The sequence below is a fragment of the Colletotrichum abscissum genome, assembly GCF_030869225.1.
Source record: "Colletotrichum abscissum strain IMI 504890 chromosome Unknown Scaffold_34.1, whole genome shotgun sequence".
Lineage (NCBI taxonomy): Eukaryota > Fungi > Ascomycota > Sordariomycetes > Glomerellales > Glomerellaceae > Colletotrichum > Colletotrichum abscissum.
The window spans coordinates 1-121,406 of record NW_026850254.1 but is presented as its reverse complement, the minus strand read 5'-3'; the positions used below and the strand labels follow the sequence as shown (position 1 = coordinate 121,406).

At 51.8% G+C, this 121,406-nt stretch overlaps 41 protein-coding genes across 41 annotated transcripts; 22 read left to right on the top strand and 19 right to left on the bottom strand.

Moving 5' to 3' along the window:
- Positions 1 to 633: 633 nt before the first annotated feature.
- CABS01_11847 (uncharacterized protein) lies at positions 634 to 2,112 on the top strand (the record flags this gene model as incomplete). Its single annotated transcript, XM_060545201.1, has 2 exons — positions 634 to 860; positions 948 to 2,112. The coding sequence occupies 2 exons, from the start codon at positions 634 to 636 to the stop codon at positions 2,110 to 2,112; spliced, it is 1,392 nt and encodes a 463-aa protein (XP_060397066.1).
- An 89-nt stretch (positions 2,113 to 2,201) lies between these two features.
- On the bottom strand, positions 2,202 to 4,217 carry CABS01_11846 (GMC oxidoreductase; the record flags this gene model as incomplete). The annotated part of the gene is made up of 4 exons (XM_060545200.1): positions 2,202 to 3,021; positions 3,085 to 3,827; positions 3,890 to 4,076; positions 4,135 to 4,217. 4 exons carry the CDS (start codon positions 4,215 to 4,217, stop codon positions 2,202 to 2,204), a joined length of 1,833 nt encoding a protein of 610 aa, XP_060397065.1.
- Positions 4,218 to 5,142: 925 nt separating this feature from the next.
- On the bottom strand, positions 5,143 to 5,703 carry CABS01_11845 (uncharacterized protein; the record flags this gene model as incomplete). Its single annotated transcript, XM_060545199.1, has 5 exons — positions 5,143 to 5,275; positions 5,329 to 5,419; positions 5,481 to 5,510; positions 5,566 to 5,592; positions 5,646 to 5,703. 5 exons carry the CDS (start codon positions 5,701 to 5,703, stop codon positions 5,143 to 5,145), a joined length of 339 nt encoding a protein of 112 aa, XP_060397064.1.
- A 1,637-nt stretch (positions 5,704 to 7,340) lies between these two features.
- CABS01_11844 (FHA domain-containing protein) lies at positions 7,341 to 9,637 on the top strand (the record flags this gene model as incomplete). The annotated part of the gene is made up of 2 exons (XM_060545198.1): positions 7,341 to 8,447; positions 8,498 to 9,637. The coding sequence occupies 2 exons, from the start codon at positions 7,341 to 7,343 to the stop codon at positions 9,635 to 9,637; spliced, it is 2,247 nt and encodes a 748-aa protein (XP_060397063.1).
- Positions 9,638 to 10,977: 1,340 nt separating this feature from the next.
- CABS01_11843 (uncharacterized protein) lies at positions 10,978 to 11,568 on the top strand (the record flags this gene model as incomplete). Its single annotated transcript, XM_060545197.1, has 2 exons — positions 10,978 to 10,999; positions 11,063 to 11,568. The coding sequence occupies 2 exons, from the start codon at positions 10,978 to 10,980 to the stop codon at positions 11,566 to 11,568; spliced, it is 528 nt and encodes a 175-aa protein (XP_060397062.1).
- Positions 11,569 to 12,717: 1,149 nt separating this feature from the next.
- On the top strand, positions 12,718 to 17,676 carry CABS01_11842 (ABC-2 type transporter; the record flags this gene model as incomplete). The annotated part of the gene is made up of 10 exons (XM_060545196.1): positions 12,718 to 13,294; positions 13,350 to 13,801; positions 13,870 to 13,966; positions 14,027 to 14,514; positions 14,601 to 15,196; positions 15,250 to 15,619; positions 15,671 to 16,241; positions 16,307 to 16,671; positions 16,745 to 16,931; positions 16,985 to 17,676. The coding sequence occupies 10 exons, from the start codon at positions 12,718 to 12,720 to the stop codon at positions 17,674 to 17,676; spliced, it is 4,395 nt and encodes a 1,464-aa protein (XP_060397061.1).
- Positions 17,677 to 18,479: 803 nt separating this feature from the next.
- CABS01_11841 (uncharacterized protein) lies at positions 18,480 to 21,067 on the top strand (the record flags this gene model as incomplete). The annotated part of the gene is made up of 2 exons (XM_060545195.1): positions 18,480 to 20,783; positions 20,843 to 21,067. The coding sequence occupies 2 exons, from the start codon at positions 18,480 to 18,482 to the stop codon at positions 21,065 to 21,067; spliced, it is 2,529 nt and encodes an 842-aa protein (XP_060397060.1).
- A 470-nt stretch (positions 21,068 to 21,537) lies between these two features.
- On the top strand, positions 21,538 to 22,440 carry CABS01_11840 (shikimate-5-dehydrogenase; the record flags this gene model as incomplete). The annotated part of the gene is made up of 1 exon (XM_060545194.1): positions 21,538 to 22,440. The coding sequence occupies one exon, from the start codon at positions 21,538 to 21,540 to the stop codon at positions 22,438 to 22,440; it is 903 nt and encodes a 300-aa protein (XP_060397059.1).
- A 281-nt stretch (positions 22,441 to 22,721) lies between these two features.
- Positions 22,722 to 23,497, bottom strand: CABS01_11839 (catabolic 3-dehydroquinase; the record flags this gene model as incomplete). The annotated part of the gene is made up of 2 exons (XM_060545193.1): positions 22,722 to 23,295; positions 23,370 to 23,497. The coding sequence occupies 2 exons, from the start codon at positions 23,495 to 23,497 to the stop codon at positions 22,722 to 22,724; spliced, it is 702 nt and encodes a 233-aa protein (XP_060397058.1).
- A 75-nt stretch (positions 23,498 to 23,572) lies between these two features.
- On the top strand, positions 23,573 to 24,482 carry CABS01_11838 (dehydroquinase class II; the record flags this gene model as incomplete). Its single annotated transcript, XM_060545192.1, has 2 exons — positions 23,573 to 23,604; positions 23,912 to 24,482. The coding sequence occupies 2 exons, from the start codon at positions 23,573 to 23,575 to the stop codon at positions 24,480 to 24,482; spliced, it is 603 nt and encodes a 200-aa protein (XP_060397057.1).
- Positions 24,483 to 24,553: 71 nt separating this feature from the next.
- On the bottom strand, positions 24,554 to 26,809 carry CABS01_11837 (uncharacterized protein; the record flags this gene model as incomplete). The annotated part of the gene is made up of 4 exons (XM_060545191.1): positions 24,554 to 25,167; positions 25,230 to 26,013; positions 26,093 to 26,414; positions 26,769 to 26,809. The coding sequence occupies 4 exons, from the start codon at positions 26,807 to 26,809 to the stop codon at positions 24,554 to 24,556; spliced, it is 1,761 nt and encodes a 586-aa protein (XP_060397056.1).
- Positions 26,810 to 27,862: 1,053 nt separating this feature from the next.
- CABS01_11836 (uncharacterized protein) lies at positions 27,863 to 30,422 on the top strand (the record flags this gene model as incomplete). The annotated part of the gene is made up of 6 exons (XM_060545190.1): positions 27,863 to 28,972; positions 29,021 to 29,270; positions 29,327 to 29,503; positions 29,568 to 29,600; positions 29,651 to 29,854; positions 29,920 to 30,422. 6 exons carry the CDS (start codon positions 27,863 to 27,865, stop codon positions 30,420 to 30,422), a joined length of 2,277 nt encoding a protein of 758 aa, XP_060397055.1.
- Positions 30,423 to 31,550: 1,128 nt separating this feature from the next.
- Positions 31,551 to 33,538, top strand: CABS01_11835 (uncharacterized protein; the record flags this gene model as incomplete). Its single annotated transcript, XM_060545189.1, has 2 exons — positions 31,551 to 33,385; positions 33,445 to 33,538. The coding sequence occupies 2 exons, from the start codon at positions 31,551 to 31,553 to the stop codon at positions 33,536 to 33,538; spliced, it is 1,929 nt and encodes a 642-aa protein (XP_060397054.1).
- Positions 33,539 to 33,842: 304 nt separating this feature from the next.
- Positions 33,843 to 34,865, top strand: CABS01_11834 (uncharacterized protein; the record flags this gene model as incomplete). The annotated part of the gene is made up of 1 exon (XM_060545188.1): positions 33,843 to 34,865. One exon carries the CDS (start codon positions 33,843 to 33,845, stop codon positions 34,863 to 34,865), a length of 1,023 nt encoding a protein of 340 aa, XP_060397053.1.
- A 103-nt stretch (positions 34,866 to 34,968) lies between these two features.
- Positions 34,969 to 35,877, bottom strand: CABS01_11833 (shikimate dehydrogenase; the record flags this gene model as incomplete). Its single annotated transcript, XM_060545187.1, has 1 exon — positions 34,969 to 35,877. The coding sequence occupies one exon, from the start codon at positions 35,875 to 35,877 to the stop codon at positions 34,969 to 34,971; it is 909 nt and encodes a 302-aa protein (XP_060397052.1).
- Positions 35,878 to 36,827: 950 nt separating this feature from the next.
- On the top strand, positions 36,828 to 37,667 carry CABS01_11832 (uncharacterized protein; the record flags this gene model as incomplete). Its single annotated transcript, XM_060545186.1, has 2 exons — positions 36,828 to 37,206; positions 37,267 to 37,667. The coding sequence occupies 2 exons, from the start codon at positions 36,828 to 36,830 to the stop codon at positions 37,665 to 37,667; spliced, it is 780 nt and encodes a 259-aa protein (XP_060397051.1).
- Positions 37,668 to 38,256: 589 nt separating this feature from the next.
- On the top strand, positions 38,257 to 39,503 carry CABS01_11831 (uncharacterized protein; the record flags this gene model as incomplete). Its single annotated transcript, XM_060545185.1, has 3 exons — positions 38,257 to 38,314; positions 38,380 to 38,728; positions 38,804 to 39,503. The coding sequence occupies 3 exons, from the start codon at positions 38,257 to 38,259 to the stop codon at positions 39,501 to 39,503; spliced, it is 1,107 nt and encodes a 368-aa protein (XP_060397050.1).
- A 241-nt stretch (positions 39,504 to 39,744) lies between these two features.
- CABS01_11830 (multicopper oxidase) lies at positions 39,745 to 41,915 on the bottom strand (the record flags this gene model as incomplete). Its single annotated transcript, XM_060545184.1, has 4 exons — positions 39,745 to 40,093; positions 40,148 to 40,946; positions 41,199 to 41,755; positions 41,833 to 41,915. 4 exons carry the CDS (start codon positions 41,913 to 41,915, stop codon positions 39,745 to 39,747), a joined length of 1,788 nt encoding a protein of 595 aa, XP_060397049.1.
- A 2,642-nt stretch (positions 41,916 to 44,557) lies between these two features.
- Positions 44,558 to 45,987, bottom strand: CABS01_11829 (uncharacterized protein; the record flags this gene model as incomplete). Its single annotated transcript, XM_060545183.1, has 4 exons — positions 44,558 to 44,598; positions 44,658 to 44,682; positions 44,767 to 45,502; positions 45,581 to 45,987. 4 exons carry the CDS (start codon positions 45,985 to 45,987, stop codon positions 44,558 to 44,560), a joined length of 1,209 nt encoding a protein of 402 aa, XP_060397048.1.
- A 1,846-nt stretch (positions 45,988 to 47,833) lies between these two features.
- CABS01_11828 (uncharacterized protein) lies at positions 47,834 to 48,486 on the top strand (the record flags this gene model as incomplete). Its single annotated transcript, XM_060545182.1, has 2 exons — positions 47,834 to 48,156; positions 48,213 to 48,486. The coding sequence occupies 2 exons, from the start codon at positions 47,834 to 47,836 to the stop codon at positions 48,484 to 48,486; spliced, it is 597 nt and encodes a 198-aa protein (XP_060397047.1).
- Positions 48,487 to 49,151: 665 nt separating this feature from the next.
- On the bottom strand, positions 49,152 to 50,405 carry CABS01_11827 (uncharacterized protein; the record flags this gene model as incomplete). Its single annotated transcript, XM_060545181.1, has 1 exon — positions 49,152 to 50,405. One exon carries the CDS (start codon positions 50,403 to 50,405, stop codon positions 49,152 to 49,154), a length of 1,254 nt encoding a protein of 417 aa, XP_060397046.1.
- Positions 50,406 to 52,435: 2,030 nt separating this feature from the next.
- On the top strand, positions 52,436 to 54,541 carry CABS01_11826 (uncharacterized protein; the record flags this gene model as incomplete). Its single annotated transcript, XM_060545180.1, has 2 exons — positions 52,436 to 52,618; positions 53,075 to 54,541. The coding sequence occupies 2 exons, from the start codon at positions 52,436 to 52,438 to the stop codon at positions 54,539 to 54,541; spliced, it is 1,650 nt and encodes a 549-aa protein (XP_060397045.1).
- Positions 54,542 to 56,129: 1,588 nt separating this feature from the next.
- CABS01_11825 (uncharacterized protein) lies at positions 56,130 to 56,642 on the bottom strand (the record flags this gene model as incomplete). Its single annotated transcript, XM_060545179.1, has 3 exons — positions 56,130 to 56,290; positions 56,364 to 56,409; positions 56,475 to 56,642. The coding sequence occupies 3 exons, from the start codon at positions 56,640 to 56,642 to the stop codon at positions 56,130 to 56,132; spliced, it is 375 nt and encodes a 124-aa protein (XP_060397044.1).
- A 1,109-nt stretch (positions 56,643 to 57,751) lies between these two features.
- Positions 57,752 to 59,363, bottom strand: CABS01_11824 (uncharacterized protein; the record flags this gene model as incomplete). The annotated part of the gene is made up of 4 exons (XM_060545178.1): positions 57,752 to 58,212; positions 58,273 to 58,672; positions 58,731 to 59,165; positions 59,223 to 59,363. The coding sequence occupies 4 exons, from the start codon at positions 59,361 to 59,363 to the stop codon at positions 57,752 to 57,754; spliced, it is 1,437 nt and encodes a 478-aa protein (XP_060397043.1).
- Positions 59,364 to 61,417: 2,054 nt separating this feature from the next.
- CABS01_11823 (uncharacterized protein) lies at positions 61,418 to 63,065 on the bottom strand (the record flags this gene model as incomplete). The annotated part of the gene is made up of 5 exons (XM_060545177.1): positions 61,418 to 62,030; positions 62,087 to 62,562; positions 62,628 to 62,732; positions 62,783 to 62,802; positions 62,870 to 63,065. The coding sequence occupies 5 exons, from the start codon at positions 63,063 to 63,065 to the stop codon at positions 61,418 to 61,420; spliced, it is 1,410 nt and encodes a 469-aa protein (XP_060397042.1).
- Positions 63,066 to 65,882: 2,817 nt separating this feature from the next.
- Positions 65,883 to 70,537, bottom strand: CABS01_11822 (multidrug resistance protein CDR1; the record flags this gene model as incomplete). The annotated part of the gene is made up of 10 exons (XM_060545176.1): positions 65,883 to 65,975; positions 66,041 to 66,480; positions 66,541 to 67,515; positions 67,592 to 68,485; positions 68,540 to 69,045; positions 69,099 to 69,655; positions 69,712 to 69,959; positions 70,017 to 70,179; positions 70,232 to 70,276; positions 70,331 to 70,537. 10 exons carry the CDS (start codon positions 70,535 to 70,537, stop codon positions 65,883 to 65,885), a joined length of 4,128 nt encoding a protein of 1,375 aa, XP_060397041.1.
- A 498-nt stretch (positions 70,538 to 71,035) lies between these two features.
- On the top strand, positions 71,036 to 73,255 carry CABS01_11821 (C6 zinc finger domain-containing protein; the record flags this gene model as incomplete). Its single annotated transcript, XM_060545175.1, has 4 exons — positions 71,036 to 72,057; positions 72,127 to 72,425; positions 72,487 to 72,674; positions 72,731 to 73,255. The coding sequence occupies 4 exons, from the start codon at positions 71,036 to 71,038 to the stop codon at positions 73,253 to 73,255; spliced, it is 2,034 nt and encodes a 677-aa protein (XP_060397040.1).
- Positions 73,256 to 74,079: 824 nt separating this feature from the next.
- CABS01_11820 (uncharacterized protein) lies at positions 74,080 to 76,985 on the top strand (the record flags this gene model as incomplete). The annotated part of the gene is made up of 5 exons (XM_060545174.1): positions 74,080 to 74,978; positions 75,036 to 75,275; positions 75,341 to 75,942; positions 76,003 to 76,103; positions 76,539 to 76,985. 5 exons carry the CDS (start codon positions 74,080 to 74,082, stop codon positions 76,983 to 76,985), a joined length of 2,289 nt encoding a protein of 762 aa, XP_060397039.1.
- A 564-nt stretch (positions 76,986 to 77,549) lies between these two features.
- Positions 77,550 to 80,834, top strand: CABS01_11819 (nicotinate-nucleotide diphosphorylase; the record flags this gene model as incomplete). The annotated part of the gene is made up of 6 exons (XM_060545173.1): positions 77,550 to 77,790; positions 78,062 to 78,521; positions 78,574 to 78,833; positions 78,896 to 79,365; positions 79,630 to 80,698; positions 80,758 to 80,834. The coding sequence occupies 6 exons, from the start codon at positions 77,550 to 77,552 to the stop codon at positions 80,832 to 80,834; spliced, it is 2,577 nt and encodes an 858-aa protein (XP_060397038.1).
- Positions 80,835 to 80,939: 105 nt separating this feature from the next.
- Positions 80,940 to 83,146, bottom strand: CABS01_11818 (AMP-binding enzyme; the record flags this gene model as incomplete). The annotated part of the gene is made up of 2 exons (XM_060545172.1): positions 80,940 to 82,727; positions 82,973 to 83,146. 2 exons carry the CDS (start codon positions 83,144 to 83,146, stop codon positions 80,940 to 80,942), a joined length of 1,962 nt encoding a protein of 653 aa, XP_060397037.1.
- A 1,164-nt stretch (positions 83,147 to 84,310) lies between these two features.
- On the bottom strand, positions 84,311 to 85,498 carry CABS01_11817 (glycosyltransferase sugar-binding region containing DXD domain-containing protein; the record flags this gene model as incomplete). The annotated part of the gene is made up of 2 exons (XM_060545171.1): positions 84,311 to 84,381; positions 84,436 to 85,498. 2 exons carry the CDS (start codon positions 85,496 to 85,498, stop codon positions 84,311 to 84,313), a joined length of 1,134 nt encoding a protein of 377 aa, XP_060397036.1.
- A 6,032-nt stretch (positions 85,499 to 91,530) lies between these two features.
- On the top strand, positions 91,531 to 93,914 carry CABS01_11816 (copper amine oxidase; the record flags this gene model as incomplete). Its single annotated transcript, XM_060545170.1, has 3 exons — positions 91,531 to 91,865; positions 91,928 to 93,547; positions 93,659 to 93,914. The coding sequence occupies 3 exons, from the start codon at positions 91,531 to 91,533 to the stop codon at positions 93,912 to 93,914; spliced, it is 2,211 nt and encodes a 736-aa protein (XP_060397035.1).
- Positions 93,915 to 95,716: 1,802 nt separating this feature from the next.
- On the top strand, positions 95,717 to 96,179 carry CABS01_11815 (uncharacterized protein; the record flags this gene model as incomplete). The annotated part of the gene is made up of 3 exons (XM_060545169.1): positions 95,717 to 95,748; positions 95,815 to 95,972; positions 96,073 to 96,179. 3 exons carry the CDS (start codon positions 95,717 to 95,719, stop codon positions 96,177 to 96,179), a joined length of 297 nt encoding a protein of 98 aa, XP_060397034.1.
- A 756-nt stretch (positions 96,180 to 96,935) lies between these two features.
- CABS01_11814 (dynein light intermediate chain) lies at positions 96,936 to 98,875 on the bottom strand (the record flags this gene model as incomplete). The annotated part of the gene is made up of 5 exons (XM_060545168.1): positions 96,936 to 97,097; positions 97,154 to 97,830; positions 97,884 to 97,977; positions 98,034 to 98,416; positions 98,470 to 98,875. Coding segments are annotated over 5 exons (1,722 nt in total), but the record flags the coding sequence as incomplete, so codon positions are not given.
- Positions 98,876 to 99,470: 595 nt separating this feature from the next.
- CABS01_11813 (RNA recognition domain-containing protein) lies at positions 99,471 to 100,549 on the top strand (the record flags this gene model as incomplete). Its single annotated transcript, XM_060545167.1, has 2 exons — positions 99,471 to 99,526; positions 99,586 to 100,549. The coding sequence occupies 2 exons, from the start codon at positions 99,471 to 99,473 to the stop codon at positions 100,547 to 100,549; spliced, it is 1,020 nt and encodes a 339-aa protein (XP_060397032.1).
- A 160-nt stretch (positions 100,550 to 100,709) lies between these two features.
- On the bottom strand, positions 100,710 to 102,062 carry CABS01_11812 (WD repeat domain-containing phosphoinositide-interacting protein 4; the record flags this gene model as incomplete). The annotated part of the gene is made up of 4 exons (XM_060545166.1): positions 100,710 to 101,636; positions 101,692 to 101,789; positions 101,847 to 101,885; positions 101,954 to 102,062. 4 exons carry the CDS (start codon positions 102,060 to 102,062, stop codon positions 100,710 to 100,712), a joined length of 1,173 nt encoding a protein of 390 aa, XP_060397031.1.
- Positions 102,063 to 103,793: 1,731 nt separating this feature from the next.
- CABS01_11811 (septin) lies at positions 103,794 to 105,230 on the top strand (the record flags this gene model as incomplete). Its single annotated transcript, XM_060545165.1, has 6 exons — positions 103,794 to 103,866; positions 103,947 to 104,063; positions 104,123 to 104,210; positions 104,269 to 104,406; positions 104,459 to 104,926; positions 104,984 to 105,230. 6 exons carry the CDS (start codon positions 103,794 to 103,796, stop codon positions 105,228 to 105,230), a joined length of 1,131 nt encoding a protein of 376 aa, XP_060397030.1.
- A 766-nt stretch (positions 105,231 to 105,996) lies between these two features.
- CABS01_11810 (uncharacterized protein) lies at positions 105,997 to 107,014 on the bottom strand (the record flags this gene model as incomplete). The annotated part of the gene is made up of 3 exons (XM_060545164.1): positions 105,997 to 106,488; positions 106,548 to 106,721; positions 106,835 to 107,014. 3 exons carry the CDS (start codon positions 107,012 to 107,014, stop codon positions 105,997 to 105,999), a joined length of 846 nt encoding a protein of 281 aa, XP_060397029.1.
- Positions 107,015 to 112,056: 5,042 nt separating this feature from the next.
- CABS01_11809 (TLC domain-containing protein) lies at positions 112,057 to 113,781 on the top strand (the record flags this gene model as incomplete). Its single annotated transcript, XM_060545163.1, has 4 exons — positions 112,057 to 112,297; positions 112,466 to 112,779; positions 112,837 to 113,124; positions 113,176 to 113,781. The coding sequence occupies 4 exons, from the start codon at positions 112,057 to 112,059 to the stop codon at positions 113,779 to 113,781; spliced, it is 1,449 nt and encodes a 482-aa protein (XP_060397028.1).
- A 783-nt stretch (positions 113,782 to 114,564) lies between these two features.
- CABS01_11808 (uncharacterized protein) lies at positions 114,565 to 117,121 on the bottom strand (the record flags this gene model as incomplete). The annotated part of the gene is made up of 3 exons (XM_060545162.1): positions 114,565 to 115,124; positions 115,185 to 116,795; positions 116,860 to 117,121. The coding sequence occupies 3 exons, from the start codon at positions 117,119 to 117,121 to the stop codon at positions 114,565 to 114,567; spliced, it is 2,433 nt and encodes an 810-aa protein (XP_060397027.1).
- Positions 117,122 to 118,656: 1,535 nt separating this feature from the next.
- CABS01_11807 (sodium symporter family protein) lies at positions 118,657 to 120,948 on the bottom strand (the record flags this gene model as incomplete). The annotated part of the gene is made up of 5 exons (XM_060545161.1): positions 118,657 to 118,969; positions 119,036 to 119,987; positions 120,044 to 120,336; positions 120,400 to 120,809; positions 120,871 to 120,948. 5 exons carry the CDS (start codon positions 120,946 to 120,948, stop codon positions 118,657 to 118,659), a joined length of 2,046 nt encoding a protein of 681 aa, XP_060397026.1.
- Positions 120,949 to 121,406: the final 458 nt, after the last annotated feature.

Genomic DNA, 121,406 nt, shown 5'->3' with positions numbered 1-121,406 from the left:
CCATCTCACCTAAAAAGAGCGTCGTCTTCCCTCCACAGCCCAGCTCCGCCATTTTCAGGGCACCGCGCTACTGAAAAAAAAAACACCTGTGATTGCGACCTTGAACGTGGACCAGAAGCTCAGGCGTAAGCGGCATGTGGGTATGGGTCGGCCGCCTCTGCTGTGGGAACGGGACTTTGGTATACTCTAACCAACAGCTTTAGAGTCAGGACCAGGGTCATTGATGAGGGCTGCATTAAGCTATTCTGCTTTCTCGCTAGTGAGATGACGAAGTCCTGGGGCTAATTGTCTTTCGACGACCAAAGTCCCAAAAACATTGACATGGCTGAGATTTTCTTAGAGGTTGTTCGGGATGCCCTCACGCTCTGTAGCATCCGCGTTGCCGTGGCCCTTGCAAGAAAGTTGCCTGGAGGATCAGCATACACAAACGATGTAAGCTGCGTTTGACGCTTCCGGCGCGTGCCTGGTCAACTTCACCCGACGTATGATATATAAGTCGAGAATGTCGGGCTCTTGCCGAGACAAAAGATCACCACTCCAGTTCCTTCAGCATCACGTCTCTCTCATCCTCTATTTCCATCTTTCTAATAGTAATTATACCATTCATTGAGCTCGTTACCCCAAAGCACCATCATGAGATTCGAGACAGTCTCCGGGGCCGTGGCCCTTCTCGCCCTGAGCCACTCCGCGGCCGCCGACCCGGTAAACATCAAGCTCCAGAGTCGCCGTACAAACCTTTCAAAGGCGAAGGCTCTCAGCAAGCGCGCGGCCACCGGCTCAGTCTCCTTGACCAACTGGTTCGAGAACTTTGACCTCCAATGGATTGGTGAAGTCGACGTCGGCACCCCGCCCCAGAAGCAGTAAGTCTTGTAACCCACGCGCTGCCGTCTTTCTCAGTCTCCCGGGACATTAGGCGGAGCAGGTAGACTAACACGCTCAACTCTTAGTATCGTCACCTTCGACACTGGCTCAACGGACTTGATCCTTCCCTCAACAGCCTGCACGAACTGCCTCGTCGCCAAAGAATTCAACGCCTCCTCCTCCACAACCTTCTCTCCCCAGCCCGGCTACAACGTCACAACCGCCTTCGGCACAGGCGGCAAGTCCGTCCCCTACGCCGTCCCGCAAGCCGCGTCCGGCACCGTCGTAACCGACGCCGTGACCGTCGGCAACCTCACCGTCGCGAACCAGACCTGGCTCCTCTGCGACACCTACGCCGAGGCCTTCAACGAAATGCCCAACATTGACGGCATCTTCGGCCTCGGACCCCCTGGCTTCTCCCACTTCTCCGCCGAGACAAACGCCTCCTTCTCCACCTGGTTCTGGACCCTCGCGCAGAACGGCGGCGTCCCGGAACCCCTCTTCTCCTTCTTCCTCAACTCTGGGGAGGGCAGCGCCCCGGGCGAGCTCACGCTCGGCGGCGTGAACAAGGACTACTACGAGGGCGAGATCGCCAATGTCGACTTCAACATGACGGTGTCCTACCTCGGCGGAAGCTGGTTCATCGACCAGCCCGCCTTCTACGTCAACGGCAAGACCGTGTCCAACTCCAACGCCTCGGGCGAAGCGTTCCCCGTTGGCGTCTCCAACGTCGACACCGGCACCGCGTTCCTCCAGACGCCGGACTACCAGACCGCCAAGGATATCTACGCCGCTATCAGCTCCGACATCACCCAGATCGACGAGCTCGGTGTCTGGGGCGCCCCCTGCGACGTGGTCGAGAAGCTCGACCCGGAGCTGACCTTCACCCTCGGCGTCGGCGACAACCTAGTCAACATGACGGTCCCCAAGGGCGCGTTCAACTTGGGCGAGTATCCCGGCCACAGCGGCATCTGCCAGACCATCTTCCTGAACCCCGTGCAGCCTATTAGCGAACTGGCGTCTATCTGGGTTCTGGGTAGCCCGTTGTTGAAGGGGTACTACACCGTGTGGAACGGTACGAACCCGGAGCAGCTTACCTTTGGCGTCGCGAGTCTGAAGGCGAATGCCACTTCCACGAACGGTACTTCGAGCCCGACGGCTACGCCGACTGCTGTCAGCGGTGGGGGCATCACCCGCCCGGCTGGCGTCTTTGCCGCGGTTGCTTTGGCGATGCTTGCTTTGACTTTTTAGATCGAAATGCGTGTTTAGATGGAATGTAATTGATTGATGTGATGTGTATATACGATGGTAGTGAAATAGAATACTTTAGATGATACACCTCAGAGGGCATCCTCTTTGATGAAATCAGCTGCCCGCTCCGCCACCGCATAAACCAGAGACTGGATGTTGGCCCTCGGAATCAAGGGGAAGATACTGGCGTCAACCACCCGCAGCCCCTTGACCCCGTATACCCTGAACCTCTCGTCGACCACACCACCTTTTGACCTAGGCAGCATGGCGCAGGTACCGCAGGGGTGGTACTCACTCTGCATACTGCTCCTAATCCATTCCTCTACGTTATCTATTGTTAGTTCATGGTATCCAGGTTGAAAAACTGTCCCATCACCCTGAAGAAGGTCGCTCAGCGGTTGTGTACGTGCGATAGTCTGTAGATGAAGTGCAATGGATTTCAAGAGCTGTGTATCGAGCGGATGAGAGAGGTAGCGTGGATCGATGATGGGGTGAACGGCTGGGTCGGCAGACTGGATGTGGATCGAGCCTCTCGAAAAGGGGTGCTCCAGGACCCCAAGGATGGAGAGGAAGTTGCCTGGTGACCCCGCCGAGAAGAGCTTGGTCGTATCAGCGGAGTACTGGGGCGAAATGCCGCCTTCAATTGTGAGCTCCTGGGCGATTGCTTCAGATTTGAGGTCTCGGAAGATGATGGCGTGTTGCTCGGCCAGGCCGAGGAGGTTGGTCTTCGGCGAGGGTAGAGACAAGTCCAGGGTAGAGGCGATCTGCTTCAAGGATAAGAGTGCAGAGCTAGCACCGGCAGAGGACAGACGCCCGGTCTTGGTTTGAAGGTACAGGTCGAGCTGTTCTTGGAAGTAGGTTGCGTTGGCGTAGTCTTCGTTTGTAGGTAGGTCGGGCTTCACCGCAAATCTGGAGCGACGATTAGTCATTATATTGGCCATAACTCCGAATACTTGAGATTTGAAAACTTACCCAAGAGGAACATAGACGTGATCCTGTAGATTCTCGCCGATGTTAGGGTTGTCAACGAATACCTCTATCCCGTGGCCTCCCAGGAGTTTCTTGTCTCCCACACCAGAGACCTCGAGAAGCTGGGGGGAGGCAATTGAACCAGCGGCTAGGACCACCTCCTTCTTCACGGTCGCTTCTTTCTCCAATCCATTCTGTGACCACTTGACCCCTTTGACCAAGACTCCATCACGAGTCTTATCCAGTACAATCTTGGTCACCAAAGCACCCGTAACCACCTTCAAATTGGCCCGTTGACGTGCCGGACCAAGATAAGCATTCACAGCGTAGCTTCTCGTGCCCTTGTCGATGTTGAGCAGGTTGACGTAGCCTCCCAAAGCCGCACCATTACGAGGATCGCCGTCGACACCGAGCCCAAGCTTCTCGAGAGTTCGCGGCCAGGCTTTGAGAAAGGGGCTGTAGAGTTGAGGGAACTCATTGGCTATGGGTCCAGTGGTGCCATGAACGCTAGGGTAAACGTAGTCAAGGAAGAGATCGCTCGTCTGCTGGCTCGATGGTGCAACAAACGATTCTGACTTTCCAAAGTAAGGGGCCAATGCCTTCCATGACCAACCGTCATTTCCCAGAGCGCCCCAGTTGTCTATATCTCGCTGAGAAGGGTGCGTCCAGAACATGAAGTTCATGGCGCTGGAGCCGCCCAGTTGCTTTCCGCGGATATGGGCGACGACTTTGTCATTGGCCGATGTCTGGATATGTCAGCTTGCTACGTTCAGTCAGGGTGAGGACCAAAGTTAAGGTAGATGGATACCTGGGGCACTGTTTTGTAGTCCCAGTCGTAGTCGGTATTGCCGTACATGGCGGGAAATAGCCCGGGAGCCAAGACGTTGAGGTCGGTAGAGCGATCCGCACCAGCTTCCAAGACGAGGACCGTCACTTGAGGGTTCTCGCTGAGGCGAGCTGCGACCGTCAGTCCAGCGGTGCCTCCGCCAACGATGCTAACACCACGTTAGAATCATACATTTGAGCTAGTTAGACCTCACAACTGTCACTCACATGTAATCATAAGTATCCGCCATGGTAGTCACAGCAAGGCTCATCCAAATGCTTGCCCAGTGAGGACAAAGTTTCGCGCGCATGGCCGGGCTAGAGATGGAGTGGACGAGGCAATGTCTTTGGGCGAGAAGACATCAGTGAGTTGGGAGTGTGAAGTTATATGCATCCGTTGAACTGCGCCTTAAAAACTACGAACGTTTACCCAGCAGAGCTTGCATTTATTGGATAGCTAATTGTGATCAATAATCAACAGCCTTCCATAGCCTCTTTGCCCGCAGATCCAGTAGATCCCGAAACCAGCGCCATTTTGCACGAACGCTAGACCAAGAGATAGCTGATTCAATGCGTATTACTGCGTCGAATAGCCTAGGTCATGCAATGAAGCCAGCACGATGCAACGCTGGTCATCAAATCTGTATGCACGATGAGTAAGCAAATGTCTTGCGGAACTCCGCAAGGATGGCGAGATAAAGTGACACCGGTCGGAATCCGAGCATCGGTCCGTCTGTAGGGCGACGGTTGTGTACATATGCATACATGTTGGAAGCCTGCATACTGTCAAGTCCACATTTAGTCAGTCGGGTTGGCCAGCTGCATCGAAAGAGGTAGGAGTCGGAAGAACGAAGCCGGACCACCGCAATTTGGCCCCATGGCACCAGCCGGTCCCGCTTGACGGCAAGACACCGTTGTGACCTGTGTCAATGACTTCAAGCATCTGAACACCGCTGTGCTTGAGTTCCCTCGTTCCAACAACCTGATTGATGCGGGCTGATGTCGTCAACAGGTAAGAGAAGCGGCAGCAGTACCGAGACTTGCCTTGGGCAAATGCAAAGAGTCGCCTGTGAGATGCAATAACTTTTATCATGCAGTCGTGATATGCCCAACACCTAAGTATTATACAGATATCCATTTGATGCCGGTGTTGTGGCATCGTGCCGTCCTTTGCAACAGCCTACTAGTCTCCTACATGATGATGTACAGGGTATTTCGAATTGTGTCTCCTTCAGCTTATTGCTGGCGCTTCGCGTAATCGGAGCCGGGGCCGTACATAATGATGGGTCTTCGGTTGGCCCTTCGGAAAGCCTCCTCGGCAATGGGAGAAGCATCGGAACGGATGACACTACCGATGGACATGAAGAAGCTGCGAGGCTGTTAGTCTTCATATGTATGAAGGCCAGACCTGACTTTGCCTACCCGAAAGTTGCTCCTGAACCAAGCATGTATTGTCCCAGGGTTCTCATGATGCCGTTGGGGCCGGCACCGTAGCGCATGATGTTAACGGAGCCTGCGGGGGTAGCTAATTAGTCGATGCGATGCGAGAGAAGGAGGGAGAGTTTGTTACACACCGAAAACGAAGCCCATGACGGATCCAACAGCTATATAATGATCAGCGGCAAGGTAAAAAGGGCTGGTAGGCCAGTCTAGACGTACTTCCACCCATGAGGGCACCCATCTTCACTGCGGAGAGTTAGCTAGAAGTTCTTGTAAAGGTTGTAAGAGGAGGGTCGTACTCTTGTCGGCGATTCCAGGGCCCATGGCACCACCATGTTGCGCAGGAACGGGAGGCATTATGAGAAGAGAATCTGTACAACAGAGAAGACTGTGTGTTGGGTATCAGATGGTGAATCGAGCTCCTGGTGGTGCTCAATACCTATTGTATAGTCAGTCGTGCGATGGGAATCGGTGATGTTTGCGACTGTGGGCTAGGAGGAGCTCTTCCAAATTGCTGCACCCAATACAAGTGGCCGAAGGTCAGCCTTTCCGAGCCGGGTGCCACTGGAGCTTTGGACGAATCGAATCTGGGGAACGGCAGTTATTCGGCAAAAAGACTGAAGCGGCTAGCCCCACCTTTCGAGGTTCGAGCCAGCGCGGAGGTTCGAGGGAAAGGAAAGAGCAGCGATGTCACGGTCACCTGGAGCACAGGCCATCTCACCTTGAACGCCTTACTACGTAGACCCGTTTCTGTCAGCCTGGTCTTTTGATTGGCTGTATGACCTTTCTTTGTGAGGCACCCACACATCTGGCTTTGGAGCATGTCACGTGCCTTGCATCGAGTCTTTGAACAGCGCAGGCGACCACCGCAAATGGAATGTGACGGTGGGCAGGTGAGGGTGGATCCCTACGGCTAAGGCAAGAACAGCAGCCAGCTGGACTGGAGGCGATGACAGCACAGTGACCAGACCAGACCGCCTTCACCCGGATGAGCACCAGTTCCTTTTTTTTCTTGCTTTCTTTCTCTCCTCTTTTTTCTTGTCACTACCACACCTCTTCCCTCTTTCTTTGCTACCTTATGATCTTGTTCATATGAAGATCACATCCTAGCTGGCCCATGGTGGAAAAATCCAGTCAAACACCCAAGCTTTTGGGGGCCTGTGCTCAGCTGAAGTGAACTGAACACTCACACTGAACAGTAACCGAACCAACTGTGGTGGACTGAGAATTTTCCGGTCCCTCGGTCTCCCACCCGCTGACGCTGAACCTTTGAGGCCCTGCTGTTTCCGACCGCCCATGTCCCAGACTCCCAAGTCGGCTCCGGCGCGTGTTTCCGAACGCTGTTTGGCCCGCCCACCACAGGCTCTCCCCCCAGCGCCAGCGGCCCAGCGCTCACCTCACGCACTTACGCTAAGCGCTTAGCGAGACGGGGCGACACGTTCTGTTCTCTTTGCCCAAATCCTAGATTCAACCTCACCTACCTACCCACGGAGACCACCCGATCCGCCGACGACGCTTCCGCTTGAGCCCATCGTCGACCGTGGTGCTCAAAGAAAACCGTCTCTTTGCCCACGTCCTCGACATTGCTGGTATGTCTCTCTTGCCTGTCTGATCCTTTTTGGCCCGGTTTTCTGCGACCCCCCGTCCCGTCGCAGGCCGTTTCTGGGCCGCGCCAATTGGCTGCCCACCCCTATCCTTGCCGCGACATCATCGCTGACTTATTTTTTTAACCTGCCAGCTCAGCCTCATTGCTTTCTACCCTCCGCAGCGAACTCCCATCGATTCTATCTGACATATCTGCGTTATCTTTCGGCGGCTGATCTTTACGATACCCTCCGGGCTGCAGTGCGAATGGTCAAAGAAGGAGCCCCCGACGTCACCTAGACCAGACCATCCATCAATATCGATACCCTACGAGCTGTCATCACCTGCTCGTTCTTGCCACGACTTGCACTGTCCTACGATCCTTACCTGAATCGAACGACGACTTCCCCATGACTGCCGTCGCGAGCCCGCCCAGCTTCCAGCAACTCAATCGACCGGGATGGAATGTTAATGGCGGCCAAAGTCTGAATTCGATGAACCCAGAAGACGTCAGAGGCATGTTCGCTGCGCCTCGGAAGACGCTGCAGCGGAGCAACTCTTCCTCCTCGGTCTCATCTACCTCCTCCAACTCGTCTACTACCACTGTTGCCACCAATGGCTCGCAATCAAATGGCACCCCGGCGTCCACAAACTCTGACATGAGCTGGTCCAGCACCGCCTCGAGAAAGCGACCACAACCCAAAGGACCATGGCCGCCAGGCAAGCCAGAAGGTCAAGCCGAGTTCGGCAGACCTATCATGCGAAACGCCATCAACGGCATCAATGGCGGTTCGTCGCTGCAGACGGCTCCAGGCCAACCGCAAATGATGTCGCAGCAGGGACTCGGGGCAAGGCCCATGGGCGACCCGATGCCTAGCGGGCAGCCTGTGCTCTACCTCTTGTCGCTCAATGGTACCTTTGAACGCAAAACCATCTCGGTACCATTCTACCCAGAAAGCCTCCGCATCGGTCGCCAAACCAATCAGAAGACGATCCCGACTGCCACCAACGGCTACTTTGATAGTAAAGTGCTATCAAGGCAGCATGCTGAGATATGGGCAGATCGCACCGGCAAGATATACATCCGCGACGTCAAATCGTCCAACGGAACCTTTGTCAACGGCACGCGTCTCTCCCAGGAGAATCGCGAATCCGAACCGCACGAGCTACAGACGGGAGATCATTTAGAGTTGGGAATCGACATTGTGAGCGAGGATCAGAAGACCGTCGTCCACCACAAGGTTGCCGCCAAGGTTGAACACGCCGGCTTCATGAGCCCCTCAAGTAACGTTATGGACATGAATTTTGGCGATTTGGACCCCGCAAATGGTGGCATGATGATGCCAGCACCGAGCCCAATGCCCTACCGTGGCAGGACTGGTAGTAATGCATCGATGGCCAGCAATGGCCGCATGATGGCACCCCAGAATATGGCCGGCATGGCCCCTAATGGTGGAGCAGCCCGTGGATTCTTGTTAACGCCCATTACCACGGAGCATATCGTCAAGAGACTTCACGTGAGTGTCCAAACCCCTAGACCTATTGATTGGAGCTAACTAGGTTGTAGAACGAGATGCGCAATGCTCGATTGCAGTCTCAAGACCTCTCCCGGACGGGCCAATTCGTTCACGCTCTCTTGAGCAAAGACGATGTAAAGGATCTCGAGAAGCCGGAAGCCCCCGAGCCTCCGAAGCAGCTTCCCAATGGCAACGCTCTACCCTTCCGTACCGATGCGAAGACCAGATTTTCCGATCCTCCTGCCCCGCCTCCGCAGCAGCCGCTGCCTGAGAAGCCCGATGTGCCTTCACTGAAACGAGGCACCACTGAGCGACCAAAGACTAATAGCACCACCTCGCCCGTTGGACGGGACAACTTGCATCAGATCATTCAGTTGACCGAAGCTTTGAATAATGCAAAGAAGGAGATGGATACCCAAACGGCCCGTATTAAGGATTTGGAAGACATGCTCCGAAAAGAACGGGAGGCACGCGAGCTTGCCGAGGATATGGCAAAGATCCTTGAGGACAGTGCCTTGAAGGAAACCAATGGCGCGCCCAAGGAACACGATACCGAGATTCTCGAGGAGGCTTTTGAGCCGCCCCGCGATACCGTCGACACCCAGGATATCGAGATGACAGATGCCGAACCGCTCTCCGAGGAGCCTGCTCCAGAGACCGCCGAGGATATTGCTGCACGTTTCCAGGTCAAGCTTGACACAATGATGTCAGAAGTGACGGACCTGAAACAACAGATGGAGGCATGGAAGAGCAGATGCGAGAAGGCTGAGACGGAGCGCGACGCCGATCGTCAAACTTTGGCCGAGATGGTTGCCCAGATTCGCAGAGACGAGGAGGCTAGGCAAAACGCTGCTGCTGCGGAGAAGAATCGTTCTCTTTCCCCAGGACGACGCGGCCGGAGCGAAGGACCTGCCGACAAGACAACTTCAGTTGTTCAGGCCAATGGATCCGGTGACTCGACGTCAGCTTCTACCCAGGCAGAGTCACCCGTGGACGACTTTGGTGACAAGCCCACGTTGTCACGAGCCAACACCATTACGCCACTTTCCATACCTCCAGGCAAGCTGGCAAAGGACCAGGCCATGATGGCCGGGGTTCCCTATGCTTCCATGCTTGGCGTGGTAATCCTTGGCATGGGTCTCATGGCTTACATTAACGGCTGGCAACCCGAGCCGACTCCCCGTCATTGACCGCGTCGTTTGCAGCTGGGCACATCTTGGCTCTATTCACTAGACAAGCACTTCAACGTTGGCGTTGCACATACTTATGGCGTTTCTTGCATCGAAAGCGGTCATTCGTTTTCCACCGACCTCTACCAACTCGCTTTTTCTTTCCCTATGTACCTACTACCTTTTCCTTTTACTGTATGAACTGCGAAGACGACGACGTTTTCTTTCCCTTTGTCTCTATTCTCACGGGCAATAGGGACGGCTGGGAGGGAAACAAATGGTTGGAGATGGCGTTAAAGATTTTCTTCCTTTCTGTGGGCTGGGGTCCTCAATCGAGGACGTTTCGATCGCGCTGCAAGCACGGTGTTCTTTTTGTGACTTGGGCAAACCAGGAATGGGAAATGGGATGATGGACGACGACGAACTTCTTTTTTTCACTACACTGGGCACAAAAGAATAACTCAAATTCGAGATGACACCTTTTTTGCTGCAGAAAGACAAATGTGTCCCGCTGCAACATCCCTGATGGGAATACTTGTAGTGTCACCCTTCGGTATGCGGGCGCATTTGCCGCGTGCCTTGCATGAACCCGTCATGCGGCTTCTAGGCCTCTTGACTCGGGACGCAGTCTACATGAACATGAGGGGAAGGGCTGTAGATTACCGGCAGTATGGCAGGGGTGGATTGACGAGATTAATGTTTGCATACAGTACTCAAGGCCGGATGGGAATACAAGGACCTTTTAATCGCTTACGCTCGTTTCCGACGCCAGGAGTCTTGAGGATTTGATCCTAGTCCTAATCTTGGCGAACAATGATCTCAGAGCTGTTGCATCGAATGTCAGACGGCCATTGATGACTGCCGTCCTCCCTTCGGCAACGATGTGCTTAGTCTAACCCCCATAATGATGCTGCTTTGCATCGTAACAAATTGGGCAGAAGGGTGAACACTTTCAAAATACGTGAGACACAATTATGCTGAAGGCCTACCTGCCTTACCACAGACAGATTCCAGATAAGAGGTGCTACGGAATGGAGCCCCAATGAAGGCCCGGCAACATTTGTGAAATGAAGCATTCCAGTGCCCATCACCACTTAAGTGTTGACTCCATTCTCCCCGACAACGCACATGTCAAACAAACAGTCAATAACCTTTTCAACTAGTTCGATGTCTACGACTTCGTCCAGGAGCCGTTCTTGACGATAATAACGACTTTTTCCTTCCCAGTGTAAGCGCTCGTTGTGATCCACTTACCATCGAAAGACGAAAGCTCAGTTGCCCCTCATTTTGGTACTACGGCTTCAAGATATCATTCCCACTAGGTCAGAAACAATCAGCGCGCCTACGCTTCTCTAAACGCCATGAATTGGGCAGATCATTTTGGTAAGCTAAACAGCTCCTTCCCGAAGTCACCTTAAATTTCAAGACTTGCTCACTGAATAACAGATGGGCATGGCCGCTCCTTCATCTACGAAGAAGACGTCCAGCCCATGAACCAACCTACACGACCCGCTAAGCCGAAATCCAACCCTCAACCTCGTCGTCCACCTCCACCCCCGCCAAAAAGATCAACAGACCCTCACGAAAACATCCACGCCTGGCTCTCGGGCGTCACGATCGACGAGGAACATGTACCCCTCGCATCAGACATCTTTCATGCTCTAGGCCAGATCCAAGGTCAGACGAAGGAGAGCCACCAAGCACCACCGGTGGACAAGCAGCAGAAGCAGGCAGAGACACAGACACAGAGACAGGCCGCCGGTCCGACGGTGACTGTCCACACCATGGGCCCGGGGTTCATCGGCCGCGCTCCGGCGTTTGGGACGTCTGAGTTCTTTGCGAATATGGTTGTTGTGGGGATTCTGTTGCTCTTCGCGCCGGGGTTCACGATTCTTGCGGCGGGGGTGTTTTTCACGTCGAGGGTTGCGGAGAGGTGGGCTGGACAGGACTGAGGGTTGGTTGTACGTGATGCTTGAAACGATTTTTGATGGTTCATGAATGTAAAAGAAGACTATTATGATTTGGAGACATGTTATGCTACAATGTTGTTTTAGGAATTGCCAGATTCAGTGTAGTTGAAGGATGGAAAGGGGAGTTGGGTTTGCGGTGGAGGATGCTTTCTATAGGTCCTAAGCAGTTAGATAGATGGAAAGGACGAATCTTAAGATGCTTGGAAGTATGGAAATCTGCATGATGCCGTCCTCTAGGTTGAGTGAGTTAAGTGGCCGAACGTGGCTTTCCATGACGAGATCCGGGGCTGAGTGGCATCAACGCCGGAAATATGGGGCACATCGGTCTCTACACCGGGCGATCGGCATGAATCTCGTCCCGTCGGTTAAGCCGTGGCCCAGCATACTTGCTTGTATTCCATGAATCCGTAAGGAATGATAAACGTAGGCCCTCGAGGCGGCCTAGCTCAAGGTCTATCATACCGACTGATGGCTGCGAGGAACACCTTCGCTTTGGCAGTTCGCACTACCCCAGAGTCGGACGTCTACAGGTCCGAGCAGTCCAGCCCCGAGATCCGAAAGTTATCCATAATTCCAGACATGCTTAAGCAGCTACCCTGCTAGACAGAAGGGGAACCTCCCGTCGGGGATGCGAGATTAGACAACTGCATGGTGATCCTCTTTCGCGTCGGGTTCGATGCCCCGTTTTAAATTGTGCCGCGTCCTTTCGGCCTCCCGCGGCAGCCCGAGCGGCATGGGTTCGACATCACAACCACATTTCTATAGCGATCCGTAATGACTTGACCCAGAGAAATGCGGCTTGGCGAATATTCGTATGGAGAGTGGGCAATACGAACATTACGAAGCGGCCGGCCGCCCGTACTGGCAGTCCCAGACTACTTCCCCACATGAGGCGCAATGCGGATGACCGCGGGCGTCCGCACTTACATAGGCTGCGATCCGAGTTGTCGGGATGATGCCTTTCATGTATTGAAAATTTGCTCAAAAGATAGATAGAAGAAGATATGTAACTCTAAGTCAATGGTTCGTCTGATATCCGTTCACTGCAACCTCATCATCTCATACCACTTGACACCAAACTTTACTGCAGACTCTATCCCACAATAGAGCCTGTCGACAGCTGCTAAGACCATGACAACAGGTGATGAGGCCGACATCGAGATGGCGTCGACCGATCGAGTCTCGGGATCTTCATCATTGACAGCAGCCGACGAAACGATAAGAGAAATCGAACAACTAGCACGCCAAGTCACAAACGCATCACACATCCACGATGCCAACACGCACTACGATGTCTTGAACCCACCCAAGAACAGCTACCTCGACCCGAATTCCTCAAACTTTGACAGCGTAGCATGGACGCAGGCGTTTATTCACCTCTTCGAATCAGATCCCAACTCAGCACCCAACAGGAGCGCGGGCGTCGCATTTCGCGACCTTAATGTCTTTGGGTATAGCTCTGGGACGCGGTACCAGAAGAGCACGGGAAATATTGCGTTGAGTATGGTATCTGATCTTGTTGGTCTTGCCACGGGGAGGTCGAGGAGACGGATCGATATTCTGCGGGACTTTGAAGGCCTTGTTGAGCCTGGGGAGATGCTGCTCGTGCTTGGTCCGCCTGGATCGGGGTGTTCTACTCTTCTCAAGACGTTGGCTGGTCAGACTGAAGGTTTGAACGTCGCCCAAGACTCGTACATGAACTTCCGGGGTAAGCCAGATTCTTCGTACAGAGTTCAGCAATATCATGTCTAAACAAACACCAGGAATCGAACCAAAGCGCATGCACGACTGGTTCCGCGGCGACGTCCTCTACAACGCCGAGGTAGACGTCCACCTCGCGCCCCTATCCGTAGGCGACACCCTCGAATTCGCCGCCCGCGCGCGAGTACCCTCCCGCGTACCCGGAAATCTCACGGGCCAACAGTTCGCGCGCATCATGCGCGACGTGATGATGGCGGCCTTTGGCATCACGCACACTGTCAACACCAAAGTGGGCGACGATTACGTGCGCGGGGTCTCGGGCGGCGAGCGCAAGCGTGTGAGCATCGTCGAGGCGGCGCTGACCGGTGCCAAGTTCCAGTGCTGGGATAATAGCACGCGCGGACTGGATAGCGGGAACGCGATTGCGTTTTGTCGGAATTTGAGGACGCAGAGTGATTTGTTAGGGGTTGCGTCTGTTGTGGCGATTTATCAAGCGCCGCAGTCTGCGTATGATGTAAGTGTGATTCTTGGATGGCTATGAGAGAGGCATTGATGGGACCATGTTGTTGACGTTCTCGGTAGCTGTTTGATAAGGTGACGGTGGTGTATGAGGGGAGGCAGATCTTCTTCGGCAAGATTGGTGAAGCGAAGCGGTACTTTGAGGAGCTTGGCTTCCAGTGTAAGTGTCTACTCAATGCTCTTCGCATCTGATCTTCGTTCTGATGTGGAAATAATACAGGCCCCGAACGGCAAACCGTCCCAGACTTTCTCACGTCGATGACGTCTCCGAACGAAAGAAAGACCCGACCAGGCCACGAACACCGCGCCCCTCGAACTTCTGAAGAGTTCGCCGCGAGATGGAAAGCATCCAACCAGCACGCAGGCCTCATGGCAGACATCGCAGCTTACGATAGCAATCACTCTTCAAAGGACCGCCTCGAAGCGTTCCAGGACAGCATCAAAGCTGAGAGAAGTTCATGGCAACGACTCAAGTCGCCTTACATGATCACATATCCGAGTCAAGTCAAGCTATGTCTTTGGCGCGGGTGGAAGCGTCTGGTTGCCGATCCTGAGTTCACGCTGTCTTCTCTAGTGTTCAACATCATTGTTGGCTTTGTGCTCGGAAGCATGTTCTTCAACTTGAGGCAGGATTCGGGGACGTTTTACTATCGCGGTGGGCTCATCTTCTTTGCTCTGTTATTCAATGCTTTTGCTAGTGAAATGGAGGTTAGTACACATCATCCAGTGGTGATAGGAGATTTTGGTCTGGAAATCCGTGACTCGCTCCGATCTTCAAACTCACAATGACCTAGGTCCTCACATTATACACTCAAAGACCCGTTATCGAGAAGCACAATCGATACGCCCTCTACCATCAGTCTGCGGAAGCTATCTCAAGCTACATCACCGAGTTACCATACAAGATCACCAACGTTTTCACGTTCAACTCGATTCTCTACTTCATGGCAAACTTAAACCGCGAGCCCGGGCCCTTCTTTTTCTTCTGCCTCGTCTCCTTTCTGGTGCTCCTCGCCATGTCGGGCATCTATCGCACCATGGCATCCCTCGCACGCACTTCACATCAAGCCATGGTCCCCGTCACTCTCGTCACTATCGGCGTAATGATGTATGCCGGCTTCACAGTACCAACAACGTACATGCAGGGGTGGTCGCGCTGGATGGGCTATGTCAACCCGCTCTCTTATGCGTTCGAGGCGCTCATGGCTAATGAGTTCCATGGTCGCCAGTTCCTATGCGCTGGGCTCGTGCCGTCTGGCCCGGGCTATGATGATCTCTCTATATCTGGTCGCACCTGCGCTGTTGTGGGCGCCATACCGGGCTCAGATATGATAAATGGCGATAGGTATATCGAGCAATCTTTTGGGTACTTCAACGATAATAAGTGGAGGTGAGTTTGTGGTGATAACCGAGTGTTTTGGGATTTCATCTGACCTATTCAAGGAACGTCGGCATTCTGTGTGCATACGTCGTGGTATTCTTCATCACGTACATCATCACTGCCGAGTACGCCAAGCCACCCAAGAGCGAAGGCGAAGTTCTTGTCTTCCGACGTGGCAAAGTACCTCCCGCGATGGACCGGAAAGACCTAGCAGACGAAGAAACTCAATCCCGCAATGTGACTCTGACCGAGAAAGTTCATGCCATGCCGACAGATGAGATGTTGGAGAAAAGACCAAGACCGAGTGAGTGCGGTAAGCCAATCTTCCACTGGGAAGATATCTGCTACGACGTCAAGATCAAAGACCAGAACCGGCGCATCTTGGATTTCGTGGACGGCTGGGTGCAGCCAGGTGTTATCACAGCTCTCATGGTATGTGTTCTTGCTTACAAACCCCCTTGTTCATCTCTAACTTTCAAATAGGGCGCCTCTGGTGCTGGTAAAACAACACTACTCGACGCTCTCGCGGCTCGAATCACCATGGGCGTGATATCCGGCGACACCATGGTCAACGGCCAAACAACAGACAGATCATTCCCAAACCGCGTTGGGTACGTCCAGCAGCAAGACGTCCACTTGGACACCATGACCGTTCGAGAGGCCCTCGAGTTCAGTGCATTGCTGCGTCAAAATGCCGAAACCCCTCGCGAGGCAAAGTTGGCGTATATTGACGAGGTAATTGAGCTGCTCGACATGCGCGACTTTATAGATGCAGTGATCGGAGTCCCTGGGCAGGGACTCAACGTTGAACAGCGCAAACGTTTGACGATCGGAGTCGAGCTCGCTGCTAGGCCGCAGTTGTTAGTCTTTCTGGATGAACCTACTTCGGGGCTTGATTCTCAGACGTCTTGGGCGATCTGCGACCTGATCGAAAAACTTGCAAAGAGCGGCCAGGCGATTCTGTGTACTATCCACCAGCCGTCTGCCATGCTTTTTGCCCGTTTCGATAGGTTGCTTTTGCTACAACGCGGGGGAAAGACTGTCTATTTTGGAGGTAAGTTGCTGTTGTCGTTGTTTTTGCTCCCTTCCCCAACAAGCTTTTCGCTTACATGTGCGCAGATATTGGCAAGAACGCCAAGACGATGATTGATTACCTCGAACGCAACGGCGCATCGCCATGCCCTCCTGATGCCAACCCCGCAGAGTGGATGCTGAAGGTTACCACGCTTTCCGAGGACGGACCGAATTGGTATGAGATTTGGCGCTCATCTCCAGAATACCGCGAGGTGAAGAATGAGCTTGGTATTCTGCGTCAGCGGGCCCTAGACAAGCCCATAGAACGAATCGGAGATGATGATGTCGCCGACCAGGAGTTTGCCTCGTCGTTCTGGACTCAGTTCAAACATGTCTTTCTCCGTACAGCAAGGCACTTTTGGAGGTCTCCGGTGTACATCTGGTCAAAGCTTACTTTAACTATTCTTCTGGTAAGATGCCCCTCTTGGTGATTCCTCATGCCGCCTAGGTACCTCACCTTCCGTACTAACTCAAATTACGTAGGCGCTCTACATTGGATTCACGTTCAAGTCGGACAATAGCTTGCAAGGCCTGCAGAACCAACTTTACGCCTTCTTCATGTGCCTCACGACTGTCAACGAGTTCAGCAAGCAGATCATGCCCATGTTCATTCCACAGAGAGCTCTTTACGAAGTACGAGAGAGGCCGTCTCGCGTCTATCGATGGACCAGTAAGCATCCTCATCGTGGGCATTCTGCATTAACGAAGCTAACCAATCTGCAGCATACTTCCTCTCTAACATCGCAATCGAGATGATCTGGAACACCATCGCCGCAGTCATATTCTTCTTCTGCTGGTACTATCCAGCCAAATTCTACCGCAACACCACCCCCGAAGACGTCACGATCCGCGGCTTCACCGTCTTCCTCTTCATCTGGATGTTCTTCCTCTGGGTCAGCACATTCTCCCAGCTCGCCATCGCTGCAATCGAGACAGCAGACCTAGCCAGTATCCCAGCCAGCTTGTTTGCCATCCTCTGCATGTCTTTTTGCGGCGTGGGCGTCATTCGCGCCGACCTACCCGCCATATGGAGCGACTTCATGTACTGGGTCAGTCCCATGACGTATCTCGTAAGTGGTGCGCTGTCGACGTGTCTGCATGGCTCCAAGGTCGTTTGCACGGCAAAGGAGATCGTGTCTGTTCCGACTCCGATGAACATGACGTGCGGCGAATTTCTGGGCCCCTTTGTTCAGCGCGCTGGTGGATATTTGGTGGATGCTGCGGCGACGCAGACGTGTGGGTACTGTCGTATGAATACCACGGATGATTATCTTGCGACTTTCGAGATAAATTACGACGATAGATGGAGGAACTTTGGGCTTTTGTGGGTGTATGTTGTGTTCAATGTTCTTGCAGCGTGTGGTCTCTACTGGCTCGTTAGGGTGCCCAAGGGGCAAGGGGTTGAACGGAAGTGAACTAAGAGGTTGCGCTGAGATCAAGGCGGTGTTCACTTAATGTGTAAAACAAGCATGGAATGGCGTCATTTTCATCTAAGGTACGAAAGATAATTGTGTAATATCTAGACATGGGAGTTGTTGGAGTTGAGAAATTTCAGGTACTCATTTCGACATGAACAAGAGAAAAGCCGGATGAGTCTGCAAGCTCCCTCTAATTACCAATCCACGTCTTTCACGACAAGGCCATCCAGTCACCTGAAGAACAAGCCTCTGAGAATGAATATCCTAGTGACTTTCGATCGAGCATATTCACATCGGTGGGAGAAATATGGGAATGATTTCCACAGCTGCAGACGTGGGACTTGTGAGAGTTGAGGGCACAGTACACAAGAAGTAGTAAGCGGCGTGCTCACAGTGTTGACGCGCAGGGATCCGTGACAACCGGGTAAGCCCTTTCCCGGCCGCCACGTTGTGGACCCCCGCCTCGTGAAGAAATCTCCGGGGCCCCGACTCCGGGGTAAACCACTTCTTCGGTCCCCTTCAATCCTGGTCGCATTCTATGTCGGAATTGCGAGTAGCTAAGAGACCAGCTATTGCCCCACACATCTTTACTTGGTGAATGTCTATTCGAGCTGTTGGAATAAGTAGGCGAAGCCAGAGGGATGTGGATACATCCAGAATCCCATCCCAACCGTGGTCCATGCCAGCGCCGTCTTCCCCAGTTTCTCCAAATTTGAGGTGCTATCAACCTCATCTGAGTTGAGGACCACACTCAACAGCCAAAAAGCTTTGTTTCCAAGGAGAAGCTGGCTTCTAATACGATGCCGACTCTACCGCTGGTCGGCCCAGCCGTCAACTCAACTAAGCCCTTTGGCCGACAGTCACCGCCACACGCATCATGGCACGGCTTCACTCCCGGCCGACGTAGCTACGCCCCCGACGCCTCCATCGTGCTCGTCGGAATCCGAGGCACAGGCCGCTCAACTCTCGCCGTGATCGCGGCCAGCGCTTTAGGGTTCCGCTTACTCGACGCGGACCAGCAATTCTTCCAGATGACGGGCCTCTCACGAGCCAGTTACAAGACACAGCACGGTACTGCTGAATATCGAAGGGAAGAGCTGAAGCTTCTGCATGCCATGCTATTCGAGAATCCGACAAAGTCTATTATTGCGTGTGGGCCAGGAGCTGTGGAAGAGACGGGGCAGGCGTGGCTTGCGGAATATGGACAGACGCATCCTATCATCTATGTCCTGAGAGATGCGGAAGACGTGAAGGAGCATCTCAAGGTATGGGATACTGAGGCTATCACACGACTCTTTCAACTTAGTGGTCCAACGCATCGATCGATATCCAACTTTGAATTTTACAACATTTCAGATACCCTAGGGAAGGCCTCGGGCGAGCTCGCCACTATCCCCGGCCACCAGTCACCGAGGTCTCTTGCGTTAAAGCGGGTGGAGTACGACTTTCTCGGACTCATTGACAGCATCATGGAAAGCGACAGGCAGGGCTCGGAACGGTACCGTGCCACCGAGGGCTCTGCTTCATTACCACTGGAGCGCCGGCCATACACATATTCTCTCAACTTGCCAATGTCATTGGTAGAGACCGCCGGGGCGGAGCTTCGAAATATCACGACAACAGCCGATGTTGCGGAACTAGTCATCCCTGTGAGGGAACTACAGGCAACGTCGGCCGATTTCGATGATGCAACTGCGAATCGCGTCTGTCGCTTGCTCTATGCCGTCAGGAGATTCACTCGTCTCCCTATCATCCTCAATCTCGAACTCGAATCCTCATCTACTGGCATAATGAGCGGCTTCTCGCAAGAACACGCCTCCGCATACTACCTTAGCGTTCTAAACCACGGCCTCCGTCTCGCTCCAGAGTACCTCTGCGTAGATCTCCGCTGCGACGAGAACATCATCCGAGATCTAGTCGCAAGTAAAGGAACAACAAAGATCATCGCCCACTACACCTGCAACTCCCTCTCTCCAAGCGGCTGGCGGAACCCAGGTCTGGAGGACAAGATGAGGTTGGCCGAGGACCTGGGCTGCGACGTCGTCCGAATATGTCGCGAGGCAAAGTCAACCAAGGACAATTTCGAGATTCAGCACTTCAAGCATGGCGCCGGCAAGCCCAGAGATGTGACGATCCCGCTTATTGCGTACAACACAGGCCGCCTCGGCCGCATGTCCTGCTTCATGAACCCGACCTTCACGCCGGTCACCATGAACTTGCTTCGGAGACTGGCACCAGGCGGCTCGCCTCATTGCCTCTTGACGATCCACGAGGCGCAAAAGGCACTCTACTCTTCCTTTCTCCTAGACCCGATGTACTTTGGCATCTACGGCACCAACGCATCCACAAGTTTGTCGCCAAGCATGCACAACCCCGCCTTCAAATTCTGCGGTATGCCGCACGAGTACAAGATCTTTCACCAGCCTACCCTAAATCACCTACGTAAGCTCATCTCCGACGAGAACTTTGGAGGCGCGAGTATCACAGCTCCCTTCAAGAAGGAGGTCTTTGCCATTGTCGACTTCACGAGCCCAGAAGCCAGGGCCATTGGCGCCGTCAACACGCTGGTGCCTCTGCGGTCGCGGAACATTGAGTCTTTGCTTGATCGCAACAGAGCTGGCCCAGTCGTTGCTCTGTATGGCGATAACACGGACTGGATCGGGATACACACCCGCATTCGGCACAACCTGTCTCCCATCAACGGCGTCAAGAGGAGGACAACGGCGCTAGTTGTGGGTGCGGGAGGTATGGCTCGTGCAGCGATATACGGGCTTCTGAGGCTCGGTGTCCGCACCGTGCTTATACACAATCGAACGACGAGGACGGCTGAAGAGGTTGTAAGGCACTTCAACGGGTACCGATTCACGAGCGACGGGGCATCGACGCCGACGGAGGTCAACGCCTCGCCGAAAGTTGACGCTCCTCCAAACAGTCCCACGATCCGTGTTATAGAATCCAAAGATGATAAGTGGCCAGACGACGCTGACTTTCCAACCATTGTGGTATCGTGTATCTCCACGCGTGAGATCGACGGGGAGTCGTCGGCTGATACGAGTCTGCCTCCGGGATGGCTGGCTAGTCCTACAGGCGGAGTAGCCATTGAGGTAAGTTCGATATCTGCAAACGGATCAAATGAGGTGACACTGCTAACATACATTCGCAGCTATCGTATACGCCTCTGGAAACACCTCTCCTGAAGCAGATCCGTGGCATGAGCGACCAGGGGTGGATCGCCGTCGACGGCCTAAGTGTTTTGCCGGAACAGGGTAAGAGACAATTTGAGCTTTTTACAGCACGCAAACCTCCGATCGAGATGATGCGTGAGTTGATTTCGCGAGCGTATAAGGAAAGGCTTGCAGACGGGGGCAAGATGCCAACAAGAGGGTAGCAATCTTGGCATGGTTAGCATTCATGTGAGCGTAGCGTTTCAATGATGATATTTTCTTCACCACACTTGATTATGAGCAGTCGATGGAATTATTCACTGGTAGAATGGTATGTGCAGTCAATGAGTGTGTGGGAGATATCCTTCATGAGGAAACGTTGCCCACAAAAAGCGCATGTGGTGGCTAGCCTGATGGTAGCGGGAAAGACCTTTACCGTCCTGACAAGACACACGCCAAGCTTCTGACCGATGATGCCGATGAACGATCAATATCACGGCGCCATAATCGCAGTGTCATTTTAACATCGCAGTGTAGGTTTACTGAGTATAGCATGGATATTTCTGTGCCAGCTGCAGGCATATCGAACCTAAACCGCCCACAAAGCCTTTCGCACTCAAACCTTTCCACACCCCTAGCTCAGATCACGAGCTAGCAAAGCCAAGCTGTCAAAGACGCCAAAGCCTGAGAGATAATGGGGTCCATGGAAGCAAACCCCTCTATCCTGAAGAGGAACTTCTTCATCTTCGGTCATAACATCTCCCACACCCTCTCTCCAACCCTTCATAACACAGGATTCCGAGAACTTGCCCTCCCACATCATTACGCTATCCACCAGACAGAGAGCGTCGACGCCTCGGTAGAATCCATCATCAACGCCAATGACTTCGGGGGCGCATCAGTCACCTTTCCGCACAAACTACAGATTGGCAAGCTCTTGGATGCAGTCACTCCCTGCGCCCAGAAGATTGGGGCCGTGAATACCGTCATCGTCGAGGAGGACCCGGAGAAGCGGTATAGGCGACTTGTGGGCGATAATACGGACTGGCATGGGATAAGGAGGTGTATCGAGCGCAGCGGGATATCGAATCTCCGTTCCTCGACTGCGCTGGTTCTGGGTGCTGGTGGGGCAGCTCGCGCGGCTTGCTATGCGATCCAGGAGTTGGGGATTACGCAGCTTCTCGTTGTGAACAGGACGATATCGAAGGCTGCCGAGATGGTGGAACAGTTCCCAGCCCTTGATTGCCAGGTCTTTGAGACCTTGGAAGATGCCGTATCTACCAAAAGGGAGCGAGATGGCTTGGATAGACTCCCTTTGAGAGTCATTGTCGCCTGCGTTCCTGCGGATGACTTTGGCGAGGAGAAGATACCTGCAGGGCTGTTTGGCGCTGAGAAGGGAGTTTTGGTTGAGATGGCGTATAGACCGCAGGTTACTGGTATGATGAAGACGGCATCACGGTATCCGGGCTGGACGATGTTTAAGGGTGTTGATGTACTGGAGGAACAGGCTTATGCCCAATTCAAGTTGTGGACTGGGAAAGAAGCACCAGTCGAGGCGATGAAGGCTGCCATGCAGGCTAAGATCAATGAGAGATGATAGAATGCTATGCCGTAGACAGAGCTTAAGACTTAAGTAAATTCGGGTGGAAATTCGGATATTCCACCCTCAATTCAGCCTTTACTTTATTGTTGAGGTGGAAGGAGATCAAGTTCCATGAAGGTGCAGACAACCATTCGACAGCAGCGTGTGTGTAGCACTATGTTTTGCGCAGAACACTTCACCACCTACCTTAGTCTGCGACATAGAATCTGAATATCATGAAAAGGATTTTGGGAAGGCATTTCTTTGATCACCATTATATCATATTTGCCAGTCCTCTACACGTCTATGGTATTTCCTTCAAGCCACTCCTTGGCCTGCCAGTAAAGTAAGTCGTGCTTGTCCAGGTTCACCGTCCCAACATGACGCCGATGCCCAGGCATATTCAAAAGAACTTTGACTCCCATTGTGAGCTCCTGGAAATACGCGAGATACTTGTACCCAGGAGGAAACGCAGCCAACTTTCCCTCATCAATCTCGGGGAACTTGGCCGGGTTGCAGGGAATCACCTTATCCTTCTCATACCAATGCCGTACCAGACGCGCGCCCCATCGATCTCCCACTTTTTCAAAGTAGAAACAGAAGCGGCAGTCAGCTTCTACGTCAAACTCGACGCTGTCAATCTCGAAGCGCTGTGTAATCGTCGCCTTGAGCTTGGTCACGGCCCTGGTGCCCTCGGCGTTGATATCTGTGCTGCAGCCGTGGCAGCGGTGCATGATAAAGGCGCCTTTGTCCATCCCTGCTTTGGAAGCCGCGATGAAGTCTGTGAAAGGAACGCGGCCTGACCAGGTTGTGTAGACGTAGGCCCCTGGGTGGAAGATGGACTCGAAGTTTTCCCATTCGCAGGCGTCCCTGGAGATCGATGCTGGTCAGTTGCAACCTGCCAAAGTGATGCTCATTTGACCACAAATTGGGCGATGTTTTACCTGTAAGACGGCCATCCTTCTGCCAATTCTCTCAACTTCAATCTTTCTAGAACCAAGTGATCTGGCCCATTGTTGCGGATGGCGTTGATGGGACGAGACCCTGCAGGAAGAGTGTGTAAATCAGGCATGTTTTCAAGGAGTGATTTGCCTAGTGATCACCGTTTGCTTGCAAACCTGGGGTTCAATAATGAGCATCTACCGCGATGCAGACCTCATATGCCGGAGAAGACATCATGTAAGTGACTAAGCCAATCACGAGGCCATCGTGTTAGTGATCACTTCGCTATTCGGCACATTATCCGGCTCTTCCATCTCGGTGCGTTGGTGAGAGGCCGAACGGATGAAGACTTTGCCGCGTTGGGATCGCGGGGGCGCGGGGTCCCGCATCTTGTTTCCCCGCACCGATTCACGGAGCGATTTGGGCTTGACTCGGTCCACGCGGAGATGATTTGAGGGGAACCTGGGGAAAGTGTTTAACCAGTTTTTATTTTCCAGCTCCCTACTTGAAATCTTTAGATCCTGCATCTAATTCCCTTTGCAAGTTCGATATCTCACCTGTACATCATCAATTACCCTCGCGATTCGTCCTACGAAGCTTGTTCCACCTGTCCTACAAGACGAACAAACCTCTTGAAATACCACGAACAGTCCAGAACAGCAATCGCAATGGCAAAGTCAATCCTCCTCATCAACGGCCCCAACCTGAACCTCCTCGGTACCCGGGAACCGCACATCTACGGCTCGACCACACTCTCCCAGCTCGAGACGCAGTCAAAAGAACACGCCAAGTCTCTCGGCGCAGACCTGCAATCATTCCAATCTAACACCGAGGGCGCCATCGTCGAGCGTATACACGCGGCGCGGGGCAACGTCGACGTCATCATCATTAACCCCGCCGCCTACACACACACGAGCGTCGCCATCCGTGACGCGCTGCTGGGCGTCGATATCCCCTTCATCGAGCTGCACATTAGCAACACGCACGCGAGAGAGAGCTTCAGACATCACAGCTATTTGAGCGACAAGGCGGTTGCGGTTATTATGGGGTTGGGAATTCATGGATATGGGTACGCCATTGATCATGCCGTTAAGAATATCAAGCCCAAGGCATAAATAAATTCGATCAAATAAATTTGTTAAACCACTTCCCAAACATTGGACATAGATTTGGCCAGAATGAAAGGTTACCCCTCTGTCAGTGGCGACATCTCTCTACCACGAAGAGCCATTGACTCAAATTCTTCATCGACCTCGTATCCCAAATGTGCCAGAGCTCGGCTCTTTCTAGCTTGCTGTAAGTCCCTGCAGGGCCCATCCGTGGTCCAAAGCGATTTGAAAATCGACGGCTGATCTGTGAGCTGGCGCGTTGCTGCCTCGCAGATACAAGCGACGAACTGCTTGGTGGCTGCTTTCATCTCCGGAGAGTTCGACTGTCTCACGAGAAGCTGAAACCCGTCTACTACACAGAACAACAGCGGGGGAAGATATTCCAACAAGGACTCAAGTAGGTTGATCGCTGGAGCTAAGCTGCGGGTCACCTCGGAACGGGTCTGCGGGATCGGAGGAATCGATTTGACTTTTTCGACAACACCTGCCTCGAAATGCGCATGCTCAGGAAGAGCCCGGGATATCTGGTAGACCAGGGAGTACACCATCTCCAAGAGCGCCCGTTCGCGGTCCAAAGATGCGCTTTTAGGTCGATGGATGAAGTGACAGAGGCTGGGAATATTCAGCTGACTGAGATCGTGAACCATTTGGGCTGCTAGCAAAGTCGCGTGCGAAGGCGGTTCGTCGTCGTCTCAACGTTAATGAGAATTAGCCAGATGATCTTTCATGCTGTAAGAAAGGGAAATTACTCACCAGGCACTTCAATCCAGAGAGCTACCGATTGCCTCGAAGAGACTAGCTTCACGAGATAAGCCCGCTTCTCTGCACTCACGAACACTTGCTTCAATGGGGACGTCAGAGATGCAATATGAGCAACCTGATGGAATGTCTCCAAGTGCTTCAGGGACTCCTGAACTTTTTCCAATGTCCAGAGATCCCTCTCGTCGCTGAGTTCATCTTCAAGCAGCTCCGGCTCAGCTATTTCCTTACCACTACTGGAATGACATCGCTTGTTAGAACCTTCAGACGTGCTATCTTCTTTGCTCCCAGATTTTGCGGTAGTATTCTGACTTTGTGGTAAAGTCTTAAATGACGCCACTTCAGTTAGCGAAGAAACCCTCGGAGCGTCGCACAGTCTGGATCGATCGACAGCGGCGCCAACCAAACTGGCCTGGAAAAGACTTCCGAGTCGGTCAAGCTTTGCATTCATGTCATTAATAGTACTCTGCTGAATGAGAATAATGCTGTGCATGATATCGTCTTTGCAGGCGGTCATCTTTCTGACTGCTGTATCGCAGGCGCTTAAAAGACCGTCTCCAAAACTGTTAAAGAAGCGTTTTGAGGAGGATGAAAGCCACTCGGTCAAGATAAATACGAGAAATTGGAACAAGTGGCAATAGAACTTGCTGACTTGCCACCTGATATACTGGCGACGGGGATTTGCCCCGAGGGCGTTTCTGAGAAGCGACACTTGGCTTGAAAGGCGTTCTAGGCATTCGGATACGTTTTCTGCAGTGTCACTGTACGTCACCGCAACCTATGGTTCATTAGCAATCTTCGATTGCTCCAACGTGGACAAATACGGGTGAGTGGGTGCTTGAAAGAGACAATCATACCTGGATCAGCAGTGTGAAAGAGCCAACCAAGACTGAGGTGTATTTGTCTCCTTCAGGTAGAAGTTTGAGCAAGTATTTGTGGCTATTGATAGTTTCCGCCACTCCGACAAACCAAGACTTGATCTTGCCAGATCTTGTGCTCGATTTGGCATTGAGCTTGTCTCGCGCTTGATTGAAAAGTCTGCCAAACGTTCGAATATCGGGTTTAGAGGGAATGCTATCCCTCTCGCCTTTCGGTAGAGATTTGACGACCTTGGGCCACTGTGTCTCTAGATCCCGGGATATGCCTGCTAAGAGAACGGTGTCATGTAGCTCGACGTCTCTGTCCGTGGAATTATCAGCACAAAGTAAATGCAAGTAGCAAGGAGCTCTTGGTGAACCTTACCCTAAGCTCGTACCTTGGTAAATTTCTAACGATTCTAGGGCCGAAACCTCAGAAATGGTTCTACCAATGGCTTCATCTCGTCTCTCTAAGTCTACTTTCGTAGCTAGCGCTTGTCTAGAATGTCAAAATTGATATGTCAGGAATGAGGGCACTGGATGTTTTGATTGCATGTACTTGCGGTAAGTTGCCACCAGTGCTCTCTCGCTGCATCTGGTCAGTGTAACGACGCACCATTCGCAAAGCGGGCTCAGCCGCTTTGGCGCTCTGAGATATCATGGCAGCGGGATTTACTTCCGCTCGAGATCCAAGTAAATCAATTGAGCCTGCGGCATTCTTAGAAATGTTGGAGGGTCATAAAGAAGAAAGAGTGTGTGTTACCTACCAACAAAGAAGGAAAGGCCAGCCATGAATACGTGCAAGCAACTTATCTAGGCAGCTGCTGCTGATGTTTGCCATCGAATTGCTAAAAATAGGTCAGGCTGAGGCCTCACTCAGTTCAATGCCACCGAGTAAGATGCTCTCAGAATGTTCTGGCGTATGGCTTCCAAAATCGGGGTGGTAGCCCGAAATGCCGCAGAGTACCATGTAAGCGTGGCTCGTAAAGATTGACGAGCATCAGCGTAAAACCCCACCAATGGTTTCTATGTCAACGGTAGCTGAGACAGAGGGACCCATAGGCCTCGAAGCCGGACGTTCGTTTTGAAGGTATCAATCTGTACCAAGTGTGCAAGGAAAAGACCAGCCTCGACTCCCTCGACGGCGTCATACAACCCCTCTGCTACATCAAAACTGGCAAGGGTCAGGCGCCTGTTATTCGCAGAGATGGAGAACCCCGTCTCACCGTGCCAATACTCGCTCTGCAGTAAGCCTACCTAGCGTAGCGAGCCTGCTTGATATTTGCCGCTCATACCGATATATTGGCAACCATGAGTGCTATGAGCCAATAAGCAACAGAGATTGTCGGCTTCATCGAGGCAGGCTGGCACTTGGGTCTTTTGGCAATATCCTAAAAGAGTATATCTGCTGTTACCCCCGCGCCTGACAGTGTGGAAGTCCTGGACTAAGCCAATGAGATTATCTGCCACATTCTGTCAAATCTCATCGGCGTCTACAATTGCTTTCGCTTTGGGTTAGTGGGCTGCTGGCAGGGCAAAGAGGTGCGCTCGGCGTCTCGAAACCCATCCTCCGTGGGTATGGATTAGGGACGGAGACAGGCGATGTCGCAGGGGCACAGCATGCATCCGTTCCGGGGATCATAAGGTTATAAAGCACGTTGTCTGAGTAAAGTAACCGATTCGGCGCTCGATTTGTTTGAAGAGTAGCAACTAATTAGGTGTACGCACCTCTGAGGGCGTCATCCCCTACAAGATCCTGAACTTGCAATAATGTCGGCAATAGCGACAATCACAGACATCGACACAGCCATGCCTGCTCACGAACTCCCAGTGAATGGCTCAGCGTCAGAAAAGCCAAATATCTCTGAGACTGAGGCGACAGGCATCAATGACATCCCTCCCCAAGACACGATTGAGGAGACCGAGCCTCCTCGGAAGCCATCGAAAATACGTTACACGGCGTCCTGTTACAATCACAACGGTCAGAACTTTGACTACTCCCAGGATGAGCCATTTCCATCCCAAGTTCCTCCACACGATGAGAAAGCTAAGCCTGTAATTGAGGTCGTCACCAACATGAATGTTGGGCTCAAGGGTGACATAAAGCAACCCATCGAAAGGAATCACGAAAACGGTATAATCAAGAAAGAAACAATGAGCGACAAGGCCATAAGGGGGATTGGAAGTTCACGCATCATCGTTCATTCCCCGTACTTGTCCGAGCTGATCCGCGACGCCGTCGACTATTATCCTGGGCAAAATCTGACTGGAGAGACCATCACAATCCACGAACCTTACGGAGTTCTGCTGCATAACTGGGAGAAATTGGGCCAGATCTATGCTTCTCGGGAGGATTCCCCGGAATTGGTCACGGATGGTCAACAGACTAAACTTGAACACTTGGGCGTGTTGCTTGAATATTTGAATCCAATCGTCAAGAGCAAGCTCGAACCCATGCAGAGACGGCTGGGACAGGACTCGCCAACAACTACTTGGGATGACCTCTGGTATCTACTACGACCTGGTACGCAAAGCTATTGCAAGTGGGACCACCAGTGGATAGGTTGTATCGTCGAAGACGCCAAAAAATGCGCCCCGGACGCAGAAGACAATCTCCCAGAACGATGGAAGGTAAAGATTTGGTTCCTCGCGATGCATTGGTCTTACGGAACACTGGTCACTGTGACCAATACCATCGACATCTCTAAGTTTGAAGGCGAGAAAAAGGTCGAACATCTGGATGTTTTTCCAGAGAAGTACTCCAAGGGCGAGCGGAAGAAGGAATTCGAGAGTCGTGGTGATCAGATCTGTGACATGCTCTGGAGGGGGTATCAATATGCCCATTACGATGGCGAGTTGATGAGCAAGAAGAGGAAAAAGGTATGCAAATACTCATTCTAAACGGACTGAAGTTTAACACCAAATCAGTACAAGGGGAAGATCATTCTCAATGCCTATGGTGATCAAAATTACCCAACTTTTGATGAAGACGAGTGGAGTTTCGATTTGGTCTCGGAACCTGCACCTGACCAGGCAAGGCCAACTAACGGTCCTTCGGGTGTACTGCAGCCCCTATGGCTTGATCCCACGAAAGACTCGAGAGATCCAGTGACAGCGGCTCACAAATTTATCACTTGCCCAGTTGTACCTGGCTTCACTCTTCCAGCGAAGACCTGGGGTACTGAACACTGCCTCGCTCAAGTCGCCTGGAACCAATTTGCTAACAGTGAATAGTCTCGGCACATGTGGGAAGCATCCAAGACCTGGTACAGGAGGAAGTACCTGAAGCGATCGTTAGTGGAGAGAAGCTGAAAATTATCAAGGCTCTAGCCGAACGCCAATTGACTGCGAAGCCCTGGTCAGCAGACTACATCAAGAACAAGGGTGAAGGAGTCGTCATCCTTCTTCACGGTAAGTACATGTACACTCACTACTCATAGTATGAGCTCAGTATCAATGCTAATAGCCTTTACAGGGCCTCCTGGCGTGGGAAAAACTTACACAGTCGGTATGTGTGAGTCCTCGTAGATGGCGATGTTGCACTTCTGACAAGATTAGAATCGATTGCTATGCGGAAGAGGCAGCCATTGATCAGCCTCACGATATCTGATTTACGCACCCAAAATGCGTCCGTAGAAGAGGAACTGACTAGGTGGTTCAAGATGGCCGACAAATGGCGCGCCATTCTGCTCATAGACGAGTGTGACGTCTTCCTCGAGCGGCGCGAGAAGAAGGACATTGAGCGCAACGCAATCGTATCGGGTACGTTTATGTATCGTCGGCGCAATGCGTGTGTGAGACTTCTACTGACTGCCCTCATACAATAGCCTTCTTACGAAAGATAGAGTACTTTGGAGGTCTTCTGTTTCTCACAACCAACAGAGTCGGCCACATTGATGACGCCTTCATGTCTCGTGTCCACGCTGTTATTGGTTTCGATCCGCTGGATGGTGCACGTCGTGAAAAGATTTGGGATAGTCTTCTTGCGAAGCTCAACCGCGAGCGAAAGGGGGCAATTCGCATCAGCAATGGTGCTAAGAAATTTTTGAAGACACCGGAGGTGCTTGAGTACACGGATTGGAACGGTCGTGAGATTCGCAACGCCTTTCAAACAGCCATCGCGCTTGCCGAGTACGAGGCTAAAGATGCCTCAGACTACGACCAGACGCAGGAGATCATTGTGGAGGCCGAACACTTCAAAGAAGTGATGGCAATGAATAAATCCTTCCGGTCCTATATGGACAGCATCAAGCTCTCCACTGAGGGGGAACGGGCGTATTCAGCTGCGTGGAGGAACGACTCCTGGAACGCTGAAAGCAAAGGAAATTAGACCAAACTTGCGATCCGCGATCACGACAGGTTCAAATACTTTCATTGGTTATATCTCATTACAGCTCGAATAACTTTGGACTCGCCATAATTACAAATTCTGGCTTTCTCTGCAATTTTACAGGTTCCAATTGCGGCCTGTGGCATATGGAAGCGCTGTCTGTCACTGCTCTTCCCGGATTGGCAGGCATGTAATTAGATCTTTTGCTCTATCCTTATGCTCATATCCTTAGTTTGAACCCCGCGACCACTTATAATTATGAAAATTGCAGCGACCAATGACATCAATTTGGTTGCTGAAGTGGGCAATCTAGGCGGCAAAGATCTTAGCCGCCCGAGATCGGACACTCACGTATGCTGCATTTCAGAATATTGCCTATAGTGGTCGAGAGAAACATTGTAGAACACTTCAAACATGGCCGAGTACCTCTCTGCCCAAGACACTGCAATGAGACTCGTATCATTCATAGCTTATTTTTGAGTGTATTCATTAGCAGATTATAAGAAGAACATCAGTCGTTTCGCATTTGTCTTAAGCACACAGTTAGAGAAGTTTGGTTGCAAGGCAGCATGGCAGCTATCGCTGTATTACATACCTCCATTGACGCATTTCCCTAGTAAGTACATGCAGCTAGTGGGGCTTTGACCACGCATTCTGTCCATGTGCCTCTAGTTACTCTGTATTTTGAATACTGTGAAACGCTGCGAGGAATCTACCTAATTGATCAAAGTGGTTTCTATGACTGTCTCCATTGAATCAATGATTCAATGTTCCTGCGGGCCTGTTACCAGTCACACCGAGTAGGCTGGCAAGATGGCCTCCTTTCCACCCAAGCGACAATCTAGGGGCAAAGACGATGATGGCCTATCACCAACGACCTCGCGACGAACGAAAAGGAACAAGGCCGACGCTACATAAGAATCCGACGAAGGGAAAACAGCACGAGGAAAAGTCAGATTACGCGTTACCCGAGCCTGCAACGAATGCCGAAGGCGTAAAGACCGATGCGATGGGATCCGCCCCTCATGCAATTCCTGCCTGAGCATCGGACGTAGCTGTAGCTACGGGCCCGCGAAGAAACGTGGGCTGCGCACTGGATACGTAAGAGCTCTTGAGCTACTTCTTGGCATGATAGTCAACACTATCGACGACGCTGATGACTGGCTGGCTGCGATACTCGATGGTGAAGAACGACGACCGAAATTCGGGTTACAGGATTTGAGTCTGCTGATTTCCTCCAAAACGGATGTCACTGATACACTGGCGGAGTCTTGGAGGACAAGCACCACTTCGAAGACAGTGGAGAGACTTCTCTCTATCGATGAACCTGCAGAAAGCCTCGAAGATGGCGAAGCCTTCAAGAAGTTCGAGTCAGGCATCAGGGAGGCCACCAAACTCGCAGCCAAGTTCTCGGCAGACCAGATCCCTAACATTGACAACGGACCAGACATGATAACTCCCGCATATACCAACGCCAGCCAACCCGACTACTCACCGACTGGAACAATCACTCTATCGAAACAGGATATCGATTCGACTCTCTCACTCTATTCGCATCAGCCGACTTTCCCACAAAATGCCTTGGTTATGCCACAGGTCCCAACACCACAACGCCACACCTCCCCGCCGCAGATCCCTTCAAATTGGGCACAGCTACTGGACGTGTACTTCGCCAACACACATTCATGGCTACCCGTGGTGCAGAAGCACGATCTTATGCGATTGGTCTACCTCAAAGCCAATAACGATAAGGATGCCAACACATCAAATGCAATACATAGCGGAGATCCCTGCTTTCTCTGGACAGTCATGGCCTATTCCCTGCGCCAGTCGGGATCTTTGGAGCTTTCAAAGGCCTTCCTCGAGTCAGCGACAGATATTCTAGCCAAAGACAATGGAAAGTATGAGATCGGTCACATACGAGCCATACTCATTGTGGCACTTATTAGACTGGAAGAGCAAGACATTGGAGCCGCGTGGCTCGCAATCGGCCAAGCCACATACTCAGCTGCCATGTCGTTTCTTACTGTCATTGGCGATGGGCCCTTGCAGAAAGACGAGGGCACACGGCGAACACTTATGTGCGTCTTTGTCCTTGACACGCTCATCGCAAGCTTGGCAAAGTCACGGCCATATCTCAACTCCTCGGACGCACAGCGCTTTGGCTTGCTTGTCACAGAGTCCATGGAAGAATGGGAGCCATGGTATTCAAAAGATTTGGATGACCAGGCGCAGCCGCCGAGCCACACTCCAGGACTGACATTGAGCACGTTCAATTCCTTCTTCCTTCTTGTTTCCATTCTAAATGATATTGTGAGACTCGAGATGAGAAGCGACAATATTGGCCGTTATTATCATATCATCAGGGACTTTGAAGAATGGAGGAAGCGTCGTCTGCCGCATGGAAATCAGCATGATGTCGCAAACACGCCACAGGATACGAATCTTCGTCTCGCTTGTGCCAGTATTTCCGAGACTCTTACGACACAAGGGCAACGCCTTGAGGGTACACCATATGGAGTGCCCAGCAAGGGATCCCCGGAAATGCTTGTTCAAGAGCAATCTCTTCTTCAACTTCTCGACACCACCAAGACATTTCGCATGCCTCCGACATCGATAGCCTTTCTCAATAGCCTCGAAGCCGCTTATGAATACCGAATGAATAGCACACAGGGGCTCGGAGGATCTCTTGGGGATTTGCAATCCTTAAAGACGGCCCTTGCTGATGCCCAAATGAGAATCTCCCGGAGACACAGCCCTCCTACAACTTCTCGCAGTGAAATCGCCGAAAGCGAGCCAGCGGTAATGGAAGCCATAGCAGAATCCACATCTGCTCATCAATCGGACCTGCGGCAGTTTCAGCCAGAAGCGCAAGTGAGCTTCAGTGAACTTATGGACACTGCGACGGAGAACATTGGCGGTGAACTCTTCATGAGCCTCGCTGATCTCGACTCAGCTGATTGGTAAATACGCGAACATTTTGCATATCGTATTTGACGCGGTATCTAACAAATGGAAATAGGTCGGCAAATCCACCAGAGTTCATGCGGCATCTCGGAGTTGTAGGCGACATGGCGACGGATATCCAGTCATTCTTTGACCAAGAGCCCGGGTGAAGTTGGGTCTTCACCGAACTGATCAAATTCTTCGGACTTGCGGAATATGCAGTAGACGCCAGTGGCATAGACCGGAACTACGCTTAGCCGCCTTCTTGAACTGCCATTTTTGACATCACCCGGGTCTTGCACAGCTTACTAACTTTGGGTGAAGTGCGGGGTCAATGGCATTGACGGACGATGGATCATTTAGCATCGAACCAACAGTCTCGAACACATATGGTCTTGCTACGGGGCTTGTTCGCCACGACGATACCCAATCTCTCGTCTCAAAGCATAGCCGTCACCGTCGCCACGTCCAACCATGACTGCTTTCCGACCCGCCATACTCTCTGCGTCTCTCGGCCGCGCCTGGATCCACGATTTTGACAAGAAGGCCACTGAGGCAGCAAAGTATGGTTTCGAAGGCATCGAGATATTCTACGAGGACCTTGAATACGTTGCCAAAAAGCTCCATGACATCGATCAGCCTACCCCGGAGCACCTCCTTTCCGCCGCAGAGCATATCCGTAAGGTACTCGAAGAGCTGAAGATCACAATCATCGGTCTACAGCCATTCCTTTTCTACGAAGGTCTTTTGGATAGAGATCAACATGCCCGACTCATCGAGAAGATTAAGCTGTGGTTCAAGTTGGCCAAGACCCTGGGGACCAACACGATCCAGATACCCGCCAACTTCCTCCCCGCCGACCAGCTAACTGGTGACATGGATGTCATCGTTGCCGATTTAGTCGAACTCGCAGATCTGGGTCTCAAGCAAGACCCGCCCATCCGGTTTGCGTACGAGAGTTTATGCTGGAGCACGCATGTCGACACATGGGAGAAGTCCTGGGAGGTTGCCACGCGCGTCGACCGCCCAAACTTCGGCCTCTGCCTCGACACCTTCAACATCGCCGGCCGCGTCTGGGGTGATCCGGCATCTCCGTCCGGGAAGACCCCAAATGCAGATGCAGACTTGAAGGCATCGATGGAGAGGTTGGCGCAGGGCGTCGATTTGGAAAAGGTGTTTTACATCCAGGTTGTTGACGCCGAGCGGATGGAACAACCTCTCGTAAAAGGCCATCCTTTCCACGTGGACGGCAATCCGTCGCGGATGATGTGGTCGAGAAATGCGAGAACGTACATGTATGAGACGGATCGCGGGGCTTACTTGCCGGTTGAGGAGGTTGCTCGGACACTCATTGAGGAACTCGGGTATAAGGGGTGGGTGTCGATGGAACTATTCTCACGAACAATGGCGGAAGAGCATAAGGAGGTGCCTGAGGAGCATGCGCGAAGAGGCATTGAAGCCTGGAAGAAGCTTGTAAAGCGATTCAACTTGAATTGAAGCTACGTTTGATTAGCAGTATATTCCACAAGCGTGTCACTATTGACTGGTATTCATATTTCAGTCAGAATCTCAGTTGTTCAAGACATAAACGTCAACTTTCTCAGAAGTTGATCCCCGGACTATTGTCAGCCGCCTCCAATAGAACCTTCCACGCTACGTCCTTGTCAAATTCCTTCACTCTCTCCTCTCCAGCCCAAAGCTTCCACTGCTCCTCGATCTGGTACCCAATAACATGCGTCCCCTCTACCGAGGGCCACCCAAGGCTCTCCGCTAGTTTCATCATCCTCGTCCGCCGCGGCTTGAAGCACATATCCAACAAGACTCCCTTCTCCGGCCGTGAAAGGAAGTCTTCTAGAGATGCTCTTACCGCCAACTCAGACGCCGATGTAGGTTCAAAATCGGGGACCGTTCCGACCACATAGTACGGTGTCTCCAGCGTCTTCGACTCCCCTTCTTTGACATGAACAATCTTGGGAGCGGGAGACAGACGTTTAGCATCGCGCTGAAGATCGGACACTTCTCCATCATCTCTGTTCAGAACATAGATCACAGAGGCCTTGAAGTATGTATGCAGAGCATACACCGCAGCACGACTCGCGCCGCCAGCACCCACAATCAACGCAGGCTTTCCCTCTACCGGACCCCGCCCTTCGCCCTTTTCGAGAAGACACCCCTTCACACCCAGCCAATCCGTGTTCGTCCCCCTCAGCCTCGCCGGGTTCGACAGGTCGCGGTAGACGTTGTTGCAGGCGCCAATGGTGGTGGCGAGGGGGTCTAGGGCATCGAGCCGGGGCATGACTGTATTTTTATAGGGCATCGTGACGACGAGGCCTGCCGTTGAGTCTTTACGTGCCAGGAGGACGAGGTCTTCGATCGTGTTACATTCGGTGGCGTGGAAGGTCCAGGGGAGAGAGAGGGATTTCGCGATGGCGTTGTGCATTGGGGGCGCGATTGAGTGGCCGACGCCGATGCCTACTAGGTGGATGGTTTTGTCGTCTGTCGATGCCATTTCGACTGACTGAAGGAAATGAAGTGTGATTTACTTATGATGAGATGTGATGCTCTGTAAAAAAGCCGAGAAGACGATGAATACAATTTACTTATAGAAACAAGGTGCCTACAATCGCTGCTAATTTTGTAGACGTCACACAAGGTAAGTCCTGTTCAAACATGAGCCCCGCGCTGAGAAGCTTCAACAGTGTCCATGTGTAAGCTGTCGCTGGCGGGTGAGACCTTAGCCGCTAAGTTGACAGCTAAGGTCCCAGCTGGAACTGCCCCAAAATCCCCCGTGATGGGCAATGCGGAGTAAGAAAGAGTGGCTGGAGGTATTTCATTCATTTCAGAAGGTCTACCGGTGCCGGGCCATTGAAACAGGCAAATGAAGTTTCACATCTCATTCACGCTCGCCTGAAGTATGATACTACGTCGATTCCCATTAAGGTAGGCAATGAAAAGCATGGCAGTCTCGGTCTCGAGAGTCCATGCTGATCACCAGTCTGTATTGTGGTTTCCGTCTTCAGCGCGGAACTAGGTGGGGGGAAGCACTAACATCAACTCAATCTTGGCCCTACAAGACAATCCCGAGACCAGAAAGGCTGCATGAGACAAGTTGAGTCATCTTATTGATGAATGCCAAAACATGTGACCATTTTTAAACGAGATGGTCTGTTCATATTCATACTTAAGGGTTAAAAAATTCGGACTTTTGCTCGCCAAAAAGCGCAGTTAAGCTGGATGGCGTTAGTAGCAAGGGCTGAGAGCTGAGCGCGGGTAAAGCCGGCGGGAACCGGTCGCGGGCTGTTTTCGTCTGACATGTCAGCTTCTGAATATCTGCCATACTTAATTGCATGTCCAGACTCGAGGTAACATCAATATTGTATACCCAAGACTTGGCCAGAAACAGCTTTTCAACTCTGACATTGTACATCATCGTTATAACGTCGCCTTCGAGTGCCTCAGATGGCCCTTGGTCTGCGACACATCGGCGGGCGTCACGCGCTCGCCCTAGCAGCAGCGATCCCATGCGCCTTAGTCGTAAAACACGGTTGGGAGGTCTACACAAGTATTCGAGCGGTTTACACGCGACGGGTAGCCTCTAGTAGTGGCCTTTCAGAAAACTTCAAACAATCGCATACTCTCAAGACTCTAGTAAATCCCAGAGGACATGCCTCATCAGCAGATAGGCTAGCTCTAGATTTAGACCTACCCAAGAACGCAAGAGACTTAAGCGACGAAGTATTATTGGCGACTTTCATCCATGGGTTTTTTGCGGGCAAGGTTTTGGCAATTGAGAGGCTTCTGCTGCAGACGGCACGGCCGACTTTGGTGTCCTACGCTGGTGAGTCGCCAATCTCGTGACCACTCGTCAGGAGTGACCAAGTTCCTGACAGGATTATAGAACTCAATCCGATTTCGGCGTCAAACCAGATATGGAAAACTGAAGAATTTTCATGCGAGGCACTCCCACCAGTGCATTCCGTAGTCTTTGGCACGTTTCAAGTCAGCCACGTCAAGCTCATCGGTTCCAAAGAGTCACAAGCGGAGCCGGAAACAGAAAGTAGCGTTGACTTTGTATTCGGGAAAGACATCAGTCAATTTGCAGGTGCTCATCGGTTCAGCATTGTCAGAAGTTCTGAAAATCCAGCAAGAGTCAAAGTCGTCTATGAATCAACAGCTTGCAATCCGACTCGAAATCACCACCTGTCCGGAATCCTATTGCAGTTCCACAGCTTGTACGCAATGCTGCTGTTCCGTGAGGGGGTATCGGAAATCTTGCGAATGCCTGAGCTGAGTGCGTAATCACTGCCAGGGGGTAAATTGGAGGATGGCATTCTGGATTCTAAGTACCTAAGTCTGGGAATTGAGTAGCAGGCTGGAATGATTTGTAACAACATGGCTTCTTCATGTAAGAGCCGGGCGGACTGTAGAAGATACCGATAACCATCTCACCACTGTAATTGATCATCAAAATGAACCTGCAAAGTTAGCGTAACTTCATGTATGAAAACACATCATCTTATTGCTCGAAAAGGGCCCATGAATAGGGCAATACGTTGGAGTTTGTTCAAGTTAAATACACAATGCTATTTACACCCGGCTTGCCCGATGATCTATGATCGTCCTTGGGCCCGGATGCTACTTCGGGAGCGGGGAACGCGACGCCCTCCGTGGAGGTGGATCGATCGGATATTATGAGCCAATCATTGTGGACTAAAGTCTCCGATAGCACAGATTACTCGGAAACCCTCCGTGGCTTTGTTTAATCTGTTGACTTCCTGTTCCTTTCATATCAGTCGTCATTGCTCAACTTTCCTCAGCTCATTCTCCGTATTTCTCTTGACCGGAAACATACCTATCCGAGTTTATAGTGCATCTTTATTGGTGAACAATGACTCCAAATTTGCCCGTTGGAGGATCGAGTCTTCGAGCATCATGCGAGGCTTGCCGTGCGTAGTGGATCTTTGTCCTTGGGAAATGACATTGAATGTACTAACGTCAGGTGTATCCCCAGGAGTTAAAAAGATCAAATGCACAGGAGAACGTCCGATCTGCTCCAAATGCAGGACCTTCGACCGGGAATGCTATTACTCTCCGCACAAACCCATGGGTAGGCCGACATCACGTCGTGTCCGTCCTCAATCGTCCCAACCAATCCGTCGGGAACGGATACTACCTCGGCGGAATGCTTCGACCAGGTTGCTCTCTCCCGTTCATACAGATGCTGGATCGGACTCTGGGAGTAGCAATACACGAGAAATTGACGCTCTTCTCGGGTCAACAAGCCCGCGAATCAGCTCCCCTCTCAACCCGGAGACTTTTGTAATCCACCCAGATCTCATTGACTTGGAAAATGATCAAGGGTATGATTTTAGCATCGTATCAACCACAACTTACTACAACTACACGTTCGCTGACGATTTGTTTGATGAGTCCAGGCCCAGTCAAGATCTCGTATCTGAAGGTCTTGCAGCTTTCCCTCCCCTTGCCTCAGACAATCAGCAAACAACGGATAATTGCGCCTGTCTTTCAGTACTGTACCTGTTGCTCGAGCACCTTCGGGTAAAAGAACATCTTGTCGCACCAGAGGACTTCGCCCTACTCCGGAATACCTTCGAGCCGGCTTTACAAGTTCTAAATTGTCAAAGATGCCCGCGCCGGTACTTCTCCATCATCCAGAACGCCGCCCTACTTGGCGTTCTATGTCTTTGTCTTACAGAGTCGTACAAGAGAATGCTTGCATCGATCTCGACAGAAGAGACTAGAGCGACGGAGGCCGGAGAGAAGAAGCGCCTTGGAATTCACGGCGCATTACCGGGCTCATCGGCCTATGGAGAATCGTCGTCTACAAGTGCGCCAAGCCTGTTCTCGGTAGAGGTATCACCATCAGAATGGGGCAAAATAATGCGAAACATCGTGAAGTCAGAAATCTTTGGAGCTGAGGGACAGAAAGATAATAAGTATCTTACGGGCTTCTTTGACCTTATGGAGCAGCGTCAACGGCGATGGCATCACACGCCGCCTGCACCTGACTGCCCACCTTGCTATCAGTCGTTCTGTGGATCAGATGATCGACAGCCTAGCTGTCTCGCTCTTTTGAACAACGCTAGACGATTGATAGAACATTTGGAGTTATAGACACTTCGGCATCTGGAGCAATGTCGGCTTCGGCGCACGCTAATGAGACTCACACACATCGATGCGATCCGCATATGTTGTAGGTTTCATTTGAATCCTTCTAGCCGGGTAATGTACAGACAAAGTGCCTAGATGTAAAATCTATAAACCTCCCAATAACCGAATAATACACAACCAAGAAAAGTAAATGCTACCAGTGCACCGTGGATACTATAGACAAAGAAATAAAATAGACTCAGATCTACTGACCGCTGTCAATGACCTCAGGAATGTTCCTCTGGGTCCAGGCAGACCAATCCTTGCAGACATCAGCGACGGCGGAAGGAATGCGGAGCTGCTTGACCTTCTCGGGCTGAACCAGCAACTGAGAGAAGAGACCGGCGGATGCGTGCCAGGCAATGTGGCAGTGGAAGGGCCAGACACCAGGGTTCTCGTTGGAGTCGAATTGCATGACCATGTGGCCGCCGGCACGAACCTGCTGAACGTCACGACGCTGAGGGTTCTCGGGGTTGGTGATAGTTCCGTCCCATGTCAGGCCGTCACCCTCGTGGAGGATGTACATGTTGAAACCGTGGAGATGCATGGGATGACTGCGCAAGTTAGTCGGTTGTACAAAAAAGAAGAAGTGAGAGGTGTGGTCTTACGCTGCAGGGCTGTTGTTGCTGACGACAATGCGAACGCTGCCGTTATTGGCAAAGTTCTGGACGTTCCAGTCATTTTCAAAGGTCAAATCACCCTTGTTGACCTGAAGAAGCGTGGGGTCGTTGAAGTTGCCGCGGAAGTCAACGCCGCCAAGCGACCATTGAACAATACCAGAGTCATTGCGGAAGACCTTGATTTCCATGGTCCTGGTGACGGGGACGTTGGCCGGCTTGAGCTTCATGACGGGCTTGGTGAGAGCGAGGTCATCGTTGACGCAGGTGCCGGGGTCAGGAACGTTCCAGGCACTGCTGGTGGGCGCCTTGGACTGGTCGGCCAGATCGTAGTAGACGGCAGCAAGGGCGAGGGGCTGGGTGCTAAGACTGCAGCTGGTGATGTTGCTACGCATCCAGTAGGCACCCCTGGGGTTGCTGTTGTCGGCGTTGGCCTTGACAAGGACGTCGGTTCTCTGGCCAATACCGAGGGTGACAACCTTTGTGTCATAGGGCTCGACCTCAACAAAGTCGTTGGCGATGACGGTGAGGGTGTGTCCGTCGATGGAGAAGCGCTGGGTTCCCTCGGCACCGGAGTTGATGAGACGGAGGCGGTGGGTCTTGCCGGTCTGGAACTTGAACTTGGAGATACCGGCATTGTTGGTGCACTTGGTGTTATCTCCAGTCGCAACGGTGGAGCAGTTGAAGTTACCCTTGCCGTTGATCAGGTTGTTGTCCGAGAAGACCAAGCCACTGCCATTAACCTGCAAGATTTCCTCAATGAGATCGAAGTATTGCTTGTGGTACCAATCTGGGAGACGTTAGCGCCTTGATTCTTCTGAAGTGGTGATCATTGCAGGCGTTGCATTCGGCTGTCCGGATAGCTCCACCTCGAAACCGGGGTTGAGATTGGACTCAGGAACCAGCCCCGGGTACCCACACCTCCGTCACCGGCCCCGGTTAAAGAGCGCATGGCTGGCCGACTCCGGACTAGCCATGAGCAGCCATCCATCGCAGAAGATATTGTAGCTATTGCAAGAAGGATTGCACAATATCAACTTACCAGAGAGCATAATAGGGCCAAGATCAATCTCAGGCTGAGATTTAGCAGGGCCATAGATGACCATGGGTCCGAACAAGCCACCAGCGTATTGAGAGGAGTAGTGAGAGTGATACCAAGTAGTTCCGTACAGAGTCGCCTGGAACCTGTAAGTGTAGGTCTTGGCGGGAGCAATCGGGCACTGGGAGATAGCCGGGACACCATCTTCCCACTGGGTGTTCTGCTGTCTGAATCCGTGCCAGTGGAGCGCGGTTCCCTCAGGGCCATCGGTGATGTTGTTCGTGACCGTCACCTCGATCCAGTCACCCCAGTTGGCCTCAATAGTAGGGCCGGGGAAGGCACCGTTCACGAGCAGGACCTTGCGCTCGTAGCCATCAGGGGCGATCACACCGCGGCTGACGGTGAAGTCGTACTTGCGGGTGACGCCGGTATTGGGCCACTCCTTGTAGTAGTTGGTGCCATCGGCGGAAAGCTTGCCCCAGGGAAAGCCGTTGGGGAGCGGGTTGTTTCTCATAAAGAGTGGCAGCTTGGCAGCATTCAAAGTGCCAAGAGGGGATTTTCTGCACAAGTGTTCATGTTAGTTGAGTTGATGTCCCGTGGAGAATGCAGCCAAGCTGTGCTAGGAGAGTTGTCTTACCCGTTGGTCTTGTCTTGGCTCAGAGACGCTTGGATTGAGAACAACCAGCCAAGGACGCCTCCCATGCCTTTGATGGCGACCATCTTGGCAGCTAACCTTTTCGGTAAAGTAAGAAACGAATGTGTGTGAAAAGACTGTTGTCAGATGTCTAAGTGAGTGACTGCTGATGATTCCCAAAGCCAAGAAAGAGGGTGAGCATGTTTGAGCTATATACTCCTTGAAGGAGGCTCGAGTCTAGTTAGCCAACATCTAAAAACGAGACGGACTTTCTTCAACGGCTGGAGTACAGCATCCCAGTACCGTACAACACCCCAGTTAATCGTCGTTGATCTCGCCCATAGGGAGAGTCGGACTCGGGAAGCCTATCCGTGTTGCTATGCTGTGACTGATGGGCTTAACCCGATCTGCATCAGCACTGGTGCTCCTTGACGGCACATGTCCGCGCTAGCATCTCACCCATGGTCTAAGAATGGATGCAAGGTACTAGCTAGGTCCCTGCTGTTCTAGTGTCAACGTGTGACCCAGTGCCGGCAAAGTTGAGGCCGAGACTCTGGTAACTTCTGCGATGCCGATGAGCTTAATTGATACGAACTTTTGACCTCGTTTCCAATTATGGGTTGCAGGTTCTGAAGGTTCCGGCAACTTGTTCGTCGGATGATCCTATGGGCGTCATGCCCATCAACTATGTTGAGAGGGACTCTAAGTCCAGCTTTCGCCTCTCTCGTGACTCGAGGGTTTGGGTCAGGCAGCAGCATCATCGGACCATATTCGCTGACCTGACAAGAGTCAGATACTATCAGAAGTCCCACTCGACAGCTTCAGGTGAGCCACCATTTGGTCGTAGAGCGGGTGTGGCGTGAGCGTTGTTGTGCGGCTGGCTTGGATAGAGTTTGTGTGGTCAGCTACGTACTCGCGAGTACCGCACGTATGTTGTTTGCACACGAGCCATTCACATTCATACGGCAACAGATCCTTCGTCTGACTCAAAGCAAAGGCAAATTCGAGGCTCTCGGTCTGCAGCTCAAAAACCTCGGTGCGAGGTGCGGTATGCTCCCGGGCTGCACAATCACCAATCGTTGCACATGCGGCTATCAATGGTGCAGCAGATTCAGTTTCTCGTACAAACGAAACGCTGGCTGTCGTTCAAGCTGAGGACGGGAACGACGAACAACACCCTGAAACTTCTAAACGGAGATCCGGAGGGTCGAGCTAATTCAGAGTGGATATGAAAAGATAGTCCATCTCAAAACATCAGAAAACTGTCATTGACTGGTGGGGAACGCTAAGAGCAAAATCGTGTTTTCTTTCGTGCCGGCCGGGCTTCTTCCTCTTCTGGCGTCGAAGCTCAGGGGCAGCTTTGAAAAGGCAGCGGCTCAAGTGTCTTTGCGTCCGAGTTTTGACCTCGAGCTAATCCAATACGGTGGGGGAAACGCGTTCAACATCGGATTGCGTAATTGTAATCTTTGGAAACAAACTACCGAAAGCTTTCACATTAAAAACTTCCCTTCGACTCCATTCTTTGTTGCCCATAATACATTCGTTCAGCTGCTGACACGTCAGATCACCACGAATAGTAAAGAGCATATTCAGAGGTCAACGTGATTCATGAAGATGACCCAAGACATGCGTTATTGACCATCCACATCCCGTCTTTTAGGTCGCGGGGTCTCTGCGCTAGCCAAGCTAACGAGGATAATCCCCCCTGCGCTAAGCTGCACCGCCTCGGGAATCCTGTCATCGAAGCGTATCGCTCACGCACCTTTCAGGATCCCTTAGGTGCCGGCAACCCGGTACTGCATCGAATGATCTCAAATAAGAATTGCGATGCGGCTAGGTGGTTGTCACAGGGACGATGCGGAAATGCAGTTGTGCGTCGAAGCATCTGCAAGCCTATGCGACAGTCCGTTCCAGAGGCTCGGATGACGCCGAGTCGTGGTATGGATACGTGCGAGAGGAAGAACGGATGGCAAGCATCGCTGAGTTTGGCTGTAGCCCTTTGTGGCGTGCACGCCCGGGAGGGACTCGATGCCGGCGCCCTGAAGATGATGACGACGACTTGAACTTCTGCAAAGGCTAATGGTCGTCGAACCTATCTCTCCATTGGCGATAGTTGATCTTGATTAGCGCCAGGCACAAACGCCGAAGCTACTTTGGTCAAGCACTAGCACCGCCGACTTCTGATTGAGGTATAGTCAAATGCGAATAATGTGTGGTTTGCGACTGACACCAGCGGTCCACGACTCAAGCAATATCTGACCATGAGTCTGTCATGGATTTCCAAGAGGCTGGGCAGCTAAAAATTCACGGACTCGTTGACGTTGACTCGCGAACAAAGTTTGGAAATGCAAAAGGTTATGGTTCATATTAGGAAACCCTCTCGCTGCGGAAAGAAAAAGAAACCGTCTTCACAATCCCGATGTCCATATTTCCGCCTCCAGTACATAGACGTAAACAAAGCCTCGTCAGACAATGGAACTTTTGTCAGACAACGGGAATGATAAAGCCTGGGATAACAGCAAAATGCCTAGAACCAAACTCCAGCAAGTACAAAAACCATCACAAACAACCAAACGAAACTTCCTACTAAAGCATAAGCATAACCCATTACTGATCTGTGACCTCGGTCTTTGGTCGACTTCGCGTAATCACTGACGGGCCACATAATAAACTTGCATCGATATGTGAACTCTGCGCACAAACCGTAGTTGCAAATAGTGTTCCCAACTTACAGAAACATCAAGGATGGAGGAAGACGATTGTAATCATCTAGAAACCTTGTTATCATCAGCATATTGGCACAGTCTAGGTTTCTGAGGCTCTCTTACCTTTGCTCCCGTAATCGCAATGCATCTTGTGTTGATATCAGACGCAAGCGTGATGCGTCTTCATCGTATAAAGTACTTCAGATAATCCAAGAGGATGGCAGAAACGAACTCGCGGTTCAGCGGCAAGGGACAGGGCAGGCTGGGCAACTTTCGGAAAGAAGAGACTGACGGCCTTACGAAGGAGACCAGCAACCCACTTGCCCGGCTTCTTTTGCGACTTCGACACGCCATCATCCTGCTTCGACTTGATCTTCACATACTTGCCGGTGGTGTAGTTGCCAAATCGCAAGTTGCGAGCCGACTTTGTGGCAGTCTTGAAATCGGCATTCTCGGCCTCGGGAAGATCTTCATAGATCTGTTGAATCACACTGTTGTCGATGTACTTCTCGTAGTTGACGATGTTGGGGTGTCTCTTCGACGAGACCGCAGCTTCGTCGATGCCACCGCACTGGATGCCCCACTCATCACAATCGTCATCCTCTTCATGGTACTTAGCAAAGCGGCTCTCGTGCTCGAGGAGTTCGCCGAGCTGCTTCACCCCAGCCTGCTCAAAAGACGGGAATCTGACAAAAACGTTTTCGTCTAGATCACATTGTTTACTAAGGGAGCTTGAGCTGATTGTCGATACATGAGAGACTGAGACTTGTCGGATTCGTTGCCTCTCTGGCTTGGTAAGAAGATGCTCGATAGGAGGGAATGCCTGACCCTGGTACAGATCGGAAAGGCCAGAAACCTTCTGCTTACTCTTGACTGTGCGACGGGAACCTGCATTAAGCAGCGGGAAAGGCTCCGAGCCAGAGATGCTTGGATAAGCGGGAAATCTTTCTTTGTTCGAGCTTTTGACGCTGAAGGGTGAGGTCGTGATTGTGTTTGACCCCAATGATGAAGAACATAGACCCTCCTGGCTCTCGAAGCGCGTCCACTAGACAGCCTCGTGAACCTTGACAGGGCTGATGGACTCAATGGAGGAGCGAGGGCTCATTGTGGATGGGACTCTGCATCTCAGAATACGAATAGCGAGCTTCTTCTCGGGCTCCAAGTCGATCGCATCGTTCAGGACGCAAAGCTGGCTTTCGTCTTGGGCTGTGGCAGTCGCAGAGTGGTTCGAGATGGATTCGGAGCTGCTTTCGCAAGTGGCAGCGTGGCATCGAGTAGTCGTTAGGCTGTTGGAAGCCACATTTTCTCCTCGGAAGCTATTGGAAGATGGCCTACGACCCATCTTGTTGAGGGCGACAGCGGCGCTCATAAGACTTCGGCTTGGCTTGCCCTTGGACAAGGCATGGTGTGAACCTTCTTCCAAGAAAGCGAACATGCGGCGGAAGAAGCCCATACTAGATTCTGCGGTCATCAGCTCTTGTTCAGGTCCAGCGAATTGCAGTGAGCAGCAAATCAAATTACTTGGGATAGATAGCTCTACGTCACGCAACGGATCTCGGCGTGCTTTCACGACGACGCAATCTACGGCAGACGATGCTCGCAGACTCGAGAATTGGAGTAAAGATCGATGGACCGGATTCGCAGAAGACTCTATCGGAGTTCTTTCAGTGTTGAGAGTTGAGGAAAGACCGCGCCAATAGGCTACGGTTAGCTTTTCAGGAACGAAGTAGGTTTGTACTGATCACCACGGTATCTGGAGAAAAGTCGCGAGAAAAGTCGCGGTGGCACAGTGGGTGGCGAGAAGGAAGATCTCTGCAGAATTGCGGAATGTCAGAGCCTGTCTATCAGGATGAGATAAGGCGCCGCGTGAAGCAATAACTTTTAGGCCGTTGTTGTGTGAGCACGACTCTCGAGGTGGCCACCGGACCAGAGGATATCAACGTGAAGTGTAGAGATGCCAACGCGCCAGGTATTGAAGCAGTAATTGGTGCCTAGTGGATCCTTCAGTTGTATAAGGGAGACCCACAATTGTTTACGTTGTTCGAGGTGAAGTTGAAATGGCCAGCCGCTTTTTCCTAATGAGGAAAATCACGAGAATGCCCGAGGTGCGTTTCGGGCAACTCCTTCGCCCAGATAGCCCTGACAACTCCACTTCTTACTTGCCATCTCCGTCTTAGGGTTGGGTTAGCAGTCTGATAGACTTCACCTTTCACCGTTTCGATTAACTGCAGCTTCGCCGCCATTGTACCTTGGCCATTGCACGTGATGACAGAGACAGTTTGGCTGGTACGGTTGTTGCCATAGCATCTGGACGTGTTAACGCGCCCTCTATCAGCGTGATTTTCGAGCCCTTCTTTATCCACATCGCTATTAGCAGAAGTGAGGTCTCGCATCGATTAAGACTCTAGCTTCGCGTGATTTCTACTTTTATTCTCATCCTAATCTCAATTCCCGCGGCGAGGTGTCCCTTACTTGATATCAACGAGCGGTATTGTGCCGATTGAGGATTATCAATCAAACTGTCCCCTCTCTATTTTATCGTATCAGCAAATCGAAGTTACCAGGCTGCCACATCTTCAGAATCCTCAAGCGACGAGGTCCATCCTCTGCAAACCTTCGTCTTGTGCAGCCAAAAGCTTACATGGATGCGGAATTTCTCCCAAGACACGTCAACTAATACCATGATGGACAAAGCCGGTAAGATGTGCTCGATTATCTCAAAGAAGACACTCCGTCACAAGTATGATAAAAGAAATGGCAGACTCTTTCACATAGACTCCACGAACAAAGGCTCCATTGTCTCAGCTCTGGCTGAACATGGTCATTGCCCGTTTGCGAATAGGGTTACACCAGCTCGTCCAACTTGTAGTACATGATCACTTCCGCACAGTGGTATCATCCATAAAGCCACATCAATCCGAACCACTACAGGCCAACTTGGACTCAGCTTTGCCCGAACAAGCGCCTTCGCAGCTTATCTCGATCATGAGACCCCCTTCTGTGGATTCGGCAGAAAGATCTTTCAAGCTTATCAAGTCTCACCTGGCCAAGGCATACGTCCTCTAGGGGGTGAATACGTCCAGGAAACCAGTCCCCCCAAGAGTATGGCCAGTGCCTACCCCTCAATCGTCTCCCATTGAAGGATAATTCCTAGGTGTACAAACGCTGAAAGAACCGACTCAGAATACGCCGGGAGTGACCGAGACTGGTCCAGTGACGATGATTCTATGATTTCTTCCACGGAGATTGGAGAAGGACAAGAGATTGACTAGGTTTTATACTTCGACTTCTTTCCGATCATGTGCGAAGAGATCTTGTTCAGTCACCTGGTAGCTGAAGACGATTCTGGCTGCACTTTGGTCAATGTCACTCCACACTACCCTGAGTCGCTGTCAATGAGGTATTTCCTTGAAAAATTCGTGGAGGCATCAGATGAATTCTTCGAAGTGGATTTCAGCCTCTCCACCTCTAGTGTGCAAACAGCCTTTATAGACTCATGGCCAGTAGATATCTCTGATGAGAATGGAGCCGGAGAAGCGACCTTGTGCACCTTGGGTGCCTCGAGTAGGCTCAAAGAACGTCGCAACATGATGAACAAATATCAAGAGTCAGATATTGTCGAGTATGAGGACGGTGTTGACTGCGAGGCTTTCGATAATACCGACTTTCTGTGGGAAGAGACAGCCCGTATTGGTCTCATATTGGTGTCAAGGGTCTTTTGGAGTACTTGGAGGAGGATATTATCCAGCAAATCCACTACGACATGCAGAACCAAGACGACTATATCGCTTCTCAGCCGATACTACTTGGAGGCAATTCGGGACATCATACAACAACGAAGCTGAACATCCAGGCATGCAATGGTGAAGTTATTGGCGATCGACATGGAGATAACATCAAGGATGACCACCAAGCCCCCCACGAATTCAATCACAAGGCAAAATCTTCTTGATTGATGCAACCTACCTTATATGAAAAGAGCCTCAAGGTCATGTTACATCATGTGTACTGCAGTGGACTAGGGTCATTACGCCTTATGTCCCCTTGTCAAAGCCGTCGAGTAAGTTACCAGCTTACAGGTCTCTCACAAGAGGGTTCAGATACTGACTAGGTTACTCAGTTGTGACTTTTTCTTCATCTCTTAGTGAGCTCCATATCACATCGAACTTTGATGTGGGATTCAGGCCTCGCAACTGCATGTGCTGTGTGACAATACGACAGCCAAGACAGTCCTAAGGCTCTCAGTCATCACCTGTAACCCAGCGATAGTGTGGCGGCTGCGAGTCGGAATCTTGCGGCGCATTTTCATTCGTCCTTGAGATCGACCATTTTCAGTGTTTCGTTGATGTTTGTGGACTTTTGCCTCAGAATGCGAGCCTTGGTGCAGTTTAGATATTGCAAGAGTAATCTTGTGCATTTAATAAATCACGGCTTTGTACGCAGCTGAAAAAGTCCCTTTCTTTGATTGCCCCTTTGCTAGTTCTAAGCCCTGTAAGGTACTCTGAGAAGTCACATTCGCATTTCACGGTTGAGAGGAAGCGAGTCTGCAAAACAACTTCTAGCAAGAGAAAATATTAACGAACATTGTGAAATATTGCAAATCATTCCTTCCTTCCTTCATTTCCGAATCTTGCTCTTCAAAACTTTCTTTCCGTCTGCATAGCTATCCGCCACTGTCAATAATAAACTGGCTTTTACAACAGCAGGTCCGTTTCTCCTCTGCCCAAACAGGATATCGCTTGCGAAAACTCTGTCAGAGTCACCAGTTTGGAAACTCTTGAATAACTTCGCTGCGATAGCGGCATCTGTAGTCGTGCGGCTGGTCCCTCTTTGGGTATATCGATCGAAATGCATGACCAAGACTTGCCAGACTTGCCAAACTGTCCAGATGTACTGTACAAAAACGGGCATCCAGGTGACTTGACAAAGGAGCCCCACTGGGAAATAAGTCCCAAAGGCAATGACGACAGCTAGCTGGATAACCTCGCGGAATCGATTTCTCACAGGATGTCCGTAATGGCGAAAGAATTGGTTGACGATAGAGGGCGGGCCGGTGATTAACATGAATTTTCCTTCGATTGCCGGGCAATTGATCTCCCAGTCCCGTGTCTGTTCATCGTCGATTGCGTCCGGGAAGGGCGTTAGACCCTCACGTTCAAGAGCGAATAAGGTGCCGATAATTCGAAGGATGAGCGGCATAATGAAGATGATGCTCCACAGCGAGCGAGTGATTGTGGCTACGCAAATCATGATGCCGATGCCAACACACTCGGTTATAATAATCTCCACCAAGCAGAGCAAGTCAACACGCTTGATCTCTTCCGAAATGAAAGGGACCTTGGAGTTACCAAGGTCTTCATCTGTAGCTTTTGAGAGCACTAAGTGGCTAACGGCAACTCTTGCGCGCACTGGTTTCGCTTTTTCTTCAGTGACTTTGCCGCTCTCGGTGTCATTTGGTTGTCGGATTGAGGGCTCTTTGATGGCTGGGAGAGGCATGTTGAGTAGGGCCTGGACCCAAAGGCAGTTTCGGATTTGCGATTCCCTCTCAGATTCTCCTCCGCGGGCGTGCAAAGTATAGGTCCATTCAAGGTCGCGGTAAAAGTGTGTTCCAAGCATATGACCCTGTACAGCACCGCTAAAGAGTCCATTCTTATATGCAGTGTCGATGACCTCGAGAGCAATTGACCCAATAGGGCCTGCCATAGAGTACAAACATGCTAGTCGCGGCATGTCGTAAATGGAAAACGATGAGAAATTCCGCTGAGGCCAAAGAAACCTCTCGAAGATCGCGCTGGTGGCAGCTTGTCCCCCAACGTAACCTAGCAGCGAACTGAAAGCGCCAAAGACTGGAGCATCGGCTTGGTTCGACATCGTCAACGAGTTTGTTGGTGTGGCAGTAAGTGCGTAAGAGCTGATGCCAGGATGAAAGAGCCGCTCAATTGATTATTACTTCAAATGTGCGGGTGATTGACAATCAGTTATATTGTAGGGAGGCCCACATCTAACGAACTCTTGACCGTTGCTCCCACATGAATGCTGACTGCAGATGAGAAGGATTTTCTTCCCTGGATCGTGAAAACAGCAGGCAGCAACTTAAGGCTACATGGGTTCTTCATGCCAGGGCATGCTGGTACCCTACCAGAAACCTGCATGAATGCGTTGAGGGCTGGTTGTACGCTCTGGGAGGCTCGGCAGCTGATGGGCTCACACTGCATGACCAGGAGGAGGCGCTCTTATTCGGGACCAACGAGCAGCGAGGAAAGGTTCAGCTTGCCCTGGGTCCCTTCCACGCTATCGACGCATACCAAGTTGCTGCGTGGGCCCGATAACTGGGCGTAAGCTCACAGTTTGACCCCGGATGCGACAAATTTGTACTAGCGAGATGGCACGAAAGACAGGGGTGGGAACAAGAAAGATCCAACAGTCCGAGGCGAACTCAACAATGCACGAGATGAACATGCCTCGAGTCTATTTCTTAAATCCGCCCAGACTGAACTTTGTAGATTTGAGAATCTATATTCTGGCGTTTGGGAATATACATACGACTTTGTACCTAGATCTATTTGGCGTAGGTATCCAATAACAAGGTAATTAGCTCCACTTTCTCAATATCCAGCCCGACTATCACTGACTGTGAGCCTGCGGACATGATCCAGTAATAGTCAGACACTTTCTAGCCTGAGAAGAGACGATTAAATTATGAAGATTTGTCTGGAACGAATCTATCTTAGGACTTTACGGCTTGAACCAAGATTCTATGCCTACCCAGGGTGTTGGAGCATAAAGAAATGGACCATGGGCAAGGGAGCAACCGCCAAAGCCGAGTCGTCATACAAGCCGCTGCCTTCAGGTCGTGTGATTCGCAAGGTCGCCGAAAAAGGAATTCATTAATAGTATTGTCAACATCCGTCTGTGTGCTTCCGATCTTAAAGTACAACGAGCAATACCATCTCTCCAAAACCCCAAAGTAATGTCAACTCAGTGTCCTTGACCTTGCGGTCCTTGTCAGAGGATACCTGGGCCCTTTTCAACAATCTGACGTAGATACCGGGGTTTGTGGTTGAAACTTCCGTCTGTGAAGCTGACAGTAGGTGTAAGCTCCAGGTGTTACCGAGTGCTGAATTCACAACGGGAGAGATCCACCAAAATCCTGGGGCCAAACGAAAGGTCCGTCGAGTGACGATTTCCCCTTTCGGAAAGGTGAAGTCTAAGATGAGTCCTCTTTGGGTAATTTAGATGGCCAGGTGAAGCTTCGTAGTGGGTCCTCGGGACTGGTCCAGTGACTGATGCCTCGAGATACCTCGCCGCATCAACATGGGACGACCTACCGCCCTTCGGACGGCCCTTCGACTACCTAAACTTCCTTTCACTCCTCGCCGTATTGACCTCCCTTTTTCTTCCTCATCACCGCAAGACTTTCCGCGAATTTCTGCGACTTTGCGCAACATTCCGCAGATCCTTTGCCCTTCACAGAACTTTTCCCGCCGTGGCAAGGAAATCAACCTGGCTTGACCACATTCGTGACTAAACAACTCTTCTTTCATTCTGGATTGATGGCTCTTGCATTCACTTGGCTACCCTACCCACTTGCCGCATCCCATTCTATTGCGCCGGTCTCTTTTCTCTCCAGAGTCGAGCGGGAAGATATCATCAACTCATCAATGATCGTGAAGCCCATACTGGTCAGATATAGTCAGGTAAGCATCTTCTCACAACTTGGCATCTTCCACCAGCTTTATTGGCTGCGTATTCGTCAGATCCTAAGCAAATGAGAATCACTATTTCTTCTCCTGGCTGACCTTGATGGCTTTCAGTGATACAAGTCATTGAAGATGCCACTTAGTGATGTTGTTCAGCAAGTCCTTGCGTTGTTGTTCAGGAACCCTCACCCCACGCCAAAAATGTGCGAAGACTCAAGCTCCTATCAATGGGACTACGGCCAGCTTTTGGTCAACAGCAGTCATCTCTTCTCCAACGCGTCTCGATCCATTACTTCTACGCGTCAAGTAATTACAATAGGGCCTTTGCGTCGGCCTTCGATCTATGCCAGCTTCACGGTGGCAAATTTCTCGCAAATGGCAAAGGTCAGTGATGTCAACAGCGCCGTAGACACTCGCTTTGTTGCAGAGTGCAACGAAAACGTGCCCAGAACTCGGCATCTCGCGAATGCTAGCAATGTGTTCCCGGAATACACCTCTTTCAATCAGTTCCTAGACGCTGAAGGCAATTAGAGATTGTCTGAGCTCTCTGAGACTGGTCTCTCGGATACCTCAAGCGTTGAGGAATCGCGAGGGAGATCCCCAAGCCCAGGTTTGCTTTCCTTTTCTTCTACTGCGACAAGGCTTGATACTTATGGACTTCAAGCAGAATGGGCCTCTAAAAGTCCCTTGTGTCCTCTTGAAAAACTTCCCTCTCGACCCTCTCGTCCCCTTTTCGGCCATAGAAGCCGCAACAGGACCGCAGATGCCTTGCTCAAGCCTACAAGACTCTTCCAACTTTCTATTGGTTCTCAACCAGAATACAAGCTTGACGTCCCACAGCAGACCTCGGGAATTTCCTACGGAGATTACGACAACACCTCGGTCATCACAGTTGTCAGGAATGTCGATAACATCCACCACCCAATTCCATCTCATGTTCCCGGAGAGCTCTTTTGCAGCCATTCCGGGTCCTTCAGCGTCTCATCGGTCTGTGCTGAAGCGCGGGAAGAGCATCAGAGGCCTGAGCTCATCACGGAAGTAATTGGAGATATTGACGAGTTACTGTCTAGCCTTAAGCTTGGACACTTTCGGGAGGGACTTGCTTGGGACTACCGTGAAAGGGACTTTTTCATTGCATCTCAAGAGCCTCTGCCACTGCAAATCCCGGCGAAGAGCAAGCCAATCATTCACGGAAGCCAACCTATACACCCCAACGCTGAGGCAAAGCCATTGTTCACCATAAATGAGGAAGTCAACAACCGCGGAAATGGACCTTCCAATCAACCGACTTTGCCTATGGCCCTTCCTTTAACAAAGCACAACGGCTTTGTTGACCCATCTATGGTCCCCGCGCCTCTGAGCATCATCAAGCGATCCAAGGCTGATGCTAGCCGCAAATTCAAGCGTCCATCTCCACTGCGTGCTCGAGGTAACAAAAAGCCGACTGAGCCCAGAGACATCGAGTATACCAGAAGACAACAAACCAGATTGCGACCGGACTCGCCTCCATCTCTCGGTCCTCTCCTCGACGAGAGCGCATTTGGCACTCCTGTGGTTCCCTTCCTACCCATTGTCGAGCCTCGTCAGCTCTTCTTTCCTTCGCCAAATTCGATCGCTTACCTCGAGCACGAGCTTTCTGACGTGATCGATCTCGACACTGATGATGACGCTACGGTCATTGAGGCTCCCACTAGCGCTGCTGGCGTTTCTCAGTGGGACGAAGAAGATTCCATTGACTTCTTGCTCGGCCCCATCGCAAATGCGCCGCCTCCCGTACCACCACACAGAGTGCTTGCCCAGCCGCAAGACCCCTTGTTAAACCGAGGCGTTGTGCTTGGCTGGCTGGAAGATTCGGAGACTGTCAGCGGTGGCCAGGATGCTACCAGCCATAACGAGTTTGGTGCTCCTCGTCCCTGTCGTGTTCGAGACGTTAATGCCAGTAGCAATGACGAAGCCGATACCCCTTGTCCGCTTCGTGCTCAAGACGTCAACGCTCGCGTCAATGCCGGCATCGATGCTCTGATCTACCCGATTGTGCAGGCCGAGAACGACTTCGCGTATTATGAGGATGACTTCCTTCACGAAGTCATGACTGCTGTGAGTGAGACCCAAGCAACTGACCTAGATGAGCAGCTTCGGCTCCTAGGTCCAGTCTATCCAAGCAGAATCCTCCTGTGGCCTTTGCACCATCCCGCCACGGACACTGAACCCGAGAATGCCTCTCAAGAGAGCGTCGAGCGTAGTCAATCAACTCCCGTATCGACCGTCACTGAAGAGCTTCCCGAGAGCCCCAAGTGTTTTTTGTGAAATTCAGCTGGCTACCCATAGCTGTCCAAGCTTGCGAATGCGGTATCGAGAGGCTGACCAAGATGAGGAAGAGCATTATAAAGTGAACAACAACCATGTCAGTATTGTAAGATTCGAGTCTCTGAATTTCTGGACGCTTTCTTGACGTTACGAAACCTGAGAATGACTGAAAGCCAAGTATACTGGCCAGACTGACTGAGTAAATGTCCCGAGAAAAGCGATAATGAATATTGTGGACGGCCCGGAGAATCGATAATGGAGCTAAGACAGGGAGACAGAGAGTAAGATGTTTGCTGCAGTAAATGGGCAAGTGAGACTCGGATGGACTCGAGTAATTGGCTGGTCGGGTTTCCCTGACCGCATTCTGCAAAATTGCTGTGAGCTTGTGCTAGGTTGAGGGCCTGAAGTTTGGTTTTGCAAGGCGGCGTTTCGGCTTCCTGTTCTCCTTTCTGACTTTGTTGAGCTCTGGTGGATTTGGCATGAACCCGAATGACCTTAGTTACACAAGTGCAAGCCACCAACTCTATTGTGCTACTACACCGCTGGGTATTCTTTTAAGACTTGCTTTTCATTAACACCAAATAAATCCTGAATGTGCTGCTTTCCTCTTCAAGTGATCGTCTTGAGTCGAAGCCGATGTGTTCGTGTAAACTCAATCATCTCTCGCTGTCTCGTCATTGGCGGGGATATGGGAACTCCGGCTCTCATCATCCTCACCCTTGTCAAGAGGCTCCAACTCCTGTTCACTGGCCGCATCCCCTAATTCCACGTCCCCTGCGTTCCCATGATCTCGAGTCCCTCCCACAATGGTTCCTATTCTTGAGGTAGTAGAATTCACCCACCCAAGAAGTGAGTCTTCTTTAATGACTCTCCGTCTGTGGCCGCCAACTGTTGTTCGGCTCCTTCTTGCACTTTCCATAGGATTTGACGGGCGAGCCGGCGGTCGGTAATGCCACTGCCAAAACCTCCGGGAGAATAAAGGACGTAGAATGGGTGCGTTGACAGCAATCAGACCAACTTCGCATTCTCGGACTCCCCATCGGTTTACCGTAATTGTTGAAGGTTCTGATCCCAAAGTTACCGCAACTCGCATGATCGCGGCCGCGATGACGAATAAACCGGAGCATATCAGTACTGCTATGAATATCTTCTTGTAGAAAGGTACCCTGATTTCCTTCAGAACCGGCAGCGGCAGACAAAGAATGGCTGCATCGGTCACAACATCTTGTCTCTGGTCAGTTTGGAACACTGAGTTATTCAACTAGACTCTCTATTAGACTTACTGAGAAATGTCGAGACCAGTAGATTTTGGGCTTTGAAAACACACTTCTCACTAGGTAGGGGCCTCACTCCCCAATTATCTGAAAACCTGTACGATGCCATTAGCCCAAATTTCCAGTGGAACTTGAGAGTCCATCACTCACGGCATACAGCTAAAGCTTATCGTTCCAACCACAACCAGGTATGATAAAATCGTAAACCAGGCCAGGTGTTTCAGAACTCTCGCACTCTGCCACAAATCAAACGTCATTCGCTTACTTCAGAACTGTCAGTCTCTGTCTTTCGGAAGGACCAGGAGTGCGAAATACTAGAAGAATAACAGGGTCGCTTTCATAGACCACAAGTATGCGGTGTATGAATACCAAGCTACTTGTTGGAACTTGGAACCTTGTACAAGTCGTGCCACTTCTTCATCGGAAAGAGTGCTGATTTGGGGAGCGGTGAGATCCACGTTCGTGCCATATCGGTCTAGGTTTACACATATCAGTACCGCCAAATCCTCTTCATCTCTTGAATGCTCATTATCAGAAGTGATACTCACACACTAAGTCGACCATCACAAAACAGACCGTGTATAAGAACAAAGTCTATCCAGATGAAATATTAGCGCAACGTCACGTCATTGACTAATGCATGCTCATTTCCGGCTTACAACAAGCATTGTGTAGTCGTCTCCCTTGAGACCTCTGGGGCCAACCATGCGAATTCTCACGAAAAACCGCAACAATATGACGAGAGCTCCAACACCGAACCAAGTCCACATCTCCTTCAGGAATTTGTCATCGCGTCTCAGGATACTGTCCAGTTGACCGATCGCCATGCTTAAGGGCGCGCGTCCGTCCGCCGACGCATACGTCGAACAGTGATCATCTATCGAGGCGAGGCTTTTGTTGGGCGGTCGCCCATGGGAGATGCGTGAATGTCGTCGGCAGGCTTTGGGTACATGAAGTTGGCGGGTTTTTCAAGCTGTCGTCTCATTTAGCCACATGCAGGCGCGTTTTCCTACAGTAGGTTTGGGGGAGACATGAAGTTTAGGATTCTTAGATGAGACTTCGAAATGCCGAAATTGAAGTGTCGAGCGCGTCGGGGTCGAGAAAACGCTTGTCCGTAATGTCAACTAGACCCAAAGAGGTGCTGTTGGGGAACGCTCTGGTCGCGCAGACGTTGATCTGGCGCTGACTGATGACTCGTGGCGTTTCGTAGTCGCAACTCTAAAAGGCAGTGTTGCTACGGTCACATCAGACTAAGACAGAATAGCGGCTCTCGGACCTTTTGGCCAGCCGAAGAGAGACTGAAGTTAGTGATTCCCAATTATGAGCCCCTCTTGACAATAATCCATTTCGTATGGTAGTGGATTGAGTATACCGGTGTGGGCAATAGAGTCATAATAAGAATGAGAGTGTCCTTCTTGTTGAGACCTTCAAGCATCACAAGGTCAGGTGACCTTGATTAAAGATAAGGTTTCGGGGAGAATATAGGCGTTATTGCGCCAAATGCTTAATGATACAACATGTTCTATAATGTAGATCTTATTTCAAAACATGGCGTCATGGACAATTCATGAATATAGAATGTGGTTTCAAACGCGCAGGTATCGGTTGTGGTGAAGAATAAAATTTCTTTACTTCAAAGTACAATGTCTCCAGTTCAGGTCCCTTAGCGAGGTAATGCTGCTCAGTGTCCACAATTAGTGACTGGATACTTCACTGTAATAACTCGGATATGAGTTAAGAACCTGAGAGACGCTGGTATTGCAGTTTCACTTGCTCGAATTCAGAGATGTATGTCATTGCCTCGAGGTTATTCCATCATTATCATTAAAGCTGAGTTATCCTACTCATACATCTTCAATCAGCGGACTGCTATAGAGATGACCTTCTGACAAACATGGAAACACGCAGGTATATTCCAACCTCAGACTTGAATCCTTCAAGCAGAGCGCTTCACAACGAAAGCGCCACGCTCGATCGTGTTGATCAGAATGTGGCCACTCTTAAAGTAAGGGTAGTGAGACCAGGTGCCGACAAAGTCAATGGATCCGCCAAGGGGTTCGTTGTCGTTCTCGGGGTAGATGTCGAAGAATCCAACCTCTGAAACGCCGCCTCCGGTGGGGTCATCAGGGAGAGAGGAGACGTCGAGAATGCGGAGACCGGCACCGTAGTGGCTCTGGAAGGCAAGGCCGTCGATGACGAACTGGTTGTGGTCAATGCCGTAAGCCTCGCTGCGGTAGTAGCCAGTCTGCTTAGGAGCCTCAAGAGATCTAATATCCCAGAAGTAGGTGATGGGGTAACCGCTAGCAGCAGGACCGGTAGCATCAACCTCATCGTACTCGTCGTCGAGGACGAGGTACTCCTGCCACTCGGTGTTGGTGACCCAACCCTGGTGGGTGTCTATATGTACAATCAGTCTTAGTTCATGATTTCAATGAGGGACAAAGCAAGTCGACGTACAGCTGGCACCCTCGTAAGAGGTGCGAGAAATGATGTTGGTCTCATTCTTGTTGGTGACATCGTAGATGGTCAAAGTGTCCTCGTTGTAACCATAGCAGATATCACGGCCAAAGTACTTCTCGTCAGGGCCACGGTAGACGAGGCACTGAGCATCGTGGACGTAACCGTCACCAGCGGCACAACCCGGGGAGGTAGGATTGGCGGGGTCGCTGAGGTCAATGAAGATCAGACCGGAGCGGCAGGCGCTGGAACGAGGCTGGGCGCCGACAGCAACGGCGTACTGCTTCTCCTCGTTGATGACGATGTTGTGGGTGGAACCGGCGGGAAGGCCGTTCCAGTAACCGGTAAGGTCACGGGAGTTGCTGAAGGTGACCGGGCTGGCGGGGTCAATGTCCAACAGCTATCCCCAACGGTTAGTATTTTAGAGACTTGAGGCACGATGATGTTGATGAGCTTACCTTGGTCAGATCGAAGATCTGGACACCATGGCGGGAGGCCTCACTGCCGATGACGACGTAGTTCTTGTATCCGCGGAGCTCACGCCAGATAGACTGGGTAGAGTACTGCGGGAGGCGACCGAGGTAAACGAGCTTGCCCGCAGATGTGATCTCAGCAAAGGCGGCACCATCAGCCTGAGCAATAATGGCAAACTCGCGACCGTCGGGGCTGGTCCAACCCCAAGAAGAGGATCCCTCGCCGGCGGTAGAGCCAAGGTCGGAGTGGCTCTTGAAGTCGTAGAAGTCGACCTTGTTGCACCTGAAAGTGTTGTTGGCATCGCCAGGGATGACCTCGGCAACACCATTTACGCAAGAAACGGGGCCCTCCTCCGCGAGGCGGCTCGTGTACTTGGTCGACTCCATCTCTCCGGCCTCTCTTTGGCGATCCCATGACGCCTATGAGTTGCGAAGGTTAGATCAAGTGCTGTAAGCAAAGCCACCGGTGTCAAATACCTTCTTACGGGCCATGAGGTCCTTGTGAATGACACCGCTGTCGTAAATCTCAGAGACGAGTTCACTGGGTGCGATCTCCTTGGCCGAAGCTCCAGAGAGGAGCGCCGACACGGCCAAGGTTGCCAAGGTAATTGCCTTCATCTTGAGTGGTTCAGGAGGGGTCCTGGGAGTTGTCTTAGGCAGGGGTGATTGACGGTTGAACCACGATGATCACTTCACAACCTAAAGAGCGGAGAGGTGCAGAGCAAGATCTTCTGCTGATCGAACGGGCGACGACGCGATTCTTTTATCTTCCTCCCATCACAACTTGGCGTTCTCCTTCCCCTCAATTCTTTTGTCGGGCTTCGCGGTATCTCTCCACCGCTTTACGAGTCAAAAACATGATTATTGTTCTTTGTCCTGCTAGAAACAGAAGGTCAAGAAACAGCGGTTGGAAGGTGGGAGCAACGAGCTTCAATGTCGCGATGCGGAGCACTACTGCCCAAAGAAGCAGGTGTCTACCGGACCAGGCCCGCACGGTACTTGGACGCACGAATCAGCGGCTCCGAGGCCCCGGCCCGGCAGTCCACCATCCTTCGCCGCAAATTTACTTACATACCCGCCCGGACTTGGCAACAGGCACTGCCATACGGGCAAACATCCTTAAAGGAGGCGTTGTAAGCTTCTTGGCGCATCGTATCTGGCGCCTTCCGCAGTCTTGCCAAGCGCACCGTTGTAACACTCCCGCAGATTGTAGCGGCATCACCACCATGCAGCGCCAAGTCACGGCGTCATTCTGGTCTTTTTGTGTCTCTTCACCTTCTCGAAAAGATTAATTATGTACCATTTGATAGATGGCGTCAAGAGATTACGTTTGTGCGAGATATCGACCGTTGTCGAATCGTCTATCTAGCTCCCGCAAACGTCCCCAGATCAGCGAGCTCTTTACTATATCTGCTCATGGATCGTTTAATCCCGCACCAATCGCTTTCTAAATGATTCTACCTTGATGGCCCAAGTGTTTGTCGCCGGCTCTTTCCGAATTCAATCGCAGTGGCAGCTGCCCACGTGCAGTCAGTGCATGTAGTAACCTGGCTATGTACGGATACATCTCAACTTTCAATACTCAATTGGGAAACGTGAAGGAGCCTCGGTTATCATCATTTGCCCCTATGGGGAGTTTCGACCAATATTCTATCTGACATAAACTCATGTCATTACCTCACTGATAATTTTGCTCATCAGAACATGTCTTCACTTGAAAATTTCTAACTTGCGCTGAACATCTGTGAAAGGAATCAGATGGCTTCCAAATGGCTAGAAGTCTTTCATTCATCGGGAATTGAGTATTAGAACTGCAATCATTAGATTTCTTAGGCCGACTCCTTTTCTTTCCTATTCGAGCACTTGGTAATACGATCTGAGTCTTTACTCTCATAGCAACTCACTTGGCTTAGGTATTATACCATCGGCCCAAGGATTAGCCCCACTTCAGTAAAGTCCCCGCTAGATAAGGTGCAGCCATCCGGAGCTTATAGGGATGATCGAGTTCCAAAACAGAAAACTTGCTCAACTTTAAGACGACTTCAAATTGAATTTGCAACGACACATAGAAGCCAAGTCTTTATCGATTTCCGGGAGAGGAATGTTGTTTTCATGAAAGTCGATGCTTGTTCGCATTGAAAGCAAGTGTTCCCAGGGCTCTCCCTCTTCAGAAGTCAGAACATGAAGCTGCATCAGCGTTTGAGAAAGTTTATATTGCCTCATCAACTCAATTATGTCTACAACAGATAACAAGACTTGTATTTTTGATCGGGAAGTTTCATCAAGCTTGGATTTCTGGCGTTTGTTGCAGTGTCATGGACTCAGGAATAGTATTTTGTTTGCCGCGTCGCAAACATAGAGTAAGGTAGTCGATCGAGACCGTCTCTCACGAGCTTCATCTGAATGTCCCTGCATATTTTTCTCTCGACTCGTTGCTTGTCTGCATCATGTGTGTAGTAATTATTATCTCTTCAGTATTCATCGTGTGAAATGGCCACTGCCTCTAGGCTTTATACACTCTACTCATTACACAACCGCCCTCCGGAGTCCGAATTTCGTTACACACCTGTGGCTTTCCTATGCACCTCATCAAGTCGACAATGATGCGCTATGTCCTTCCTTGTTAAGGATGGGTATCTTTCGCAGTAATCCATGGAATCCCTTCTGCGCGTCTACTTTGTTAGGTGCTCCCAGTCTGGTGGTGGATGTTTTGCTAGCTGCAATCGGGGAGGACCGTCATCTTCAGGTATCGAGGATAGCCCCTCCGGAGGTATGGCCTTTTCCCACACAGCCTCCCAAGACTTTCTGGCCTCCATATCGTGATTTTGCCAGTTGGGTACCCTGTCCCCTGAACACCCTGGTGCTGAGCTCTCGCCACCCTGCGCCAGCCATCCTTCTCTCCTTCCGTCCATTGAATTTGCTCTTGGGTTGTAGGTCCAGTCTTCGGCCGTCTGCTCCGACTTCCTGACTGTCTCTTCCGTCAATGGCCTCATTCCCATCGGCTGACCAGTGAGGACCGCGAGTTCGGTATCGAAGTTGGCGGGGCCCGTTTGACTTATTGCAGTACGTTCTCCTACGGTAACGGCTGTGCGCGTAGTCCTCAGTTGCTTATTCGGCAATATACTGCGCCAGTAAGATGAGCTTGAACTGCTCCCTTTCTTGAGATCACCCACAGTCCGTGGCAGATGGCCCATCGGCTTTCCTTCTCCCTTTCGTACCCGTTCGTAGAGGAGGTTGGTGGAGGGTAAACAAGCACAAACGACGCCGATGACAAGTTCCAGTGCTCTGATACACACTGTTGAGCTCTCAATCGGGTAACGGGGAAAAGGGATATATCTTACGTGATAAGGTCCAAAACAACAAAGTCCGCAGTGACATCTGTCGAAGCGAGAAATTGAACGACGAGATACATGCGATAGACAGTCACAGCTGTCGCAATACCTCCAGCTCCAAGTAGCGCGGCAACTTTCAGCTTCTTCCGCAAAGGCATGCGCAACCCCCATAACAATGGTACCGGGAGCACGAGGATGAAGAAGTCTGTGATGATCGCCAGGCTCAGATCCGCAATGAAAATTTTGCGTTGATTCAAGCATCTCGGATTTGGTGTCTTGGGGTTCCAAAAGGCTGACACCGGCAAGCAGATGACAGTCTTGAGTATCTGAATTGGGATATAGCAGATAAGTAGGGTGACGATGAAGACTTTGATCCCGCGTGAAACTCGCTCGTGCACGGCAAAGACTCGTGCTTCGAGTAAGAGTAAAGTAACCTTCGTAAAGTATGCTGCCGGGCAGTAGACAATGGAGCTGGCGTACAGCCACTGAAGATCATTGCATTAGTTTATGTCCACGTCGCTTGAAGATGTGATAGGCTTATCAAACTTACTCTCATCACTTCTTGATACGATTCTTTCGTGAGCTCCCATGCATGATAGCCCTCACCATAATGCGCCATCACGAACACGGTGGAAACGTATATCATTATCAAAACCTGAGGGTTTTAGTATAGCCAATTCGCAGTCCTATGCCATTGAGTCTCACATATGATATAGCGCAAGTCCCTGGGTTGGCAGTCAGTTAAGCGTTTATTTTCCCACCTCGTCCGAACAAGATTGAAGTACAACATACAATCATCTGGAAGAAACGGTCTCGCCATGGTGAAGTTCAGATATGTCCTGATCCCAAAGAACAGCGTCGCAATCGCTGCCAGGACACTCATTCCCACGACATTCCACATCCATCCGGCGTCCCTTGGGTTCTCGAAATTCGGTGTGACGCCAGGCGGGGGCGGAAACGCCCCTGTCAGAACCGTTGCGTTACTCATCGTATCTTCAATTGCTCGACGTGAGCTGTGAACCACATGGCGAGGCTCATCGCTTCACAAATGTAAATGCAAGCTTTCCGTGGCCGATCGTATGTTCGCAGCTGCAGAAATCTTTCCTCTTTGCCGCCCGCTTGAAGGTGAAAGGGCTCTAAGCTGCTGATAAACGACATCAACGACAATTGGTGACCTGCGACAAGGGGCGTCCCGCACCGGCCCTGACTCGCCCGGCCGCTCTAGTTCCGTTTAGAGTTCGTTGAGTGGTCGGACGTTGCCAGGGTCGGGGCGCAACACCATTGTTAGCGCCATGGAGTGATCAACAGAAGGCGAAACTTTAACAAACATCATGCTGCACGGTGTCCCCTGTGGCCGGGTATGAGACGTCGAAAGGGACCAGATTTAAGGGACCTGTGGAGGACGTTCGTTACCTCGCTCTCCCCGGAAAACGAGAAAGGATCATTTAGTTCCATGTTTTGGGAGCTATGGGCACAGCGCGATATGAAGAGGGGCTGCTGCCTTTTTCCGAATCCGAACGGAGTCTCTCATGTCTGAGCGCTTTACATCGTCCAAGGTTTGCTGCTAAATCGCGACGAACCTCTTCTAAAACCTGAATTCAGGGAACAGACGGGCTCGGGTGTGCAAATCAAAATCTGGCCTTTGTTATGTACAGGCCAAGCTTATTAGACACCGCCATGACGCAAGAGGCTGCGATGAGAGCGCCCGTTAATCGCACAAAGCTTTCTTAATTCAGATCCGAAAGCGTTCTAGAAGGCTTTCGGATCGTCTGCTCCGGCGCCTCTCGGAAACGACTCCGCGGGTTCTAAACAATGCAAATGTGAGGAGTCATTCCAGAAAATAGATAGATTCTTCGGATACTGAGTGTCGATGATGTAGGTCTTTTGAGACACTCCACTCCTTCAACCCCGCGTACTCCGAATCTCTAACGCCGAGCGACGCTGGAGCTGTTTCTGACTTATCACCAACTTGGTACTCTGAAAATCAGGAAAAATATCTTTCCATGGCAGCTTTTTCTCTGCATCAAGATGGAGAATCATTCCAGAATTCCGCGGCATACCGAAGCAGCCCATAGTATCTCGCCCCACTGCATGACGATCACAAAAGCGAAGCGACAACATGACTTTGTCATTACATGTGCGACAAATTCAGGGTACGACTCTTCAGACAAGGAGTTATTGTCTCCGGATGAATCGAATGGTACTCTCTCGGTTTAAGGTAATCTTGTCAGTACTAAGTAAGGCTTTCTGGAGCAACCGAATCATACGCTGGCGTTGCGATTCAGTCCATCAAATACCTAGAGGCGATGACCCGTCACAATTAGCTAAACCTGAGCCTGGATGGCGAGCAGCTTTCCTACCTGATTTCTATAGTCATATCATGAGGTTGGCGTGGTAGCAGAGTAGTCATCGCATAATTTTGACAGGGTCGATTGGGCCAAGCCGAGTTGCTTAATTGTCAGCATTCCACCACAAGTTTGTTGCTGGGGAACTGCCTTCAAGATCGATTACTAATAGCATATGCCACTGCAGTCGCCTGCCACTTCTAAGTCCCTTTCTAATCGACCGAAACTTTGGTTGGCAAACTATCGTGGCCATGAACTGAAAGCGATGTAACTTCTGTAAACGATATCACTAGGTAGTCATTATTGTGGCCGAAGCACCCTATCGAGGGTCTTGGCGGTCGTGGCCAAACTTGAAGCCATGGCCATCCCGGCAGCTACCGGACGTTTCGACCGGCTCAACCCCGCGTGGTGCTTCCGGTCTAGGGTCATCCCACGCTTCACATGCAAGTCATGAGTATCGCAATGGCCAATCTCGCTTTCGAAAAGCTCACACGTGAGGGATGAACGGTATACGGATGCCCGCGGGCTTCCGGTAGTTATTTCCTCTTATAATGAGTGAACAATTGATTTCCAGCGATATTTGAGACAACGATGAAGGTCCAAGTATGAGTTAGTAACCCACGTCGGAAAAAGTGACGTGAAAAGGGTAGCTTGTATCATCGAGCTAAGACAGAAAATTGATATCTTGTAATTATTTTGGTCCACAGGAGTCCTTGCAGGTGGAGAGAAAACATTTAGATGAACGAAGCCTGCTAAACAACCTGTGTATCACTGATCGACATTGTTGCTAAAGAAATGGGACTCATCGTAAGACGCGTATTTCTGGTGCACTGACACTGACCGCTGCATGTGATTCTCAAAGCAGAGTCGTCGTAAAATCTCGGTTTCAGCTGTCAACTATGCTCAGCAAACATTCGGCTCAATGGTGAAAAACATGGTTATGTAGGAAAAGGTATAACCCTGTTTGCAGATCCAGCCACGCTGAAGTACTCCCAGTCATCACCGCCTCTTTGGACAATTCAAGGTAATTTACAATGAGTTGAACTTGCTGAAGAACGTTTCAACGTAATCTTACCAATCTGGGCTTGAGCCTGGTGGTCAAGGTGATCATTACCAAGAAGATGCAAGTTTAGAATAGCCGGTGTATCCGGTGAGATCGACTCCGGCACCTAAGCCTATTCCATGAAGTACTGACCATGGAATTGGCAACCACGTAGCAACTAAATAGATCGATGGTCAGGAGTGTGGAGTTTGCAAAAGACAGCATAATATAGAATGCTATGACGCTAGTATTCCCATTATCTCAGCTTTCATTGTATCTCGATTCGTTCAAGACGTGGCTTCTATCTGGGTTGCAAGGCGGCTGGGAGAAGCCGGAAGCTAAAATGGGTCTGATCATGGCTGTTGCCTCTCCTTAGTATGTCTAGCTTCCAACTTGCAGTGTGTTGAACAGTTCCCCCTCAGCTCGCGGTTTTCGTGGTCTTGGTCCGCAATTTCATCATCAGAAAGACGAGGGCGTACGACGAAACGCAAAAGAGCGCTGTGATACCGACCTATAGCAATCAACAGTCAGAATTCGGGAGTCCCTTGGTATGTCTAGATGCAATAGTTTACTTACTCCTCTCCACCCGTAGCTGGAATCATTGATGTTTATGGTTCTCATGTAGTCCGCTCCAGTGCTGTAGGGACAGTACGCACACATGGTGCTATTTCCCGGATCGGCAACGTAGCCCGGCTCAGAAGAGAGAAAATCGGCGAGGTACTCCCCACAGGTGCTATTACCTGGAAGTGGAATATGCGTCAACTCGTTTGGCTCGCAGTGAACCTTGACATCCCAGACCACAGGCTCCAGCATTCCTTGGATGAGGTAGGTGAATGGATCGAGCCAGTAGAGCCAGTATCTCCAAAAAGCCGTGATCTGCGAGTACGGAACAACCACACCACAGAAGTTGATGAGACCCGCGCCGATGATGATGGGGTTGGCCAGCGCGGCGAAGTAGGCGTTGGGGCTGTAAGCGGCAATGGCTTGTCCCAGTGAAGTGTACAAGAACTCATAGACTGGATGAGCACAGGTTAGCACGATATTTTCGCACACAATTGAGGTTTAGTAAGACTTACGGATCATTTGGAGGTAGACCTGTCCGGAAATCCTTGCTTCTGTGGGGAAGCCAACCGTGAAATACCAGGTGACAAACGCCAGTGTTCCGCAAACAATCAGCACAGGTGTCTCTGACAGCAATTGAGCCGCCACAAAGGCAAACCAATGGTAAGTCTTAGACTTCTTCTCGCGAGTCTCGAAGACGTCGCGGTTCCGAATGAAGAGCGGCTGCAGCTGGTTGATGCATCCAGGGGCAACAAATACGAAGTTGAAGACAGCCATGAGCCTGAGTTGAAGGTCAAAGGTACCGTCACCCAGCATCCAATAAGTGAAACCTCCGAAGAGTCCGTTGGTGATGTGCAGTCCAATCTTGTTCCAGACGTAATCAGGGTTGCGCCACAGCGCGACCAGTTGTCGGCTTGTGACGAGATAGACCTGGTACGCGACTGGGGTAGCGAATCCAGCAAGCTGATCCTCATCGACGGCCTCGGCCGTTGTTGATGGCTCAGAGTCCTTCTTCTCCTCAACATTGAGGTTGAGAGCATCAAGTTCCGTGATAGCCGCTTGTCTCTCTGGAGAATCAAGCCATGTCTGCGGCCAATCGATCTCAGTACCAAAACGGCCTTGCACGACATCGACTATGTGCTCAGCGGGATTCGCATGCGGTGGGCAAGCGGCACCATTGCGTGCGAAGTAATCGATTACTGTAGCTGACTTTCTGCCGGTGGGTCCGAAGTAAGTCGTACGTCCTCCGCGGGCCAAGAGGAGAAGCACATCGAATGCATCGAAGAGAGTTGCAGATGGCTGGTGAATGGTGCAAATAATGGTCTGTCCAGATGCTGCGAGCCTGCGCATGAAGCGACAGATCTCGTAAGCAGACTGGCCATCCAAGCCGGAAGTCGGTTCGTCGAGGAAAAGGAGAGAAGGCTTGGCCACGAGTTCCGTTGCGAGTGTGAGACGCTTCCGCTGCTCGATAGAGAGGCCCCCGCCAGGCGCTGTGCAAAAGTAATTGATTAGCGCGTGGTTTCGAAAGAGATGCCAGGGACTCAAGTTCAATGGTGTAAAACTCACTTCCAACAATGGCGTGCTGAAGAGGTGTCAGCTCGAGTAATTCCATGATGCCTCGAACATAGTCCTGCTTCTCTTCATCTGGAATCTTGTGGCTCTGTCGCAGCCGTGCCGAGAACAAAAGACTCTCCCAGACTGTAGCAGTGGGCTCGTGAACGTCATTCTGCTCGCAGTAGCCCGTTGTCCGCTGGAAGCTGATACCTTGCGGCTTGCCATTGACCATGATGCTGCCTTCGATCGTGCCGCTGTCTTTCCTCTGTGCCAAAACGTCCATCAAAGTCGTCTTGCCAGCACCGGAGCTACCCATTAGCGCGACCAGCTGACCGGGCTTGACGTAGCCCGAGACTCCGCGAAGGAGCTGAAGGTCTTTCCCTTCGTGTCGAACAAAGTAGCTGATGTCCTTGAAAGTGAATACCGTCTTGCTAAGAGACATGTAAGACACATCATGGGAAGCAGCCGATTCATCGGCCTTTTCTGTGTCTACCTTTGTGGCTGCCTCCTTCTTTTTGCTTCGTCGGTCGAACAACACTTTCGAGCCAGAATCGGAATGCAGATTGATCTCGAAGCCGACTGCGGTCATCAGTGCCAGGAAAATCCAGAATCCGATGAGAATCCCTGCGTTACGCCAGATGTGTGCCTTGTAGACTGAATATTGAGCATTCATGTAGGTTTCGCCGTTGATGATTGTCGATCCCGATGTTGATCCCCTGACTGTGCAACTGCGATACTGGCTATTATCATAGGCAGATCCGAAGGGGATAAGCTGAGGTTGAATGCAATCCTGAGTGAGATCCCCCATCTCCTTAGCCATGATTGCTTCGAAGGTATATGTTGCGGGGTTCAGCCATGAAATCCAACGGAACCAGACAGGCATACTCGGTACGGGAATGAGATATCCTGTGAGTGCTTAGAAGTCTTCTATCAGCCGTGATTGGATCATTGCGAACTTACCTGCATAGACCATGAAAACCATTGTCATCCACCCAGTGATTTGTGAAGCCAGACCAAAATGCCTGCACCAAGCTCCAATCATGCGAAACAGAGAAGCGAAGCATAGTGTGCATAGAATGAGCATGAACCAGTTGGCGAAGAAGTGACCCGCCTCACGTTGGAAACCCACGATGAAGTAGTAGATCAACTGAAACAAGGAGTATGCCAAAATGACAAGCGGGACATCGGTTGCCGCATTAGCGAGGGCGTACGCCGCGGGCCGATGGAAAGCAAGTCGCTTATGCCTCGAGATGATTCGACGTCCCATGAAGGAGGCCGTGGTCTCGGACATCTTGTTCATGGCGAAGAGTTGAATTGGGAAGAACAGAGCGCCTGGTCGGGTGAAGATGGAGGTGCTGTCAGATGGGAGGTTGTAAAAAAGACTCCCTGTGACCAGCGCCATGATGAGGGCAGAAGCAATCTGCAATGCGTTCGACCAACGGTCTCCCCAGATGATTTGAAACTGTCTTCAATTTCAGTTAGACCTTGCGATCGAAGTGTGGAGAGAGACTGACGATACCTTCTAATGCAGTTTGCAATCTGGCTCGCGAATGACACCTGATAGGGGCTACCTTGACGAGATAGAGACGGCAATGAGCGGTTCTTTTCTGCATCTCGAAGTCTCAGGATACTCTCCACTTCATCCGACAGAGACTTTTCTGACGCCACGTTCATCTGCTGTACCATCCTGTCGAAAAGAGGGCTCGTCTTATACGCATCTTCAAAATCTGCCGGACTTGTTGGGATCTTATCTTCGTATCCAGGGCGTATTTGTCGCTCCGTAGGAACCGAAACTGACGTGAGGAAATCAGAGATATTTGCTCCCGGCGTGCACTCAAAGCCCATGTCCTCGAAGTATTGCTTAGCCTCGGTTGTGGGGCCGTAGTAGATCTCTCTTCCTTCAGCAAGCACAATTACTTTGTCGAAGAGATCGTAGATGCCGTTTCCAGCTTGATAGAGAGTTGCAACAATGGATTTGTGCTCCTCGTCGGCCATCGTGCGTAAGACACGTGCAAAGTCCAACGCATTGCTGGCGTCTAGGCCTCGAGTTGAGTTGTCCCAGCATTGAACAGGAGCCTGTGTATGGGGTCAACGAGCGTACATCGGGGATACCCATGTTCATACGTTCATACCTGAGTAGCCATGACCTCAGCGATTGACACTCGCTTTCTTTCTCCGCCGGACACCCCACGAATGACTTCATCCCCGACCATTGTGCTCTTCGTATGACTGATTGACAAGGATTCCAGAATGGCGTCGGTCTTCTGTGACAGATAATCCTTGGAACTAGTGGATGACTCTGGCAATGAGCCAGGTATCTTGTTTGACGTCGCAAAGTCGATGGTCTTTTTCACCTCCAAGGTCGGGAAGTGTAAGTCATCTGGCGGATTTCCAAGTTAGACTTTGACAACTCAGCCCGCGGATACAATTTCCATACCTTCGGTATTCATTACCACATGGTTGCGAAACTGCTGTGCTCCCCTATGGCCGAGATTGCCGTATCTTATGTCACCGCTGACATGATGGAACTCGTTTCGTTGATTAGATATTACTTTGAGTAGAGAAGTGCAGCCTGATCCCGGTCGCCCGAGAACTAATAGCTGAGTGAGGTGTTAGAGGAAAGCAGCATTGCAGTTGCACTCGTTTACTTACCAGTTCCCCCGGCTGTACCTGACCCGTCACATTGTGAAGTATATGCTGCGTGTGTTAGCATAAAATCCCCAACGGAGGTCAACAGCCGAGCTCTCTTACCCTTCGAGATGTTTGACTTTTGGCGAATGGAAATAAGTCGGCCAGAACGGACAAACACGTTGAACCATAGTCTTCTCCAAGTCCATGGACCTCGACGCTCAAATCCTTGAAAGTGACAGTCAACGCTTTTTGAGGCCGATCAAAGTCTTGAAGACTGTCGTCGGCCTGGACAGTCCGATCACTGTCGTAGATTGTTGTTGAAGTCATCGCTGGTAGAACAAAGTTCGGGTTGTAACTCGAATCGCAATACGAACCAAACAGTCAAACGGTTGAACAAGGTTGCAAACCACATTTTGAATTGAATTATAGTCTAATCTGATTTTTTAAATCTCCCAGTTTGAATATCAATTCCTAATCAGCCTCCACACTTACTTAGGAAACATCAGTATATTGGTTCCGGATGTTGTAGTCACTGAATCTCATTCTGTCAAGATCAGTGGACCCCTTTTTAGCGTTGTCGGTGGCGGGTTTACGGTGTTTCGGATTTACGGAATTACGTCAGGACATCATCTCATCCGCTTTTACCAAACTCATCCTCTCTGACCCATTCAACTTCCACTAAACGGCAACATAGATAATTATTCGAGGCTTTTCGGACTTGAGGAATTAAGACCACTTCCGTGTCTGACTCTTCATATCTTTCTGTTTCATTGAGCTTGTTATTCCGATTGGGGGCCAAGGGTCGCGTATCTCGGAGTTAGCGGGATGCAGTCTAACAGCAAATTCGGAGGGAAGATTCCCAAGGCGTGCGAACCATGCCGCAGGCGCAAGATCAAGTGTTCCGGTCACAAACCCTGTCGGCAATGTGAGAACAAGCCATCCGATTGCGTGTATCGTCTCAAACCGCGCGTGAGATTGTCATCGAAGCGGGCAGCGGTGACGGTAGCGAATGCCGAGACTGGCCACGGCGTATCCACCCCGGGCTCTGATCGGGTTCGCCGGGACGAAGCTGCTTCTCAACGTTCAGCAGAAGAACTCCAGCAACATGTAGCACAAACTGAAGTCTATCACAGCGTTGCCGCAGCTCACCATGCACCAAAGTCTACCGACAGTTCACAACTCTTCTACGGACCTTCTTCGAATTCTGCTTTCCTGCAACAGATTCATCGAGGTCTGCTTTCTGGTCAGTATGGCCAGAGCCATGCCAGAGATGTCCAAGAGGGAGGACCGGGGCTGGACATGTTCATGCAGAGAAACATCTTCTTTGGCATGCCACTGAAGATCAACGTCGAGCCTGCTCAACCTGCGAGCTGCCCGGTGTCCCTGTTACAGGCAGAAGAGTTCGTTTTGCACTTCAAGACAACTCACTTGTCATCTTTACCTTTCTTCACCCCGTCCGAGCTTGACAATATGGTTCCGACTTTATTCAACTATACCCCAGAAACAACTTTTCAGCCACAAAGAAAGACGGTGTTTCTTGCAGCTCTGGCGTTAGGGGCATTGGGCACTTCACAGACCGACGCTGCAGAATCATTGTTTATCCACGCCAAAAAGGAAGCAGCGATTTACGAGGACTCTGTCACATTACCAATGATACAGTTTTCTATTCTTATGGCTCATTATCAGCTGAACATGGGTCGTCCTAATTCCGCTTACTTACATAGCGGCATCGCAACGCGAAAAGCCCTGTCCATGGGTCTGCACGCAGGGACCACAAGTGCAATTTCGAGAAAGGAAGAAGTTCAGGGGAGACTGGTGACGCTATGGTCTCTTTACTTCTTGGAAATGTGAGTAGTTTCCTGATTGGCTGTAGACCGACTTCTTGATGCACATCATTCTGATATCGTTACCTACAGTTGGCTCAGCTTGGTGGTCGGACGGCGCAGTTCGATGCAGAAGTCCGACTTCGAATCTTGCCCCTATCCGGACGGACAACCAACGTTGATGGCACTCTGCCAATTCGCCAACATTCTTGAAGAAGCGATTGAGTCGATATACAACAAACGCACCGACTCCCTGCGTCAATTGTACGGAAAAGCCGAGAAGCTGTATGGTCACGTCAGGCAATACGGTGAGAAGTGGGGTTTGGGTACAGCAGCTTCCGTACAACGGGTAGACGCATGGAATCCTGAAACTAGTCTTCTTCTTCACAACGGTGCGAATAACCTTTGGCCCAAAGTCTTGTCCAATTCGCCTGCTAACTTCTAGTGACTTAGTGTACTTCCATGTTGTTCTTCTCATCTTCCGCCCTTTTCTTATTGCCGAAGCTGCCCTGCAATCTGGAGAAGGATCCGGCGGGATAGGCGATATCTGGCTTCGGCAAGCTTGCCGACACGCCACAGATGCTGCACAGGATGCACTCGCTTTCACCTGGAACATGCTTCGGGGCCCCGAGGAATGCAACGTAAGTCGCCGACGGGTAATTGCCGCCGGAAACCGAGCTAACCTGTCCCTTCTCAGACACGGCGATATCATGCATTCTTCATCGAGTCCTCCTGCGCTGTTCTGTTATACGACAGCTTACGCCATCCGGCAAAGCACCCTCACAACTTGGAGTTCATTCAGATGGCAATATCTTGTTTGCGCTCATTAGTGGGAGACGATCCAGTGACGAACGCCATACATTCCATCAAGCGCATCGTGTGGGCTGTGGAACAATCCATCAACGCGGCCAAGTCCACAGGCGCGTTCTTGGACGTCGCTTCTGCCGACTCGTCACCCTCATGGACCGATGATCGCCTACCGACCAACATACAGTTTCCATCCTTAGAGGAGAATAGGGCTACAACGTCGGATGATTTGATCTTCTTCAGCAACAGAGCTTACCGGCCGCAACCTGAACCCATCACAGAGTACAGCATGCCGATGTCAGGCTCGGTGGGGAACCCATTCCCTGACTTGAACTTTGATGTGCTCACGACGGATCTGTTTAACTTCTTCCCAGTCGAGATGAACTCGGGGCCTACTGGACACGGAGGAGCATAGCTAGATTTAATCAAATACAAGATTGGATAAGTCACAGGCAATTGTTTCTAAAGCAGAGAGTGCTTTGTTGACTCAACAATTCTTCACTTCGCTTATACTCGTATGTCAGTTGGCTATGTCTCATGCATCTTACTTGCAGTTCTAGCCTCAATGTCACTTGGCATCGTGATTCATGGAATCCTCTGAACACACACACGACAGGGTACTATACTGACGCACAATGGCGTTTCTCTAATCATAGAGGCCAATCAGATTTTATATGTCGTAAAGCTGTCTCCGAGACATATCTTGAGGCTTCTGCAGCTAGACTCAGCCGCACCCAATGAGGCTAAGAATGACTGTGATTGTGGCTAGCTGGTTTCACGTTAGCAACCTCTCCCAGTGTGCGAGATGGCCGCCTTGAATATTACATTTGTCAATGGTCTTGCGAGCTCAACTAATCGTATGCTAGTGCCACTCAGCTTTTACACTCTGGATGATTCACAGGTCAGCCTGGTTTGCTAAGCTGAACTCGAAGGATCGTATTGTTTGAGAAGGATGCGCATCTTGCCTTGCCAAGGTCGACTTTCTCCAAGATGGAAGACCAAGATGCTCAAAGATTTGTGCTAATAGTCGATAACTCTGCGATGATCTTCTGCCATTGGGTTATCTCCCTTGGTTTCCTTCTGAAGATAAGCTAGTAGAATTGTGGTTGAGAGTGTGTCTATAAAGTGGCCAATCTTCCCTCTCTCTCGGCGTAATTGTCACAATTTTAGGAGCCATTCTTCTCTCGAGATAGGTTCCAACTGAGTTTAACATTGATCATACGACTGATTTCCGATAAAATGGCATCTTCTTCTAAACTTGAACAGCTCCGACACTATCTGTCGAGCCTGGACCCGAAGGACTTGTTAGAAGGAGTTTCATTCCACTATGACACAGCCAACGAACTCGGCTTCAGACCTGGCGACCCATTTGACTTCTTCGTTGCCACTCCATTTGGCAAGTGGTCTGATACATCACCTCCAATTCCCAACGTCGTTGCCGCTGCTGTGTCCGAGGCTTTGGTAAATGGCATGGCCTCAAAGAACATATCGATCGGTCACAATGGATCCAAGTACATGTTCATCGACTTACTCACCCTCGCACCATTCAACTCCACTTTCTTCACCAAGGGCATCAGTCCAACTCTGAACAAGCTCGTCAATGGTCTTCCAAGTGATGTCACGCCAGTCATCCGTCTACTATGCGGCGACAACGGCATCACCGCAGCTCAGTTCAAGGACGCTAGTAACGGATCCGGGTGGAACGACTACAAGCAGATTTTCTGGTCTAACAATCAGCCATCCATCACGCACCCCAAGGCAGAGCTTTACATTGGCTTCTACAACCCCGACTTCAAGTTTCAGCCCGGAGGTAGTGAGGCGTGGGTGAAGAAGCTTCAAGCCGAGCTCAAGAATTACTTGAACAACTCAGCTTTGTCCGGCCATCCCTGGGTAATCGATCTGGCCACCATTCTCGTCAGCGATGGCCTCTTACCTCTCGCCAAAGTCGCCGAGAGTAAAGGGCTTCCAGCTCTTAGCTGGAACCACGCAAAGGTCACGGCGGTCAATGGTACTACGATGACCACGGGAGGTGCGAATCTGTGGGACAGCTATGGCGATACCCAGGTTGGAACCTTCGACTCTATGGTCAAGATCAGAGGCGATGCAGCTATTGAAGCCCACAAATATGCTGATGCTTTGTGGAGGCAAGTCGGATCTAAGCTAGACACGATGAGCGAATACTAACATGAGAGTAGCTACCTCAACGATATTCCTTCCGACGACAATGCTTCATTCCGACATTCCATCAAGCTCTCAGGGCCGACCCCAACAGGGGCAGACAGCTTTCAGACAGACACAGTTCCACTTTTTAGTGACACCAAGCAGTCTGTGAAGAACTCTGGGTCGCAAGCAGTTTTGACAACCAGTAACGTGGGCGATCGTCTTCCCGGATCTGGTAAACACCGGTACCCTATCCTGGTCTTGAATGTCGTGAAGTAAGTACTCTTTCATCTAATTCAAAAAAACAAATAGATCAGCGCTGACTAGAACCATTATGCAGAGACATTTTGATGCAATTGGTGTACATGCAGACCACGAAAGGCATCAACCCCTCGAGTGGCGCAACCCCTGACTTGAAGGTCATGAACACCGTCATCGATGTGCTGAGCGATCAATCCATCCTCCCCGCTATGCAGCGGTTCGGCCTCAGCCCCGCCGTATGGGCAAGCAAAGCCGCGCGATTCCACGCTATCGAGAATGCGACGAGCAACATTACACTCGCTCAGGAGATCTTTGTAGAACCATTCTTGCGAGGCAATCCAGGCGCCAATGCCATCAAGGGGTGGCTCAACACCAAACTTGGTCTCGACTGGGATGAGTACGTGGTCCCGTACGACGTTATGCAGGCCATGTGCAAGGGTCTGCTTAATATTGTCAAGAATCATCCGCAAGATAAGAGCTTCGGGATGCACATCTTGCTCACCACGAAGGATGCCGGAGGAGGCTATGGAGACCCGTACTCGTGGAAAACCTTCCGGGAAATCCTGACTGGCCTTCTCGGCGCACAAGAACTGCCTTCAGGTACCACTGCTGCGGAGATTATCCAAGACCGGCTCCATTGCAAGAGAATAATGCAGAACGATAATCGGTATGGCCAACACAGTAAGATCGTGTGTGTTGATAGGCAGCTTCTGTATGTGGGAAGCGACAATATTTATCCAGAGTATAATGAGCAGCATGGTGTCTGGATTGACGATACGAAGAATATTGAGGCATGGTACGGCCAGTACTTTGATATTGCATGGGAAAAGGGAGCCGACATTGTCGATTAGGTAGAAGACGACAGAAGTTGGTTCTTCTATCAAGCTCCTGTATGTAGGAAAACAACGGTTCTGAGCCATAAATTAAGTTTCGCCAGAGAATCGGACGTTCGAGATAATTCGGAAAGTAGACTAAGCATCGTGGCCCCATGAGAGTCGCACATGGCAGTCCCAAAGTTCAACGTCATTCTGGACAGCCGAAGAGGCTCTGAGTCTAAATTTCGCCGAGCCTACCAAGGTTCTTCCAAGGCAGTTCTTCTTATCCTGCCTATTTTACGAATAGATTTCTATCAAATGAGAATTTTTCCCCTTTACCAACCGCACCACACTTTTCTAAGAGATCAAGAAGACAATCAAGCACAATGGCATGTTCCAAATCTTTCGTCTTTTCGAATATCAGTCTATGAGTTATAATACTAATCTACTACCCACTTCTAGAAACTATCAACTATCATTGTAGCCGTCGTCGGCTTCGCTGCCACCAGCGTCAACGCCCAATGGTACCCAGCCCGCAACTGGACAAACTGCATCGCCGCCACCGGCGGAAACGGCACCAAAGGCATCAGAGAAGCCCACGCCTTCTTCAACGAGGCCTGGGGCCGACCACGCCTCCGTATCCAGCAACAGTCGTCCTATGCCGTCATCTGCTACGGCCTCATTTTCGGCATCGTCAATGACGACAAAATGGGCTGGTTCGAGGCGGCCAACGATCGCGACATAGTGGCTCTCGAAGACCCTGGTACGGCGAGTGAGTGCAAGTGGTACCCGAGGGCGCACGAATTCTCGCGTTATTACTTCTTTGGGAGGGAGAGGGAGTGGATTATGGATAATCGAGCCTACATTCGTCGATGCAACGAGGTTGAAAGGCCTATGGAGGGTACTTAAGTCAATCAACCTTGAGACTGCCGTGGTCTGTGGACTGGAATTCAATAATGCCAGCAATCAGTCTAATTATCTGGGGAATGCAGTGTCCCATAAAATGTATAGTCCACTGCCTACATTCTATCAGTTAGTCAACAACAATCAACTAGTCTTTATCGTACACCTATATTGAATCTGCATTGAATTGTTTGAGGCAGAGATTGAACAAGACACTAAATGACGACATCACACTCACTTACCTTTGTCTTCAACCATCTGTTTACCCTTTTCTGTCAATCTAGAGGTAGCCATTTGATCTCCAATCTTGCCGAGCGCAACCTTCGAGATGAGTGGCTTGGCGTTTAGTCGTACGGATGATCGCCGGCCTAACCCAATCCGCATCATCGGGACTCAACGTTCAAGACACCTGCAAACGGTGTCGAGATCTGAGACCTTTACTTCTCCGCACAAAGCGTTGGAAGACGCTTTTTTCATACTTGAGCTTTACATGCCCACTCCACATGATACTCCAAGTGTACAGTTTCTCTCATCCCTGAATCCGCTCTACCTTGAGCCACCGATGATAATATGTCCACATCTTGGAAACCTCAGTATCGCCATACCCCTCCTTGCCAACAGCAGCGCAAAGATGAGTATCTCGGCATGTCCCCCGACATCTTTGGCCTCGTGGCTGGGATATCTGTTGCGTTACTCCTAGCAGCTATGTTCCTTTTTCCAATGTACTACATGGAGAGGCACGAGCAGCGCGGCGATAAGAAAAAGAGCCAAAGGACACTGCTGCGTTCTAAAGGAAATGGCAGTTACGGAGGTACGGGCAACACTTGAAGCACAGCGTACTTACTAACCTCGTGACTTCAAAGAGACATGCCAATGTTGCTCGGAACCCCATGGAGTGATCGATCATGCGTGCTTAGCAGAATCACCTCGACCATGCCAAACACAGCCAATGAATTTCTGCCGAGGTGGGCGAGGAATACGGAGTGGATGCAACCTACCGAAAAATTATCCTGGACTACAAGGCGCCGAACGCTCTCTTCATTTGGAAGAACCAGGCGGGGATGGAACCCGTTGCTCTTCAGATGCCATGTCCTTTGACATCACAATTGGTGCCACGAGAATCACCCACTCTCAAGGTTACCCAAGCACCAAATCAGAATTGAAGGCAGCCGAAACCCTAATCAACGGGCTCGCAACCTTGCTGAACCAGAGTCTCAAATCTGGTACACCTGGAATGGACGACCCGTCTCCACCTACGACTTCCTGTCCATCTCTGCCGCGGGAGCAGGGACGTTCGACGCCTCTCTCACCACCTTGTGTGTGCAGCTCTTCGAGATCCCCCAAGGGTGAGGAATCGGCATCCGAACCCTCCAAGGTTGGTCAAGACGTAGATGAGCCGTCTCGGAAGCCAGACTCTGATGGCGGTCTCTCAAATGTGCTGGCCAAGAAGCTTGCTTGCCCGTTCTATCAACACGATCCCGACGGGCAATTCCGAAAGACCTACTGTACAGGGCCTGGATTTTCCAGCGTGGATGAAGTCAGGTCAGTATGGTCCGTTCCCAGGCGATACACAGGCTTATGTTATAGGCAATAGACAACACATTTACGACCACCACATAATACCCTTCTACTGCCCCCGATGCGCCGCAGTATTCTTTTCCGAGAACAGCCTTCATAATCACTTGCTGGAACCGATAAAATGTGAGCTGGTCTCAACCGTGTTGCCTCTGGGATGCACCAGACAGCAGAGAAAGTTTCTGCGAAGACGAATCCATGGAACCCAAGAACAGCAGTGGCGTGCCATCTACGGTATCCTATTCCCTGTTGAGCCGAGCGAAGACATGCCGTCTCCGTGTAAGTGCTCCTCTATACTAAACACCTTACCTGACCATGTCAAAGACTCATCACTTTTTAAGACTTTGAAGACGCCCCATTGAATACCGATATCAGTGACAAGAAAGAAGAGAGTGTCAACAATGCGCAGCAACAGCAGCACTTCCGCCTCCAGCTTCCACACGTCCTGGACCGACGCTTGGTCGAGAACCCAACCAATTCGGAATCGGAAACTCCGACAGCGGATTCGACGGCACGGAAACGACGCGGGGAGAACGGGGACGGGGCCACCGTCGACGTGGTACGGGGCGCCCAGAAGGAACTATACCGGAACTTCCGTCCCATCCGACAACTAACCATTGAGGACTTCTACGACTCTACGCCGCTGTCACCTGGTGCCCCGGCCGACGAGACTGCAAACCCGGCCCAGCCAGACGAGTCGAGAGAGCGGCATCATTCGCATGATAGTTCTGACTTTGGGGTGCTGACCGAGTCTTCTAGGTCTGGGTCTATTCAGTCAAGCGGGTTTGTGTACGCGTCTGACGAGTTTTCTGTCAGTGAGGCAGAGGATAGGGGGACGTTTTTTCAGAGATCCGGGGCGGACCGTTGTTGATTTTAATGGATTTTGAGAAACGCGTACCGGGAATATCAATTTGTACTCAATTAATTAGAAATCATGAAACTCCTATTTACCATTTATCTTAAGTTCACTGCTTCGGAACTTCGTGTAAGTCGAAGGGGAGACCTGGGACCGCCAGTCGCCGCCAGCTGTTCCACTACCCCGCCCAGCTGCCGACGCTAACCCCACCATCGGCAGAAGACGGCACCGACAGAAGCCGGCAACGGCAACAACGTCAACGAATCCGAACCGTGGCGATTAACCTTTGAGTCTGCTGGTCTTACAAATTCTCTCCTTTCTCTCAATCGCCGAACCGTCTTCCTCCCGGACCCCAAACCGACTCCATATCTTCGCCTTGCCGCCTACTACACGACATCACCGTCTAAGCGATCGAGCCGAACGAACCCCTCCACACCTCCGCACCTCACAATGGAAGACGTCCCCCTCGAGCACGGCTCCCCGGAGCACCTCCTCCCGCCCAGCTGGAAGACAATGGTAACAGCCTGGCTCGCCGAAGACACCCCCTCCTTCGACTACGGCGGCTTCGTCGTCGGCGCCGCCCCGCGCACCGCAACCCTCTGGGGCAAATCAGGCGGCATCGTCGCCGGCCGGCCCTTTGTCGACGAGGTCTTTGCGCAGTGCGGCTGCACCGTCGAGTGGCACGTCAAGGAGGGCTCCCACGTCGAGCTCCGCGGCCACGGAGACCATAACACAAAAGGCAAGATGCGCGTCGCGACCGTCTCGGGGCCCACGCGCGGGATCCTGTTGGGGGAGCGGGTGGCGCTGAACACGCTTGCGCGGTGCTCTGGCGTGGCGAGCATGACGAGGGGTATGTTGGTGAATTTGAGGGCGGCCGGGTATGCTGGTGTGCTGGCGGGTACGCGCAAAACGACGCCCGGGTTCCGGTTGGTGGAGAAGTACGGTATGCTTGTGGGCGGTGCGGACGCGCATAGGCATGATTTGAGTTCGATGATTATGTTGAAGGATAATCACGTCTGGAGCAAGGGGAGCATCACGAATGCGGTCAAGGCGGCCAAGAGCGTGGGCGGGTTCAGTTTGAAGGTCGAGGTTGAGGTGCAGAGCGAGGAGGAGGCGGACGAGGCGATTGCGGCTGGGGCGGATGTTGTCATGCTGGATAACTTTACGGGCGAGGGGGTTAAGATTGCGGCCAAGAGCCTGAAGGAGAAGTGGGCGGGGAAGAAGTACTTCTTGGTCGAGGTCTCTGGTGGGTTGACGTTGGAAAACGTTGAGAACTATGTGTGTAATGGTGAGTTATGTCGGGTGACTTGTTGTTCTTCATTTGGCGATGTACTGACTTATTCACAGACGTTGATATTGTTTCGACGAGTGCCATTCACCAGGGCGTACCACACGTGGATTTCTCACTCAAGGTTGAGCACTAGCTTTGATCAGTTTGTTGGTCAATTAAATCAAAAACACCGTGATACCTCAACTATGTGATGCCGTATCTACTGTAGATCCATACCTTGTGATCCGTTCAGAATCTCCTACTTCCTCCCTTCGAGCAGATCCTTTGCCATATCCCGCAGCTTGAACTTTTGAATCTTTCCACTCGGCGTCTTGGGATAATCATCCACCCAGAAGACATGCTTGGGCACAAGATGACTCGACAGGTGCTCCCTAACCCAAGCCCTCGCGTCGTCCCTCGTAATCACATTCACCCCTTCCGCAGCACCATCGCCACCCTCCCCTTTCCATCCCTTCTTCAAAACTACAAACGCAGCTACGCTTTCCCCCAACTTCTCATCCGGCACGCCCACCACAGAAACCTCCTTAACCCCTTCCATCTGGAACAAACAATTCTCAACCTCGAGGGGGTGAATATTCTCCCCACCCCTAATAATCAAATCCTTGATCCGCCCCGTAATCTCGACATACCCATCCTCGTCCATCCGCGCCTCGTCCCCGCTGTACATCCACACCCGCCCATCCTCTTCCTCCCTCCTCACCTCCGCCGTCCGCTCCTCGTCCCCCCAATACCCCTTCATAACAAGGTACCCCGCCGCCGCGAGCTCCCCCCTCTCCCCGCGCTTCACAACCCGTCCCCGGTCCGCAGGATCAACAATCTTCACCGCCGTATGCGGCATCGCCCTCCCCACGCTCCCCGTCCTCTTATCGAACCCGTCGTCGGGGGCCGTCATACAGCTCACGGGACTCGTCTCCGTCATCCCGTAGCAAATCACCAGGTCCCGTAGCCCGAGAACCTCGTACAATCTTCTCATCAAACTCTCCGGCACCGAACTCCCCGCCGCGATGCCCTTTCTCAGACCCGTTGGCATATCCTCCTTCTTCACCACCCCGCCGCCCGCCAACGCCTCCAGCACGGCGACAAACATGGTCGAGACACCGTATAGTCCCGTCGCGTCGTAGTCAGCCACCATCTTCAGCGTGGCAGACGGGTCAAAGGCCGGACTGGGGAACAGGATCCCCGCCCCCGTCGTCGCGGTCGCCATGTATCCCAACACGCACCCGAAACAGTGGAACAACGGCGGCGGCACGACGATCCTGTCACCTGGCACCAGACCCATCCTCTGCGCGATGAGGTGTCCGTTATTAAGGATCGAAGTGTGCGTCAGCATCGCCGCTTTCGGTTGAGATGTCGTCCCCGACGTGAACTGGATATTGATCGTGTCGTCCGGCTTCAGCGGCGCATCGGGCACGACCGCCCTCGTCGCACCCCCAGACTCGAGTAGAACCTCATACGGCGTCAGCGCCTTGAAACCACCAGCAAATTCCACCTCGGGATGAAACCCAGCATTATCCAACACCACGACCCTTCGCAAACTCGGAACAACCTCGCTCTCCACCACTCCTCCGCCCTTATCCAAATCCGGCACCAGCGTCCTCAGTAGCTCGAGGTTGCTCCGTCCCCGACACGGCTTATACGGCAGATCCGTAACCTTGCCAATGACGAGCACTTCGACGCCCAGATGTCGCAGCGCGGCGCCAACCTGCTTAGCGTTGAAACCCGGGTTCAAGGGCACCAGCACGGCGCCGAGCTTGAAGGCCGCGTAGGTGAGCGCGGCGAACTCGGCGCCGTTGCCGAGGGAGACGGCGAGGCGGTCGCCTTTGCGGACGCCGAGGGAGCGGAGGCCGTGGGCTAGGGTGTTTGAGAGGGTGTCGAGGGCGGCGTAGGTTAGGGTTGTTGTCGTTGCGGCCGGGGAGGCGGATGATGAGTTTGGGGTTGGGCTGCGGGCTGTGACGGCGGGGAGGTCGCCGTGTTGAGAGACGATTTGGGAAAAGTGCTGGGGGATTGTTTGGGTTAGGAGGGGGGGCTGCCGGTTGTGTTAGCCTTACATTCTCTTTACTGTCGTCTTGCAGGTGAGCGAGTGAGGTCGCGAGTTTGTGAATTCCAGGAAATTATCATCTCTCGTGATGGGTTTTGGTGCTTCACATCAACAATTGGCCTCCCTCTATACCTGGTCACACACTCACTCACTCGAGCTGAGATGAGATGAGCTAGAGCGAGCAGAACTCCACCCTCAACAGTTGCCTAACAGCAAAGAGAAAAGCAACTCACATCCTCAGGACCCAGACTGAAACTCAACCCTTCATACCCCGAAGACAGCCTCCTCCGCTGCCCAACTTCGGCAACGACGGCACCGGGCCTCAAACCGGCACACCTTCGCCGCGCCGTAGTCCGCGCCACGGGACCCGTCGCCAGACGAACGTATCCAGCCGTCGAGAGCATCATCTTCCGTAGATGTCGTCGTTGTCGTTGTTGAAGCTTACCCGCGCTCAACCTCGGCTCTGTAACCCAAAGGTTTAAACCAAAAAGGTGCTTGACTAAATCCAAAAATCCAAAAGGTATTTCTCAAAAGATGTCCCGTTGTGACGTTATCATGGCTCTTCTTCTCTCCAACAATTCGTCGAGATATTCGAGTGCGTCTGGGTAAAGTACAATGTATCCTTCAAAGCAAGGCGGGGAGAAGAGGTTGGAACTCTCGGCCCTCGTCTTCGTCCGGTCCGTCTAGTCTCCCTCCTCTCCCGCGTCTGGCCGCTGTGCCCCCCCGTCACACCGAGCCGAAAGTTGGGGGTACACGCCTTGGCAGAGGAAGCTCCCCCGCCCTTACCTCACAGCTAATGCGGAGAACCCGTGCGGGGTTGTACCCGCTGCGAGCAGGGAACACCTCCTCAAAAAAGAGCAGAAAAGGAGCCGCGGGTGCACGCGATGTGGGATTGGCCGGGTGTCAGGCGCAGAATGACGCGCCGTGACAGCCTCGACGGGTTTCGAGGCCACGCCTACGCAGTTTTTTAGAACTCTAATTCAAGAATCGGGACTGTCGGCAGGTTGATACCTAGATGGTTGTGAATCCATTGTTTGTTCACCGGTGGAGAAAGAGGGTACCCCGATGCAATTGATGTAGCACTTCATCCTCATCGCGAGTTTGACATTTCAAATTTGTTCCAATTGCTCGCAGACTGCTTAGGGTATATGTACCACGATGCTAACGAGGATTACAGCTGTTCCCAAACCTTTTGCGGCCTTTCGCCTCGCCGGACGTTCGCCTCTGGAGGCCATTTTCTGCCCATCTCCCAATTCACCCCATGAGGTCCCTTCTCTGCTTCTCCTCCACCGGTATGCCAGATCGAGGTATGATGTAACTAGACTCTATGCCAAAAACAAAGCTCTACGCTTTCCCCCTTTTCCCTGGGGTATGCAGTTCGTTTGTAGTTCCTCTTGCCGATGCCACGAAAAGAAAGAAAGAAAAAAGTCAATAAAAAAACGAAACGCGACTTCTGAAACATGCCCAACCCGTGACCGAGGGTGAGGACGCCGCTGGAGATGCAAATATTACAAGAGACATGTACCAGAAGAAAAGGTGTGTCGTCACATTCGTACGGCTCGATGGTTGTCTTATTTCGATTTCGACGAACCATCCTCGTTTTGCTCGCCAATGTGGCGAAGCTCTTCGGGTTTCCAAGTACCTGCGGTCACATATTAGTTTTACATCTTTGGAAACAACATGTGTCCTGACTCACCCTCAAAGTCGTGCTTCACAAAGGCCATAGGATCGTCGTAATCCTTGGCACCCATCTGTTGCACGCCAGGGCTGAAACTCGTGATGGGGAGAACCACCACATCGCCCACCTTCTTGGACGTCTCCATACCCGTGAAGTTCTGCCAGTCAATAGCTCCCTTAGAGTTCTTCATGTTAAAGTATCGGGGGTCGTTGAAGTAGTCGAAGATGGCGTCGGTCCAAATCGCAGGTCCAGTGAACTCGACAACGTTCTTGTCGGCAATGTTGTCCAGCTCGCCTGCCTTCTTGCGCTTCAAAGCTTCCTGAGTGATGCGAACAACAATCTCGCGCAGGACAGGGTGCCCGGGCTTGGATTGAATGGTCCATTGGCAGAACTGAATACGACGACTGTACCAGTCCTTCCAATCAGGGCGGTCAGGATCAGCCTCAATGCCAATAACGAGACCGACGCTCTCCCGGGGAATGCGTTCAGGAATCCACTCAAGGGCAGATTTAATAGCGTAGGTATCAATGTCGGAGTAGATACCGCCGCGCGCAAGCAGGATCAGGTATCGGAAGAAGTCGGCCTTCAGGACGGGCAGAGGAAGAGCGTCGTACGCCTTGAGAACCTCGGGGACGGACGCGTATAGGAGGCGCAGCAGGTTGACTGCGACCTTGTCGGTAATGACCTCGTGCACGAAGCCAGGGTGCTGTTCTGACCAACTGGCTTCCTGCTCGCGGAAGTTGAATTGTTGCTCAGCAGGTGTCCACTTCCATGTCTGCCAAATGTAGGCCGGGAAACGCGTTTCGGGGTCATAGGGGTATTGGTATGCCAGCTTGTCGTACAAGGACATCTTGGACATGTCCATCATGGGCTTTTGCGTCGCAACCTTGGGAGCAGAGGGCTTAATCTCGCCGTCGGCGGAGGCAGGGGTGTATGAGGACGTTTTCGAGTCGGTCGTATCATGGTTCGAGGCAGCGACTGGTGCCTTGACAGCAGGTGTTGTGTCGTGGGAGGAGGAAATTAGGTAGAAAACGATTAAGAGGAACGCGGCGACCGCGACGGCTCTTCGAGGTGTGAGCATTGCGGATTTATGTGTAAAGAGTGACGGCTTGTTATGATTTCAATTGGTAGACTATGAAGTCATCGGAAGGCAAAGTTTCGCTTTGCCAAAGACTCGTACAATCGGATTGTAGGATTGGAAAAGAGTGGCTGTCGTAGATAGAGTCGGATGCGACGTGGTTCCTGAAAAAGTTGGAGGCGCCGGATTAGGGGTTTAAGGAGGATAAAAGTCGTAGGAAGCTTTCAGGTTCGGACTATGGCGGAGTGATTCCTGCGAAACCAAGAAAGATTGTGTCAGTTTGGGACTGATTAGGTGAATGGAGCAAGAGGCAGTAGGTTGAGGCGCAATGCTGAGGATAAGTGACAGCAAGCGGGTAGGGCTGGCAGGTAAATGAAGTCTGGAAAGTCTGGGCTGGATGGAAAAGGAGAGGAAGCCTGTCAAGGTTTTGGTGGTGAAGGGATGAGCTGGGTAGCGAATAGAGAGGCGTGGGTCCCGGGGACGTAATGGCAGACGAGGAACATACCTCGAAGATGGGGCCGTCGATAGTCGGGGAGTAGCTGGATAGAGTTCCGGCAATCGATCTGAGAGGTGCCAAGGAATTGCGAAAACGAACGTACGGATACGTCAACGTTGAAGCTCTACTATCCCAGGTAAATAGTAGATAGGCGTTGGTTGTTGTGGTTGGCTTGTCTGTTCAAGACTCGAAAGGACAAGAATGGGAAATAATTGGGTGCGGAAGAGCAAAGAGACCTTTCCCTTTTTTGTTCTGAATTTTGCCTCTCTCCTTTCCAGGGGTCTCGATTGGGCGAATGCACCTTTTTCTGTCCCTGGCCCTGGCAATATAGAGGTACCGTGGTCCCGTAGTCCGTATCCAGAGTCTAGGGGGGGCGATGGCGGCGAGGGCGAGGGTGAGAGGGCGGGTGAGATGGAGAAAAAAGATGCGAATGCGGCTGTGGCTGCGGCGGTATCCGTAGGCCACGACTTGGATGACGCCGGGATGCTGACTTGCGTGTCCTGGTCCGATAAGACGGGACTCGGGAAGGCGGCAGGCTGTGCAGAACGGGTACGGTGCCGTGCTGAAAACGCCTCAATCAATCCAAGGCTCGTGTGTCCTCGAAGTTAATCAGGTAACAGGTAGGAAGCCAAGGCTTCCCAAAGATGCAGTTGGTCTGAAAGAATGGACCGGCAGATCCCAAGCTTGTGATTGTGTTTGTATGCAGCAAAAAAAAGGCAGCAAACCTCGAGAAATATTCTGTGACTGGGTGGAAGGAATGCAGACTTGGCATGAGTTGGTTGCCGCGGGTTTTAATACATGCCGCAAGGGGGAATGACAAAGATAACCTAGCGAACCTTGGAAGCTAGGGAACGGAACGGCTGTACCTAGGATAGATACAGGTACCTTAAGGAATCAGAGAATGAAATACCTTGGAGAAAATACCTACGAAGGCGTGGATAGGGAGCTTTGGGGACGATTCGCAATCCGAAGAAAAGTCGATGTGGCATTCTGGGTGTGGTTACCTAAAGTACCTACGTAGTATGTGTGAAAAGTCACCCCTTCCCCTTCCCCCTGCCTTCCCTGTGTGATTTCTCAAGTTTTTGCCCTGCGCGGCCAGTTCTCTCGCCCCTTCACCACCACCTTTCTTCTTCCTTTCAAGTCTGAACAGTGAGATGGTGATTGCGGTGTTACACATACGTACTGCACCCTGTACGAATTATTCAAGGTGTGTTGCGTGGATCGCGCATACGATGCAGCGCTACTGCGCAATGTGCTTCCGGCCGGCGACACCACCGCCTTGGTGCGGATGCTACCCAGTAGCGAGGCGACGGAACACCACCAAGCACATTCTGCCACTGGGGATGTAACTTGGCAGATAGGTGAGGTACGGATACGCAAGTCTCCAAGTCGATGATTTGGCCATGACACTTGGCGCTGACTGGGACGCTTCTGTTGTTATCGGATCGAATGCACCTTGCAGGAGACATGCCACTGGATCAGCCAAGAGGCTTGACAGTCAGACAGATCAGAGCAAAACGATTGGCATAGACGAACACCAAGCATTCAGGAAAACCCAGCGAGGGTCTTCTGTACGCATGTGCACGTTTTCGAGACGTGACTGTATCAAGACAATGCGACAGAGGGACACGCACACCTCACACTGTTAGAAGCAACAATCCGAACAAAATGTTTGCGAGACGGCGTCATGGGATGGCGAATGAGCAGAGTGGGATCTGTGCCCGGCAAGAGCTGCCGGGTGGAACAACGGAAGGACGGAAGAGTGAGACTCGACGTTGAGTCGAGTCCAACTAGCCGCACGTACAGAGTACGAATACTTCGCAATGTGTGTCGTGACTGTCATCTCGTTGGGGTCTCGTATCGTGTCAAACGCATGTCTAGACTCTAGTGTACCTAGCCCGGGCTGGTGCTTGTCAGCCTGGGTCTTACTCAGATAAGCCACAGCGTCTTCTGAGAGGTCTTCCGTATTGGGCCTCGTTAAGCGTGCCTTGACTCCATCGTCAATGATGTGAGGGCGATGTAGCATTGCGCGTCTTTACTGAAATCCGAGGTGGCTTCCGAGTTAATTGCTCTGGAAACAGCGAAAGATCGGACAATCTTTGGACCCCATATGAGCCCCCAAAGTCTATCTCTCTGCCCCTCAAAGACGACGCGCGGAATCCGTTGGCCTCTGCGGTGTTCATCTTCTCTCTTCCACCGCCCGCTTGCCCACGCAATGCGGACGCCAGCTTGCCAAGTTTGGAAAAAGGGAGAGTGTCTGCATGACTAGGTACATAGAAAGGTGCGCCTGAGGAATGCGTCCCAGGTACGGAGCACCACTGGCATCCTCCACGTGTTGTCACTGTCAGTCAAGAAGTACGTACCTCGCCGGGACATGCATGTAGCTCGATTTCGCTTCGAGATAAAGACCAGGGACGCAGCAAGCTTTTGGTAATTGACCTGGTGGATTCCTGTCCATCTTCATCGGCGCATCCATATTAACAGCATCCACCAACATGGAGAAGAAGCGGGCACAGATCATAGAGAGAAATTTTAAGAATGTCCATCAACGGTCTAGAAGATGAAAATGAGAAAAGTTGGTACGGAAGAGCGAGCATCATGGAGATCCCCGGCCCATCACGACATCAGATAAATTGGCGCGTTTCAGAAGGGAGCAACCTGGATGGGTCCACTCCCAAAATAGGAATACTTCTGCAGGTCAGTCGCGGTCTCTGATAGGACGACGGCAAGACAGGAACGCCGGGGAGCGTCTCCTTCCCAACCCAACACTCGGAACCTCAGGAACCTCGACTTTGTACATCCTTCCCCCTAAGTATGGACAAAATTTTTAGGAAGGCGTATAATCGGATGTTGTCGGATTTTAACCATCAATGGAAGTCTCGCTATTGTCGGTCACCGCATCGTACCTTCTCTAACCAAAGTTGGCGGAGAAAGTACGGAGTACCTGGAAACATCCTACAAAAGCAGGGACCAATAACCAGTGACATGGGATGTTGGTTCTTCCTCGCCCAGGGCCCTGTACAGGTTGCTGCCATTGCTCTCAACTGCCGCCCACGCCCATCTCACAGAGCCGCATGAATGATATCCGTACACTTTTTTGGTCACATGTGAACCAATCTGAGCTACCATCGACGAACATTGACTGGAATTTGTCTTCTATCCTATCAAGATGCGGCCACATCACATCAGACTCCATGTACTGCGTTGACGTTGCAACCAACGTCCCCCGTCACAAACGTACCAGGAAACAAGCACAAGCGTCCACATCAACCTCTGTCCGAACCTCCGTCTCCGTTTCGCCAAGTCTGCAAACATGAGACGCTCCCTTACAGAACGCCGCACAAGAACAGGAATGCTCCCACAGAAAGAAGAAGCAGAGCGGCAAGTCAAGCAGTCCGGTAAAAGCCAACTGCTGGCCTCTATGGCAGCATCAGCCCTGCTCGTCCACGTTTGGGGCTGAGCTTCCCTGCACCTCGTCTGATGACCCAAAGTCGAGAGTTCCAGACAACCTTCAGGGCCCCTTCAAGAAATCCCATGGCGTCCAAGAGTCTCGACAGCTTGGTGTCATGCTGGCCACGCAAGACTCCTCATGGCGCGTCTCCGGAATTCCAACGGACGGTGCATCATTCGGCCTCGGCTTCCTGCGGATAGCCATGACCCGATTTCCATGGCTTCTCCAGAACACGCACGACTTGGTCTCGGCTGCTTCCCCGTCGTCGCCTTCAACTTCTGGAGTTCTCCACCACAACAGGCAAATCACCAATCCGGGTCTTTCCAAGCGAGCAAAACCTGCTGTACCGTCACATCCCGCTCAGCCATCAAACTGTTTGCTTCCTTATTCTTTGACCAGGACTCCAAACCCCCCACTACCTTACTCCTCATAACCTCAGCATTTGCAAAAACCCCCCAGTTTTCCCGGCCGTGCGGTTTCCTTTGTGGATCAAGTCATACCGAGGCGGACGACGGTTGATCAAAATCAGAGCTCATCCAGGGAGGGGGGAGGGGGCTGCCTAGTGCCTATGATGACCTGCCGCGATCCCAAGTTTGTTAGCCGCACTCCGGACGATGATGCACGGTTTCGTCGTTGATTATCATTTCGCCAATGGTCAGCAGCCCGCCAATGCCTCGGCCGCCTCTATTGAGGCGGTATAGCCATTCACAGAGCTACACCGAATTACATGATATTTCCCCTCAAACAAATATACTAAAGACGAAACTCGTGAGAGGGCAAACTATTGTCATACTTATTGTCTTTACACGTCTACCCGGCCTTGTCACTCCAGAGATCCCAGCCGGCCCAGCCTCTAGGTTGTCTGGAGTATGCGGGCCTCCATCCTTGCTCGGCTAATGACTTCCGTTTGTCTACTTATACTCTATAGGGCCATGGACCTGTCTCTGGTCATCATATCGCCGTAAGCCGTTGTGCGATTTTCGTGGGTCTCGAGTACCGCGGTGGCACTAAAACGAGTCTCCTCACTTGATCAAACGGCCATGTTCAAGGTGTTGCAAAGTCACCGATACCCGTATTTCTTCGTGCTAGCCTCCATAAAGAGACAGTAGTCTGTGATACTAGACCGACAACAACTACCTCCCGCAGGCCCGACTGCACCATGCCTGCTTTTTGTAGCTTCCTGGCAGTCCGTGTGTATTATCATATTGCTTGTTGAGCGTCCGAGGTCAGATGTATCGGACGCTGCAGGAAGTAGTTTAATCTCAACCTTACACGACACAAACCTGGGGAATACCCTATATGAGGTCTTTATGCACGGCTCAGCTTACCAAAGTGTCTCAGCCTAGCACAGTAAGCCTAGCACAGTAATTATCACCTCCGGGCCTGGGTTCCGTGGCCCAGGACGACATATCCGTAAGCATCATTTGGTAAAGCAACGTGCTGCGCAGCAATAATGAGTTCGGTTCAAGCTTCCATCCAGTAAGTACCTACAGGTTGCCAAGCCAACCAGCTCATCTTCTCGCTTCAGAGGTGAAGGTCTGGACTTTGATAATGGTCACGACCAATGGAGGGTCAGCACCGCATGGACTTGCCGCATGTGGCATTGGACCACCCGAAGAGAAGACGAGATCTCCAAATCGTTGGAGAAAACAACGGGTGATGAGCCGTCCATTGGATAGTCTGATGCTTCGTACCCCGCCATCCCACCACCCAGCCAGGCCAACAAGACGGCCTCTACCCCGCCATCGCAACGTTGAGTCTGTCACTGGATCAATGGCTGACCACGTCAAGGAGAAGGTCATTGGGATACCTGCACTCGTTCCCGAGTTTGTGACCAAGCGGCCATGCTGTGCGCCCATGGTCATCTGTCGAGCTATTAGTCAATCGTCTGTCTGCACTGTTGGATGAATGGTTCCTATCATCAGACTACTGCAAGATCCCCGCACTGCGTCTTAGCCGCCCGTTGGAAGTCTAGATAAGCCCGACCTCAGCCACTGATATCAAGAAAGTGCAGTCTTCCCAAGGTTCCCATCTCACTATAGCTGTCATTCTTGATACCTCGAGTAGACAAATTAGATCTCACTCACCATGGCTCCTCACCCCTTGACGGCGTTATCTGGAGACGAGTTCAGAGCGGCAAGAGACATCATTTCCAAGCTCTTTGACCAAGACGTCTCGCTCTTCTTCAGATGTATCTTCCTGCAAGAGCCAAAGAAGGAGGAGCTCGTGCCGTATCTTCAGGCAGAGCATGCGAGAAAGCTCACAGATGAGACACCTCGCCCACCGCGCCGAGCAAGGGTTCAATACGATGTTATTAGGAGCGGCAAGAGGCCAGAATATACCCAATCTGTGGTAGACCTCAAGACCGGCCGTGAGCTTGACAGAACTGTGGCTGCACCGCACTTCCAGACCAGCTATACCCCGTAAGTTACGCCTACTATCATGCCTGTCTGAGTGAGAATCACCCGCTCAACACATCTCATAGCGATGAGTTTGGAATCTTCCAAGACGCCTGTGTGGCATCTCAAATATTCAAAGACGCCATGGCCGAGTTCTCTCTCCCGAAGAACTTTACCGTCACAATCGACCCCTGGCCCTATGGTGGTCCGGACGAGGACGAAGGGGACATTGCCCGCCTGATGCAGGGCCTCGTCTTCGCGCGCGACGCCTCCAAGAACAACGTCGACTCGAACCATTACGCCTACCCGATCCCGATCATCCCCGTCATGGATATAGCCACCCGCAAGATCCTCCGCGTCGACCGCCTCGCCACCGGCGCTGCAGGCGACGGCCTCGCCCCCCAACCGCGTGCTGCGGAACCAAAGTCCCTCTTCGCCAACAACATTTCCTCCGAGTACGTCCCAGAGCTCCTCGAGATCCCGCAGCGCGAGGACCTAAAGCCCATCAACATCACCCAGCCCGAGGGCGCCTCCTTTGCCATCCAGCCGGACAACCTCGTCGAGTGGCAAAAGTGGCGGTTCCGCCTCGGCTTCACCCCCCGCGAGGGCGCGGTACTACACGATCTCTGCTACGATAACCGCCCCGTATTGTATCGTCTAAGCTACAGCGAGCTGACAGTGCCCTACGGCGACCCTCGTCCGCCCTATCAGCGCAAGCAGGCCTTTGACCTCGGCGACGGAGGCTTCGGCCGCGTGGCCAATAACCTCGAGCTCGGCTGCGACTGCCTCGGCGCGATCCACTACTTTGACGCCCTGATGGCCGACACGGAGGGGAACCCGACGGTGGCGAAGGCCGTGGTCTGTCTCCACGAGCAGGACAACGGGATCGGGTGGAAGCACACCAACTTCCGCACGAACCGGGCCGTGGTCACGAGGCTGCGGGAGCTCGTTGTGCAGTGCGTCGTCACGCTGGCCAACTACGAGTACGTGTTTGCGTACAAGCTCGACACGGCGGGCGGGATCACGCTCGAGACGCGGGCAACGGGGATCATGTCTGTCGTGGCGGTGGACGAGGGCAAGAAGGAGTCTGCGTACGGCGCCGTCGTTGCGCCGGGCGTGCTGGCGCAGAATCATCAGCACATCTTTGCCGTGCGGATTGATCCTGCGGTGGACTCGTACGCCGAGGGGGATACGCGCGTCGTTGTGGAGGAGAGCGTACCTGTGCCTTTGAATAAGGAGACGAACCCGTATGGCAACTACTACGAGATTCGGAAGCAGGTTGTCGAGAAGGCAAGTTGGATCGATGCGGAGCCAAAACTGAACAGGGTGATCAAATTTGAGAACCGGACGAAGAAGAATGCCATGTCGGGTAGGAACGTGGGGTTCAAGCTTACGCCGTCTGCGTCGCAGCTGTTACTGGCGGACGAGACGAGCCAGGTGTCGAAGCGGGCCAAGTATGCAAGGCATCATGTCTGGGTTACGGGACACCGCGATGACGAGCTGTGGGCGGCTGGGGAGTATACGAACCAGAGTCGGGAGGAGGTTGGTGGGGTGTGGGATATGGTTCAGAGGGGGGACTGGTTTGAGGACGAGCGTGAGGCGAACGGGGATGGCAATGGCGGTGGTGAGGGCAGGAAGAGTAGTCCTGTCGTCTGGAGTGTGTTTGGGTTGACGCACAACCCTCGGGTGGAGGATTGGCCTGTGATGTAAGTTGTTTGCTGTTTTGGTCCCGTCCTTTTCCCTTTTGTTTGACTTTCATCACTCTCTTTACCCAGGATCTTATATAAGACCATCGACTGACTGGGGTTCACCAACAGGCCCGTCGAGATACACCATCTCACCATCCGACCAGCAGACTTCTTCACCTCGAACCCGGCGCTCGATATGCCCACCAAAAAGAACAAGACGAGTGTAATTGTTCCGTGTTGCGGGGGACAGGAGACCAACGGGGCGAATGGAGATAGCAAGGAAGGCGAGCAGGCAGTACAGGAGGCTGCCCTGACGCATCTTCAGGGGCCTGGACCGGATGTTCCTGCTGCGGAGGCTGGAGCGCATGTTGAGAGGCGAGACTAAGTGATAGCCCGCTTAGCGAAGCGGCATTCGGTGACTGGCTTTGACGTGCAAGCCCCATTTCCGTTTACTTACTTTTGAGATCACATGATTCGCTTTCCCCTGATTCAAGATGTAAAAGAATTGTCGAAAATACGCTTCACCACTTGTATAATCTATCGCTCTGTGAAATATCCTCCGACTGAAATGCAAGTCGACAGTATAATTAAGCTCGGCGATTATATAACGAGACGTTAGGATGGAGTATACGATGGGCCAAGCCGGTGGGATATCTTAACGACACTTGCTCAAGTGACTTACCGACTACACACAATAGTCGAGAGGCTTCACAATAACAAATATGATATCCTGAAGCATCATGGTTTTCTTAATATGGTTGGGTGTTGTATATGAATGACCTTGTTACTTCATAAGAGCCATGCTGACTGGCTTGAAGTCCGCCCAACCTAAGTCGTAGTTTGGCCACAAACTACCAAGTCCGAATTATGTCATCGTTTACCGACAGCGACTTCGAATTAGTTCTGGTTGCTCTCAAGATTTTGGACTTCTGCTCCAGGAGTTTCGGATGAAGGCAATCTTTCGCGTGGTTGCGAAATATTACTCATTACGACCCGGATGCTCTCGGTCCGTACTTGAGTATCAGAACCTCGGGCTAATTCAATGATCAATTTGTTAACTGTAGAGGAATTCATTGAGCAGGAAATCCCATTGCTTTTGAACATTACCGCAGCTCTTCCGTGGGACGCACTCGGTGAAGCCTTTTACATTAGTTGTTGTCGAATTGTGACCCTCTTGACGACATGGAGAATACCCTTATATTTCACATCCCCAGTGCGAAAAGTCTCTGACTATTATATTTCGATGATTTTGAAACCTTGCCGTTGGATTTCTCGGCGTTCCTAGAGTTCGGGTCGTTCCTTTCGCCGCTCAAACATCCGTTGTTTACTCGTTCAAGACGGAAAGTTGTCAAATATCGACCGAAGATCAGGTTGAGCTTCCATTCATGTTGAGTATACGGGCCATATATTCTAAACTCAAATTGACGCTCGGCTCTGCCAGTACACAGACAGCGGGTATACCGCAAAAGTAAATGTTGATGGCACAATATGCAACCTATAGGCTTCACAATCTGCAACATTCTAAGTAGCTCTGAACAAGCAGATATCGACATAAAGCTTGAAGTTCTCTTTTGTAAATCCCCCATCGAGGCTGCTATGATGTTATGCTTGCAAACTATACCTGATCGAATCGAGCCGACTCGGCTTGGCTAACATGACTCTTTCCCGCTCCCCAACTTTGTGGATCATCCTTGTGACATGTCAAAAAGCGAGCCGTAGGATGATAGGATCGACAATTTTTCATTTGATCAAAGTTCAGGAGATTCAATGGAAGCGGAGCCGGGCCATGGTGTGCGGGAACTCCCTTGGTTGGAATTTTCGTGATCGTGACTCGCGACAGTGAGCGTATACCGCATAGCAATACAGCAATGGCATGTATTCTCAACCGAGATGCATCTCTAATATACGCATCGGGCAAGCCGATGATGGACGTCATGAGCGCCCGTTTGGATTGGAAGCAATATGGCTATGAGAAATAGGAACTAGGGCATTGCTATGGGGTTTGATATCGGTTATTGAAGAAGATGTTCTGTAGACTGTCAACAGATGGGGAAGATCACCTCTTGATCCTCAATACTGCAGTATAAAGACATCTGTAGTCCCTATGAAACTTCGAAAGCTATTCTTCCAGTCACAAGAAACCCCAACAACACCTCAAGTTCCTCTACGCAAACCATCCTGCTCAAAATGTTCTCCTTCAACGCCATCATCGCCCTCATGTTCGTCCTCCCACCATGAAACTTCCCTCATCATCGTAGACAAATCACTAACAGGACCTAACATAGGGGCCTCGCCGCAATCGTCAACGGCGCACCCACCGACAACACCGTCACCAAGCGCCTCGACGACATCAAGAACTGCTATTGCGGCAGAGACACCGGCTCCGCGCTCGTTAGCGACCCGACCTCCACCAAGAACGCCTGCCCCGATTACGGCACCGTTGGTACGTACATACAAAACACCATCCCTCAGTTTCTCAGTTCGCTCGGGAATCATACATGGATCAAAGTTGAAGATACTAATCGTGGCCTGTTTGCGTGTAGGCGGCCCGTATCCTACCAAGTGCCAGATCATGATTGACATCAACGAGCCCTTGTTCGTTGCCAAGTGCAAGGCTCTTGGTCAGCCTACCGGATGGTGCGAAAAATAGGTGGGAGAAGATAGAAAGGAGAGACAGCGGTGGTTTGGAACTTGTTGATGTTGCTAGCTCATCGGCAAATAAACATGCCGTTCTACATCTAGAAGGTGTACGTGTATTATATTCAGTCAACTTGCGTTTATTCGTATCGAGTTCAGCATGATTTGACCAAACATCCTTAAACCCCTGTCTGATTTGATAGCGTGGTCAGGAAATATTCAAGTTGACTTGAAAATCTTCTCCTGACAAGCCAGATTATAGCGCCCCTACTCCTGTAGGTAGCTTACCCGAAGAACTTACACAAACGAGCGTTTCTTGTGTGCTAATGGAATCCATTGGATACTCCCAGCCACTGAGTACCAGGGTAGCTTTAGAGGCAATCGGCTCCGCTGCCACGATAGTCGTCGACCTGTACTCCTTGAAACTAACACCAAACGCATAGCATTGTCATAATCGGGGTATCTATTCTACAGCGACTGACTGACTGATTGCTGACCTGACTGAATCTCGCCCAACCGCCGCCACTGTCTCGCCTTGTCCGCACAACCTCGCCCCACCCCACAACATACATCTACTGAGGCCAGGAGCACACTCTCTTTCGTCGCTTTCTTTCGTGACCAATGTCCATGAGATACGATCAACTCCCTCTTTCAAATTTAACATTTGTCCCCCGAAAAGAAGACCGATTGGGTATAAGTCAACCGCTTGGCCATGTTTAAAATCGACTTCGGCCCCGTAACGAAAATAGGGACCCAAACATCAACACACTCACGAGCCGCCACGGGGGCTGCCATTGGCAGGTTGTTTACGGTTCATCAAGCCGCTGAAGAAAGCCTGGAGCTTGTCGTTGTCCATCTCATCAGGATTCTCCTCGGCGGTGTCAGCCGGTGGCGTGGTGGGATCCTGTGTAGCACTGTTTGCCTGACGGTCCTGCGATCCGTGTTAGTCAAGGCCGCTCCCTTTTTGAGATCGACTTGGCGACATACCTTAAGCCGCTGCACCATGTCGTCGGCATCCACCTGGATGCCTCCCATGTTAAACTGCACAGGCCCAATGTGCTGGCTGACCTTGCCGTCGTCGGCTCCCTGCCGCAACGCACTGGAATCCGACTCATCGGTCCGCTGTCCTGTTCTCGACTTAGAGGCGTCTGCCTTCTTGTCGTCGTTACTTCGGCTGCGGTGCGTTTCCAGAGTCTGTAGACTGGAACCGAGGAACTCTTGCGTATCGGTCGATGACATCTCCAGCTGCGACGGGTCGCCGTCCCGACCTGCGAATGAGATCGCGCTGCCGGCTTGGCTGAGATCACGGATCCAGTCTTCGAACGGCGCCACTGCTGAGGACGAAACTTCGCCATTGTAGTCCCCGTCTGCCTTCGCCTTGGCCAAAATACTCAGGCCGTCCGTCGTCATCGCAGGTGAAGGGAAAGTGGACTGCAGGTCATGCGACCAGCCCTGGCTGGTCGCCTCAACATCGAATCCATCCCTCAGCACGCGGATCTTGCCCCAAGAGTCCCAGTTTGGCGGCACCAGGATTTTGTCTCTGTCAATTGTGTTGTGCTTCAACGGTTGTCGTTTTAGTAAGGAGGTGATGCCCAGGCTCGAGTGCACCAGACTCGGTAATGACGAAGGGACGTTTGGTGTGGTGTAAATGAGCGAGGCGCCGTCTGGGACAACACTGTTAGCATGGCCTTCGGCCTCGGAGAGGGCGCCAACTCACGCCTCAGCAGCACTGTCCTGAGATACTGCAGAACCTGGTCGAAGTCACCCTCCTTCCACCCTTGCGTCTTCTCCAGACCCTCCATCTTCTCCGCCTGCAAGTTCGTTAGCATGCATACCGTCAACCTTTCGGCATGGCACTTGATCTCACGTTCTGGCAGACCACGCAGAGCGGCAGACCTATGCCTTCTTCCCATTCACCAGGCCCAAGAGGCAGTGCGACATCGCCTTCGCTAGTGGTCGCTCCCGTGCCGTCAAGGTTCGTGGAGCCGCCTCCCCTGCCCCTATCTCGCCATGCGACCATCACCTCCTCCATCGTCGCTTGACACTCGTGGCTCGAGCTCTCGAGGATGCTGCGCATGAACAAAATCCATTCTCTCAGTTGGCGCATCCACAAGTGTGGTGTAGACCAGTCAAGGAGCACCACCATTAGGGTATTTGGTATCGTCTCGGGTGTAATTAGGGGCTGAATAAGTTTCGGGAACGATTCTGAGGGGTTCGAAAGCATGTAGAGAGAAATCCGCGCAAGTATGTCTAGAGACTGAGTCAGCATCAGCAGCAGAAGCCGAGTCGAGCTGACAACGAACCTTCTTGGTCGGCATCCAGGACGTCGTAGTAGGTATACCCAAGAGCGAAGCTGTTTGCAATGGGAGGCGTCTTTGAACTGTTGCGATCCAGACTTCGCTTCTCGCTGCTGTGTGACAGGGACTCGACAAATTCCTTTTGCGACTCTGGTGAGCCTCCCAGTACGATCATGTTCTTCTCCGGTAGCCGTTTGCTGCTGGCTACGTTGTCGAGCATGGAGCTCCAGAGGTCCTTCTTCTCTCCATTGCGGCCGTCTGACCCTGCGGAAGCCGAGGTGTACGTCGACACCCGATTTGCGCTTGCCGTCATGATTGTGTTGGTCGCTGAGGAGGACGCATGAGAGGGGTTTGGGTGGAAATCGTGGGTCTGTGGACGTGGTGTCTCGGTCCAGGAACTTGAGTCGGTGGGTTGACAGTGGACAGCTTTATGCGTATGCAAATAGACGCGTTCGAGTCGCGGTGTAGGTAGGCCGACCAGTATGCTGAATTATACGGGTTCGTACCGACGGTCGATCTAGAATATACAGGAAATCAGACTCCTCCGACCGAAGCAATGATGGCATTCCCAGAAACTGGGGTTCTCAACTTGAACGGACGGCCGTGTCTTCCACAATTCTATTGGCACCTCGCCAGCGCTTTCTCATGCCCCTTCCTCAAAGTGTCGGGGGATTTGAGCTCCGGACCGGCTGTTTTCCCGACGGGAGCTAAAGTGCAGGCAGTGACATTGCAGCACGCGGGCAGCTAGCGAAGTGTCATTTTAGGGGTTGTCTTGGGGGCTGGAGCGCATATTGGGGGAGATGACGCACTGACAGTGCTACGCGACCAACTAAGGAAAGTCTAGACATCGGTGTTTTTTTCTTTTGGGGCCGAGAAGCTCTAAGAAAGCTTGGAGCGACGCTTCTTTCAGCCTTGAAGAATCGAAGCTTTACTACACTCCCAGACGTCTGCCACGAAATTGACGACTGCAAAAAGCTTCAGAGAACCTTGAGTTCCCCGTCGTCACCATGAACAAAATTCGCGCCATTCAGGAGCTCAACAAAAAGGAGATTGAACATGGAATGTAAGTTATACCAGGCATCTCGCATGCAGGTCAATAACCATGCACTGACACACCAACAGCTCCCCCGAAGGCTCCTGGCACGTCGACTACCGCGACACGGCGTACATCTACTTTGGCGGGCTCCCCTACGAAATGTCCGAAGGCGATGTGATCACGATTTTCTCCCAATTCGGCGAGCCCGTCTGGCTCAAGCTCGCCCGCGACAAAGAGACGGGCAAATCGAAAGGCTTCGGTTGGCTCAAGTACGAGGACCAGCGCAGTACTGACCTGGCGGTCGATAACCTCGGCGGCGCGACGATCGGCGGCAGCCGCATGATCAGCGTAGACCACGCACGCTACAAGTTCCGCGACGACGAGGACCCGGACGAGGGCAAGGTGGACTGGGCGACGGTCGTGAAGCAGGAAGGGGGCGACAAGACGGACGAGGGGTCAGACGAGGACGAAGAGGAGGAGCAACGGCCGATGTTGCCTGAGGAGAGGGAACTTGCGCTACTGATTCGGGACCATGACGAGGACGACCCCATGAAGGCTTTCTTGATCGAGGAGAAGAAGGAAGAGATCAAGGAAGCGCTGCGGCGGCGAGATGACAAGTCTGAGAGGAGCAAGAAGCACAAGCATCATCATCGTTCACACAGGTCGCGTAGGCACGACAGCGATGAGGAGATGAGGGATGCGGATCGTGACGAGGATAGGCATCGCAGCCGGAGGTCTCGTCGTGATGATACTCCAGACGACAGAGACCGCAGAGATGGCGAGAGGAGTTCGCGACGCCACGGGCATCGTGGCGAAGATCGGGATAGGGGATCGAAAAGGGATGATGGGAGTCGTAGAGAGAGGGACCGGTCAAGAGATAGACGTGATCGAGATCGGGACCGTGATCGAGGCGAGGACGGCGAGAGGAGGAGAGAGCGCCGGCATCGTGACCGCGATGGCTCGGACGAACGCCAGCCCAAAAGACATAGAGACCGTGATGATGAGCGGCGGCATACAAGGCGAAGTAGAACTAGGAGCAAGTCACCTTAGTCTCGAAGATGCCATAAACACTTAATAACAAACTAAGCGATGCTATCGCTGATACCCTTGAATGCCTTGTTTGTCCGATGCCAACGCCGTATGTAATGTACACTGTACCATACACCAAATAGCAACATGACCCCTACGAGCCAGCTTGAGAAACACCTCGTCATGAAGCGCTACCCAAGTATCGCTTCCAACCCTCTCGAACGACGTATCGGCGTCCGTCCTCTCCTTTGGATATCACAAACTTCTCCCATCTGGCATCATGTCCGGCGCCAATCACCACCAGACTGTCCTCGGTGATCCATCCGATCACGCCTTTCTGCGGCCTTGTCGTTCCTAGTGTCGTCTGTTCTGACATGGGCAGGCCGCCGATTAGGGGATCGTCGCCAGCTTCGAATGGCGCGGATGCGAAAGAGTATACGTCCGAGAACATCCGCGGCATCAAGGGGATCTTGCCTAGGAAGCCCCAGCGGCCCTTGCCATCGTCGGCTGGTCTACCCGCGAGAATGCCGGATCCCGCCATCTGTGACGCTGAAGGGCTGGTCGGTGCTGTCATGGGCTTTTTCGGGTGCGGGACGTCGAACACGTGCAGTGTCGACTTATCTGATGTGCAGGCTAGCTTCGTACCCTCGGGGCTGAAGCCGAGAGAGAAGATGGTGGCAGGATCAACGCCCCGTCTCAACTCGGCGAGCCGGGCACAATTACTTGTGGCGAAGACTCTGATCAGAGTGCCCATCTCGCTCGCTGTGGCCAGAAGCTCGCCGTCTGAGCTTACCTGAATGGCACGGAGGGCAGATGAGTGAGCGGGGATGATGCTGACGTTGCCGGTCCCGATGTCGACGAGCTGTATCTGCCCGACAGTTCTACCCGGGAATGCAATAGTCTTGTCTGACATGGCAACGAGTCCGAGAGGGTTGTTGGTGGTTTCGTACACTGACAGCAGGTCGGGAGGCTTCGCAAACGAGTAAACGCGTACACTGTTCTGGAGCGCTACGACGATACGGTTTCGACCGATCCGGACGCCCCGCACTGGTGTAAGAGAGGCGATCTCTATGGCGACTCTACCCTTCATGTCGTCCCAGATAATGGTCTGCGCGGTAGATGAGTTTGCGATCCCACAGAGGACTGAATGATTCAACACATACCTTGGTGCTACTGAACTTGGGTTGTCTACCGCCGCCGACGAGCGCCAGGTAATTTGTGGTCCCCATCATCTCGACCAGACCGATACCGGCATTGAAGTCTATAATGCGATTAGCCGCTTTTCTTTATGTAAGGTTACAAGGGAGGAAGCGCAAACCTCTAGATGCCTTGAGAAGGCAAGACTTGGTGTGGAAGACTAGGTACCGGATGTCAGGGATCATGAATAGCTTAAGTGTTCACATCTCGACTCCCACAACAACTTACTGCATATTCCTGAGTTCAGACCAACCGAGAAGCAGCTGGCATCACTGTTGAAGGAAACAGAAAGCACGACTGTCGAGGGCGCCGTCTCTATAGGTGGACGAGTATTCATTGTGGAAGAGGGTGCCTATAAGTCGCAGTGCCGAGTATGTGACGGTTTGGCCTGGACGACGGTGAGGGGCTCGGTAATAAGGGATGAGCGCTGCGGATGCAAGGCTGGGAAGCCAGGCCAATATTCTGTTGTTTTTGAAGTTCTTCGTTACGATATCATCCTAGACAAGTGCATCTCTCGAATAGAGAGGTGCTCTACTGACGATATTGACGATGATGTTGACAGACGGCAACGGGTTGAAGCGCCTAGTAACAGCGGCAGTGAGTTGAGCGGGTCGAAGTCAGCTGGATTGCCGAGTCAGGAAGCTGGGGCAAGGTAAGTAAGTTGGCAGGGGGGATTGGCAAGTGTATGCAGTCGACAAACAGCCCCCAGCGATTATTCAGAGCGAACGGCGACCGGATCGCGGAATTCAAAAGGAAAGATACTCATAAAGAGGACCTCGTGGACAGTGTCTCAGCAGACAGTAACCCAGGTGAAGTCAGCCTGGGGACGTTGGAACTGAGAAAAGGTACGTATCGTATCGTCCCGTCTCAAGCGGCGCATCAACCAACCTGACTGTCCACTGGCGAGGTGCCCAGGAAGTCACCTAGGTATTATTGGGGTACCAAGGTGCCTCTAGCGATATTAGGTAAGCATCATAACTCAGTGAGAGACGGGAACTTGGGATGAAATGAGCGACAGAATAGTTTGCCGCTCAACACTTGGTTAATCTCTGCTTCTATCACTATCACAACCTTCACCTTTACCTGTTCTTCTTCTCCTTCTTCTTCTACCACCATCCCTTGTGTTGCAAGTCTTTCTAGCACCTTCTTTGGATATTTTCTCTAGGGAAAGAAAGACTCAAAGTACCTTATTTCACCAACATACTTAGTTCTCAGGATAGCAGTGATGATTGTAAGGGGAGTGTGATCGAGGCACCTGCCACGTCTGTCCAGCTGGGTGCCACCTGGCCTTAGGTAATGCACCACAGGTAGGTACTCCGTACAGGAACGCGAAACATGTTTGGTCCCTTGGACACACGGTGCAAACGCGCCAACATCCAACGTGCGTGCCGCAATTGCTGCAGGCGGGAAAGCTTCAGCACTGACCATGTGCCAGTCTCGTGACCTGTCATCCTGATTCCTCTCTCTCTCTTCCAAAATTGCCCGAGGATACCCCGCTATTGGTGCCTTTCCTCTACAGGCTTAGCGTCAATTTTGGCGGAAAGGAGCGTGGGCCGGGGAGTTGCTCCCCCCCTGAATTGGGCGTGCAGGAGGAAGCAATCAATTGGCTGGGGGGCCTCTTGGGGTCGTCCTGCCGCAACATTTTGTGTGAAATTGCATTTTCCAACACCCGTCGGTCAAGACCCTCCCGTCCCCTTTAGCACCTGCACCTCCCGTCCGACCCCCAGGTCCCAATCCAGAACAACGACATTTGGGATCCAGCAGTCCTTTTGCTCCGTTCATCTACGACACGACACGACGCTCGCTGTCCCTTGAAACGATATCGTCGCCATTCTTTTCTCGTCAAGTCGTTGATTCCCTCAACGACTCCCTTACCGACCCTCTTCTAGACTAAGCCTTACTTTCAACAACCGTCGTATGTTTGCCCGCTTCTCTCAGTCCCCCCCTACTACACCAATCCGGCCCCCATTCAACAATTCCTCTCCCGACTCCACGAAGCCATCATGGCCCCAATGCATCTGCATCCCTCAAGATTCCACCTTACTGACCACACTCTACACTACAGAAGATGATGCGCAGAAAGAAGAACGTGAAGAAGGGAATCCAGTTCTGTTTGATGGTCTGCGGAGCATCAGGCACTGGTACGTCTTCCCCCTACATAGCCAACCTCGTGTTCGCCCAAACACCACCGAGTCCCGTCGACTGACTTTCGACCTTACAGGAAGAACCACCTTCGTCAACACCCTCTGCGGAAAGAGCGTGCTCGGCCACAAGGAGTCGGACGACCCCAACGGCGCCTCTGTCGAGGACGGTGTCAAGATTAAGCCCATCACTGTCGGTGCGTGACTACTATGTAGAGCCCTTGATCATCGCATCAGCAAACTGACAGCTATATAGAACTTGAGTTGGACGAGGAGGGTACCCGTATCTCTTTGACCATTGTCGACACTCCCGGCTTCGGTGACCAGATTGACAACGAGGCCAGGTATGGCACCACATGCCAACCAAAAGTGATGGTATCGCAATCGCTAACATGGTCGCAGCTTCTCCGAGATTGTCGGCTACCTCGAGAGACAATACGATGACATTCTTGCCGAGGAGTCTCGTATCAAGCGTAACCCTCGTTTCAGAGACAACCGTGTGCACGCCATGCTTTACTTCATCACACCCACCGGACACGGGTAAGCCCACTGTTTCATAGCCTTGGTTGACCGCCACTAACTCAGTCAACAGTCTTCGCGAGTTGGACATCGAGCTCATGAAGCGCCTCGCTCCCCGTGTCAACGTCATTCCCGTTATTGGCCGTGCCGACTCCTTGACCCCTGCTGAGCTCGCCGAGTCGAAGAAGCTTGTGATGGAAGACATTGAGCACTACCGCATCCCCGTCTACAACTTCCCTTACGACATCGAGGAAGATGACGAGGATACTGTTGAGGAGAACGCCGAGTTGAGAGGTTTGATGCCGTTCGCGATCGTCGGTTCTGAGGAGATTGTCGAGATTGGCGGTCGTACCGTCCGCGCTCGCCAGTACCCTTGGGGTGTTGTTGAGGTTGACAACCCGCGCCACTCCGACTTCCTCGCTATTCGATCTGCACTTCTTCACAGCCACTTGGCTGACCTGAAGGAGATCACCCACGACTTCCTGTACGAGAACTACCGTACTGAGAAGCTCAGCAAGTCCGTTGAGGGTGGTGCTGGAGTGTACGTTCTACAACCCCCTGTTTTACCCATGATGATACCTTGCTGACCATATTACAGCGACTCGTCCATGAACCCCGAGGATCTCGCCTCGCAATCTGTGCGCCTCAAGGAGGAACAGCTGCGGAGAGAGGAGGAGAAGCTCCGCGAGATCGAGATCAAGGTCCAGCGCGAGATCAACGAGAAGCGACAAGAGCTCTTGGCCCGCGAGTCCCAACTCCGCGAGATCGAGGCCCGTATGCAGAGGGAACAGTCTGCAGCAGCCGGCGGCCCCGCCGAGGCCAACGGCGACCACGAAGCCAACTAATTCAACAATTCTGGCCCCTGCTTATGGTTACCCCAAACTGCGACGTTGGTCTTTTTCTATACTGGCGTTGGTTTCCGTGCTGTGTTGAAAGAGAAAGAACAATATTCCCCTATGCGAGTTCGTTTCTCTTGACACGAAGATAAAAACCCCAAAAAGGTCTACTACGAATGCGACGACTGGGAAGAGGCTACCGGCTCGGTAGATGTGTGGGAAGAAGCGGTGTACGTTCTCGGGGCGGAGGTTCAAAGGCTTCTGGGTCGAGGTCGAGGGGATCATGGAGGACACGGCGGACGTGTGGGCCACGAGCTACTCGTCAATCTGTTTCCATCATTCCTATCACGCCGCCAGCCCGCATCTTTCCGGCTGTGCCTTTGTAGCCCTTTTTACTAACGCCCTCATTTTCCTTTTCTATTAGTCGACTTCTCATGCAGATATCACATTACTTTACCGCTTCACCAAATTCAAGTCTTGTTCCCCGCGTGATATCTGATTGATGCACTGTTTATTTTGTGATTCATTTGTATCATATCAATTTTACTATGAAGGAGGCATGTGAACGACAAGCACGCAAACGGCACTCTTACTCAAGCATCCGATAGTGTGATAAGCACTTGCGGCATCCCTGCTTCCTTACGAAAGAACTAACAAAACAGCCTCTTTTCTACTCGAAGCAACCTGTCTGAAGCCGAGACCGCCTGACTACGAAATCCAAATTACGCTACTCCTAGAACATAGGGGGTATTGTGTGTGTGTGCTGCGACCAGCTTTAGTTGTTCTGCTGGCTGTTCAAGATGCGCAGAATCGCCAAGAACAGGTTGATAATGTCGAGATACAGGCTGATGGCGGCCGCAATCTCCTCCTCGACGTGGTGGTGGCGCATGATGAGCTGGGTATCGACGAGGATGTAGGCGCTGAAGATGAGGGCGGCGATGCCACCGTAGACGAGCTCGCCGGTGGAGCTGTAGGGGAAGAACATGTACATAAAGCCGAAGAGGACGAGGCCCCAGAGGGCGCCGCCGAGGTAGGGGATCCAGGAGGTGAAGTCGTACTTTGTCTGGCAGGCGAAGGCGGTGAGGAAGATGAAGATGCCCGCGGTAAGGAAGACTGCGTTGAGGACGATGCCGGCCTTGTAGAAGGAGACGATGACGGAGATTGTGTAGGCTTCCATGAGGGTGAAGCCCGAGAGGAAGAGGAGGTTTGTCGGGTAGGATTTACGTTTCCAGAAGGTGAGGAGCATCATGATGATGGAGCCGAAGAGCTGTGTTCCTCTGTTAATATTGTCATGATACGGCGCGTGAAGGGGGGAGGGAAGCGTACGGATGCGAAGACGAGGCCTGGGTGGGCCTGAATCCAGGTCTTGTAGCCATTACTAAAGAAGCTGAGGGCGGAGACGGCACCGGTGGCGATGAGTTGGACGGTAAGGATAGCGTAGACCTTGCGGATGAACTGATTTCTGATGTCGGTCGTGGCCTCTGCTACTGAGCCGCCGAACTGTAGGTTTGACGTGTTAGTCGAGAGCTGGTTCACGAAGGGTAGGCACCGAGAGCCACGGGATAGCCGGGAGCTGATGACCGGTGCCTGGAGAAAGCTGTGCTCGTGCTTACCTTGAAGTCATCGGGGAGATCGTCGTCCTGGCTGCTGCGAGGCGCGCCGCCGCCGAAGAGGCGATCGGTGTCGGAGGCGGCCGTGGGTTCGGCCTGGTAGGCGGGGGGCGCCTGGGCGTAGCTTGATGCTTCGTCGGGGTCCTGGGTCGGCGCCGGGGCGTACTTTGTCTTGGAGGCCATTGTTTACGCTTGATTTGACTTGTTTGTTGACGGAGGCGTTTGAATTTGTCGTCGAGAGGGTTCTTGCGAGGAAAATGTCGCGTAGGTGTATGACGAGCACTTATGAACCTTTTTTCTTGGGTGTTGGTTGCCTGCGGAAAGGTTGAAGGAAGGGCCGGGCGGAGGGTCGTTGTCGTCAGGAAGGGATCATGTGGGGAGGGCGTGATGCGAACGGTCACTGCTTACACAGCTATGTGTGGCTGATGAGTCTGGGGTAGAAGGTGGCGCGCAGAGGGTCATGTGATGGGAAAGAGGCGTCGCAGAAACGTCGGGCGAGATCTTCAAGATTCTTTCCTTTTAAATACATAGAGCCCTCTACTGACACATGATTATATTATACTGAAGCCTATGCATGTAAAAGGTCGCGCCTTGCAACTCCTGTCTCGCTCGGCATATTCCCTGCACTCCATAATGTGCCTGAAGACACGGCAGCAAGCGCGAACGCTAAACGGTGCAGACAGCAGGGTAATTTCAATATTCCTGATTTGATGGATCTATCATCTGGCATCTTGGACCTTGGTTGGGCCTTGAATGGCGGAGTGACTAGAGCGACTTCTTGGCAACCGCGTGGTCTGATGTTCGCGGCTCTCTGTAAGCTGCTGCTAAGGCAAGAAAGGTTCAAACCTCTATAGGTTTGTGGAAAGGCAAATTGGAATACTTGGACACCGTATAAACGACTCGATATCCACACATCACATCACGATCGCATCCTAAAGTGGCGGTCTCGAAAAGGATTCGGCCAGCCGATACTCGTCGAAAAAGACGGGATGAAACGCGGAGGCCGAGAGATAGGTACGGACAGAGAGGGATGAGAGATCTTGACAAGACCTTCTGGATATATGCACGGAACAAGTAGAGGACAGAGCTGTGAGGACGGGAAGGCGGGTAAAGACGAGGACGAGGCGGAACTTTGGGGCACCTGGCCTGAGCTGGTTTCGTCTGTGATGCGAGGTCCGACCGTATTCGTCTGTTGTTTTCTTTTGCGCCGTGGTGGTGTCGCATTCAAGTGCGGACACGTACGGGGCGAGGATGAAATAGGCAAATTTGCGTTTGTGATACGGGGTTGTTCGGTTCTGCTATCCGTTCCTCACTTCTGTAGGTACCGTTTTGATCAGGACTATCAATCAAATACGGCGCTCCATCGAGATTTTGGAGGTGGAGGCGTCACGGCCACGCGCGGAGTGCGATTTGGGGTTTGCGGCTCTCACGAAGGGTCATTGAAGTTGAGGATCACTAGCGTTCTGACGGCAGCGACGCAAAATAGAAAAGCGACGGTCTCGTTCTGAATGCGAGGTGACGGAGCTGGCAATTGGCTGATGCATGTCGCCATCGCACGGGGAGGGGTGGAAAGCGGACGGGAGGATGGGGAGCCAAGGTCTTGTCGAGCTTCCGCAAGGTATTCGTACCTCATGGCGAGGCACAGTACAGAGTACCTACCGGACGTCGTACCTTGTACAGACAGCATTTGCTCTGAAGTTTGAACAGCACCTTTGCTTTCCAAAGGGGTCCAGTGACAGCCATGCGTATTGAGTAGTCAAGGCTGCGCGAGAGTTTAGGCGGTGTCAAGGACTGTGGACAGACATTGTTTGTGACCAAATGCATGGCGCAAAGTCCAGAAAAAGTCATTTGTTGTTGTTGGACGTTGCACAGATGAAAATAGGGGTATCTCACAGAAATATCTGTGAGACCGGTAATAGTACATAGGTACAGCACCTCATTATAAGGTACGACGTGACAGAGCCTGGAGCCTTAAAGACCTATCAGAAACCTGGCAAAAGCAAGAACTAGAGCGTAAAGAAAGGATGAGAGAATACTCCGTAGCAAATGTCAACATGATTGACAGGGGCATGTATAGTACACATCGATAAGCGTCTAGGGGCGAAAATCACTTCATTTTAAACGCTGTGCATATCTGCGAGATGAAGATTGTCAATGCCCGTGCAATTGTTCCAACGTGCCCTCTGCTAAGATGACGAGATCAGCAGTAAACACAATGGCCAGGGAAACGAGGAGAGAAGCAAAGAAACCAAAGCAATTTAATTGGATCAATGGACAAGTGTTGAAACTTGTTGAGGACGAGGAGACCCGCCCGTCCTTTCTCTCTCTCTCCATCTCCAACTCCCGTCTCCACGTCTGCGTTCGCGTTGCGGCGTTGGTTTCCCCTCCCTCCACTCTGTTCCTGACAGCTCTGCCTTGGAATTGATTCGAGCTGTCCAGCATCTGTGGCCTGTACGGGTACGGATACTCGAGTCTAATTATTCGTTTAAATAGACTTGATCCTAAGTACCTTATTATTAAAGAAAGTTAATTCTTTCTAAGTCATAAGTATAAGAATATAGTTTTAATAAAATAATATAATACCTACTTAGTACTTAAATTAAAATACTTTTTTAAGCTCGCTATAAAAAAAAATAATTATATTATTAATTATTTATTATCGAGGTTCGTAATTAGTATTATAGCTTTAATTATAATAACTTTATTTATAATAAGTAAAAAGTTTAATTATAAGTCCCTTAAAAGCCTCTTTTTAAGGGCTATAAGAGCCTCTAAATATACTAAGTTAAAATACTTATTAAAATATTAATAACTAAACTAACTTTATAATAACGGCCTTAATAAAAAAACTAAAAAACGAATTAAAAAATAATATTAAAATCCTTATTAACGTTAAGTATAATTTATAAAAAATAATAACGTAGTTATAAAATATTAATAATATATTTTATATTAAAAAAATTATTATTAATATTAATAAAATAAATAGGGCCGTATTAATATAGTACCTTAGCTTCTTTTTATAATTTAAAAATTATAGCTTTAAATAGTATTAAAAGTTTATTAAAAAGCTTTTTTAAGTACTTTAATATATTTATTATTATTTTTATAATAATAAAACTCTTAATATTTATATATAAATATAAATTATTTATTTTTAAATAGTAATATTAGTTTATTAATAAGTTATTAAAACTGCGATTTTAGCGATTTTTAATAAGAGAGAGGGTAGAATAGAGGAAAGGATAAGTAAAAAAAAGGTTAAGGTTAAATAGTGCGGAATTCGAGGGCAGGGTAGCGTCTATATGTACTACGGCAATCCTCTAGTAATACAAAACGATGGAGTTAAACAGTGAAATAGACTTGATTCATTGGTGCCATGTTGGTCTTGGTGGAAGGCAGAGAGAGTGGACAAAGGGGACGGGGGAGGGGTCGATTGTCTCCCAACGGCGGGCCACGGGCGACAACAATCAAGCTTCCAATCATTTTGGCAATTTAAATAGAAGGCACCACCACCACTGTCCACCGCACCGTCCAATTCCACGTCCCACGTCCCACGTCCCAGCGGTCCAGCGCAGCATCAATCAGTGATGGAGCTGCAGCCAGACTCAAATGGGATAAGGGGTCCCCCACCCCTTGGGTCCTTCCTTCTCCCCAATTCCCCCCCCCCGAAAGATGCGCCAGGTACGTACCGTGTGCCGCACTCATTCTGGGAAAGAGGGAACCAGGGACCAAGAGAACCCTGGTGCTTTTATTGGCCGATACCAACTGCCCACATCCCTTTCCCATGTCGCGCCTACCACCGTCAACTCTCTCACAGAGTATCTCTTTCTCCCTTCAGGTTCTGTTCCATTTTCCAATGGCAAGCCGTCTTCACCGCCTTTGATGAACCTGTTCGGCTCACTAAGAGTTGGCCGGCGATCTGTACATGACGGTTACATGTGTTCGGTAGACGAATTGTGAGAGACTGAGAGCGTCAAGCTTCAACAAGGCTTTGACTCTTCCAGCATCTGGTTCCTGCACCTCTCAGCTACTCTTGTCAAAGTGAACTGGGCCTAGCTACCGGTTGACTTGACCCTTCCCTCCCCGGGGCTACCTATGAGCCTATGAGCAAGGGCAAGATAACTAGAGGCTAGAAGGCAAGAGCAGGTTAGGAACGTGTAGGTACAAGAGTACCTCTGTGGAGCCTCCTTTTTCTCGAGGCGAAGCTGGGCTTTTGAGTGGAACGACGCGAGCCACCGGTACCCAGTACCTTAATCCACGTTTCCCTCTGCCGCTGCTTTTCCAGCCTTTGGCTAGGTTTTCCGTCTCCTGAAAGGTAGGCAGGACTAGACAGAAAATTATCAGAAGAAAAGTATTCGTGACTTGAAGAAACTCTGTCCCAGCCACGGCTGCTACCTTGTATTCTTCTAGACTCTGTCAAGTTTCTTCCAGTGTCAGTCTCTTTCCCGCCCTGCATCTGTCCAGGAACTTTTCTCATCCTGCTTCTCCCCTCTTAACCAAACGTACGGGCAGACAGCTTCACCAAGCACCCATCTCTGGTCACTGAAGTAACAGCGAGAAAGAAAGAAAGACCGCCGCAGCCCGCATCCTCGCACCACACCCACCACTTCACACACCAAAACGGGGGGCACCATCTTGCTGCACACCTGATCCCAGCAACTTTCTGGAGCAACCGAGCAGATCCTGACCTAGGCCTTGGCGTCGTGTACCTCCATATTCGTACCGTCCAGCCTGTCCTGCTACAGTCCTCTACCTGAACCTGACCGCCGTCCAGTCCACCGTCCCGTCTTCGGTACCCATTGTGTGCGACGTTGCCCTTCCGCTCACTTTCCCATCCTCTTGATCTTCAACCTCCCTAAAACCAACCAAGGACGTTCGTTTTCCCCCCTCCCCTCCCTTTTTCCGACCACGACACTACCAGAAGCGCCCGTGACGACCTCGTCGCGCTCTGCGGTAACAAGAATCCCGACAAGTGCTCCTTTGCGCACCGAACCCGCTCCAACCGCGTGTCGATAACGAATCTCTCTTCGTTATCGCGGCTCAGCACCAACCACAACCACCACAAAGGATCACTAGGCTCGACGGCTATCCGAGAAAACACCAACGCCAAACCACGACGCAGCCGTCGCTGAGCATTGTAGCCTCTTTCACGACTCCAAATTCGGGTCGCCGCTCTCTTCGATACTTCAATTGAGTTCCAATTGGAGCTCTAGTCGCGCATCATGAGCGACACCACCAGCAATAACGAGGCCTCGTCGCCAACTTTTGAGAAGCCTGTCAGGACCAGCTCCGCCGGGCCCCAGATCCAGCGGAATGCTAGCACCAAGCAGCTTAAGCTTATGAATGGCCCCCTTTACCAGCAAGGACACAACAATGTCAACGTCGTGCTCATTCGACGGGTCAGGAGGACAGACGACAGCGCCTGGAAGATGTTGAGCCGGTGGATGGTTGAGAACCAAGTCGGTACGTCGTCTTTCTTGTGCTCTCTCCTTACCCTTTTTATTACCCCACATCCACCTCTAACAAGCCACAACTGGATATGCTAAATGCTACACGGCCTACATCACCGCGAGACTATGCCTCCTATTTGCGAAGCATGGCTTGGACATAGCTAACGTGTGCCGAATTTAGGTCTCTCCTTCAACCTCTTGGCCCTCCTTTTCCTCGCCCATTTCTTCATCCCGAAGGCGCAACCTCACACGACCAAGTTCTTCACCCTCTCGTACTACAACCAGGAAACTGGCCAGTATGGCGCTGGTCTCGGTGACTCTTGCCTTCTCGCCTTCTGCATCATCCTCTTCACCGGCCTGCGCGCCGCGACCATGGAATACGTTCTGGCACCTTTGGCCAAGGGATGGGGTATTAAGAAGCGCAAGGATCTCACACGCTTCAGCGAGCAGGCCTGGCTGTTGGTTTACTACATGGTCTTCTGGCCCTTGGGCATGGTAAGTTTACTAGTCATTCCGGCTTCTTTCGCTGGGCAACCTCTAACAATGGTACAGTACATCTACAAGACTTCGCCCTACTGGCTGAACCTCAGAGAGCTCTGGACGAACTGGCCGCAGCGTGAGCTCTCCGGCCTCAACAAGTTTTACATCCTGGCGCAGTGGGCTTTCTGGCTCCAGCAGATCCTTGTCATCAACATCGAAGACCGCCGCAAGGACCACTGGCAGATGTTCACTCACCACATCATCACCTGCACTCTGATTTCCGCCTGCTATAGCTACCACCAGACTCGTGTCGGAAACCTGATCCTCGTCCTCATGGATGTTGTCGACCTCTTCTTCCCTGTACGTCAAAGCCCCCCGTCCCTTTGTCCTGCATAAGCTAATCAGTTGCAGCTCGCCAAGTGCCTCAAGTACGTTGGACTGAACACCCTCTGCGACTTCATGTTCGGTGCCTTCGTTCTGTCTTGGCTTATTGCCCGCCATGTCTTCTACCTGATGGTCTGCTGGTCTATCCACACCCACATTCCCGAGGAAATTCCCGACTCGTGCTATACCGGTCAGGCGCCTAACCTGGTGGGCCCGTTACCTATCCCTGAGGGTAAGAGCTGGATGTTGGAGCCCTTCTACAAGTCGGATGGCATTGTCTGCTGGGACTCTACCATTCGCTGGGCGTTCCTCATTCCCCTCCTCGCTCTGCAACTCATTACCATCGGATGGTTTTTTATGATTCTTCGCGTTGTCAACAAGGTTCTTCGCGGCGGCAACGCTGAGGATGTCCGCAGCGATGACGAACTCGAAGGCGAGGAGGAGGGCGACTATGTCTATGAAGAGGAGGTTGCTCTCGAGGAGGAGGTTGGCGTCGAAGATATTGACCTCAAGAGCTGGGAGCGGAGAACGGGAATCAAGAGACAAGCAAGTTCTTCAGGCGTGAGCCTGCCCGGCCACAGCGACCGCAAGGAGCTGCTTGGTAGAATCGGCTGCGAAAAGCAGGTCGACTAAATCTGACGACTGGGTGTCGCCTACGAAGCCATGTAAAGGACCTCGGCGGCGCTAAGTCCGGTGTACACAAATGAGTTGGTGGTACAGGAAGCGCTAAAGGGGAGAGGAGTTTTTTTTCCAGAAATGGTTGGCACAGTCAGGGAAGACATATTGCCGACCTATACTAACGTACTACTTTGCTAGAGCATAGTGCAACGCCTGGATGGCGGGCACACACAGGCATAGATGACATTTGGTTTTGCTTTTCCGCGACGTAAAGAAAGAAAAAAAGGGGGAAGCGAAAGAGGGTGAGAAGGGTTTTGTACCTCGCCTCTCTGGGATCTTCACCGAGTTGGACTTATTCAAGAAATGAATCAAAAAGCATTTTGAGTTGATGAATATAATGTCTGCCCTATGCATACTACTTGCCTGCTCCTGTAATTTCTATGGTCTACTTATTCAAGATCATTCGTGTGGAATGGATGAGAGGAAGGTAGTTTCGTGACTACCAGATTCACATCTTATTCCGTACTTCACATACCCCAAATTGCGGTCCATCTCAGAGTTAGAGAAGTTTCGGATAAACATCATCTCGTGATTGAGCATATCTAAAAGATTGGGGTACTGACGCCAACCAAAAGAAAAGAAGAAAACTCCCCTCAGCCGTTATCCGACCATCGTCATCCAACAGAACGTCACGTCACACTAAAACCCCCCCAAAACCACCAAAGCGGCATACAAATCTCCTTTTCCTTTTTTCCTATTCCAGTTATTTCCAGCTGGCAACGACACATTCCCAGTGCCTCATGCTACGTCCGCCGGCGTGATGGGGCGGAAAACGCCATTCTCCAGCAGATACGACCCGGGCCGCTGCGTCTGCACCAAAGCCTTCAGCGCAGGGTTCCTCTGCGCCAACACGTCCTCCTCGCTCTTGAGCAGCACCACGTTTCTGAGCCCACCGCTCGCCTCGACGCTCAGCTTCCTCAGCAGCTTCGTCGTCAACTCGTCCTGCGCGCCGTCGGGACCGCGGACGACGACCCACGTCACGCCGCCGAGACGGGCCGTGACGACGCCCGAGAGCAGACCGGGGAAGAGCCAGGGGTACTGCAGGATCTCGGCCTCGAAGGCGTTGATGGATTCGCGGGCGGTGGCGGCGTAGGAGTCGTTGTTGAGCATAGTGCCGAGGCGGAAGAGGTTGGAGACGGAGACGGCGTTTGTGGAGGGGAGAGCGGTGTCCATGCCGTCCTTGAGGCGGAGGATCGTGTGGGGCGCGTTCTCGGGTGTGGTGTAGAAGGCGCCACATGAGGAGCGGGATGTTGTGGATTCCGGAGTCGGGCTGTCGTAAAAGATGTGGATTTGGGCCTCTGTGGTGGTGTGTTAGTTTGTTTCTAGAGTTCAGGAGGAGAATGGGGAAGGATCCTTACGCTGAAGCTCGTCGGCGAACTCAATCCACTTCTCGTCTGCAGTCACCTCGTAAAGTCCAATGAGACCTTCAATGAGATAGGCATAGTCCTCTGCCAGAGCCTTTGTCTCACCCACACCCTCGTGGTATATCCTGTAAAGAGTTTTGTTGCTCTGATCCCAAAGGTTGGATCGGATAAAGGCCGCGGCCTTGCTGGCAGCCTCTATCGCAGCTTGGCTCTTTGACGCATCAACGGTCGACAAAGCCAGTGCAGCCCTTGTCAAGGAGGAAATCACCAGGCCGTTGCGTCCCACAACAATCTTGGTATCGGCCTCGGGTCTTGGGCGCTCTTTTTCTCTGTGTGCCTTGAGCTTTTGTTTCGCTGAAGTGACCACTCTCTTCACTTCATCAGTAGTAATACCAGCCTGGCGTCCAATCTCTGGAATATCCTTGACAACACGCAGAATGTTCTCATTCATGAACTCATCGTTGGGATCCTGGTCCGGTTCGACATTGCCATGCTCAAGCACATTCCAGTAGGACGCAGCCAGCGCTGCCTCGTGGTCATCTCCAATGACTGTGTCAAACTCCCTTCGTGTCCAGAGGTTGTAAGCTCCCTCTCGCATATGTCTGTCTCCACGTCGGTAGTACGAGTCTGCGGCTTCGCTAGAAACGAAACCACCTTCAGCCAAGTTGATGGGGGAGCTGGTGAGGTAATCGACCAACTCCACCACGACATCGTAGAACTCCTCGTCCTTCTCGCCGCTACCTGCAATCAGCCATGCATCCAGGTACAGCCCAAGAAGCAGAGCATTTTGGGCAACGAGCTTCTCGAAGCGCGGAACACTCCAGTCTGCAGTGACAGAGTATCGCGCAAAGCCGGAGCCTCCCACATGATCGCGCAGACTGCTGTCTCGCATCTTGCGCAGTGTGAAGAGGGCCATCTCCGTAGCGTGCGCGCACTCCGTCTCGCCCACAACATCCTGAGCAGGGGAAAGATACCGGGGCAAGCGCAGCAGGAAGGACAGCTTCGGTGGAGTCGGGAACTTGGGGGCCAAGCCGAAACCGCCGTAGACGGGGTCAAACGTGCCGGCGATGTGCGTGTAAGCCTCTTCCAGCTGGTCCAGGTCGAGCTCACTTGACACGGCGGCAGCCGCTCTGCCGGATTCCGGAAGCTCCAGCCCCGTCTCTGATCTTCCAATGGCAGCGGTCTGCGAGCCCGCAACACCCGGCTGGACCGTGGCGGTTCCTAGAGTACCCTCCGCCGCGAAGTCGTGTAGCTTCACCACGACCTCCTTTGCCTCCTGTCTGCATCGCGGCTCCTGCTCTTTCCACACCTTCTGCAGCTTGCGCAAGATGGCTAGGAAGTCCAGACGCTCCTCATCATCGGAACCTCCATTGTTCGAGCCGGGAGCTGGGTAGTAGGTGCCACCAAAGACGGGCTCGAGATCAGGGGTCAGAAAGAGGTTCAAGGGCCAGCCGCCTGATCCGCTCACAGCCTGCACGTAGTTCATATATATCGTGTCCAGCTCAGGGCGCTCCTCGCGGTCGATGATGACGGGGATGAAGGACTCGTTCAGGATCGAGGCACATTCGCGGTGGGTGAAGGACTCGGTGGATGTAAGTCGCGAATCTGCAAAAGAAAGGTCAGCGCACATGGTCGGGTATCCGCGGGGTTCTGTCTTGCGACGACTTACAGTGGCAGGCCTTGAAGCCAATGTGCAGAAAGATCAACTTGTTCTCCTTCCTGGCTCTCTCGATCGACTCGTCGTTAAGCAGTTGCCAGGCGACGCGGCCGTCCGCATGGCTTCGTACGTACGGGCTCTTGCTCTGCCCAACCCTGTTCACCAATGGCGGGGCTGGTTCATGGCCGTCATTTATCTGTTGAGCTGCAAGCTGCAGCGGCTGAGGATCAGCCTTCTCAGCCCGTGCCGCTTGTGACAATTCGGAAGCGACCATGGCGGAATGCTGCGGCGAGTAATGCTCAGGGTTGTGGGATGTTTGTTGAAGCCAGTAACGCTGTTGACCGTGGCTTTAGATATGTGTACGGACGGCGTCGAGCGTTGGCAACACCAAAGGCTGCGAATGCTTTTCGCGGAACGAGTGCTTACGATCTTGTATTGAAAGATCACGAGATATTTCCGCAAGTGGTAGCGGCGGGGACGTCGAAGGTGGTCGTCAGTCGGCCCGAGGCGAGGGGATCTGGGGCAAGAAAGTGCGGTAAGGGTAGTCTTTCGAGCCTGTTCGTTGTACAGATCGGGATAGAGAGTCAAAGAAGGCGAGTCATGTAGAGCAATGCGAGGTTTTCCAGAAAAAAAAAAGACCTGCTACCTTTGATCCTGCGGTGTGGAAATAAGCGACCCGTTGTTTATGTCTTTGAGCGGCAAGTCGAAAATGTTCGAGAGGATCCTCAGGGTCGGTGTCTTTCGAGGACCAGACGTCACTGCGGGCTGTCGCTGCTGCTGCTGCTGCGCAGCGACCAAACGGTCATTCGACACATAAAATGCGCTGCCCCACCATTCGTTTCTCCCCGAATGAGGGGTATTTCTATTATGTAAGCAATTCCCTCCCGCTGTACCTGAATTCACGCCTATTTATCCATACTTAATTCATCTTGACCTCAGAAGCATATAGATCTGAACTTTCTTTACCTTGCGTAATATAGTACACTAACTAAATGCCTCACTGAATAGATTGCGGAAGTTCACATTAGCGAAATCCCAAACACTTGAGGGAAAATACCCTCGCCCAGCTCAACGCTAAATGTCGCAATAACTGCTCAAGCTTTGGCTTCAAACTCTCCTCCGATTCATGCCTGTCGCTACCTTCTACTGGAAAGATCCGGCCTAGTCCGCGTCCAGCTGGCCGTGACTCGCGGCTAGAGCATATGAACAGGCCCAAGGTCTTGATCTGTAACTTGAGAGCTACGTATAGAACGGTGAAAATTAGGATGAATCTGTCATACGAAATCAAGGGTTCAGAGCCTCAGGGTCGAAGTATTGGAGTGAGCGGAACGGTAATTAATGCTTAATTCGCATCCCTGTCCCCAACCCAGCCGCAGGACCATTCTCCAACGGAAGAAATCTGCTTACTCAGTCTTTCGGCCGGGTTTCTTGAAGTCCATGTTTATGAGTGAGAGGAAATTCGGTGATCGTGTCGTGGCCATGATCCCATAGACTCAAGAGGCCGAGTCAGATACCAGGGTTCGTTCTCTTCGAGCGATTTCATAGTCATTTGCCCATGATTTATCCTCTTATGAATTTGGAAGGACCCAGGCTAAACGAGCTTGGGAATGTGGCATAGATCTAAGCATGGATTTTCTACTATCAGTCCTTCATCAGACGTTGTTTCATTTCTCGGCCTTTCAACCCTGGCTGTCACTTCCCGAAAGACACATAATAAACGAGGGTATAACGCAAACCACAACTCCAACCAGCTTCACCCCTTTTTTGCAACACATCTGTTTCCCTTCCATTCTCATCAATATCACAAAATCAGGAAGAGATCGCCTCCTTCGTCTCGCCAGTCTTCTCCGGCGTAGCGGCGCCAGGACTAGTCTTCTCGTTGCTGTCATCCTCACCCTCGGTGACGATGGGCAGACGCGTCGGCTTCTTGCCCGTAAGCATAGACCTGAAGGTATGGACGAGGGTGCCGCGGCCCTCAAAGATGGGGAACAGGCCGACGGCGAAGAAGGAACAGAAGATCCACAGGATGCCGACGACGACCCAGCCGGTGAAGAAGGGCTTGCTGAAGATGTAGCCGGAGCCGTACATGGGCATCGGCCAGAGGATGAGCATAGCGATAGTCCTAATCTTCTTGTCAGTTTTTGTCTTCGATGGTAACAAGGAGAAATGCACCAAGAGTAATACTCACATGAATGCCGTCATGGAGACGGAAATCTTAAAGGCACGCGAGAGCATGGCCTGCTCCTTTTCAAACTCAGCCTGCGACTCCGTGTTGCCAGGCACATCCTCAAGATCAAGGCCAGCGGCGTTAGCCAGCTCGTGGTCGTCGCCTCTGCGGATCGCCATCATCGACTTCCAGTCGTAGCTGTCCAGGCCAAAGGCCAACGTAAAGACGGGAATCAAAACGATGGGCGAAAGCAGGGCGATGACGTTGCCCGCCAACATGGGGCTGTTGGAACCCGTGCAAGTGACGTCCAGAACGCCGCAAGTCTTCTTGGCCGTGACGAGCCAGCCGATAATGGCAAAGGCGGTGCCAACGATGGGGGTTAGCGTCGCAGCCCACTTGTTTTGGCCCTTCCAGACCAGAGTCAAGGTTGCCGGAATCACAGCCGCGGAGATGAGGACGCCCATCAGCACGTAGAGGTAGCCCATGGAGATACCGTTGTAGAAGAGGCCGACGGAGATGGAGCTGATGATGACGGCGTACACGACGACGCACACGTGGGACATGTAGATGAGCCTCTTGCCGCTGGCATCGGGCTTGAAGTACGTTCGGTAAATATCGTACGTGAAGATGGAAGAGACGGCGATGAGCTCGGCCGAGGAGGCGGAGGTGACGGCCATGAAGATCATGAGAAGGGTCGCGACAGCGCCACCCTTGCCGAGGAGGGCAACGGCGGCGTAGGGGAGGGCGAGGCCGGCGGACACCTCTGCCTCGGTCATGCGGTCGGGGAAGGTGGGGAATCGGGGGTTCGACTCGAGGGCGAGGGCGGAGAGGCCCATGGTGGTTGCGGTCAGCCACGGGATGGCGAACCAGGAGAGACCACCGAGGATGTAGCCCGGAAGAGCGTGAACTGGTGACGCGGCGATGGCCTTGTTGTAGTAGCCGTTATCCAAAAAGACGGTTCCAAAGTTGCCGACTATATCGAGTTTCGTTAAAAGGTGAAGTCTTTGGGAGAAGGGGAGCGTCACTTACCAATGTTGATAACAAAGAATTCGACACCGCCCTGTGATCTCATCGTCAGGTAGGAGCCCTCGGCGTTACCAGAGACGGGATGTCTTGTAGCGGCCTCAACGAGAAGATCGTAGACCTTGGAAGGGCTGCCGAGGACATCGGAATTGGCGTAGGTCGTCAGCGAGAAGAGGATAATGATGATGAGCAGGATGAATGTGTGAACCCAATCGGTGAGGAAGGTGGCTTTGAGACCTCCGACAAGGGTGTAAGCAACAACTCCTACGGGGAGCAGGTAAATAGCAGCCACGGTGTTCCTACGATTTCCGTGTCAGTTTCTCCTCATACTCAACCAGAGCTGCCAGAGACTTGTGACTTACATGCCAGTCAAGGCATTGACGGTCGCCGCACCACCGACAATCAGCATCAATGTGACCAAGATGTTCGTCATGAGGCCAAAGACAATGAATACAATGTGCGTAGCCGTCCCATATCTAGCCTTGATGACTTCGAGGAACGTGTGGGCGTTGGGTGCTCTGCGCTTGAGCTCAATGGCGAGGGTCGCAAAGAGCAGGATCTGGACAGTCGCGCCCGAGGCGTACCAGAACGGTCCTGAGACACCGTATCGGTAGCACACGCCAGAAGACTGAAGCAGCGTGGCGGCCCAAGTCCATGAAGAAACGACTGCGGAACCGACGAGGCCTGATTTGACTGTTCTACCGGCGGTTGTGAACATCTCGGAAGTCTGCAGCTCCCGGTTGTAGCGCTTGAGCACATAGGTGGTGGCAATCTGCATCATCACAGTCAATCACTCGTGAACACCCTTGGATAACACGCAAGGGTCAACGTACCATGCCAATGGCGAAGAGAAAGCCCACACCGAGGACGATGCCGTAGCCGACGCCCTGGTTGAGAGCTGCTGTCACCATCTTGGTCCAATTCGTCTGAGGATTCGACTATGTATTGGTGTGAAGCTCAGAGAGAAGCTGCTGTACCCTTGAGACAGACACTACTTCCATCCCGACAACTTGGGACCGGCCCTCCTGTTTATATGTATCTGCACCGGGGCAAACTTCCCTCACAAGCGAGCACAGTTTGGCCGGCGGCAGCATCGATCCCGAACGTTGTCCTACGGCTATCGGAGCTTAAACTACCGGACCTACCCTTGTCCCATGTGCCAGTCGAGACAACGGTTCGACATTTGCCCCCACTCAGACATGAACAGATACAACTGCCAGGCCGCCGACGAAGCCGATGGCGCACTTTTGGCGGAGGCGGGCGCGGAGGTCGAGGATCTCCGGGGAGGCGGCCTGGAGGAAGGGGGGGAAGGAGGTGTTAGCTTGGATGGGATTTCCTGGTGTAATGCGACGAGCAATTTCTCTGGGAA